General features: G+C 49.9%; 7 protein-coding genes across 17 annotated transcripts; 2 read left to right on the top strand and 5 right to left on the bottom strand.

Annotated features, from left to right (window-relative positions):
- Positions 1-3,773: 3,773 nt before the first annotated feature.
- Positions 3,774-54,050, bottom strand: DGCR2 (DiGeorge syndrome critical region gene 2). Of its 4 annotated transcripts, none has more exons than XM_052796017.1 (11): positions 53,693-54,050; positions 37,542-37,574; positions 32,617-32,739; positions 23,193-23,318; positions 20,706-20,925; positions 19,677-19,753; positions 16,913-17,089; positions 14,741-14,944; positions 10,607-10,759; positions 9,689-9,925; positions 3,774-8,895 (listed from the first exon to the last, which is right to left on the bottom strand). In XM_052796017.1, exons 1-11 carry the CDS (start codon positions 53,769-53,771, stop codon positions 8,654-8,656), a joined length of 1,671 nt encoding a protein of 556 aa, XP_052651977.1. In that variant the 5' UTR covers positions 53,772-54,050; the 3' UTR covers positions 3,774-8,653. The 4 variants fall into 4 exon arrangements, with proteins under 4 accessions (XP_052651977.1, XP_052651978.1, XP_052651979.1 ...); XM_052796018.1 differs by having other exon boundaries at positions 20,706-20,916; XM_052796019.1 differs by lacking the exon at positions 37,542-37,574.
- Positions 54,051-60,629: 6,579 nt separating this feature from the next.
- Positions 60,630-62,004, top strand: TSSK2 (testis specific serine kinase 2). The gene has a single exon (XM_052796751.1). It carries the CDS (start codon positions 61,033-61,035, stop codon positions 62,002-62,004), a length of 972 nt encoding a protein of 323 aa, XP_052652711.1. The 5' UTR covers positions 60,630-61,032.
- Positions 62,005-62,459: 455 nt separating this feature from the next.
- Positions 62,460-71,878, bottom strand: ESS2 (ess-2 splicing factor homolog). Of its 2 annotated transcripts, XM_052796749.1 has the most exons (10): positions 71,667-71,876; positions 71,247-71,415; positions 70,177-70,272; positions 69,617-69,783; positions 67,550-67,667; positions 66,630-66,763; positions 66,381-66,483; positions 64,900-65,009; positions 63,860-63,975; positions 62,460-63,303 (listed from the first exon to the last, which is right to left on the bottom strand). In XM_052796749.1, exons 1-10 carry the CDS (start codon positions 71,805-71,807, stop codon positions 63,018-63,020), a joined length of 1,440 nt encoding a protein of 479 aa, XP_052652709.1. In that variant the 5' UTR covers positions 71,808-71,876; the 3' UTR covers positions 62,460-63,017. The 2 variants fall into 2 exon arrangements, with proteins under 2 accessions (XP_052652709.1, XP_052652710.1); XM_052796750.1 differs by lacking the exons at positions 62,460-63,303; positions 63,860-63,975 and adding an exon at positions 64,021-64,074 and having other exon boundaries at positions 64,834-65,009; positions 71,667-71,878.
- A 568-nt stretch (positions 71,879-72,446) lies between these two features.
- On the bottom strand, positions 72,447-75,594 carry GSC2 (goosecoid homeobox 2). Its single transcript, XM_052797996.1, has 3 exons — positions 74,857-75,594; positions 73,800-74,047; positions 72,447-73,248 (listed from the first exon to the last, which is right to left on the bottom strand). Exons 1-3 carry the CDS (start codon positions 75,164-75,166, stop codon positions 73,144-73,146), a joined length of 663 nt encoding a protein of 220 aa, XP_052653956.1. The 5' UTR covers positions 75,167-75,594; the 3' UTR covers positions 72,447-73,143.
- A 3,960-nt stretch (positions 75,595-79,554) lies between these two features.
- LOC128146184 (thyroid adenoma-associated protein homolog) lies at positions 79,555-93,784 on the top strand. Of its 5 annotated transcripts, none has more exons than XM_052797358.1 (31): positions 79,555-79,687; positions 80,322-80,499; positions 80,724-80,810; positions 81,096-81,123; positions 81,457-81,605; positions 81,798-81,920; positions 82,159-82,279; positions 82,550-82,701; positions 83,218-83,302; positions 83,610-83,746; positions 84,126-84,323; positions 84,720-85,416; positions 85,514-85,666; positions 85,759-85,868; positions 86,025-86,185; positions 86,438-86,604; positions 86,891-87,076; positions 87,645-87,796; positions 88,348-88,491; positions 88,779-88,883; positions 89,062-89,262; positions 89,552-89,702; positions 89,837-90,071; positions 90,216-90,455; positions 90,590-90,815; positions 90,959-91,165; positions 91,367-91,605; positions 91,816-91,998; positions 92,409-92,675; positions 92,769-92,974; positions 93,105-93,784. In XM_052797358.1, exons 1-31 carry the CDS (start codon positions 79,584-79,586, stop codon positions 93,374-93,376), a joined length of 5,664 nt encoding a protein of 1,887 aa, XP_052653318.1. In that variant the 5' UTR covers positions 79,555-79,583; the 3' UTR covers positions 93,377-93,784. The 5 variants fall into 5 exon arrangements, 4 of the variants coding, with proteins under 4 accessions (XP_052653318.1, XP_052653317.1, XP_052653319.1 ...); XM_052797357.1 differs by having other exon boundaries at positions 82,547-82,701; XR_008236706.1 differs by lacking the exon at positions 93,105-93,784 and having other exon boundaries at positions 82,547-82,701; positions 92,539-92,675; positions 92,769-92,890.
- A 1,522-nt stretch (positions 93,785-95,306) lies between these two features.
- LOC128145465 (somatomedin-B and thrombospondin type-1 domain-containing protein-like) lies at positions 95,307-98,815 on the bottom strand. Of its 2 annotated transcripts, XM_052795583.1 has the most exons (6): positions 98,311-98,815; positions 97,345-97,530; positions 97,117-97,207; positions 96,252-96,410; positions 95,718-95,838; positions 95,307-95,624 (listed from the first exon to the last, which is right to left on the bottom strand). In XM_052795583.1, the coding sequence occupies exons 1-5, from the start codon at positions 98,516-98,518 to the stop codon at positions 95,733-95,735; spliced, it is 750 nt and encodes a 249-aa protein (XP_052651543.1). In that variant the 5' UTR covers positions 98,519-98,815; the 3' UTR covers positions 95,307-95,624; positions 95,718-95,732. The 2 variants fall into 2 exon arrangements, 1 of the variants encoding a protein (XP_052651543.1); XR_008236482.1 differs by lacking the exon at positions 98,311-98,815 and having other exon boundaries at positions 95,307-96,382; positions 97,117-97,450.
- Positions 98,816-98,947: 132 nt separating this feature from the next.
- On the bottom strand, positions 98,948-119,556 carry SLC25A1 (solute carrier family 25 member 1). 2 transcript variants are annotated; one of them, XM_052795582.1, is made up of 9 exons: positions 119,529-119,556; positions 102,925-103,032; positions 102,668-102,767; positions 102,295-102,433; positions 101,719-101,803; positions 101,451-101,555; positions 100,922-101,037; positions 100,512-100,585; positions 98,948-100,361 (listed from the first exon to the last, which is right to left on the bottom strand). In XM_052795582.1, the coding sequence occupies exons 1-9, from the start codon at positions 119,539-119,541 to the stop codon at positions 100,247-100,249; spliced, it is 855 nt and encodes a 284-aa protein (XP_052651542.1). In that variant the 5' UTR covers positions 119,542-119,556; the 3' UTR covers positions 98,948-100,246. The 2 variants fall into 2 exon arrangements, with proteins under 2 accessions (XP_052651542.1, XP_052651540.1); XM_052795580.1 differs by lacking the exon at positions 119,529-119,556 and adding an exon at positions 114,467-114,616.
- Between the last annotated feature and the right edge of the window lie 723 nt (positions 119,557-120,279).

The following is a 120,279-nucleotide window of genomic DNA, read 5'->3' as shown; positions in this document are numbered from 1 at the left end:
ACGGCCAGTAGTGCCAGGCAGCGGGGAAAAAGCCCAGACCCTCAGGGCTCAAGAGCCGATGGAACCCACTATCCCTGGGCTATTCCCCTCCAGGGCATCGACCGGGGCAGAGATGCTCCCCAGGACGTCCTTTTAGGTTTTCAGGCTTCTCTAGTGGAGATTTTTGGCAAGGAGGGCAGAAGCAGAGACATCACCGCAGAGACCGCGTGGCCAGGAATGCCAGCAGCACCATGGCACAGCACACAACCCAGCGCACGATGGGAACAATTCCCTTGTCCCACAAAGGGCCCTGCCAGAGCAAGGAGAGGCACATCCATCCTGGGGTCCCGTGGGGCCCAGAGAGCCCTGCACGGCTGGAGGGGGATGCAGAGCCCTGGCAGGGCTCAGCACGGCCCCGCCAAGGGGCTGGAGCAGAGTGAGGAAGCAGACGGGGCACCAAGACACCTGGAAAGGCAGCGGCAGCAGCGAGGCACTGTGCCGTACCCCGCTCCCACCCGTCCCCGTCTGCCCTGCTCCCTAGGGGACTGCTGGCACCAGTACCAGGCAGGAGCAATCTCCAGTTTCTATAGGAACCAGATCAAACCTTGAAAGAGCCGCTCGGTACTTGCTGGTCTCCTGCTGCCGTGGTGTTGGTGGGGAGCTCGAAGCTGATCCTGCAGCTCTGTGCTGTCCTCATTGAGAGAGAGCACATCCATCGTGCTGCCGCCACGGAGCCAGGCGAGGTCCCTCGCATACATACGTAGTTACAGCACCAAGGGAAAGAGCCATGATAGGGGAAAAAATACCACTGAAAAATAAAAATAGTTACTTAAGCTGCAGCCATCGATCGGTCACGGGCACGGTGCCACCCTGCTGGGAACCCCCACCACATGCACCATCAGCAAGCGCTCCACCACTGCACAGAGGCGGTGCCAAGAACGGCTCCTGGAGGTAAATCCTGCACTGCCGCCTGGGAGCCTGGCCAGGGACCTGGGCTGATGGGGACAGTGACAAGACAAATACTTGAGCCGCCGGAGCATGGTTCGCATCGCCCAGGGATGGGTGCACGAAGGGTTGTGGGTATCTAGAGAAGCAAGCGCAGTGGGGAGGTGAAGTTCATGGGCAATAAATACTCCAGCTACTTCTGATTTTCCATTAAGATGTTCGATCTCCATAATAAGCTGCCGCTAGCCCAGGCAGAAAGGCGGGAGCAGGGCACGGAGCACAGCGGGAGCCCGCTGCCGGCGCCGGCACAAAGGAAGCACTGTGGCCAGCAGATGCACGCTGGCCACACGCCGCCGCACAGCCCCTTCATTCATCCCATGCTCCCACCGCCACCGGGGTCAGCAACATCTCTCCCCCCACGGCCTGGCACCCCCCAGGGTCGCTGCTAGCACACGGCCCCGCACGCATCCGACCCGCACCCCCAAGTCCCCAGCGTTCTCCCAGGGGCTGAGCTCCCCGGACACGCCGCGCTGAGCGCAGCTGCTAATTGCCCTCCCAGGAAAATGCATTTTAAGCTGGTAAGAGCTTACAGCAGAAGACTGCCCAGCAATGCCCCTGCCACAGCATCCAAGTGTCAATGCTGTCAGCTGCCCCCCTCACACGCGTGTCCCCAGGGAGCGGCGGTGAGCCCCAAGAGCGGTGGCCGTGCTCCTCCAGGCACCCCTGGCTGCTCCCTGCAGCCGCAGCATCACCCCTGTCCCCAGGCTACAAAAGGGCAGGAGGGAAGGGCAAGTCGTATCTGCATGGGGTCTTGCAGCATCAGCAGAGCCCCACAGGGTCGTGCCAGAGCAAGCCCCTCCAAGCACTCGCAACATCAGGCAGCTGCTATAGAAACACATATGTCCCCCTTGAGACCAGCAGCGAAGGAAGGGCTGCATTCCATTGCCCTCAGCTGAACCAGCATCTCATGGCCGGAGCGGAGATGAAGCTCTGGGAGCTGAGGGCTGTGCTGGTTCAGGTCCAGCAGCGACGGAGGCGGCTGCAGGAAAGGGAGAGCGGAGCCCTCCACAGCACCCGCGGCGATGATGACACTGCACGCTGGACAGCTTTCAGCAATGAACGCATCCTGCGGTCACGAGCAGGGCATGGGGACAGGCCAGCAATGCTGCGGGGACTTGTTCTGCAGCACTCACAGCAAACACTGCAAGCCCAGCAACTTGTAAAAAAAAAAAAAAAAAGTGAGTGTTTCTGGGGCCTGAGCTCCCAGACCGGAGCATGGGCAGGCATCACCAGGCCCAGAACCGGACCATGCAAAAAAGAGCTGCTGCTCTTTCCCTGCACCCAAAATCAGCCCCTCTTGTGGCAGGCTGGGATCAGGCCAGTTTTTAATTCTTTAACTAATTCCCCCAGATAAAGTTGATTTGACTCTGCATGGCCCTGGAAAATCTGATTCCAGCACTTGCGCCACAGACCATCCACGGAGCTGTCACCAGGACAGGAGCAAGGACCCAGGGCCCCGCAGCCCCACGGCACTGCACTCGCTGTCCGGAGTGCTCCAGAAGAGCAGCACAGCTTTCCCCACTCCGAAAGGACGCATCCTCTGACCAGCACGCTGACCACACCAACATTTGGAGTCACCAGTCGCATTGCTAAGAGTACGTACTACAGGACAAGTAACTTCCACAGCAGCACCCAGCAGCGATGCTGAACACAGCTTGCCACGACAGAAGAGATACGACTGTTTGACTCGGACTTGGTATTGCTCCATCCTGTATCCCACCAGTCTGCCAGCTCCAGCTGCAAGCCTGCATTACTAAACCAGCACAACTGTTTAAAGAGGCTTATTTATCCAGCAAGTTCTTTTGGAGGAATATTCCCTGCTATCAGTCAGCTTTGTTAAATAATTTAGAGTTACAGGCTCTTTCAGGAGAGGCAGCATCACCTCCCAGCTCACTGCAGGCCAAGAGGACTGGGGGGCAAGAGAGCTGACTCTTCCCACTGCACACCCCAGCTCTTCTCATTTCCCCGCAGCTCCAAAGGGAATTGCAGTCGCCTGTAAAAGCAGCTCGGGGCTAGCTGGAGCCGAAACGCCACCTGCTGTACATCTCCCCGCAAGACAGACTGGTCCCAGCACCGGACGGGAACCCCCTGCGCACCCCAAAACACGGCTCTTGGCCAAGGCTTCTCCTGCCAGCCCACCCAAGGTCACCCCAGCACCCTCCCTCCAGCCCCCCTACCACGCAAGGGATGTAAAACACAACCGAGGGAAGGGGTGCAGTACCCAAAACCTTCTGTCAGGAATTCGATGAAAAGTTTGGAGCTCGAATTTTGGAATAGCTGAAGAGGTCCGGACAGCCGGACCTCTCATCAGGCTTTTCCACCAGCCTCCCCACCGCCTGCTGGGTGCGTCGAAGCAGCACGGCTCAGGGCTAACACCGTCCCTCTCTGACTCCACGTCAACTCCTTGACCGACTCGGTTCGTTCCGCAGAGCCCTGCTGCCCCAACGCCGGGAGCTGCGGGGCTCGGAGCACGCCTCCCATCCAACACACCCACCTCCACCTCCTGCCCAGGGACTCAGCACCTTCCCCCAGGTGTGGAGAGGACAGCAGGAGTAGGCTGCACTTCACCTTCTTGGGTATGCAGCCAAGACTTTCTTAAAATTACACTAATCTAGGTAAATTCCACTGGTATTTGTACACATAGGACATCAGCCTCCCTGCTTGAAGTTAAATGCATCCATTGATCTTTTTGCAAGATCACAGCTCAGAATTGTGATTTAACAAGACCTTCCTTTGCAATGCTGAGGAACCACATCGATACCGAAAGCAGGAGACATTGGAACAGGCCATTTCTCTTACAGAACACAATTTATTTGGCATTTGGATGAAATGTTTCTCACAGCATCTTGAGAAAAAAAGAAAGATTAGTGCCAACCCCAAAGAAAGAAGTTAGAACAAAAAAAACAGTGTCACAGGGACTGAATTATTATAGTATCAAATTTAAATTTTACATGGTATTTCACAGAATATCAAAATCTTTTATACACTGCCACAGTTAAGTCCAGTCACAAACCAACTACACAGGAGAAGCCTGCAAATGCAGCGTTGGCTAAAATTATTTTCCAGGAGAAGGTAAAAAGCAGTGTCTCATTCTCTCTCGCAGCCTCCCAGGCATCCTCCAGCCCGACACTCGGGGTACGGCGCAGCACAGCCACGCATGCAGCCTGCAAGCGCAGCATCTCCGCTGGCATCGACTCCAACCCATTCAACATTCAAGGTGCACAATACTGGAAAATTAAAGCTATGTCGTACCGTAGCAGGCACGTAATGCAGACTGTTGTTAGGGGAAGCAGATCTTTACCACCGAAAGCATCTATTCCAAAGAAATACATATTTCATTTGCAACTGGGGAACATCAGAAGCAAAGTGTATGAACTTTGATTCGCCTCCTCTACACTCATCTGCTCTAATTTTAGGGTCCAGCTCCCAACTTGCAAGGGAAATTTAAAAGAAATTTCTGTATTGTGTGTTCTTTAGCTAGGGAGAAAAAACACGTTTCAGCAACTGAAAAAAGAAGGAGACGCGCATTATGGATTGTATGAAGCAACATTAAAACATCAGTGCTTTGCCACTGAAAAGCCACATCTGAAAGATAAAAACCATCTTTAAAAACACCTTCAAATTCATTTAACAGTAGATGGGAAAAGAAAGGTAGTAATTACTGGTCACAAAAACATTTTCTTCCCAAGTGGAACTTGAGATGCATGAACAGGCCACCACCCCATGACACCTGTGGAGGCAGAGCACCAGCCAACTGCAAGATTAAGCCTTCAGAAAAAAATTTCCACCTACTTCATTCTTCTTCTAGGTCAGTGTCCTGCCATGAATGGGTAAAGGAATAGTCTGAGGCTCAAAACTAGACAAGACTGAACAGTACGCAGACAAGCTCTTTGTACATCTGAATGACAGACAGTTTTGATCTTCTAGCACAGAATGAAACCCACCATCCTTCTAACATTACAATACTCTACAACTCATCTAGTAAAAAAATTAGAGGCTGCTGTGAGACTGTGTACAGGTATCACTGAAAACACGACAGAAATTAATATCTAGGGCTGTTCTTGAAGCAACAGCAGAGACCTCCATATGGCACCACAGTACGTTGTAAGGATGGGGAATCTGAGGAGCTGTTTTGTCCAAGGCCACAACGGGAGGCGCTTAAAGCATGCCGAAACCAGGACAGCCCTGCGCACAACTGAGTGCTGCACCTTTACAACGACTGTGGTCAAAGACATCCCAGGAGAAATGCACTCTGCTCACGCGTGCTGCTGGGAATGATGTGATAATGCCATCTCCCCCGCTGGGTCTGGAGGGACATTTGGGATGCATCAGCAGTTAAGAAAAACATCCAGAGAAAGGAACGGTGGTGGGGAGAAATCAATGCACAAAATAACTCCAAAGATCTCAGCTGAATGGCAATCAAAACAGAAAGGTCTTCCTCAGGCAAGCATCAACTCTCTGTAATTGGTGCTCAGGACAAACTGCTTACCAGTCACCTTGCCAAGGGCAAGGAAGGTTTGCTGAGGAGTCAACTGCTGTCAAGACAACAACTCTTCCCCAGCTGGTCCAGAAGTCTGAGTAGTTGTGACATTTTCTACTACAAAGGTTCTCACTCCAAGAGAAAGTACCCAGTGTGAAAAAGCTACATTAAAAAGGGAAAAAATGACAATTTTATTGCCAAATTCGAAGCTCACCAAGAGGTAAATGAGCTGTACTTAGTGAGCTACTCCGTTCAAGGCAAAATTTCCCTTGTTTACAGTTAAGATGAAGAAGGCTAGGGGAAAAGAGAGAAAATAGCAGCCTCCGTGCCAATATACATGTGGGAAAGGCTCAGAAGCAATGGGGAAAATATCACACCGAGGCTTCTACAAAGAAGCCCACATTTGGAATAGCTACAACCAGGAGCCACCATGAAGTTGCCAGTTGTAACAGAGCTTATTTTCAAATAAAATTCACCACAGAACCAAAAGTAAAATAAAAAATATTGAACAGATTCCCGCAGCGTTAGGATAAGTGTGAGGTAAGGTATCTGTTCACCTCAGCCACAAAACACAGCATCAGAGACTAAACCAAGCCAAAAGGCCTTTTGTTATTGCGCTAGGATACTACAAAGAACAAATATTCCATCTGGCTTCAAAAGAAATTGGAAGTTTTCTATTTTGCACTGCTAACAAAATATTTTTCAAGAACAGATTGTAGTAGCATAGACTTTGCATCCTACTTGAGTGTACACTATCACAGCCTGTCCTACAACAGAGTGTAGCCAGCTTGAGAGAATTATTAACCCTAAGAGCCTAGCTTATATCCCAGTGCTTAGCTTCACCTAGCTGGACACAGCACAAAGGTTACCGTCTACAGTATGTATATATATATATATATATATATCTCGCCACCCAGAAACACACACACACACACACGCATTCGTACCTATAAAACTAAAGAAAAATCAGTACATACAATGTATAAAACGTATGAATGTGCTCAAAAATGCACAAAACCCGCTTTATTTTCATACTTCAGAAATGCTCAATAATTTGTATGCATGGTTCTGACTACTGCTATCCATCCACTTCATTAGACCAGGACTTGAACTCAGAGGAGGAGACAGCAAGAGATCCCACAGGGTGGAGAATTGCTCCTCTTGTTTCGTACCACTGCTGTTAGAGCCAGTCAAACCAGAGCGCAGGACGCGGGCAGTGGTACGGCTCCAGGCGGAGAGGCTTCCTAACAGCGCTTCGTCCCACTCGTGTGCCAGCAGTGCACCCTAGAACTGTGATTCACGCTCTCTGATGGATTCAAGATTGTTAGCAAGCGTCTGAATGTCAAGACACCAGATATGATCTCAATAAAGAAAACTCAGTTTTCTGTGCAAAAGGAGTCAAATTGTCAAGACCAATCCCCAAGTACAGTATAAGCCTACAGGCGAGATACAGAATAGAAAGTAGCAGCATATTCAATGGGGAAAGAGTCTGCTGCACTGGGAAACCACAACAGTGGGTTAGGATTTGTCATAGAAGTATGATTTCTCATCATGACTAGAAAAATAGATCACATGCACATCCCCATGCAGTGTTTTCTTCCTGTCCCTCTAGGCTTGTACCCTTCATAAGGTAACAGGAGAACACTCACAAGGGGCATTCTTTACAAACTCCTTATAATTCATCTCATCTGCTGACTGCTACAGTAAGTCAAGGAGAAGCAGAGGCAAGAGGACGATGGGGGAAAGGGTAAATTATTTGTACACTGAAATGCAAACTTAAATTTAAAATCCTCTGTAAAGATTATTTTGCACTCATTATCAAACCCAACAATGCTTAACTTCGGGTTTAGTGAGGGAGTGAATGAATCTTTTTGCCATCTGTAAATTAACTTAGAGTTCAATCTGAAGGGGAACTTTAAGATGACATAGACTGAAGCAAACTGCTTTACTGATTTAAGTACACTAACCTCATTATAACCCCTCATGGGACCTGGATAAACAGTTTGGGGGGCGCAGGGGAAATCCCTAGAATAGGGTTGGCAATTTATGGGACTCAGATAAGGAACAAGTGTCTAATTAGAATTAAACATCACGTATAGTGCATGTTGATCACTGTTTTTAAGTGGTATTTGTAGAACTGTGAAGTGAAATGGAGGGGAGGAACACACTTACATGCTAAATATAGCATGCAGTAAGAAAAGCAAGAACAATGGTCTTTTATCCAGGCCAGTCTTGTGCAACTGTTCACTGTAAAGGAGTTAAACTACAAAGAAAAATACCTCAATCTTCCTTATGGGATTGTAACAAACGGGGGCATCATATAGTGAAGTTAGACTGCATCAAAGTTAATTGCTCCCCGTCTCTTCCCTAGAGTACTACCTAACACATATGAGGATTATACCAGAGGGACACAAGCATTACACAGACCCAGTTTTCTTTATGGGCCAGAATTTTACCCAACAATATGAGATCTTGCAGCTTCCAACAACAAAATAATTGTAATTGCAAATCCTAGATTTCTTAGTATCCACTTGCCACATATTGCGTAGATCATTCATCCTCCAGTCTCTACGGTGTTCTGTAACAGCAAGGCAGATCAAAACACACAGGAGTTTTTATACTGCATAACTCTTACATGGTGACATGTGTTTTAGCTCCTCAGTGTTCCTGTTCTGTAAAACAGGCCCCCAGCCCCTCCCCCTGCAGTCCTATCTTCTCTGCCTTTTCCAACTGTAGCACTGAAGCAAGAGAGAAAGCAATTGATTGAACCCTGACTGCCCCCACCCTCCTTTTCCATCATCTGTTTCCTGGGTCCAGTGGTATCCAGTCAAATCCAAGCAGCTTTTTTCTGATGTAGATTTTGTTTCCTCTCAGGTTAAGGAAAAAAAAAAACAAACCAAACCTACCCATACTTTTCACCTCCTTAGAAGTCAAAGGAATTCTCTGCACTCTTTTCCATAGCTAATGGAAAAAAGGAGCAGTTATACAATCCATATTTACAGGACAAACCGATTAGTGAATGAATAACAACAGCCAAAAAACGAGAGGCACAATCCTAATCTAGAACATAAAAGCAGTGTTCAAAAACCAAAGTGGAGGTTCCTTCTGAAGTTCAAATCACGGATTAGTGTTTGTCTGTGCAAACAGTTGCTAAAACTATTTCTGACTGGCAGTCGGCTTTTTACTCCTTTATACAATGGTATTGAGAGAACAGTGGCTGTGACGGCTGCCCGTAAGAGTTTCTGCCTGTGTGTTTTCATTTAGCGGTGTGTCAGGAGGGACAAGAAAGGTGCTGCTGTCAGCAGAGTCTTCCAGCTCCACTGGAGAAGGACCAACTGAGGGAGGAAGCGATCCCTCTGTAAGCTGTGGGGATACATCACAGTTTCCTAGTGATGGAGGACTGCTTTGCACAGTCTGAGAAAGAAGTCCATCTGCAAAGGACAAAAAACAAGCAGAATCAGAACGTGAAGTATATCATTTCACATTCCCAAATAGATTTACTATCTGTATTTCTGGAAGCTCCGAGTTTTTCTTGGTTTTGCATTAATGCACAAAGAGATGACACTGCAAAAGAGGAAAATTATGTAGCAAAAATAAAACTTCGATATATAAATAACACACTTGCACTAATCAGGCTCACTTATCTTGTGACATATGCTGCTATAAAATCCCAAATTGGAATGATTTCTACTGTATGTGAATATCACAGCTGCAAAATTGAAGAGCACTGGGTGAATCATTAGAAAGTGATATTTTTGGTCAATTTTTAGGGGGTGTGGGTGGGGGAAGTGGGGAGGAGAGAAGACACTGGATATATTTTACTCAAAATCTCTTGTACTTGACATTTGTTCTACTTTTTAATACCAATCTCTACAGACCTATCTCCAAAAGACCAGAAAAGGTACCAGCATAGTGGAAACTAGGTAACCAGGTAACTCATCCAAGGTAAGGCTTGAAAATAGGTAAGGCCTACGAGTTAAACTGCTTGCAGCATGGATTCCACTTGTAATTTAGGTGATCCAAAGAACCTTTGAGAAAAACCAAGCTTAATGACACACTTTAACAAAAGACTTTTCCATTGCAGAAATAGGAGATTTTATCGTGAAATGTATTTTTCCCATCACAACCACTAAAACACATGATTATCGTTAAAAAACAATTAAAAAATCTACCCTCTAGCCAAAATGAAAAAGAGGAAGAAAAGAGAAGCTATTGCCTGTGTACCTGGAGTGGAACAAAGGATGCTGTCTGGATTGACAGAAGCCTCATAAGGAGGAGGTGGGTCATCTGGATGTTGAATATCTGGATACTTGTAAGCAGTATAGGGTGGAGGTGGATCGTGGAAATGAAATGCCCCACCTTCCCCATCATCTGAAAGATGCAGTGGAGTAAGGCCAGTTCCAAAACCATCGGGACCATAATCAAAACCAGGCATCCTGCGGCCCAAGTTAAAATGGTGCACTATTTCGAAAAAAGAAGAGGTAGTAAGTGACTTTATCCCATGCTTTCTTCTTCAATTTAAGGCAGATCTCAACACCTTTTTCCACTTTTCACACCCAAGGAACTCATGTCTCCTGAAGACCTAAAAAAGTCTACATAACCTATAGAAGTCAACTCACTGCAGTTACACAACAATACCCAGGCCCACCTGCTCCCAGCCTGTTTGTCCTGCATCGCATCTAAATTTGAATCTAACCTCTTCAAACTGAGGAGATCATTCACACATAAAAGATATTTCAGATTCGGACCACATACAAACAAAAAATATTTTTCCATTATTGGCTAAAAAAGTTAAAGTTTGAAGAACCTACCAAGACACACACACAGGCACAGTCAAGCAAGACCATGACATTTCTCACCTTTACATACATCAGTCTGTCACTAATAAGCACGAGGCACAAGGTAAGTGTTGATATAAACATTTTTTCTTTTAATGTAGAGTGGTTTAGAGAACCAAAACTTGTACGAATCATGACCAGTTCAGACAGCCAGCACAGAGCTACATTTGCACACATTACTGAGTAGAATCTATAACCAGACTTCCACTGATGTTTTCCACAGATTTGTATTTCTTCTGCTCTCTTTATTCTGAAGCACATACACTACTTAGATCAAGACTCGTTACAGATACAGGCTACTTACAATTTGCTCCAATCAAAGACTCTATGCGCTCTCTCCGCCTCTGGCGTAACCGGTGGACCATGAAAAGCAGCAGAGAGAGGATGAGGAAGGAAGAAATGCAGCTAACGATCAGACGCATTCCACCAGCCATTGAGTCAAACAAACTGTTGCCATCTGTTACATAAAACATATAAGAGAAGCCTGTTACTTTTGCTCAAGACTCATTTTTCTTGATGTTCTTCTGTCAGTAATGGAGAGAGAAATGCAGAGTGGAGATTCATTAGCCTGGTTTAACACTTCATATTTCAAAAATGTAAGAAAATTAGGAATCATCAGGTGATTTATCTATTTATTGCAAGAACATCTACACGTTTCTAAAAATACCTTAAATCAACAAAAGGGACAAAATGTTGAAGGCTTCAGGTCTCCGAAAACAAGAAAAAGGAACGGTTAATGGCATTTTGCACATCCGCTTGTATCTCTGGCATGGCTGATGATGTTATACTAAAGAGGACAGCAAAGGCCTGAGAACTGGCATATCTACACACTATTTCTATGTGACTTCTGGACACCTTAACTTTTACATTTCCAACAACAGAATCTCTAAACATTGTCATTATCACCAAGATGTGGTCATCTAAATTCCATATGTCATTGGTACACTGGTTAGCACCATTAAATGATAGGAACTAAAAATACCTTAAAAAGGTGAATCAACATGATAATCTTCTGATTAAGGTAAACAAGAACTAAAATATTTTCCTAGAATCACATAGAAAGCAAGTGGCAGAACATGAAACAGACCCAGGAGCTTAGGACTCTATACCATTGAGCAAAGCTCTATACCGTTGCTAACCAGATCCACACTTGGAAGGCTGTTGCGAGCAAATTATCACTGTTCCAACAGTGCCAGACATGAGAGGTATTATTTTTTCCACAATTCAACTAATCACACTTGGTTATCCTTAAGTAGCATGCACACATACAGATACTCCACACAAAGAAAAGTGACCTAAAAATGACTATGCTGAGTTCTTTGCACCAATTTCCCATTAAAGAGCTCTGAATGAGAAACACTCCCAGGTTAGGTGCGGATAAGAAACGGATAAAGTGGCTGCACAACCTGGTCACCTACTGCTACAGGACACAAGCACTACCAGGTACGAACCCCTCTCCCCAGCCACCGCAGTGCCACCGCACAACCGGCCAGATCCTGGCCACTTCTATCCCGCACCCACCACAGCTGCAAGAGCTCTCTCAATACTTTTCCTGTCACTAACAGCAGCTAAAGCTGTATCAAAGATTCCTTACAAAAGAAAGCTAAAAGCCTCACAAAAATTTTAAGTACTGACTTGCTACAAATGCTAGTAACAGAAAAATCCACCTAATTTATACATCATTAAAGTACATGGCTAACAGGCTGGTATTCATTACGTAATGCACTCTTGGCAACAAGAAATTCATTTAATAGTGCACTATGTGTAGAGCTCGAACATTACACCCTCTGAAATCTGGCTGCACAGTACAAAAGCCTCTGTGCTGTCAAACCTTTTAGCAACTCTTACTGTCAGAGCTTAAACTGATGCAGTCACACACCTACCAACCAACACACCCTCCTGACCACCACAGACCTGCCGTTGTTCCTCCTCCATTTTACAGCCATGCTGACTTCATGAGCATCATAAATTAGTGTTAATAACTGCCTTAAATAAAGTGACTTAAGTAAAATATACACACAGGCAAGCATGACGTAATCTTGTAGGCAGAAAGCCTGACTTCCACACATTCTCTTTAGGCCAGCTACAAGTGCAGTTCTTGAACCTTCTGGGGCATCTTGGGCCTCCATCACACTGCTCCCAGCCTGTGAGAGCTCCTAATGTTCAACCTGTTTGGCTGGATAAACTATTGTCAAGTAAAGTCCTAGATTAAAAAAAAAGACAAAGACCCAGCTTGTACAGAACAAGCTGAGTCATCACAGAGATTTCCAACCCACATAAAAACAAATAAGATTATTTCAGAAAAGCTGTTTTACACTCAGTACAGTAGTAATACCCTGTAACTGCACCAGCTGAGTCACTAGAAAAGCTTCTGCACCATGAGCTCTTTCAAAGTATTTTACTTCCTTTATTACCTTTTCACAAATAAGAGTTGCAGGTCTGCCTAAACAAAAGCCACAAAGAAAAATTATTTTCTACCACATCCATGTAGCAGCAACAGACAGGCTACCTCAGTTTCAATATTAGTACATGAAAGACTTTCCTCTGCTATTTATCTTCAACTAAATGAGGAGAAGCATCTTTCAAGAGAGTATAGCTGTGATTGCTCAGCTTACTCCTACCACTGGAAAAAACTCCCCAAGTCCTTGAGTAATATTCGTTATCCACTTGTAATCATTGCTCACCCACTCACACTGCGAGAGGTGATTACCTGCCAACCCAACAGCAGGATTTATTTCCCCCTGGTCTCTCCTTGGGTGATTCATTTACTTAACTGTTGATTAGTAAACTGTTTTCTTTCCTCTGCAACAGAGCTTAGAGAAGATATATGTAAGAATTGGACAAAGATAAATACATGCTGATTAAAGAAAGTAATTCATTAATTTTGTCATCTGGAACAGCCATTTATGAACACCCACAAGGAAAACCGAAATGCTCCATTTAAAAATTTCAGTGTTTATCACTAGCTGAAATAACTTCATTATGAAGGAAGTTTGACAACTGCTTGATGATTCTTCTCTCAAAAAACTAAGTTACTAAAAAAACCAGAACACTTCAGGCAAGAGTATAATGAAACACTCTTATTTAGCATCAGTACAGAAAGAAGAGCTTAAGGATCAGAAAGGATGTGGTAAAATACACTCTTTAAATCAGTATTCATGAAATAGTTAAGACCCACAGCAATAAACAAGGATTAAAGAACACAGCACAAGGTTATCCCAGGTCATCTTATCCTGTCTGCTGGTTGATGCTTTGCTGACACTATTCCTGAAGATAAAAAAAGTGAAGACAAAGTCTTAACTCTGCTGATAAGAGTGGGAGGAAGACTCCTGCTTTTTCCCCCCACTCTTTCACCGACCAACCTGCAACACTAGCTACAAACATCTGTTAAGCTTAACCCTCAGAACAAATGTGAATGACAGCAAGGTGGAGCCAGTGACCTTTAATGATTAACTTCTGTAGTTAAAACAAATAAGAAAGACTGCAAATTTGGAAGCCAAGAAGCATCCCTTTTTTGTAACAGACTGAAATAGAAGCCTCTGATGGGAAGAGTTGTCCTTCCGTGTTTTCCATAGGAGTTCGGAACAATAGTTTCTTAGTACACTCAGATAAGATTAGGTTCTTTTAAAATACCAGGAAATAACAGTTTCACAGAACGGTTGAGGTTGGAAGGGACCTCCTGAGATCATCTAGTCCAACCCCTGCTCAAGCAGGGTCAGCTAGAGCAGGATGCCCAGGACAGAGTCCAGTCAGGTGTTGAATATCCCCACAGATGGAGACTCCATGAGCAATCTGCTCTGGTATTTGACCACCCTCACAGTAAATTCCAAGTAAGATACATTTCTTTTCGCAAGTCTCTTTACAGAAAAATAACCCTCTGAAAATCTACATCCCCAAATGGTGACTGACAAACAGTTCAGTCAGAGTCAACTGAAGACTTTACTGATCCAAAAAAAGAAGCTGCACTGAGATGCCAAACCCAATAAGCAAGGTTGCATGTCCCAATTATTACTGAAACTCTATATAACTTAAACTCTGCTTCCCACATAAATCCCTGCATACAAACCTGCATACACATGAACGCTCACGTCCAGAAAAAGATGCTTAATTAGTGCTCAAGAGAAAAGTCTTTTCTTTTCATGACAGCTAAACATGACAAAGGAACCATGTAAGATGCTCTACTAAAAATCCACAGTAGTGTCAACCTCCATACAGAAGATAAGCTACTGCTTCTCCTGTATAAGCAGTATCAAGGATAACTAATTATTTCTAGCCCCAGGCTGAAGTGTTTCATTTCCCATGATTCAAGGTCTTTCCCCACAGGGGGTTTATACCCAGCAATGTTGAGGCATTGAAAAGATGCATCATTTCAAACAAAGTTATACCCAAAGATAACCAAGTTGAGCACTGAACTCATTTTTCTTGACAAAACTCTTACCTGGGTCTAAACACGTAAATTTGCAGCACTCCTTAGGGTCTTTGCGATACTGCTGACACCCCTGGGGCCGTTCACACAAAGCAGCCACGCACATTTCAGGTTCACCGTTGTGACACGTGCAGCTTAAACAGGGATCATTCCCTTTTGGAGTGAAATAGTAGCCTTCGTCAACAATGTTGTCTTTGATATCAACGCAAGTCTGGCCTAGAACAGAAACACACATCAATATCCAAGTGTCTGTGAGCCTACCAGACAGGAGTCCAGTTTATTCTGTTACATTAAGTGATTTGTAAACATAAGCAGACCACGAGTTAAAAGCCATGCCTTCACATTAAAGCAACTTTGAAAAGGGATCTCCAAGGAGTGGGGTAGATGATGGATAGTGTGGAGGCACTCAGGGATGATTTACTGCTCAAAACTGACAAAGTGAATTTTAAGTATTTAATGGAATTGACACACTTTCAGGCATCCTCTCCAAGACACAGGAAAACAAGTGGTCTGAGAAGTTTAAGCTACAGTGTCAATGCCTGCTGCAGCTCCCTCCCTCTCTCCTGGTACTTCGGAAAAGCTGGATCTTCTCTGGGCCAGTCTGAAGGACTCTCTTAACAGGCCAGGCCTAAAAAAGGAAGCCAGCAATAGTACTTCCACTGCCCTAGCTGCATCTCGATCCCTGCCCAGCGAAGGAAGTTTAGGTGTCTTCTGCCCACTGTCCTTTCCTCCCACTGACACAAAGGCAGGTACCAAAAGCAGAAGGAGGTAACACTGGCAGCGCTGGGACCTGCCAGCTGAAGCAACTGCTCCAGAAGGGTAGCCTTACCCCTCCACCCTACACACAGGTCAGCTAGGAGGGTCCACAGGAAAGTTCAGACTGGCATAGACCTGAGGAGGTCTCCAGCTCAATCTCCCACTCAAAGCAGGGTCAGCTACAATGTCCCAACAGGTTGCTCAGGGTTTTATCTAATCTGGTCATAAAAACCTCCGAGGGTAGAGGCTGCACAACCTCCCTGGAAGTCTGTTCCACTCTTGACTACCCTCACAATTATTCCCTAGCATCAATTCAAATCTCTTGTTTCAACTTAACATCCCTTGACTCTTGCCACACACCACTGTAAAGACCCTCGCTCCATCTTCTCGATAACTTCCTTGTAAGTACTGGCAGGCTGCTATCAGGTCCCCTGGAAGCCTTCCCTTCTCCAGGCTGAAGGAGCCCCATTCCCACTGCCTCACCTCAAAGGACAGGCACTGCAGCCCACATCACCATCTTGCTGGCCCCCACTGAACTCACCTCTATTTGTCAAGGTCTTGTCAACATTTTTGTACTGTGAGGCCCAAAATCAGACACAGCGTTCTTCTGCTCAACTTATACATCTGATACCCTCACCCTCTGGTTAACATTTTGGCAGCACTATTACCTTCCTTACAACATCATCCCCCACAGAATTACCAAGAAGGTCATCTTTTGATCATCATTTTGACTAAACACATGTCCTTCAATATCAGATTCCAAGATTTTATTACATATCAAGGTAGACAAGGCAATATTCTGTCTTCCTAGTTTTCAATATTTCAGGTGCAAAAGCAGGCAAAGAAGGGCTGAATTTTCCTCCCTTGCCATCTGCAAGTCTTTTTCCCTGCTTTAAAGAAAAAGCAAACGAGAAAAACTTCAAGAACTGCAGTAAAAGTTCAACAACTTTTCTCCTTCTGGCAAAGAAGCACCACCTATATCAGGTATCTTAAATATTACCTGAAAATACTGCCAATACCTCTGTTGGTATAAAAACTTTTGGAGTAAAGAAATGCAAGAAATGCAGAATGAAAGTCTTTTTTTTCCACTTTAAGTCAGTAGCTCCACTTGCTTTTTCTAAACCCCCGTAGTTCTAATAACTGGCTGGAAAGAATTTAATAGAATTTGCTATATTCAAAACAAACCAGAAATAAGTGTTCCCTCACTTTCATGTGAAGTTAATAATTTAAGAATGGTATTTACTAATAAGGCAGGCTTTTTTAACTTTTTTTTTTTAAGTATACTTTATTTTGGGGCTGACATAGCTGCTTAACAATCATTTTTAGTGAAAATCTATACTGTGGCTGACAACCACCCGGTTTCCCCATACTAGTTATATGCATATTTAAACATGCAACACAGTTAACACTGAACTAAAACCAACTTACTTCTTTTGCAGAGGAATGAAGATTTCTCATAGCAGTTTTCAGCATACCAGCTGTGTAAACCATGGTGCCGAAGGGTAGGAAAATGGAAACATTGAAGCTGGGCACAAAGAACGTTTTCATTTTCAGACATAGCCGTACCAAAGATAGGGTCAGGGGGTAAAAATACTTCTGAAGAGCCTAGAACAAGATGCATTGGTATAAGCAGCCTGCGGGTATGCAAAGCTTTAGAAAGGCTCTGTTAATGTCACTCATTTCATGCACACTAACTCTGCTATAAGGCTACTGTCCTCTAGCTTTAGCTTCCATTAGCAACATTCCTCCGGGGGAAGGCAAACAGCAGGGAGGGAAGGGGTGACTCAGAGAGAAGAGGCTGCTGTTTTCAAAGTACTGGGAAATTTTGTCATTCTGCACCAGTAGGAGTGATGTTCTGATATCTCTACAAATGCTGCTTTCCAGAGTCCGATGGGGTTTGCCTGCCAGTAGTCATGCACCCCTTCAAACAACGCTGAGTTTGGCCACACCTGCAACCAGTGGAGCAAGAACCCACACCAATCTCACACCTGGCGCTCCAAGCATCTACTAGCACTTCCAAAGGTGCACGCACATCTATCCTGTGCGCGCTGCCGAGCCGCTCCCCCACGTCTCATGCCGCTCATTCAGAGCGCAGAGCAGCGCTCTGCAGAGAACAAGGCTGCAATGCCGCTTCTGCTGCTGCAGTGGTGGTATGGACTATTTGGTCCTTCCAACTCATGTAATTTTTAAGAGACCGTATTGTGATGGGTTCCAAACAGCGCAAGAGGTTTTGAGGGAGCTTTGTAACTTTTAAAATGTTGTTTCTGACCAGTGTCTTGCTTCACCGTTAAATCTGCTAGTATGCAAAGCTGCAGAGATTAATGGGAGACCAAGACACAGCAATTGTGAAAATTAACCTATTTTATATGTTTTCAGAAGCCTACTTGCAAATCTATGTGCTTAAACATTGATTTTAACAGCTCTTACAGTTAGCATATTACATAGTCTTCTCACATGACGGTCCTTTCAAACACTGGTAGGTATGATGGGGTTTGGTTTGTTTATTTTTTTTTTAAATGCAACTAGGTTCTGCTATCTTTTTTTTGAGGGTTTACCTTCCACATCTCCCAGTAATGGATTAAAGTTTCCAAGCTATAGGACCCTAAATCACTTTTCAAACAGATACTAGGAATTCAGAGTCTGCCTTACTACAAGTAAATAAAGCTTAAGTTTTTCAGAAGCTGCTGAATGCTACTATGTACTTTATTTCATATAGATATTCCTTTATTAAATAGAAAGCTTGCAAACAAAAGAATATATGATATTGAGAAGGCTTAAATTTATATAAGGCATCAAATTAAATAAAACTTAAGATAAAAACGGGTATCATGATTTTTCTGCAATTTCTGCCTCCTTGGTTGTAAACACTCTGTCAGCAGATGGCAGTGCAGTCAACTTTCCGAAGATAAAGAAAGGTCCTTTTAAGGAGAATGGTTTTTTTCCCTCGGGCTTCACAGGAGAAATCTACCTATATAACCAGTTTTGTCCAGACCAGAAATCCCTATGATGAGAAGTTGGACTCTTCTCCCTCCCCTTCCCCTGCTGTCCAAAGACATCTTTAGGTGCTTTAAAGAACTAATGAAAAATGCTCCTGCCTTTACAAGAAGCAGCAGTTTGCTCTGAGTATTCAGTCAACTCTGTCCACTTAAATGACAAAAGAAATCAATATTTTTGTGCATGGCAGCACAGTAAACAAGTACTGTCATTAGAAGGCTATGCAGGGTTCTACTGCTTCTCATGTGTCAAAGGAAGTATTTTTTAAGACCTAACCATTCAGCAAAATTCCATTCATAATTATGTATCTGTACCTAATGGACAGTTTTCCTTCCACATTTCCCATTACTGAAAATTGTGTATGAGAAGAAAACTATTCAGATTAATTTTCAAATGCTTACTGGAACTCACAGTGCTAATGCTTAAAAAAACCCCCTTTGTTTTAGATTTTCATTATGTAAACCAGTACAGCATTTAGACATTCAATTCTACATGTAAGCATTCGTATGATGACTTCAAAATTAACTAATCCCTCAACTGAATTAGTTAAAAATAAAAGGTATAGAAACATAACTTTGCATCTTCAGCACAGGGAGCTGCTTGTTTTGCAACTGAAAAAGTTCAGCCAGTGATGCCTATCAGATTAATGTTCAGTTTTTCATATAAACTGGATTTATTTCTGGGATTAGGCAAATTTTGTCTTGGTTTAAGTAAGCTATATGAAGTACTTTAAAATGAAAAAAATCTGGGTAATTCTGCAAAATTCAAGATTTTTTTTTTTAAGTATATAAAAATCTACTAATTTTTAAAAAGCTAAAACCCCCAAATATCCTACACTAGTCTGTGCAAATACTAGAATCAGGAATCAGCAGTTCATTTAGACATTCACCACAGAGAACAAGAAACTACAGAATAGTTTCCTTTTTCTCAGCTTAATCAAGGGGAATGCCCAAATAAACTGAAAAACACGTTCTTTCCACAAGATGTCAATGTGAAAAACTATGAAACTTCTTACACTTGAAAATAAGATATGTGTATCAAGTATTAAACTCTTCCATTTTGATACTGTAAAGCACAGCAGTTCCCCTATACTATTTCAACACTATCACTAAAAGTTATGTTGCTCTTGCAAATAATATTCATGCTTTGAGATAGTTTCCATAGGCCATTTAACTAAGTAATAATTTGAGAGGCCTACCTTTATAAGCTACTTCCCAGTGACCTTCTAGAGAGTGATTTCGATTGGTGATTACATACTGATATCCAACCCAGAACCTAAAAAAAAAAGTTAGATTCTAAAGAAACAAGCCAAAAACATACTAACAAATTAAAATAAATTACACAGAACATTCCAATGACTTTACTTAAAAGCTACCCTTCAACCCCATTTCTGATGACTTTTTTCTTAACATTTCAGCCCACATGTTGGCAATGTAGAGAGAGACTACAGTCGAGGAATAGAGGAAAATACTTGATAGTTTTCTGTGTTTAGAAATAACTCACCATGTCTTTTATTTCTACTCATAATAAGGACCTCATACTGTTGTTATGGCAGCACTTCAGTATCTCAAACAAAAACCACACAAAAGCATCCAGAAGTCAAATATTTTATAAACATATACAACTTATGTCAAACTGTTCTTGATCAAGCCATCTAACTCTCCAGAGACAGAATACACCATTACTGAACTACTCCTGGTGATGTCATGGCAGCCTATGAGACTGACAAAAAACCCACAGGCAAAAAAAAAAGGAATTGTGTTTGTTATGAACTAACAGAATGAAATATCTAAAGACACCAGAACATAGTTCTTGAAACTCAGAATGGCTTTTTACTTCATCCTTATCTCAAACTTGCAGTCCTTGTTAGAGCTACTAGTAGTTAATGGAAACAAAATTGAAAAATTTAAAGAATTATTTCTATAGAAGGTAGTGCAGCAATAAGTCATTGTAAAATCCATCTTCCCTGTTGCAGTTCAAGAATACTAGTATGTTGCTGAGACAGCCTGAAGATAAAAAGACTGTTGAATTGTAGCCTACCTGTTAATTAAAACAAAATACAGATGGCCACTGCCGAACAGTCAACCAGCATGTTCATACTGGGTTATTAACCTGAAGTCAGTCAATTTTACCATCAGATTTTCTAAGCAAACTAAACTACCAGTATTTGTATTACACAGAAACCATTCATGTAATATGAGATCTTTGTCCTTTCCTTCCTACTCACCTACGCTGGTCCTTCCTTACAAATGGTTTTTCTTCCAAGTCCCACTCCTGTGCCAGGATAAACCTTAGCTCCTGGTCTGCAGTGAAGGTGGCAAGGGATCCATTCACCCGCTGACATGTCTGCACGGCGTCCCAGTAGTTCTCTCCATTTAAATACACTCTGTAACAGCTGGCTGTGCCCTCATAATGGTGCCATCCTGTTGGGCACTTTCCTAGGAAACATGAAGAATAGAAGGGAAACCATTCCCCCCAAATTAGGATCTTCAAGATAATGCATCCTCATCAGTTTATGACAATGCAGTGCATAATCACTTGGACGCGTACACACAACATTCTGTGCATACTTCACATCACCAGGAGGAGATGCATGCATTACAGATCACAGAAGACTTACTTTACTGCAGCTTTTGATAATGGAAGATTTTTTTTAATGTATTTAAAAAGATGCAAGTCCTAGTAATGTTTCATTGCACTGTGACAGCCTTTAAAGTCTTTAATTAAGACTGATGATCTGCTGTGGGAGATATTTCCCTGCACATCTTTATAAATCCAATCACTTCGATCAATCCAAGTCAAAACAAGCAGCAAGAAGCAGGAAGAAAAACAAACAGGTGGCCAATTTAATGAGTCTGTCTTTCTATTAGGTGGTTAGCAATACATCCAACTTGCTGTAAAGTTTTCAACCTACTTTTACAAACAGTCTCAGTAGTATTCACATAATCCTGCTCCCACAGTCAATCACTAAACACAGTGGGGGTTCTGGGGCAATTATTGTTTGCTTTGGAAAAACATCACTGCAAAGTGGATCTTTAGGAAGTAAGAAGATGATGGTGTGAACTGCTGTCTCTACTTTTTCTCAATTAACTCAATTGAAGGAATATGCAACAAAAGCCTTGAGGCATTTCTGATGAAACAGACCCACAGGCTTTTGACTGGCATTCTTCGGGCTTACGGGTAACTAACAGAGAGAATCAGAGACAGGCAGATGAAATTTAAAACAGACATGAAATATTATTTTAGCACCTGTATTTGCAGTATTAATTCTCCACAACACCTAAGGAAGGAACTTTAAATTCACAAACTGTTTTACATTCATTGCATGCATTCAGACAGTTCCTCTTCTCAAGGCTCTTTATTCCCTTCAGAAACAGGGATCTCTATCATCAAATAACAATATACAAACTTAGATTTGAAGTCCTTTAATTAAATATCTTCCCTTACTCTCCATTTATATGGGATCTTTTAAGATCTAGCGTTCACATCACTAAGATGGAACAGAATACAGTATCAATCAGACTGCAGAGCATATTAAGATATTACTGTATCAATTTCTAAATTGCTTTATCGTCCTCTAAATTTTACTAAGATATTTTAGCTACTGGAATCTATGACAAATCAAAATACCTATTTTAATAAGCATTTTTGTCAAAAAAAAAAGGAAAAAAATCAACAGAGGTGAACTTTTACTTTTGCTAATCACTTGTCTTTTTCCAAAGCAACTGTTCCCAATTACTGCTATACTGTCTTCCCCCCATGTCGTCTTCCTAACCTGTCCCATCCCTCCCTCCAAGGCTAATTAATCAATGCTGTCTCACATTCCCAAATCACTGGATGATCCCTGGAGCAAAGAGGGAACCAAGATAAGAGGGAGAAGGCAGGAGAGACTTAGATGCTTTGGGCCCAGAGAGATTCAGAGGCAGCAGTCACTACAAGCTATCATCAGTGGGAAGGACACTTGCAGGACATTTATAACACTTTAGATAATGCTGGGACTAGGATGCCAACAGTGGCACCAGTAGTGCTGCAGGTGAGAGTGTAGGATGACACTGAAATGATATTTTTGAAGAATTCTGACTGATTGATGGGAGTAACATGGCAAAACCCATTCAAGCGCTACATACTTCATCTTCAGAGAAGTGAAGAATTTCCTTAAGTTCCCCACTCCCTAAAGAATATTTTTCCTATTAAAAAGGATACAAAACTCACATCATCAGAGATGCCCTTAATTAACTAGTAACAGTGCAACATCTTTAAGGTCATCTTCAAAATTACTTCAATCAAGAGCAATCAATTTTGGTTTCCCCCCACTTTCCAGGGGAACAAACCTACATGCAAGCTCACATCAAGAGGCAAGGGCTAGACCATCACCCCTGCTGCAGGCTGAAACCATCACTTAAACCATGGGCTTAGTTTTCTGTAATTGCAACGAGTTATAACAGAAAATTGCAATTCTGGTTTCATGAAACCAGGATTACTAGGGAAGTAGAATTCTTTGCATGTATTGGCCTGCTATATAAACTATGCAATATAACAGGACATATATAAAAGAGAAACGTACAAAAACCTTAAAAAGCACTGCACATGAATAAAATCTGGTCAAAAGGCTATGCAACAGAAAAATCTATTAATTTCTCCTTAAAAATAGCTAGCCTAAATTGCTAAATTAATTAGCAGAAAGATGGCCCAGATTTCCCAGTCTGCAACTTACTGCTAAATCGGACAGGCTGTGCCACATTGACAGTGTGAAAGCGGGTTGTTTCTCCTCCTCTCCCTCGATTGTGCCTGGAGTCCACATTCTCCTTCCCATGGTAAGTTCGCTGGTCCCCTGTCAAGCCTGGGGACCAGAAGGAATAGTCAGTACTGGTGAAAGATGCAAAGGCAGATTTCATTTTATCAAACTTTCTCTGGGTTTTAATTCAAGACATATATAAGTAACACAGTCATGTAAACAAAGATGGTAGATCCCTGCAATAACAGCTTGGCTATTCTACATGGTACGTAACCGAGATACTTACAATTGAAAAGAACCAACAAGCCACTACATGAGTCTTGCAGAGTTAGCTAAATATTTTGGCAGATTCTCAACAGCCTGCAGTTGTACACAGGACTTGACACTCGTCATTTCAATTGCTGCAGCAAATGCATCATCCCCAGTGCATTTTATCAGCTCCTGTTTACAGAACTACCCACTCTCCAGCTGCTTTGTTTCTTAGTTGTGTGTTCAATGATATAAGACAACTTCTCCAATACATTTCCCAGCACATTCTCTGAGATCTAGGACAAAATTAAAGCCAGGAAAGGAATCCTATCTTCAGCCAGAAGAACAAGGTTTTTCATTCACTCTCAAGCTTCTAGAGTAAATGTTAAGATCATTATTTCTGAAACAAAAAACTTACACACCCGCATCTCAGTGTCAGGGCTTCTAACAGGCATACGTGACATCTGGATTCAATAACTTAGGAAGAATACAGTGCAACATGTTATTCCAGAAAAGGGGTTGGGGGCTCCACATGCCTACCAGGAGTAAATAAGGAGCACAGTTCAGGTGGAGACAATGCAGGATGGGCCGTAGCCAGCCAAACTAGCAAGATCCTAAGTAGGAAGGCTGGCACGGTGGTGGGGAGAAACTTGAGAAAGACAGAGATGAGCACTGAGAAAGATTAATTTGGAGACAAGAGATTAACCCTAAAAAGAGAAAAATTAAGAACCCAAGAATGTAAACATTAGAAATATCTACTAGTATGTTATTTAATACTACTAGATGTTATTAAAGGTTATAGAGTTTAACCAGCACAGAGAGCTATGCAGACATTCATTTCTACATAAAAAATAAGCTTATTTTCCTTTAAAGTTGATTAGCTCTATTTAGCCTAGCTAAACCAAGTCAACCAGTCATGATCCCAAATAAAGAGGAGCTACATAGTCTTCTTCAATGGGTTTAACCACATCTGTTTGAAGTATATTCAAAACTGTGTCAATAAAACTTTCTCCTTTCACACTATCTTTAAAAAGCAAGAGGTCCACAGAAATTTCATAATTTAAACCCAGACTTGGAGACTGCTCGGTGTATTACGTGGGGGCAAAGACCTGCAGAAGACCCACCATCAAACAATGCACTCCTTGGAACAAACGTTAGCACTGATGAGCAGAAAAAGTCACTAGCTGGAGCCCAGGAACAGCAGAGTAGCTTTGCATTCATCTGGCTCTAGCATACTGAATTTGCCCTGGGTTAATGGGATAAGCAAGGGATATTTAATTATCAAGTTATCCTAGGAATTACATGTCTATAGAGATCACCCATTAAGAAATGGCTGTGCATAATACACTCACATGGCCTTACAGGAATAAAGTAGTAATTCTACTGTTCAATATTAGAATACGCTATTTATCACAGGCAAGAAGTTAGTGCCAAGAAATTCAGTTAGCATACATTTCAAAGGACACAAAATGGTAAAATAATTTGACAGTGAAGATCACTGATTATTTTTTATTACTTTAGAGGCTAATCTATTTTTAGTTTTAGCATTTGACCGTTCTTAATCCTAATGGTTCAGTAACATTATTTACACTATGATTTTCAGAGCAATACTGAGACACTAAAAAAGCAAATCTTTAATTATAGTAAGACTTCAAAAATAACGCTAACTAATGTAGAATGCTACATCAAAGATGAACCGAGCTCAGCATGGGAAAGCTCTATTTTCCCATGGCATTAAATGGTAACAACTAAACCCAAAGAACCAGTAAGAACCAAACGCATGAAGAATTAGTTCCCTTTCAGAAGTGAGAGCAGATGCAACACCATATGGCTGACCCTCCACGGCTAAACAGAACGCCCACGAGGACTTAACGATTTACCTCCCCCAAGAATAAAACAGAAGTTCACAGGTTTTAACATGCGAGGTTAAGAAAGGGTTACTTCGGCTAACATCTTAAATTGACAGAATTTATGCCAGATGCTTTGAAAAACAGCTACACAGATCCCACACAAAGTGAGTTCAATCAGTCCTCACCCAGAAAGCAGGACACTCATTCCTTCCTCAGGATCTGCCCATGTCAGCAGACTCGCCACTGAAACCAGGCAGGACTGGAGAGGCAGAACACAGCCACAAGTCACTTCTCCTTCAAGCCCAACACTGTCAGCTGCTTAATAAACTGGTGCTCTTCAAATATTAAATTGCTTCTATTTGACCTGAATTTTCGGTCTCTGAGAAAAGCAACAATGACAAGTTTTTCCAGGGCAATAAAGAAAGAGATGTTAACAAGCTTCTAAGTCACTTGACTGCCATGAAAAGCTGTTGCAGATTCTGGTGGCAAAGGTGTAATTGGACTGGTTTTCTAGTGTACTTTTTCAATACTCTGCAGAAGAATTTTCTATCTACTTTGCCGTTCTTGCTTTCTTTATAAAAATATTTTTATCTTTAAAAATAAAATAGTGCCACAGACTAAGCTTTAAGATAACAACCTAAGCCAGAAGGTCAGAACCTAACGATGTTTGAGTGTTTCAGAAAGGAAAAGCCATCATTTTTATTGCTTATGTGCACACTTAATATTCTGAAAGCTATCAAATTTGGAAGATCAGCTATTTTCCAAAACCTTTATTCTTCTAGATACTACAACCACAAGCATTAACAGCAACAGTAGTATTTTTACTAGCCAAGACACATAGTTCTGTTTCCTTTGACTTCGTATAATTATACTAGAAATGTAACTTGCTTGTTAGTTGGTGGGGAAAAGGGAAAAATGAGTTCAAGGAAAAATTCATGGGGCACAATTTTTTTTCTCCCCTCAAATACTATAGCATGGTAGACACGAGCATCCTCCAATCTGTTTCCAAACAGATCAAGTCATGATTAGTATTCACCCTACTCTTTCCAATTTACAGTTGCTATCTAATTCACTCTAGCATGACTGCAGTCTAAGTATAGTGCTATACATCAAGAAAGCTGCCCAACACTGATGATTCTGTGACTATTTTCAGTTGTTTAAAACTTCAAGCTACCAATTCAGAATGGAAGTCTGCCCTGCTGGATGGCTCCTACTACATTTTATATTGGTAAACTTTTTCAGATCTGAATCTGAACAGTTCAACAATTGTTCAGAACAAAAATTAAGAGATTAGAAGGGGAAGAAATTTTGCTTACATTTCTAACTACCTTTTAGTTGAACAAGGGCTGTCACTGTAGCCAGCAAAACACAGTCCTGCTAACTCACAGAAAAACCTTTGTGCCATGTGTACAAGTTTTGCTGTTCCTGTTGGAGACACAGAAAAAACAGAGGGGGCAAATGCAGTCAAGTTTAAGTCTAAAAGAAATATGAGCTTGTCTGTTATTCATAGAGGCTGGAAGGAATTCAGTTACATTGTCCATACTCTTCTGAGTACATCTATGGAGATTACTCTGCAGCATTTATCCACAGGATCTCAGCAACATTTCCCTTGCACGTGGTGTCTCATTAGGGGAAGCCGAGCACACAAGCAGAGCAGAAAGCTCCTTTTTCGTCCCCCTCAGTGCCTCCATCAGTCGGACCAAGTAAAAGGAAGCAAAAAGCCAAGTAGTGCAAATGGAACGCGAGCCGAGGTGCTGAGACCACACAAAAGTGAAAGCTGGCACCAGCTGAGACGGGAACAGGCTAGAGCGTACGCGTGCCGAGCAGCCCTGCATGGGGGAACAAACATGACGCCAAATGGAAAACTGTGTTCGCAGGAGCTAGAAGACAAACTGCAATCTGCCACACATGCCAAGGTCTGCTTTGCACCAAAAAAAAGGATGGGCAGACGGAAGACACTGACTGTAATATAGAGAGGTCCTTGTAGGGTCAGAACTCATAAAGGGGTGAGTATTGGATTTTGGGGAGTTGAACTAGTTTCCAGAGTTACTGTGTCACAGATGACAAGTTACTCAAGCCAAACCCTTCACAAGGATGGATGTACTATGTCAAATTATGTCAAAATCAAACTGTTTGTGAAGCAACCAGGTCTTGTCCTATCTTATTTGTTCCAAGATTCTAGTTATTCCTGTTTAAACACATAGATTCTCAAAATTTACATATGAAGCTGCGTTGTCACCTAAGCTTCAAATTTTCTGTCCAGCATATTACCTGCTAAAAGCTTGGAAAGCTTTTAATTGCATCTGGTAATTTGAGAGGTGAGAGAAGTTCAGGATTAAATCCAGTTTTGTGCCTAAAGACTTGGAAATACAGTTCAGGAGTCCCCAGAGAGGAGTGATTCTTCTCAGATCAAGCAGCTCCACGCTTTGCGTTATCAATTGTATTATGCTAGGAAATACATGCCAACCAAGAACAGCATCCTGCTGTGCTGAGCACTATTCAAAGTAGCAGACTGACAGTAAAGAGCTTATAATTTAACCACAAAGTAGGGTAAAAAGGATGCATCATATAGGAGTTCAGCAAGGGCTCAGAAAAGGTGTGGAAATGATCAGAGGTTTTTATCATTATTACCTAGCTTTAAAAAAAGGAGATGTACTGAAAAGTGCACAAATGTCAACAGTCACTTCAACCAAACACAATATCCTTGGCAAAACAAGACACAAAGCTGTTTATGATCACTGCAAAACAGTGTGCTGCAGCTGCTTCTTTATCAGTTACCAGCCATACCTTCAGCTGGCTCCACAAAGGAAACTTTGCAGACTCAAAGATGATAGATATAGTGTGTATGTGCTGGGGCAAGTGACCTCCAAGCCTGCACATTTCCTCCTGATACGGTATCTGGGGAAGACCTTAAGAACAGCATACAAGATGACATTGCTCAAGATCAGCATTTACAGTTAGCTTCTTAGCAAGATTGTTTCTGTATGAAATTAGGCTCCCAATCTCAACAAAAACATGTAAAATCGTACTGTTTGCCATGGAACTACAGGGCAGCTCATACTACTGCTAGCCATTGTTTGCAACTGCTGCCCCAGGACCACCACCACCAGGATGGCCAGCTGTCCAGTGCTGATTGTGGGCTCGGGGAGGGGGGGAACAACTAAGAATTCAGCTTGCTGAAACTCTCCAGTGTTCTTGTTTCTGACCAAACAGGTCTAGAATACAGTACTAACAAATACCTTATAAAGGAAGACTGTGGCATTAGGCAAGGGTGTGCACTACAGAGCAAGTTGAAGGTTTTCAAATTCAGATGCTGAGAGAAGCCGAAGGGCAGCTGACGGCACAATCTGATCACTTATTCCTGGGAAGAACTCTATTTTTAAAAAAAATAAATGAATTAAGGAAACAGAATGATCACCAATATAATTGCAAGCTGAAAAACTGGTAAGGATAGGATTTATGAAAGGCACTGGAATTTGAGACATCCGTTCTCTGTTCATACGTAACAGAAACAAACATCAAGCCTGTAGCATAAACCACAGGTAAACAGTCAGAGCTATACTAAATCCCACTCCACTCATACTGCTGAAAATTAGTTTTGACCAGAAGGCCTGCAAAGAAGGTAGGGTATCTGGAGAAGCTGATCTGATATTCTGCTAGAAGCAAATCTGGAAGTCCAATGAACAGTAAAAGGTAAACTGCAGAGTCGTTCCTTCTTCTGGGTTTAAATACAGAACTTTCATAAAGGTGGAAAAGTTATGTTACTACTTTGATTACTTGTATAGAAATGTAAGAGGAAGTGAGTAGAAATAATAAATTCCCATTTGTAGAAGTCCCTGTTTAAGATATTAATGCCTGATTCTACCATTTCACGGAATACACCACTTTGGGATAAACTATTTTTAGGATCAATTAGTGTCGATATGGAACAGTAGACAAATTTCATGAGTCTCCACTGCTTAAGTACAAGAGAGTTGCAGGCACATTCTACATAAACCCTCCCAGCAATTTTTTAGTATGCTCACAAAAGTAAGCAGCCAACAGTTTTAGTCTACTAGTGAGATGAACTGAGGGTAATCACTGCTGCAGATTCCACTAACATTTGCATGCCTAGTGGGGAGGGCAGGAAGAATAGCACTTTACACATTGCAAGTTTGGGACTGAAAGGAATTCCATGTTTTAAAGGAAAATGGTCATTCTGAAAAGAGACAGTAAGAATAAAAACAGCTATGATGACTATCTTCAGAGAAATATATGGTCTAGCAAAAGTAGCCATTTCATACACTTATTCAGATTGCCAATGAATTAATGTCTTGCTTAACTGTGTTCTGAAAAAAATGCCAGAAGAAATTATTCTAACAAAAAAGTCTTAGGGTTTGTGGTGTTTCTTGTACTTTAGACAACACACGATTACCAAATATATTAATTAATGATCCTCTTATTTTAATAGGAGCTTTGTTACTAACATGAATGAAATCAGGCCTAAAATAAGTGAACTAAACCAACAGTGCCAAAAAACTTACAATAGCTTTGTATTAAACCTTGGAAAATACCAACATGACTAAGTATTCATCGAAACACACCTTCAACACCACCACAAAACCCTAATTCGCTGCCATTGATCTTTTCCAACTTGCTCACGTTGGAGTGTGCCATTAGTAGCTCAAAGGCTGAAAAGTAACAAGCTTCCCAACCAGATTGAGCCCTTTCTTGCAAGCTTTCTTTTCATGCTTCAGAGAGATTTCATACCTTTTAATTTAAAGATATTTTAATTCTCCAAGTTTCACAAGTCCAGGTGGCTTCACTAACTAGTTCTTTTAGTGTTCAGTATGTCTTTATTGAAATTAAGAACCTTAATTAAAAAGTATTTAAATTTAGCTGAATCATCTTACAATTGCTCATCTAAATCTAAAAGTATCTTCTAAATTTAAAGCTGCATCACTTCTTATTAATTCAATGGCCAAAGAAGAAAGTTATCACTCCTGAGTATGACTGGGTGCTACTATTAGTAGCATTAGCTCCCCAGTCAATGTCCCAGGACTTAGTATCTCCTATGACTGGTCACATATGTATTGCTTTCCCCAACATAAGAAAACCATACTCTTCCAAACTTATTCTGGCATCGGATTTACTTTCATTCATGCTATTCCTTTTTACACTCCAGCACATCATTCACACGCACACCAGCACACCAACCTGTCCTTATTCTTGACAGTTCTAAATAACACATGCCCTTCAACACCCATTTCAGGTCACAACGCTATCCCACCAATTTTTTGTTACAGGCATAATAGAGTTTTTACATCTTACACCAGTAGTTCTTGTTCCTCTGGTTTGCTGGCTACGCTCTTTGCATTACTGTGCAAGTATCTCAGTTCTTTCATAAACGCCACACCCAGCTTTCTGGCTCTTTTACTGAGCACAGCCTTTTCACCAATTACTTATCCAATTACTCTTCTCATCAAGTGGAATACTTTCCTTCTCTATGCTGTCCATCATTTTCCCCTCTAGTATTCTTTATGTATGTTATTCTCCTCCTCCTGCGTACAGACATGGCGATGAATCAAGTCTCTCCCACACATCGTCTTTCATTTAACTTAAAGTTCTTCTCACCATGTCAGGCCAGACAGTCCAGTGAGACCTACACCCCAAACATAAAAGCAGAGCCTATCTACTAAGAAATTTTGCTTTCATAAAATCCTCTTCCGAGCCATATACCAAATATTCTCTGTAACTCCACTCCTTGAGTCAACATCATCCTGTTGCATCCTCCATGCAACAACTTAATTGCCAACTAATACACTAGGCAACAAGAGAAGATAAAAATACTGTTTTCTACTAATGTGGGTGTTCCAATATTCCCACAAATGAAGCCTTCAGTGCTTTTTGAGTAAATCCAAACATTGATATGACTCTGCTTTCCTCTAGCCATTGACTTCCATTAACCTCCAGAATTTTATTAGGTCCCTAGTTTTTCACATTTGGCTAAAGTTAGCTAAAAAGGAGGAAGAGTAACAGCACAACTGTAAAAGCATCTTTCTTTAGGACATCCACATCATAAAGAATATCCTTAAACAGAGCATCAATGGCACAGCTTAATTTTTAATGTCAGAAGAAACTACCAACAGTTTTTTTCCCCCGTGCTGCAAATATATACAGTCACACAAACTAGCCAAAAGCTTTTTACAAAAGAGCACTGAACACATTCTTTTAATTATTTGTATGTAGCACACACTGGGGAGATGGCTAACTATAGCATAGTTTCAAAGCTTGAGTGTTAGATTTACTTCTCTAATCCCACTAGAAAATAGGAATATTTAGAAGAGCTTGTTGCTGTAAAATACCAATGCTACTATTTTGTAGCACCTCTCTAAAATAGCTCAAAACTCAAAATGCTGACAGACTGAATGCTGTGATGACAATGCTGCAAAGTTCATGTGATTCTCTCCCAAGCAAATTAAGTAGTTTAGTGGCAAAGACTTCTTAAAACAGTTTTTGAATGTAATTTAGTCACACTGTAGAGATAAAAGTTTTGAATTATGACACAGTTGAATTCATACTTTCATATTCCTGCTTCATTGTTCTTAGCAAAAAAAAAACTACAGGTCCATTCAATTTTAAGACACACAGAAAAAGAGTTACACTGGCCTGTTCGTGAAGAACAAATGAAAATGTTCAAAATCATGATTATATATTTTGATTCACAATAAAAAAAAATTTGTTTGCTTGTTTTTAAAGACAGCTCAGTATCCAGTAGCTTTAACAGAGAACCACTGCTGGTGATAGGCTCCTGAAAGCCTATCATACGAGTTTATGAAGAGTAAATACACCAGCTTGTTTGGCAAAACTAAGTTCTCCACTTAAGAACAAAAAGCATAATCAGAACGGGGAGCAATAAACCAAGCTCTCTACCTAAGTCCAACAACGTCACCCAGAACAGTGAGTGATATACAACCAAAACAGCAATTCTGAATTTAACCACAAGCCTATGTGTCATTTTGGTTTAATTGCAACATGAGTTTTTCCTTGTCATGGAAGTCTTTTTAGACTACAAACTCTTCTCATCTCCAGGACACCTACTGAGACTGTAAGAACAGAAGGATAATTCAGACAAGCAAAAAACTGTTTGTAGCATTAGTTGCACAAAATGAAGAGAAGATAACTCAAAGTTTGTTAATAATGGGTACAGTTCTACCAAACAATCTTCACTTTCAAATAAAAATAAGCAAGCGATCTTAAAGAGTCAAAGTACTGCTGCAAAACAAGCTGATACTGGGCTGAGCAGTCTTCTCAGCTTTACTTACCTGGACAGTCAACCTCATCACTCTCGTCCTCACAGGTGGGCCATCCATCACACTGCCAGTTGGAAGGGATGCACTGGATGGTACCACTCAGACATGCAAAGTGTCCTGGGGTGCAGCGGAGCTCTAGGGAAGAAGAAAGTTGTGCTTTGAAGTGTTATTTATTCTTGCAAGTCTACACATACATTAATCACCTGTCATGTAACGTATCTCTGAAGCATAATGGACAAAACCTCTGGATAGCTCAGCTTGTTAAAAACTGCTTCGTTTCAGATCACTTCCATGTTTTAACCTGCATATTTGTGGTTTTAATAGACAGGAAGGATGGCTTCCAGTGCTTGGGCAGTAATTCCCTCAGATATCCGTAGCAAAACCTTCCCAATAAAAATACCATGTGAGCATCTATCACCACAGTGTTACCCATCTACTTCTTGTGGGGCACTGAGAACTACTTGTTCACTTTTCTCAGAACCAGAGTTGAACAAAAATATGCTATGGTAATTAAGTGCTAGATTACACAATAAATTCAGAATCCTATTTCCATTCCAATCACTATGTATGCCAGAACCCACCAGACTTGCACAAATGTCCAGTCTGATTTAAAGCCATTTCACAGAACTATTTATAAAACAATTTCTATATCCATGAGCCTGTTTTCACTTTCTAGCTTAAGCTCTTTGGTAGAATTTCTCCATATGGACACATCCTTTACAAGAAACTGTCAATATCTGCAAACATGTAGTTCCTGCTTCTGCAAGAGTACTGCATACTTGCTATCATTATACTGTCAGACCTAATTAGCATTATAAAAAGTACAATGTTTTTCAAAGCTTTTTAATATCAACTCCATCTATCAAATGCCAGAACCTAATAATTCAGCTTCATTTTTTGTCCCTCAAAACATGGAGGGAGGGGGAATCTGTCTACACAAGTGAACAATTCTAAGCTTGTTTACAGGTGGCAGGTCTGCAAGTCACCATTAGCATCCATAGGCTCACTTTCGCACCAGACCATCACCGTCCACCCTTCTTCTGGATGGTGGTTGTCAATTTTCCAACCAATGTTTTTGAACAATTTAGCATGTTTTCCTCTCAGCAAGCTACAATAATCCCAGGTCAGCTATGTCTGGAGAATGAGCACCTTTTTATTAAAAAAAAAAAAGTGTTTTAAAAGTAAAACACACTCATCCCTGATTTGGAAAGAATCAAGTAGGTAACTGTTTTGCAGGGAGAAATCTCTAAAAAAAAAAATTTAAAATACACGTATGTATTCTCTCATCCACAGTTTACAACCTAAGAAAAGAGCTGTAATTGCAGTTGTTCCCTTCTTGAAACACAAGTCTAAACTAAGTCAAGACAGAGGTCACATTTAAGCATTCAGACAACACAACCAGGCATAAAAAAAACAGTCGTCATGCACTCTCAATAAAAGCTGTCCACGTACACCTAGTAATTAGTATAGGATATTGATAACAGGCTTCTAATTCAACATTAGACTAAAATCCACTCCTAGTACTGGTTTCTCTTCAACGCACAGACCTGCTCTTCTGGAAGAATAAAAGCGGGCTCATCCTCTTAGCAACCACCTACTCAGAGCAAACATTCAGGTCACAAAATGGCTAAGAACTCACACAGATCTGCCGGACTACTGACGGCAACAACAGACCTTACAGCAAGACAAGAGTATTCTCACCCATTTAGAGTTTTACTCAGTCCAAACAGCTAACAGTGAATGAGCACAGAGGAAATGTAAAAAACAAACAAACAAAAACAACCCAAAACCACCAACTTACCAGCTTAGGTCATAATGATCCCCCCACCCACCCCTGAACAAAAACTGAATTTATTTAGCCCAAAGAGGGAAAGGGCAAATAAAACCTTTCATTCCCCCTGATCAGGGGAATAAAAGCTTAAGCTTCACTTGCCCAATGTAGCAAGAGAAAAAATTTAAAATCTATCTTTAAGTTAGGGGAAAAAAAAAAAACCCAAACACACACAAAACCTCAAGCTGAAATTAAAACTACTCAAATTTCAAGTTCACAGAAAAGCATCAACTCTTCAGTAAATCATCGCAGCTTCTTTCACCCCTTTTGCGCAATGTCAGCACGCAGTGGAACATTTCTTAGAAAGTTCTACTATCGCAGTTTCAAGTATGGTATTTACACTAGAGCCTGTGGTAGGTATTTTAACACATGAAAGACTATCCTTGGCCCAGCTCTAGGCTTCCATTGCATCCACCTACAGCTATGGCAAAATTCAGTTCAAAATTCAATACTTTAAATGAACTCTTAATTTTTTTTACTGCTTGATTTTAATGGAAGTCATGCACGCACCCTGTGAAGAAAGCTATTCTGCAGCCCTCTGGTTTCGCAGGCAGCATCCACCAGCAAAGCAGTACAAGCCAACGTGCACATGGGAAAAACAGTAAAGAATACTTTTCTATCTCTACAATTTCATACATGCTATTACTATTCTATGTACAATTATATATGACTGGTTCAGATAAAAGGATGACTCCATCCCAATATTATGGGCATTAAAAAAATGCCACTTACATGCTGTAATGTCATTACTTCCTGTATTACAGACACTCCTCTCTGAAGAATGTGGATACATGGAAGAGTACAAAACATTTCTATTAAAACACGACTCAAACCAGCTGAACAATTGCTCCCAATGGAAACCATGCTATGTCAGATGCACTAATTATTTCAGACCAAGGAATAGGAACTGCTATGAAATTCTACTGCAGAGGGGAAAAAAGTGACACTGAAAGAAATACTGTGAAATGAAATTCTCCATATTCTGCAAACACTGCCAGTTACACCTCCTGAGCCATCCTAGCCCAGGGCCCACATCCCCGTGCATTACTGAACTACCTAAATCATCATGCAGTTTCTGGAAGAGTTTCATCTGAATCGTTTTGCCTCTACGTGCTGCCTATTGCAGTTTAACACAAAGAGAAACAAGATGCAATCATCTGAGAAAATCTCACCGCCTCTCTCACTTGTGCTCAGGGTGGGTTGGAACATACCCAATGGCCTCCTTGAGGACTGATGCTTAAGATTGGTTCTTTCAGAAACGGATTTCCACGAAGGCCCCACCAGATGCACACCAGCAGGCTGTCATGCGGACAAGACAGGGCAGTGGGTGGGCAGCGCAGCCCGGCCCCGCAGCACCCAGCTGAGCACAAGGGCCGCCCGCCAACACCATCCCCTCGGCCCCCTGTGCCCCACTCGGCCCTGCACGCCGGGCTCGAGACTCCCACAGCAGAGCACATCAGCTAGCCAGGGCAGCTGCCTTCAGAGGTAAAATACATACATAAAAACAGATGGAGGCCTATAATGAACCTGTGAGATAACTCAGCCAAGGAGCAGAGAAATTTGGGAGAGGCAAGGATGCACAGGACAGGTGCTAGTCTCCACAACCCAATCAGGCATTTCATTTCAGTAGCCTATTTTAAGTCAAAACAGCAGAAAAATGAAAACATTTCAAGCCTATCTCCTTACCGCAGAAAAGGCAAGTCATGCTGCCAGCAGCAGAACAGGATTCATGAAGACATATGAGCAGTAGCAAACAACGGTACAACACAAAGTAACCATCCATCTTTCCTGACATGTAAGTACTTAACACACACTCAAACTTCTTACTTTCTAGGAGCGTGCTAAATAAAAACTGTCTCTTCACCCATACAAGATTTCCAGTTCTTCAAAAGAATAGCAAAGTTTCAAAAATACCTGTCCCACTTCTGTACCCAAAGCCAGATATCCCGCACTGTTCACAGCACTTGATGGTAAACTCACAACAAGAAAGGATGAGGAAGAAAGAAAGTATCTTAAACTTCAACCCCTAGAAGCACTAAAAACACATTTTTCCACCAGCTGTTAAAGCAGAAACATTTTGTATTTTCAAAATTGTTAGAAAATATGTAATGGCACAAGTTCAGCTACAAGCAAGTAGCTGTTGCAGCAGAGGCACCAATACAACGTTAGCTAACAGCATCAACAACTGCCTTGAAGTGGAAAAAATGGAAATGCAACCACCTCCAGCGTTCATGTATGATGTGACAAGTCACATCAGCAGTATTATGATTCACATATGAAATTCTAACATAAAAGGCTTCTTTTTGTTCTAAGGATCAGATGCAGTCTTTGCTATGCTACAGCACAAAATTTAGTACACTAAAATTTCATTTTAGAGCAATTAAATTCATCTGGCATTTGCTGGGAAGAAGGGAGGCAAGTAAAACACTGGAAATAGCAGTGATTGTAGTTTTTGCACTATACATAGTATAAACTTAGAAAACATCACGAAGTTCAAGCAGTGTGAGAACGTGAAAACACTTAAAGCAGTGAGGTGTCATCATACAATCTCTTCACTTTACTGTCTCAAAGCACTTCTACAATGTTAACCCTCAACAATCTTGCCAACCAGCACATCCTTCTGCCAGTGGTTACGACGAAGTACAGAAAAATTACATAGCTTGCCAAAGGCTACAGAGAAGATGAGCCTATGAGCAGAAGTCAGCTGTCCTGACTGCGCTTCCACGCTTTCACACACCACCACTGTTTCTTTGCTAAAACCCAAGCAACCTGCTGGTTCACCAGCACACCCCTACCTGAACAAACATTTGTCTTTTTCTGACACATCAACAATTAATAATAATGTATTCTCTGGTAACCCTTCACCTATTCTCTCTAGCAACAGTTTATTAAGAGCTACAAATTGGCCAGAAGGAACAAGAAACTCCTTACCTTTATATAAAAAGAGGAGGTGAAAAACTGAAATCAGGTTCAGACCATGTATCAGTTCTACAAGCTTAATACAGAACCCAAGATAAAACTTACTGGCAAGTGAAGGCCAAAAAACCCAATACCTAATAATGTGTCCCAACAAATTGGTAATATAACCTGCCCACAAGTCACTCACCTGAAAGAAGTCTTGCCAAAGCTAGTCGCGGACCTGTAATTTGAAATTTAAAAGAAAACTTACAAAACAGTTGGAAACTTAATTAATCAAACACCAGAAATAACAGGCAAGATTATAAATAAATTTAAACAGTGCCATATAAACAAGAAGTCTTCATCTTCTTGAGCTGCCAAATATTTTTCTAAGTTAGTCAGTGATAAAACAGATGAGATTTTTGACCAATAGAAAAATCTAGGTTTCATACAGGGAAAAACTAAGTTTTCAAGGTGGTTGCTTACACTCTTACAGAAAGCTTTTGTTCTAAAGATTTTCCCAATTACATGTTGAACGCCAGGTGTTTCAGAGCACTCATCACGTATTTCAACATAGGGCTCAACTAGCTTTTTAAATTTCCTTTACAGCACACTAATTTCCAGATTTTCTGCTAAGTACTCAAAATAGACATTTAGAAAAAGCATTATCCACAGGAAGGACTTCATGACAGATGAATAAAACGCACACACACCCCCCCGCTTTAATTTCCAGCCAGCTTCACATTTCATAAAACAAACACCTTTTTGCCGTTACAAAACAACCCAGGAAGCCCTTTCAGGTTTAATCATCTCATATAATCTTTCCATGTAACTGAGAACGTTTTCCTTCTGGAGCCTGAGCACTGGGAAGCCACAGTGCATCCTTCCCGCCGCAGATGCGCACTTGGTCAGCGTGCTGTCCTGGGCATTACACTACCTGCAACCTCCATTTTCTGCTTCATTTTAAGTCTTTCATGGACTAGGACACCTCCTGCTTGCATTTAAACTGGAACTAATTTCTTATTCATCTTCGCCTTTCTTATGCAAAAGATAAGGGATAATCAGTTACTCAAAACAATTGTTTTATTTGAAAGGCAGGGAGGATCTATACCCTGAGTATCTGAGACTACTTTTCAACACAGTCAATCTCATTTTAGAGCTTCCAATATCAAGTCAAGACTGTAATAGGCACATGAGACAAAGTGTTGATTCAATCCAAGTTCACCTTGCTAGTTCAGTTTCTTGAATGTATTTGATTAGTTGGCTTCAAAACAGCAAGCTTCAGATCAAATTAAGCTATTGTCTGTCTACATTAATTTTAAGTCAGACCAACTATGGTTTGTACCCTCCAACCAGAAAGATCACATGCTCCAACTAATTCAGCAGAAATACAGTTGTAGAGATCCAGTATCAATTAATGTGGAATTGGGGCTTCATAATAGTTGTCTGCCAATGAAGCTAGAACATCTACTAATGTGTTTTATTTTTTTAAATATTAGCTCTAATAGAAGACATTTTCTGATATGCTAGGATTACACACATCTCCTCAGAGGCAGAACAGCTAGTTTCAACGCTGCGCTACCAGAACTGCCCTGTGAACAGAGCTGGGACAGACCTTCACCTCCATACCATAAGAAAAGCTTGATTACTGACCAGAGTCACAGCTCTGACACACAAAAAGCTGTACCAGGTCACACCACCACAGGGGTAAGAGAAGCAGCAGGGGTGGAAATAGCTCTCAGAAATGATCAAAAACCAGCAAGCTCTAAAAATTTCTGCCAAGTAACAGAAGCCAACTGCCCATGGACCTCAAAAAACCACCCTTCTAGTATACAAGCGCTATTTACTCATCAAAACACTTCTGCAAAGATAAGCTGGTGGGTAAATGAGAATGCTTTGATACTGTCTTCACAGGATTATTTATCCTCCTTCAGTTCAAGACAGAGATATAAAAGGAAATCAGCCTGAAAAAATGCTACATCCAACAAAAATGCCACAGGCCCTGCCTCAGGTACATAATAAATATCTCCTGTAACGCATTAGGTGAACACATCAAAGTTTTCAAAAATCTAAATTTCAACCTTATATGTTCAAGACACTGAAGTCTACCATTACAGGAACCAGTGGAAAAAGGAACACTAGAAAGCCAAATCTCTCCTAAAGCAGAAATGTATCCCTGACAGACAGAAGATTCCCCTTATAAATCACATGTTCCTAACTCTGATATATAAACCACTAGCGGTACAACCACCTTGATGTCTTGGTAATTGACAATTTAAGAGGTACAAATGAGAAGCCAGAGCCCTAAACTAAAGCTTCCAAAGTAATAAGTCTCAATTCAGGAGAATGCTTTGATACAGAGATTAAACTCAGTGACTGCAATCACTGATTATGAAAGTTTGGGTTCTTCTAGTTACAATGACTTAATTTCTCTTTATTAAGAGATTCACCAGTCAGTAAGGTCTGATACATTAAGATATTCTTTTGGTAGCTAAGACTACAGATGCATGTTAGATTTTAGTGTTTACATAGCAAATGTAGATTTGAATCTAATTCAGTTTTTAATACAAAGAAATGGCACTTTTCATTTGCTACACTAATTGTTTGTTCTTGTCTGCTGAGCTTCATTTGTATGGAAATTGAAATTTGATTAAACGTACAAACCCAGCATTTAATGTTTTTTCAATTATAAGCTATTACTCTGAAATGTATGTATTGGAAAAGATAAGCTCAAAGTACATAGTTTGGTTTTGTATGTAAGCTTTTAACGAACAATGGAAGTTTTGTGTGTACCTCGTGTATTTCGCTTATTTTGGTCACATTTCTCAAGGTTGGATCTGGTAGATCCTCTGGCATCATTTTTATTTACAGACTGAAGGAAAACAAAAGACAAAAATACTTCCTGCTTTCTCAGTGTAAGTCACTCGTTGTCCCAAACCAGATGAACCAACCTGTAGGAGAATACTCTGTTCAGATTTCAAGAGGCAATTACAGCTATCAAAAGCTGATTAAGCATTAACAAAAACTCTAACTACAAGCGCTTAGGCCAGTAACTCTTCTTATTTGGATTTTAACTTGTCCAACAGGTCGGTCTTATAACACTAAACCTACATACTTAAGACCTGTACCTACATGTTGCACTATCGTTTCATATTTTAACATATTTAAGAATAAGTTCACTAAAATTGAAAATTGCTTTTTTTCTTATATCACAGTTTCTATATAACCTGACACATGCTAAACTGTATGAGCATGATCAGATTTTAGCATCTTCAGCAAGAAGCCTAAACCCCTAAGTCCTTAGCTCCTGGAGATTTTGCTCAACACCGGTGCTCAACAAATGCCTGCAAACAAGCATCAGAAACAAAACAACAACAAAAGGAACACCACACCCATCATCATCACAAAAACACATACAGCTCTATATCTAATATTTATGGTCAAGAGGAAGCATAACACAACCAGTGTTTCTCTAGACTGGTATTTACTGAAGTAACAGAAACTTTAAAATATTCTTAATATTCCCAAGACAGCAATACCACAGTGGTTTTCTTCATTTAATCCTCAGCAGATATGTGGCAAAACTGTTCTTACGCTAGTCCTCTGCACTTTAAAAGCAGTTTTCATAACTTGGACTTCTCTCAAGTCCACAGACGAAGTTCACTGGAGCAGGTACCGTCTCTCACACAAAACTGAAAATCTGCCAGCTTGTAAAGAGCATGGCAGTCCTGCCCAGCCTCTGCTCGTGGTGGCCAGAATTCAGTTGCTGAACAGTTTTCAGTGACAGAGAAGCTGACTACAAACCACACTTGAGGATATTCTGACACTGTCTTTGAACAGGTTTTCTTGTTTTTAACTTGTCTGTGAGGTATCACCAATCCCACACAAAGGCTCTACTCTCAGGCAAGTGAAGCCATACCTAAATGGTATTTCCCCTCAGCTCCAGATCTTGGAGAAGCACTGACTATCCATTCACCTCCCAGCAGATTTCCTTATGTCACTTGGTGAACCTTGCTTCCATTACATGTTTTCAAATTTATCCTCACCCCACCCACCACTGCATTCAGTGTAGCAGCGTGAGTACATAGAGTACTTTATAACAAAGCAACAGTAGGAGAAAAACAGACTATGATAACACCACCTTATTTTCAGAGAAGAAAACTATTTGTGAAGCTCAAGTTGCCATCAGACAATTATCCAATCCACAGATGAAGTTTATTACTTAAAGTTTCTCAATAAAATAGGTTCTGTTGACTGTTCTTCAAATTAAAAGCCTATAGAAGAATTAAAATTAAAAACACACATAAGAATTAAAAAGCTATAGAAGAACAGAGTGCTCCATTTTCATGTTCAGTTCCACAGAAGATACAATGTTCAGATGCTCATCTGTGCTACTGAAAACGTGCCTAAGCATGATCCTTAGGTCATGTAGCTTTGGTTCATCATGGCCTGAGTATGTGCAGGAGGGTAGGAAAGCACAACAGCACATAGCAGAGAGCCCAGGAAAATAAAAGGGCGCCGTGCTATGCGCACAGCCAAACACCTATTCTCAAATTTAATTCCAGCTCCTGAAAATTAGAGATTCTGAAGTTATAATCCCATTTAGTAGGAATACATCAGTTCCAAAAATAAGTAATACATGTTAGAAGCATTGGCATTTTCTGCATGACCTCAACATTATGTTTCATGAAGTAATTAAAATTGTGACAGCACTCCAGCTGAAAACTGTAAATCCTTAATGAATAACTCTAATGAACATTCTGTATTACTCAGTGTTCTGTCATAGTAAGTTATGCTAGATGACCCTAACATCCATCAAGAGATTTTTACAGCATGGTGAGGAACAGTAGCAGCCTCCTTCCCCTCACCCCCCTCATATTGATATTATACCTACACACTGCACGAGCTTGGAACTGACCCAGTTTCTCCCTGCTCACAAGTGTCATTCACTGCAATTCATTGTCTGCTCTTTGTCTGGAGGGCAGACTCAATGCCAGTAAGGATAAAAAAAGAAAAATCAAAACAACAACAAAAAAAAGCTACGGCAGCGCAAGAGACCCAGCATTCAGCCAAAGCAACAACATCAGAGCTTCTTGAATAGGAACCCTGGCTATGATTTCCTAAGACTTAGAAAATACAGACTTTGTGCTTTGTGAATGCGGACACTTATTTCTAAGACCAAAACAGAAAAGATGTATTTCCCAATTCCCCAGTACTGCTAAAACCAAACAGAAAAAAAAACTTGCTCCTTGAACTAAACTGAAAAAATGCTGTGAATTAGGCAACGCACCATTCCAGACTGAAAAATAGTTTATTTTCATAGCAGTGAGGATACCAGCTAAGCAACAGGCTTGCAATTTTTCCCCCCTAAGAAACTGTTATATTATGATAGTAAGTAAATAGGCAGAAGGGAAAAGCAAAATACAGCACTGTCACAAAGAGCACTCAGTACAAACAAAACCAAAGCCATGGGTACTCAAGAACCCTTTAATATGGCTCAAAATTAACGCCTACAGTTCCTCTATACCCACAACCTTCTTCAGGACTTCAGATATTTTGTACAGCCTTAGGTGGGACCCAAGTGTTTTAGTACAACAGTGACAAGTGACCTAAACCTGTGCAGCACCAAATTGTTGGTCCTTCCCCTAAAGAAAGCCCGATCAGTAAGTGGATCAGTGAAAGTGCGAATCACACCTCATGATTAAATTCACTAAACAATTTCAAGCAAGCTTGAGAAAGAAGTCAAGACCAGAAAAACACAGTGTGCAGTACAAGCTTTGGAAAGCCTAGAGCCAGCACAAGGGAAGGAAATGATGACTGCCTTGAACTTCAGAGGGCAGGAAACCCCAGTGTGGTTTGCACCGTTCAGCAGTTGCCAACCTGCCAGCACATCCGTACATCACGCTGTCACCACAGTGGGGTGGCTTCCCAGCTGGCAGTGAAGTGGTGAGCTGGGGTAACTGAACCCTTACACGAGACCCTGCAGCACTCCCAGCTTCCTTGTGCCAGAAGACGTATTGCGGACAGGCAGAGGGGACATGGGGAGGACATTAAGCCTTATTAAGTGTCAGGCAAGTGTACCACAGCAGAAGAAGTATAGCGACATAGGAGACAAGCCCATTGGAGTCCAGGTTTCATTAAACCCCACTACTTACAAAACACTCTCATGGGTGCTAAGAAAATAGCACTATTCCTCACACAGAATTTAAATAGTCACGCACACAACATATTAATTCTCCCAACAAATGCAGCAACAGAGAAAAAGTCCATTAAGAATGACATCAGTAGTGAAATACTCAGCAAGTCATCAGTGCTGTCCAGAAAAGAGCACCATCACACAGTACTTTCTCCCCTACAATCCATATACCCAGCTCAGGACAGATGGACTATCCCACATACACCACAAATACTTAAACTATCTAGGTACTTCAGCTTAGCTACTTCCAGATTCCATCCTCAATTGTCACGTCAAACCTTTACCTTCTTCTAAACACAGCTTTTACGACGTGATCCTCATACTCCATTGCTTCTAAATACTCTAAAACACTGTAATAATGTACGCAAACTCTCCTTGCTCATTTGCAGGTCTTCACAAAGCTGGGGTCATTCTGAACAAGGAAAAAGCATCTGGTTCTCAGCTCTGTCTTCACAAGTTTTCAGCATTACCTGCACCTCTTTCCTCCCAGGAGGCATCTGGTCCTTCACCAAAACAATCTCCAGCACATTTCAGAGTCACCTCTGGGATGTTCAGAACTACACAGTGGTGCCGGCAACCGTAGAAGGACCAGTCTGGTAATCAGAAGTATTTGAATACCAGGAACATTTCTTTTTTTCAATTTCTGACAGTCTCTGCACAAGCTGCTTGTTGGAAAGCCTCTAAAAGGCGATCCAGAGAAACTACTGATAAAAGTAATCTAGAAAGTACTTCTGTATCTTAAGCTATTACCTGGTAGCTGCCTACCCAAAATTACCCTAAAAAAATCTAAGCATGTGAGACAGTTCTTATCCTCTTCCAACCAACTATATTCTCAGGATTAGAAAAGTACACATCCTATCAAGTCAGTTTGGACCAGTATTTGCTCCTATGCAAAACAGTTTTCACTTAAGAAGGATCACCAGGGAAAGAAGCTGTAGTCCCTTTGACTAAATAAACTGTAGGTGTAAAAAAAAAAAAGCTAAAAACCAACAAGTACTCTAGAGAGATCAGAGTTTTCCACAGGGGAAAGAAAAATTTAAATCCAAAGTTTTACATGAACTGTATTAGTATTTTCTTTAGATCAGGTTTCAACAAGAAGAGTATTCAGATGAAACACGATAACAGCAATTCAAGAACTGTCAGAGCAATCACAGCTAATTTGTAGCCACCATTAAATTGAAAGTAGGAATTGCCAGATTTCAGCAGTATTAGTTAGCAAGCTCATTTACTTTCAACAAGACAACACATGTTCCTACTTTACAGGAAAAAAAAAAAAGGTTAGTATCTTCTTTTTTTCCCCCTAGTACAGGATTCAATAGTATTTAATCATATCCTTAAACTTCCAGCACATGAGCAATCCAAACAAATCTAATGAAAACACATAATTTAAGGCAAAATATGTATTTAGAACACCTTGCTGAATTAAAACACAAGGAACTGCAGTAGTCTTTAATGCCAAACAGGTGACAAAACCCCACCTATGAAAATCAGACATTTCTAACCACTCCACTCTCCAAAAACTAATGCCATTTCTTAATTTCAAAACCAAATGAACATGGAAGAAGCTCTCTACAGGGCCCTAAGGAAGGTCATGGTCTTAAACAAGAATCTAACAATTCAGGGAGACAGGAAACCTGCACATGAGCACTATTCAAATGCAGGTCACACTAAAAAAAGCTTTTGCTCCCGTTTCATTTTTTTTCTTCACATCTTGTACAAGACTTGATGAGCAAGCAGCTAGAAAGAACACTTAAAAGCAGAAATTTGATATACAGAAATATTCTGACCTCGAATATGGAAAACCCATTCTATCCTTTGCACAGTAGCTGGTGCAGTGGCTGTCATGTACTGGAGCAAATGGCTCATGCTTTGAATAGCATTCCCCCGCTCAACTGAAGTCGAACATGGCAGGAATGCAGCCAGTGTTAGTCACTGCTGCGTTTGTCCACATTGTACGAGATACTGTGCTTTCTTCTTCCAAATACCTGAACAGGAATTTCATATATCAAACCCTAAGTTTAATAGTTCTATCAGAAGTCAGCAAATAAAAGTCCAACCCATTTATAAAAAGCCACTTAACCCTTTAAGAGTAGTTTGCTCATTCCCCACACCTAACAGCTTAAGTACCACCAGTGCTCTTCAGCTCTTCAACGAGCTTCTATTATGCACGTGTCAGGTACTATGCCATGAAACTTGATCTTTGCCATGTTTTAGCTGTTACATCAATAGAGAAGTCATATTCAACTCCATTATCGCTCAGAAAGACACAAACGAGCACTCATATACTGTAACATCCTCGAACCATTTCTCTCCAATCTGCTTACTACCAGAATTGATGGGGGACAATACTTCTGATTCAGTCTTTGCACTTGGATCTCAGTCCTGCAAGATCCCTGATATTTCATAAAGGTTTTTCCAAGACCTCCTTAAAAGAGTACATTTATATTACTATATTTTAATCAGCAAAGAGTAATTTAAGCATAACAAATAATTTCATAAATTCAGAGAGAAGACACAAATGCAGTTTTGACCATCCCTAGATTAAAAGTAGTTGTAACATGTTTTAGAAGTTTAGCATACACAAGGCAAAATGCTACCTGGGCACAAACTCAAGCCAAGCAGGTGCTAGAAGCCAAACTATTTGTTTTCTTTTAAAATGTATAAAAGAAGACATGTTACTTTAAAGTCAGAAGAAACCTTTTTATTTAAATTGCTAAAGAAATATTAGCACAGACAAAACATACAGATACTGAAGGACAACACTAACTGTTTCATGTAAAATTCTTCTCACTCATGCAAAGGCAATGCTCGACACCTACCCTCGCATCACCCCACCTATCTGCCCACAGAGACCTGAGGGCAGAGCTGGACTGGGAGAGCCACAGTCCAGGCTGGAGCTGACCTCCCTCCATACAGATCTAAAGGGCTTCACTCACCCACTTCAAACCTCAGCTGCTGTGCTATTGCCCACTCTGCAATGCAGATTGAGTGTCAACACACAGACAGATGGGAGCTTCAGCATTTCACAGTGACATCTGAAGCTCCCTCAAGAAAACACAGTTGCAACCAGCCCAGAACACCCAGCGTTGGGCTACCAGAAATGGCACTTAATCCCATTTTTCTACTAGCTTTGGTTCCCAAATAATTTCACTGGGTACCCCAAGTAACTGGTCTCATAGTGGGAAAGGTATGAGGAAGCACGGCAGATGAGGTATAAGAAAGAGAAAACAACACAGGAAAGAAGTTACACAAATGAAAATATGACAAAGAAAAATCAGTAAATTAAAGGACAAAAGAGCAGGAAATGTCCTAAGATCAGCCACCAAAAGCTAATTCTACATTTCCACCCACTGAGCTGACCGACAATCGTCAAGCACTAATCAATAAACAGAACAGAAGCTAAATATAATGGTTAGATCACCCAGTTTTCGTTTTAATTAACTAGGAAGTTGAACGTTATTTTGTTTAGCTACAGTTAATGAGGCAACTATCAATTTCCATTAAACTTAAAATGGCATTCCTAAATAATCTAAATGGTAGGCATCAAACACTAATAAGTTCCTTAGGAGTTCCATATAGCAAATACCATTAAAATGCTGTTCATCAAACCCAGAATTAGCAGGCTGACTCTTTAATACAAAGACAAAATTAAAAATTCCATAGGAAACCACAAGATCCCAGAAGATTTCACAGTTTGGGGAAAGTCACGTTTTTAAGCAACTCAGGTTGGTAGAGTTCTGCTACAGCTAATCAATGACTTCATCAAACGATCTGTGATTTCTCCTCAACTCAATAGGTCCTCTACAAAACCACCACTGGAAGTACAATGCAAAGGTGTGAGAGCCTGCCATGCAGGGATCTTAAATGGTACATAAACCCTTCCAAAGAATGGAAAGCCAGGAAGGAACAGGCACTGCCAGGCACTCACCACACTTACTGTTGCTGAAAAACTGGTGGGTCCTGGCACCTGAATGGTTTTGGGAAACTGTCAATCTGTTCTTTAAAACTGTAGCACAAGAAGGACACATGCACAACACTGTATTTAGACAGGAATAATAGGCTGCAACTGCAGAACAAGCAACAGACTGGCAACTAGACTTACCAAAAGAATCTGGTGTTTGGAGTCTGTATCACAGGAAATCATTAAAAATGTGCTAGACAAATATCCTTCAGGAATTGCCTGGGTTTACCAGATTTTGTTTTGGGACAGGAAGATGGACGACCCCATCTCTTAGTACCCCTTCTAGCCATAACTTTCTATCAGTCTACACAGAACAAAAGATTAACAAGCCTTTTCCCATCACAGGTTAGCCCTTGAGATCACACACAGGCAAAGATCAGCAGAGCCTCTCATCAAGCCTGCCACTAGCCATGATCTGTTTCTTTTCCATCTCAAGGACTTCCATGTTTGGGCTATCAGTGCAAGAACCCCTCACACACTTATTTCATTTTAAAATACAAAACAAACTCAAGCACCCACGTTAACCCCTGAAGGGCAGGAGTGGCGATGCCACTGAGCGGTTTCCAGGTTCTGCTCTGACCACACTTCAGGTACCAGAAGTTCAATTCAGGGTACGCAGGCTCTGCGCAGTGCAACGCACGCGAGCACAACAGGAAGTTCTGCTAATCACGAAAGAAGTTATTTATATGCATCCCACAGGATGAAATGAGACCTTATAAAAGTTGCAAGAAATCACCACGTAAAAACCCAGAGACCCAGGCATTATCCAAAGATGGACCGTAGAGGTAGTTACTGCTCTTGCATTACAATTAAACATCAAAACCAGCCCTAACAATGATAATTCCAGAGGACAGAATAATTCATGGAAGTCTTGGCTGGTTTTCTGACATTCACTGGGGCTTTTACATCTCTCATACCTAGTATCTAAAATTCTTCTCTCTTCAAGCTAGCTGTGCCTTGCCCCCTGACTACTGAGAAAGAAGCAGCACTTCCACAGCTGCCCTCTCCCACTACAGAGAGAGGCTGCAGCAGTGCTCTCTTCTCCATCACTTCTGCTGTTCTGTCCTAATCTTCCTCTACTCCCAAAACTACCATGGGGACATAAAAGTCACATGTTTGCAAACCCCCAAGTTCCCCTTCTGTTTTATTACTTCTCAGAACCAGAGCAATGCATGCAAACAGCCCCCTGCCTACTGACTCCTTTCTTCTCCTTTACTTTGTAGCCACGGCTAGTAGCAAACCCACTGGCACCTTAAAAATTTTGCCTTATAATTAACGTCAGGAATTACGAGTCTTAAAGTATCAGACGTGCTAATAAGGTCTGATACCTTCTGCCTTGTCTCTCTGCTACACTGATAGCAGCCTCAAGAAAGCCTTTTCAAATCCACCAGCCTCGCTTTGCAGCTCCTAACAACAGCAAACAGCAGAGGTCAGGAGCACCAGGAAAAGAGCACACTAACATGTAACAGAAGAAAAAAAAAAAAAACCTAAAACCAGTAGATTAGGAAGTAAGGGGATAAGGGGGGAACATAAGACTGGAAGACAGGCCAGCCCTACTTTCAGCAAAACTAAATGAGGAGGTGTGATAAAAACCCTTCTGCCCCTCGCACCTAGAAGCCCTCACTTGAGAATTTAGCTGTAGTTAGCAACGATATGGATCCGAATAAATATTACTCGCCACAGCTCTCGCTCAGGCAAAGACAGTGAACAAAAAGCAAAATAAGGGCTACTATTTGCCTACCAACAAGCTCCCATTAGAGCAGAGGAATGCTGGGGCCAGGTCCCATTTTATGACTGATATATTTGGGTCTCCAATTGAATTAACCGATACAATTCAACTAGCCAAAACCAGACACATTCAGTCACAGCACACAAGTGGATCACCTTGAAACGATGTTGACTGTAGATTTGTTTAGACTTCTTCTCTAAGGAGTTCAGCCTTGCATTTAAGACCTACAACTTTTGACTAAGTGACAAGAAAGAATTAGCAATTTAAACACACTTGCCAATTATATTGTGTCAAGATACCAACACCCCACCGGTAAGAGCATAACCGCCAACTGCGTATAATTAAGCACCAAAGCACATGAAAAGCTCAAACTTTAAGCTAAAGTTGTGGGCCTTTTCAATTACACCACTTGCACTGGCAAGACTTTCTAAGCATTGCCGTTTAGGCAAGTTGTGCAAAATTTTTAAAAACAGAACTTGTGTAATAAAATTACTTCCTCTAGCTAGCTTTGAAGTGGAGAAGAAAAGCTGCAAGAATGAGAACTCAATTGGCTTTTAGCTGTCTGGCAAATGCTCTAATAAGAAAGCCCAATGACCTACATTCACAAGGCTCTGTACTAAACCACTATTACAAAATCCAATATAAAGCCTGACCATGTTTAAGTGTTTTCCATTAGCAAGCAGCAGTATCTTGTTAGAGAAATATGAAAACGTGTTATTGTCTTTAGTGACGATGATCTTAATTAATCCTCTAAACACTATTCTGAAACATGTCATCCTGATCGTTCCAGACTGTTTAACTTCCCAATATTACATAAAGACACCAAAACCTTTGCTTTTCGATTGTGCAATGGGACATTAACAGAAACAGGAACTTCTTACATATTCTCAAACTGTGCTGCAAAACTGAATTTGTAACAATTTACATCTCTGATGCTCTTTCAGCAACCTACTGAAATGCACTAGTGTTGAGAAACTCAATCTAAATCCAGGCTAGCACCAGTACAGTTTATTGTGACTCAGTTAACACACCACTGAAATATTTCTTCACATAAAGACAACAGCTCTCAGCCAGCTAGTCAGATAACCTGAAGCAGATGTTTTGAGTTGTCCCGGAAAAGATATTATTAAGCCAAACCCTACTGTGGTAAATATCCCCCAAAACAAGTGTCTGAACACCAGATATAATCAATTCAGTAAGTGTTTAAAGGAAATATTAAGTTAGTCCTTCACTGTACACACATTTGGAAAAGTCCGACACATTCAGCTTCAATTCACATTAGCAGCTTCCAAACACATAATGAGTAACACAACTCAAGGAGAAATGCCCTACTTTAAAAAAAAAAAAAACAAACAACAAAACTCTTTCAGCAATACATTATAAAGCAGGCAACTAGTCAGAACAAGCAGCTTATGGTCAAAACCATTAGAAAGGGCAAGAGGGAAACACTGAGACAAAAAAATCCAAGCAGAGATTCTCAACAGCACAAAATTACTATTAAAAGCCCACAGGCTCAGAAAAAATCTAACTGCCCAAGGTACCTTCAGGAAACCGAAGTCTCCCACAGCTAGGGCTGATGTCGTGGTATGTTGGACACACCTGATGCTGTTAGTGGTGGCAGTAGCATAAAACAGACTTGTATAAGCAAGACAGAAACATCAGGGGAAAAAAGGAAATTTTAATTAATTTCTCTCCTAATTTACTAAAATCCATCTCACCCTAAATGCAGAAAAAAAACCAGGTCCACGTAAAATCACGGCCTTTCAGATAGCCTGAAAAGATACTACAGTTGAGGAGGCTTAAAAGAAGGTTTTATTTATCTGAAGAGCACAGCAAGAACATGGATACAAAGCTAGTGTCAAATTAACATGAAAGTACAAAGAGGTGCCTGATTCGCTGAGACTGAATTGTGAAGGGACTACACATTCATCTCAGAGTACATAAAACCTCCCATCACTCTGCAGCACTCATTTGATAGCTCCAAGTACAGATTTAAGCTAAGCAAGCTGCAGGCATCCTTTCTAATCCAATAAGACAGTTGCTACAATACACAGGTTTAAAGAAGCAAAAAGAAAACCAAACACCACCAGGAAAATAAATTCTAAGTCCAAATACTCTTCTCTTTCTGAGGAAATCCATGCACCTCCCCAAAAAAGACAAGAGAGACTTCTTCACCATTGATTAAAATGATAAATTCAGTTCCGTACATCTTCTGTACTTGCATGAACCAGATTTTCCTATTTGCACCTTTTGTTTCAGGATCAAACCGTATACTACTTAATCTACTAAACGTGATCTATTTGAGACAGTAGATTCAAGATACTAAATGAAGCAAGCTAAAAAGCAGACGACATTGGCAAAAAGATGCAAGGCCACCCTGAAGCTATGGGCTCTCTTCTGAGGAGGAAGGGAGGCATCACCATGGACAGCTCAACCATCACACTCATCTGGAGCCTCCAAGTAAACAGGATGGATGAGTGTATTCCAAATGGAATTCAGAAATTCCTCATACAGCAAGGAATTCCAGCTGCAACATTACATCCAGTTGGATTCCTTCACATTATGTTCAGGAATACATATGGTTCAAGCAAAATTCAAGGGATGCATATGGAGTTGCCATACAGGAATCCTAATGCTCCAAGTTTCAAAACCAGTGGTGTATAACCTGAGCAGATGGGATTTAGGGTTTGTTCACAAGAAGGATGCTTCTGCCAGTGTGGCTACAGCACCACAAAATCTCTAAAGAACATTAGAGCACCAGTGAAAAAAATTAATTTGCCTTAAAGACCCAAACCTCAGTGAAAAACTTGTCTTCATCCATCGAGCACCAGCTGCTGACGGAGATTTGACATCAAACTGGAGCAATAAATGTTCTGACACAATACAGAAAATGCCATTTTCTAATTTCTAGGAGGCTACAATGCTTAACACCAACAGAGTTCAGCGCCAAATCTACCCACCTGTCAAAGTACACAGACAGCTAATCTCTGCTGAACCTTTTCAACCAGGAATTCAGCTGTCTGTAGCACTTAGTGCCAGCTATAAAGGAAGTTGCTTGAAATCAGTTTTACATAGTATCTTCTCCCACATAAAAGCCTCTAGCTGTAATAACACTAGGTTTGCAACTCCATGTTTTGGGGTTTTTTTGGCTACTTAAGAGTGTATCATAAGCCCTATATATACACTGCACTGCCAAAAAAACAAGCCAAAACAAAACAAAGTGCACACAAAGCAGTTTCAACATCTAAGTTAGTTATTTCAGTAAGATTGCCTACACTGACCCAATTGTGTTTCAGCTGTACTAGGAACTTGCTTAAACACAGTTCGCTAATACTGTTATGTTTTATTAGTCTGGGTCATGAAAGTTATTTTGAAGAGAAAGAACAAGGGGATTTCAAAGTACACCATCGTTATTACTCTCCTATTTACAAAGGAGTGAGTATCACCCAGGAGCAGTCACACGGTGCGATGGGAGGACAGTTTCCAAACCTGCAAAGCCACTCCAGGCAGCCTCGCGCTTTGGCTATTGATGCTCTTTGGCAAGAGCAGCCCCAGATACGCGAGGGCTCTGCCAAGCTCCAAGCAAGTTCAACACCCAAAAAGAAACCCCCACTGAGCGACGTATCTAGAAAAGCTGTAGTTTTCAACCAGCAAACACCAACCATTTCTCCAAAGTTGATTATCTTAACATTTTAAAGCACCGTGCCTAGCAGCTACCACACAAACTCCATCACTAAATTATTTCCCTAGAAGAAGCAAAAACAGAACTAGGAAGATGACATATGAACTGAGATGCAACAGGGTTTTTTCTCTTTCTGGCATGGTCAAATGGCACTTTGAAAGCAAGTTTTTTGTCTTGCTTTGTGGCACCCAAGGCCCGCAACATAAAAGCGGGTAAGTAAGAAACACCTGAAAACTTAGTCATGCCGCCACATTTCCATTGCTAATTACCTGTAGAGCTATGTAGTTTTCTACCCAAACTTGAAAACTTTAAAATTTTTTTTTTTTTTTTACCCTAACTCACAGTCCTCTCAAGACCCAGGCAGCCGGCGCAGGGGACCGACGTTCCCCCCCACGACTCAGCCAGGTCCCATCTCTTTTAAAAAGTATAAAGAAGCGGCAGAGACGCCGCCGGCTGAGCCCTAACCAACCCCCGAGCCCGGGACCGGCTTCGGGCCACGGCGACCCGTCCCCGGCGGGAGGGGAACGGCCCCGGCTCCCCTCCGCACCCGCCCGGCGCCGACCTCCCGGGGACGCCGCTCACCGGAGGCGAACCCGGCCGGCCTCCCGCGCCCGCGGGCGGCTCTCGCCCGGGCCCGCCGCTCGCTCTCCCGCCCCGGGGGGAGCCCCGGCGTCCCCCGCGCCCGCACGGCTCCGGGCCCGCAACCCGCCCGCAGGCTGAGGGGGGAGGACCGGCACCCCCGGCCCCGCCGCCGCCCTCCCTCCCTCCCTCTCTGCCCCCGCCGCCCCTACCTGGCCGCAGCGGCTCGGTGATGCTCAGCACCAGGAGGAAGAGGAGGAGGAAGGTGCCGCTGTCCGCCTTGGGCACCATTTATCCTCCGTTCATCCTCCCCCGGCGCAGCGCCACAAACCCGCGGGGAGGGACGCGAGGAGCGGCGGGAGGAGACGGCGGGAGGAGGGGCCGCCGCCGGGCCCGCGGGGGGCCCCCGTCCGCACGGAGCTCTTCCCCTCCCCCGTCCGCCGCCGCCCCCGGGGCGGGAGCCAGCGGCCCTGGCTGCGGCTGCGGCGGCGGGAGCAGCGCGGGGGTCAGGCGGCGCCACGCTGCGGGCCGCTCGCCTGGCTCCGGCGACGCACAAGATGGCGGCCGCACCTCCCCCTTCCCCCCCGCCTCCAACCCCGAGCCGCCACGCCCCCCTCCCCACCGCGCGCCTCCCGGCCAATCGGCGGCGCGGGGGCGGGGCCGAGCGCCCGTATCTGCACGCGCCCCGCCCCTCTACGGGGACGGGCGGGGCCGAGGAGACGCGGGGGAGCGGGCACGGGCGGAGGTGGCGGCGGCTGCGCCCGGGACGTGGCGTTCACCGGCGGCCTCCGCCCCCCGGGGCGGCCCCCACCCGTCCCCTCTGTCCCCGCCGGGGTGGCCTTGCCCAGTCCCTTCCGCCCCCCCGGGGCGGCCATCGCCAGCCACCTCCACCCCCCCAGAATGGCCTCCAGCCGTGCCCTCTCTCCCCACCGGGACAGCTCCCCCCGGTCCCCTCTGTCCCCCGGGGTGGCCGTCGCCAGCCACCACCATCCCCCCAGGATGGCCTCTACCTCGCCAGGGTGGCAACCCCAGTCCCTCCGCCCCCCCAGGATGGCCTTGCCCGGTTCACTCCATCCCCCCGGGGATGGCCTCCACCAGTCCCCTCCGTCCCTCCAGGACAGCCTTTCCCTGTCCCCAGCTGGGCTGGCCTTTCCCGCTCACCTCCACCACCACCAGACAGCCTTTCCCTTTCCCCTCCGTAACAGCCCCAACCAGCCTCCTCTGTCCCCTAGGATGGCCTTTCCCGGTCCCCTCCATCCCCGCTACGACGGCCTTTCCCTGCCGCCGCTGGGACTTCCCAGCCCGGTCACCCTGCCTCTCCCCAGGGCGCAGGCACAAAGCGCTGGGGTTTCCCAGCCCCAGCAGGCTCCAAGGTTGACCATCGTTTGCCTGCTTCATTAATCCGCTCCCGCCTGCCCACCGTGGGGTGACACGGTCCCTGTTTTCACATCTGCAGAGGTGACACCGACAAGCAGCACCTGGCACTGGGACGTCCCCGCAGCCAGGGCCCTGGTGCGGCGGCTCCCAGCTCCACAGCAGTGCCGGAGCTGGCCCGTGTTTCCATACCTCCTGGAAACACTGCATTCCCAGTTCCCAGGCCCAGCCAGAGAGGAAACGGATAAAGAAAACTAATTGCGCGGCTCATTGTTAATGGCCCTGCAAATGACAGGTGCCTTTAGGAATTTGACCCTGGGTGTTGCTGCACGTCAGGCCAGGTAGGGTGGTGGCTGTCCCCACCAGTGAGCCCAGCCTGGGGAGGAGGCATTGGCCCCTGTGCCACAACTTTTCTGATGCTGGGGGTCAGCCCAGGCGGCATTTGGGATCAAAAGGCAGTTTTACCTTCAACACCCACTTCCCAAATTGAGCTGCAATTTCCTCTGACGATTGGAAGCAAAGCAGCGGTGTTCAGGCAGTGCTGGGGCACGGGCTCAGCCAGGGGCTGGGCACAGCGGCTGACCCACGGTGGCTACTGGGGTCAGCAGAGAGCCGGCACTTTCCTCTGCAGGGAATTCCAGCTTTTCAGTAAAACCCTATTCGGAGTCAAAGCCAAAACCTGGGAAGTTTTTATATTTTTTTAATGTTTACGACAAAGTGTTTTCCACTTTTATGCTACAATTTTAATTTTTCAAACAAAACATTGAAATTCCAATAAGGACCATTTTGACCCAATCTTATGCACGCCCTCTTTCCCTGTTAATACCAATTACTCGCTATATCCAGCGGCAAAACTCTCTCAGGAGCATTGTTGATGGATGTACAGATACTTCTGCTCTCACATTGCTTCTGCTTCCCCTCAGCCACTGCCCGGGCCGGGTGCCAGCTGCCGACCTGCAGGCAGGGGGACAGGGGCTTCTGCGAGTTTTGTTGGGCCCTTGCCGCCTCCGGCCCTGCAGGAGCTGTTGCTGCTGGGTCAGCAGCATTGGGGAGATGCTTTTTCCAAACCTAAATGTGAAGTTTAACATGACAGTGGAAATTGGTGCCCGCCCAGAGCTGGGAATAGTTGCTCCCTGGAGCTGGCGTAGCAGCAAGCGTGAGCCATGGCTCCATCACCTGGAGCTGTGAGCCCTGCGGGGCCCCAGGAGGGCTGCGTGGCCAGGGATGTGTGCTTGGGGACCCGCTGGAGTGCGTCACAAGCAGCAGGGAGCTGCCTGAAGATTTAGGCCAAAACCCATTTTGCCAGCTCTCATGTGCTGCCAAATACTGTCACGATCCGCGTGTCCGTGGGGACCTGAAGCATGACAACATCCTCCAGCACGAAGGCATGAGCGTCACAACTCCCCAGCTTTGTTCCTCCCAAGGGACACCATGAAGGGAGGCTGTTCTCAGCCTGGCCTCCTGCAGCCCAGCCGCACATGCCGACCCCAAACTAATCCAGGACATTCCTTATCCACCCCAAGCCCATGACACCCAGGGCCTGGGCATTACACCATATGTGATAATGTATAAACAAATACCCTACGATGCCTCCACCATGAGAGCAGGGCACAGGCTGCTTTGCTTGTCCCTGGCTTTTGTCCCAAGAAAAGGCAGACCTCGTTTCCCCACGCCACAGCACACCACCAGCTCTGAACAGGGGCAGGTCTGGAGCACGCACGTGTGCCAGGCGAGCACCGCAACCTGCACGGCACCCTTGAGCAAACAGGCAACAAATGGCCCAGCCACGCAGCGGCACAAAGGTGAAGGGTAAGAGGCACCCATTTCCCCAGGCTGTGCTGTGCCCAGCGCTGTAACGCGACAGCGCACGCTAGCGAAAATACGCCAACACCTCTGCCCAGGGCGTGTGGGAGCTGGCACGTCCCAGGCACTCCCAGTTTGCTACTGGGAACGAGCGTTTCTCTAACCAGCAAGTGCCGATCACCAGTGCCCAAAAAGCAGCGGAGAAAAGGTGCCGTGTCCCTGAGGAGCAGAGGGAAGGGGCTCACAGGGAGGGCAGCCCAAGCCGGCTCTCGCCCTGGCTGGGGTTTGCAGCCGGCTGCTGTGGGGCCAGCAGCAGCAAGCTGGGATTGAGGCAACAAATGCAAATATGAGGAAGCAGGAATTGCTCCGTCTCCCCCTCCCCTGAGTGAGCAGATCCATTTCCTTTATTTTTGTAGAGAAATAGCCCCGTCCTCCAAAACAACAAAGCGTCTCTAACCACAGCTTCGCTTCTGAGCTAAGTAATCAGAGAAGTAGAAAGCAGCACAGAGCCTGGAACCTGCCTTCGGGTGGGTGCAAAGCTGCGGCCCCTGCACCATGGCAGGGGTGGCTACCTCCGCCCCAGGGAAACGCTCTTGGCCCTGAAGGTGAAGCACACGGGGAACCAGCCTGGGGCTCGGGGCCTTTGGGAAGTCCCATTGCAGACTCGGCTCCCTGCCACAAGACAGCTCACGTAGGCCACAGGGGATCACCAAAACTAAGCTGGAGTGCAGCCTCCTGCCCGCTCCGGGCTGGCTGTTTGCTCAAAGCATGGCGTGGGGTGATTGTGAGAGTCTCTCTTCTCACCTCACCAAACCCTACGTTGCTGCTTGTCTGCTGCTCAGCATTTTCTTCCCTGTGCCCCACAAAGAAAAGAGCAGCAGTCACCTCTGGTATGATCAGTGTTTTGCTTCTTTAAGGCATCTGAGCCTGCCTTCTCCGTCTGGGTTATGGCAACTCACCCCTTGTCCTCACTGGCTCTTCACTAATGGTTCTTGCAACTTTCTCTCGAAGAATTACATTCTGCTGTTCTCCAAATCAACCACAATCCCCCCTCTTTCCCATCCCCTTCTAAGAACAAGAATCCCTTGTGGTCCCTCAGCTCCTTTCCTGCATGGAGCAAGGAACCAAGCCCCAGAATGCACATGCAAGCACCCACAGACTCTGCACGTGCTGATGTTACAGCCCCACGTCACACCACACGGCCCCAGGTCCATGGGGGCTCCCACAATTTCTCGCCAGCAGCCGCTAACCCACCGCAGCCAGCCCTGCCACCGTGGAGAGCCCTGCCGCTGCTGCTGCTCACCATGAACCACCCCTGCGGTGTTAGGAGAGCTCCAGGTGCTATTTTGGCTGAGGAAGAAATTGTGTTTGGGCCTCGCACATAGGAAAATGCAGATATACAGGAACAGCAAATGGAAGATAACTCTGAAAAATGGGAGGGGGGTGGGGAAGCCACAAGTCATCAAGAACCAAGATGGTTTTTCACACTGGATTTGGCCCTGTAAGGCACATTACCTGCTAGTGCTATAGCAGCAAAAATATCTGGTGACAAAGAGTTTACTGATTCTGTAATTACAGATAGCAGGGGCTGAACTGCAGCAGGAAGCAGAGACCAGACGTTACAGCAGGCATTACAAGAATAGCCCATCTGAAGAGCACTACATCCCCTTCAAGAGATCCAGTTTTATAGCATTTCATTGAAAATAAATTACATTTCCAGCAAACATGTGAAGGCCCTTCAGTCTGGCAGAATTGAGACTGTGATTTTAGTAGGGCTGTCTAGGTTACTTCCCTTGAGGGCAAACACAAAACCAACACTGTCCCACAGGACATTTAATGCAATCTGCTTTTAAGCATGAATTGCACAACATGGAACTAATCATTCTCAGATATCATTTTCCCCTCGCTGTTATTCAGCTACCTCTTGGTATGAGCACGACCATTTTGAAATGCCATGGAAGACACACGCCCCATCCCGCTTCTGACCCACGTGTACACCCCATCCACAGTCCCTCAAACACTGCCCAGCCTTTACATGCATCCCATGCCCAGAAGAGAGCTCCCACACCCAGCAAATGGGTAGGAATCATCTAACAAGGAGATGGAGGAGATCAGGCACCGGGCTTGATACACGCACGCTGATCACAGCCTCCTTCCGTGCATCCAGCCCATATCCCAACTTCTCTCCATGTTCCCATGCTTGTTCTTCTCTCACCCTCGTCTCCTCCCCAAAATAACCGTCCTCTAATTATTTTTTCCGGTTGGGCCCAGTCTTGCTACATCTGTAGCCAAATTTGGTGTTTCTGACACCTCTCACTGGTCACCTCCACCTCACCAGGTTCCACGCCCCAGGTGGTCCCCGTCCTCCTCCTCAATCATCTGTGAAGCTCAGCCATTTCTCCGGGTGCTCTCTGTAGCGCTCCAGCAGCTGTTACCTGCTGCATCCAGCCATCTTTCACATCACATCTGCTCCTCCCTCCTGGTCTGTTCAGTGACCCAAACTACGGGCCAGGGCCTGACCATCTGCCTGCATACCCTAACAGAGAGGTCCTACATTTCATGGCAATAAGCAGATCGTGTGATCATTAAGAAATAAATAACTAGTTTTTAAAATTACCTAAGAACTTCATTGTTATTTAGTCAGTTCAGTCCTTAAAGAACATCTCTGAAACATGGAAACATTAGTAAATGGATTCCCTTTACATTCATTCATGAGTACCTAAGAATAATTTTTTTGCTTAAAGAAAAAACTGAGCCTTCAATTATTTCTGAACCAAAAAAACCCCCAAATCACTATTTCTTGCAGTCACGATTCCTAGCAATGCCATGTTGATCAATTGATTTTTACAAGGTGCACTATAAAAATCGAGTCCCTTGGAAGGGTTTTTCGGTCAGAGACAGGAATTTTGGAAGTGGCAGTGGAAACCGCACCGGAGGAAGCTCTCCACCAAGCCAAACAGAGCATCAAACACCCTGGACCTTACAGAAGGCTGCAGGCACTGCTCAAAGAGCTGCATAAGATTTTCCATAGATGTTCCCTCAGTAAAACATCACCTGATTATAGCAAATCTCAAGACTGCCAAGTGTTACACAAGCTGTCTCGTACTCAGGCGTGGTGCAAAAGCGTACACATCTGGCTACGCCTGCTTCCTGCTAAAAGGTGCTCAGTGCTTCTCCAGGCTGGATCACACCATACATGTGCTCATCCCACACTCAAAGGTCAGCTCACACTGGAGCACACACAGCTCTGAGTGCAGGCCATGTATGGTTAAAACTGCTCTTCCTTTTTTTGGCTAATTATAAAAATTAGCCGAAAGTTTCATAGAATGGGAGGGAAAAAACCAAACAAAAGCCCCAGTGTGGCTGTCAGAAGTACCGCTTCTGTTCTTCAGAATAATATTGTCATCCATGCTGGTGGATGAACCAGGATGGTCCCTAGCCCCTGTGTTGTGATCATCAACATCCTCAAGTCTTTGGAGTCACACACATAGCAGCTGTAAAAACAAATTTGAAAAAGCTGAAATCAATGCAAAGCAAAAAGCCCCAGAGACTGATTACAGTGAAGCAATCAACATGCAAAACAGTAATCCTCAGAGCCCTTCTGAGGAAGGTGTTGGTGTGAGCCTTTCTCAAGCACACCAGAAGCTGGAAGTCAGAACTCCCCCACCAAGTAAGGGTTTAAGAAAAAGCCAGCTGCAAAGCCCACAAAAGCAGCCAATTATCAGAGCTACAAAATGGAGGGGCTGGATGAACAATGAGGAAATGAACTTACGAGAAGCCACCTCCTTCCCATAACAAGCCCATGAGGGAAAAAAAAACCAAAACCAAACCAGTTCTTGAACACAGTCCCAGTGAAGACAAGAAAAGCGGCATCCCATCCCTTTTGAGGAAAGCTGGCCGACAAGGAGCAAGCCCAGCAAGCCCATGTGGGGCTTGAAAGATCATCTGAGACATATAAAAAGACAACAGACGAAATTTCACCTGACTAACGTGAATAAATATAAAAAGACTTAGGTAAGAGGTACATTTTAGGGAAGAAAAACATTTAAGCTACTTCCATCCTGTTAGCGAAACTAAATATAAAGATCCTTTTATGAAGAAGGCAGAGCACAATTGATGCCTCTCAGCAACCTGATGTTAAGTTTTGCCCTGCATGATGTTATCCAGTAGCTTTATAAATGGACTGGAAGGTCCTTCCAAGTGCCCCGCGCAGGGGCGGCTGCCTGTGACATCACACAGCGGCCAGCACTGGGGTGCCCGCCCGCCCACCGCACCAGTGCCCCGGGCAGCCACTATGGTGTGTGGGCCCACCACCTGCCACCACACATGATGCACACCAGCACCAACTCATGCAGCTCCCCCCAGCTCTCCCACCATGGATGATGCTGTGGTGCTTGGAAAGAAAGGCTATAGCCTGAGCAACACGCTAGGAGAAGGCTCTTACGGCAAAGTGAAATCTGCCTACTGCAACTGGCTGAAATGCAACGTGGCCGTCAAGATAATCGACAAGAGGAAAACTCCTCGGGACTTCCTGGAAAGATTTCTCCCCAGGGAAATAGAGGCTTTGAGACATTTGCACCATCCCTCAATCATCAAAACCTATGAGATTTTTGAGACATCAGCTGGGAAAGTGTACATTGTGATGGAGCTGGGGGCAAAGGGAGACCTCCTGGACTACATCAAGATCACAGGAGCTATGGAAGAGGACATCGCTCGCATCAAGTTTCAGCAGTTGGCTTCTGCCATCAAGTATTGCCACGACTCAGACTTCGCTCACAGGGACCTGAAATGTGAGAACATCCTTCTCGATGAAGACCTCAACATCAAGCTGTCAGACTTTGGCTTTTCCAAACCCTTGTCTCGGGATGAAAACGGAAGAACTATTCTCAGCAAAACGTTCTGTGGGTCTGCTGCGTACGCAGCCCCTGAAGTGCTACAGGGCATTCCTTGTGACCCCAGGATTTCTGACATATGGAGCCTGGGTGTCATCTTGTATACAATGGTCTACGCTTTAATGCCATTTGATGATTCCAATGTCAGGAAAATGATCTGCGTTCAGAAACAACACAGGATTCCCTTCCCCAACTCAAAATACCTGACTGCAGAGTGCAAGGACCTCATTTACCACTTGCTCCAGCCTAGCGTGTCTCAGAGGTTGCACATAGATGAAGTTTTGAAACACTCATGGTTGCAGACTCCAAAATCCACAATCCCTTCCCCTCCGCCAGCTGCAGAAGAGGGTGAGTGTTCCCAAAACCTGCATGAAGGAAAGCCTGAGCACAAGCAGCAAGCCAAATCCCATTCTGCAGAAGGGGAAGGAGAGGAGAAGGAAGCGAGATCCTCTTAAGGATGGCTGGTTTTAACAGTATCACAAAGTTGGTCTAACTTGTGAACTGCTGGTTCTCAACTTCAGCTTCTCTGGACCCTTTCAGCAATAGTCCTCATCTTTTGCTTTACAACGTATAGCAACAGAAGACACAGTACATCTGCTGAGGTGAATGAACAGCTTAACACTATTATTCTCAATAGACCCGTCTCTGATATGGTTTGCGGGTATGAGAAGTTACTGTCAAAACACATTGGAAAGTTTCTTTCAGTGCTGCTGATGCTTAACAGCTTTTACGCTCACATTTCTCAAGTTCCTGACTACATTGGCTGCAGAATTCACACGTGCATCAACCACATTTTGGATTCAGTAAGTAAGAGGGCAGGTTATTAGGAAGTGTGAACTGATGTCTGAAACTGTATGCATACTGTTTTCATAACGTACCAACTCTCTTGACAGGCCCACGGTACGTTCCATCAGTTTAAACTCCACTTAAATTAAAGAGAAGCACTCTAAAATTCTGGGTCATGTCTGAATATATACATGGTTGTGTCCCCTCTTCTGCAAAGTACAAAATCAAAGTTTGACAAGCTGGAAGAAAGTCCAGTTCAACCTCTTAGGAAGGCTTACCACATTTTATAAATAGACATATCTGTACAGAAACATATTTAAATGTGTGGCCATCTTAAAAAGAGAAATATATCTTTAGAAAATTATCACCATTTTCCAACAGTCCAGAATCTTCTCTGCCATTGCAGGAAGTATCCTTTTGCTACAGCAGCCCTGTGCATCCCACCCATGCAGTTCAAAGTGAAGTTATACCACAGCAGGAGATACTCTGCTTCCAAAAAGCACATCACAGTCTATTATAGCTATGTAGTCTAGAGTAGCACTGGTCCCAGATGTTGTAACCCGCTGGCTTCCATTCTGGCAGCTGTATCTAGACACCCCTTACTACCTATGGCTCACAACATCCAGTTTGCAGACAGCTGAGCACAGCCAGTTCACTATTGCCTTGCTGGTGACCAGAATACTCAGAAGAACTCAGATGCCTTCCTTCTTTTAGGAAGCTGCAGTAAATTGTCTGTGATTGATGTAGTATCCTGAGATACCGGCGTCTGAGATACTGTCCTAGATTGTGGGGTGCTTGTGGGTGTATGAGGCCCACTTGCTGGGGTCTTGTAACCAGGAGTTCCTGTGTGGGCTGGGGAAGGAGTATAGCTGGCCCGCAGGGCTTTGTCGGTATATTTACTTGCAGTCCTGTTTACTAGTCTTTGCAAAGCTGGTGACATTGCTGGGCTTAGTCCTTTTGGAGTGAGGCTGGAATAGAATAAAAAACAGTTTTAAAAGATTTAACAGTAAAAATCTGCCATTTATCAGGAAGAGCATCAATGCTTCCACAGGCAAGCTCGGTGTCCAGTCCCCCCACAGAACAGACCCACAGGCTGCAGAATTCTGCCTGCAGGTAAATGCAGCCTGTCTCTCTAGACAGACAAGTGCAGAGAAACCTCCTACATCCCTCCCAAACCTGAGTGGCACTGCCTGCCTTTTCTTGTGAGCCTGTTCCATCCTTCCCGTGACCCAGCCAAGCAAGCCTTATCATGTCTCCTCTTTGCAACGAGGCAAGACACCGATACAGAGGCATGGCTGGGTCACTGAAGGGCAGAATGGTAATGTTGATAAGATGGAGTATCAGGGACTGCCACCAGCCACCTTTCCTCAGGAATTAAGTTTTTTAATTTCTAAAAACGTTTAGTTTGACTGTACCTCTTCCTGCTTCCAGTACTCATATAATCCCTCCCTTTCTACATATGTTGATGCAATTCTCATCAGAAAATACCCATCCCCAGTTCTGCTGTCAGAACAGAAGCCTCACCTGGCCAAGTTTTCCGTCACTTTTCGAAGTGCCTCCTGCTTCTTTGCTCGGTTTTTAGCTGCCACTTCATTGGCCATCTTGAGTCCTAACCTCTCACGGCGCCCAGGCTCCAGGATCTACAAATGCATCACACGGTTCACTCACCAATGCGCTCATACGAGTGCTGCATAAATGAGTCAAAGCACCTTTACAGTTGGATTCCAGCCTACAGGGATCTAAACCAGGGAGAAGTGGGGTCAGCCCACACCTCTCTGCTGCTATATAAAAGCCAGGGAGAACAGAGGGAGACCTTCAACCTGCCTTAGCAAGAAACAAAAATGGCAAAACCAGTTCAGTCAAGGAAGCAGCCATTACCTCTGGCATTTCCTCCTGCTGTCTCTCCTAGACAAACAACGTCACCTGTGTCTTGCCTAGCCTGGCCTGTAGCCAGCCAGCTCTCAGGCAAACACAGACACTGCTAAACAGCAGGAGAATCAGTCAAGGGCTTTGGAGTCCGACAAAACAGAGGCACATACAGCAAATTACACCTTTCTTAAACTAAGTCTCAGACAGCTCACATTCAATGACACCAGCAGGAGACAGGTGGCATGCAGGGTCAGGTGCCATTAGCAAAGCCAGCACGCCTTTTCTGCTCTCAAGTGATATACCTGCCTGAGGCTGTGACAGCCAGAAGATCAAGACAGAGGGAAATCCTACAATTTCTACCCATTCATACATTAAAATCGGAGAAATCAGGTGCCTCTTCAGCTTCCTCTGAAAGCCTCTCTGTCTGGGCCCATAATCAAATATTGAGTCTCACTCTCCTGCCAACAGTGTGTGTTCCACCTCAGGTATCTCCACCAAGTAGCTTTCATGTGGAGCTATGTCCACCTCCACCCTCCAATCAGAACCTAGATTATTACTCTCAAGGACTGGGAAAACAGCCCAGAGATGCGTCACACTCCCACAACAATGTTAATGTATTAGTTACTCACTTGCCTTTCCCTTCTTAGTCCTTCCCCCCCCAAAATAATGACGTGCTGACTCCTGACATGAAGTACCTTGAAGGCTGGTCCAGGTGTTCTGTCCACATATGGCGTTTCTGACCCTTCTAGACGCAAAGGGGTGCTTTCGATTTCACCCCATGTCATAAAAGGAGACTCATTCACACCTAAAAACAAATTTAAAAAGTCATGCTCATGCAAAACGTTTGACTTCATTCACTGCAAAAAATCCAGAGAAGCAAATTATGAAATGCAGCAAATTCATCAACACACAAAGGAGCCCCTCCACTGCAGAGGAAATCACAGCCAATGTTGAATAGTAACATGTGGTTCCCATTAAAAGGGCATGACCTTAAACTCGCAGGATTGCCTGTGGCTGTGTCACCCTCTAGGTTACAACACCCAAGCACTATCCTTTCCATATACATATTTTTTCCATTTGGTCAGTTTTTGGTTAGTGACACTTTCATTTTTTTCTTCTACGGTACTAGTCTTCCTCTCTGCTATTGTATGAAAACTCCTTCAACACAGGGAACTATTTAAAAGCAGGGAAACGGGCAGAGGAGTTAAGATACATGTAATGGCCTAATGTAACCTCAATTCATCTTGAGGCTAGCCTGTACCAAACAGTGACTGCACCTTGTCTAACAGCTACAACTGCAGAATAGATTTGAAGAGCCCAGTTAAGTCACTGGCTAGAAAATCTTGCTGTCCAGGGTTTGGAAAAGGCATTTACAATGGAGAAACAAGGTGCAATCCAAATGCCACCTACAGGCTTTCCAGAGGAAAAGCCTCAGTATGTTCACCTTTTAGCACAATAACAAAAGACAGGGAAACATAATGGCTGGTGAAGAACAGCTAAAAATTCAGATACCACATTTCAACTGGAACAAAAATAATCAGTTTGTTCTAACCGGAAGTATCCTGTGGCTAATACATCTGAACAAAAGGAATCTATAATACACAAGCATATTCAAAGGAAGAACCTAGAAAGCAGCAGACCTGGAGGAAAACAGTAGGTTAGACTGTGAAAGAAGCGAGATATACCACATCCCTATGAGCCAGGCTGAACCATCACTCAGCAGACTACTGGACACACTGACACGAATGCTCCTTGTTTTGCAAAAAGAGCACCTGAACTCATTGGAAGGTTAATGTTTGTGAAATGTTTGAATTCTTATCTTTAAGCTCTAGAGAAGCATCACCCAGGGATAAAACAAGCAGCCACAGCACACCAGTTGCCTAGGAAGGCTCACCGCCCTCTTGATGATTCCTAAGCAATGGCACAGCAGCTTGCTCAGAGCCTCTCGGACACTGCACGACTTCTCTTGCCAGTGTATTTGACTAGGATTTAAGCACTGCATCGAGCAGGCATACACAGTACACAAGCAAGTCACCAGCTCATGAGACATATACAGATAGAAGGCTTACCTCCTTGTCTAAACCAACAGTGATACCTCAGGGTTGAACAAACAGAGCACCAAAATAAGTGCAGTAGCAGTCCCCTCACAACAGAAAAAATAAGAAAACCCTCTTACCAGGGGCAGGAGATGGGGTAGCCACAAATCCATATCCATTCACTTTTGGAGACTCTTGGGGTATCAGTTCTTTCCCATCTGGTCCCACTTTGCCCTGTTTGTACTGAAGTAAAAAAAGACAATGCCATTCATGTGGAGAAAGGTGTGAGTCAGCTGTATCTAGCGCACACACAATTCTCCTGGTTAATGAACAACACCAGAGGGCAGAGTCTAACAAAATTTTAGTCAGAAGTAGTAAAATTATCCAACCTGAGCATTGAGGGCTGCAGCTTGTTGGAGCTGTGATTTGCTCACGGCTTGGCTAAAAGGGTCCTTCACGAAACGGGTGTTTCGATGGACAACTTCCCTAGGCTTCTTAAATACATCATCCTCATCAGGTACACCTTGAAAAGCAAAATGTCTTTTAAGAAAGGGCTCAGGTAACACTAGGCAGTGTGCTGTAAAGCTCCCAACCAATGTGACACTTGCCACACATTCCTACACAACACAGAATCCATCAGCGATTGCAGTGTGTATCGTATCTCTAACAATTTAGAACAAAATTTGCACTAGATATATGCTTTGTAACACCTGAAGTCTATAAATTAAAGATCAGATTTTTTTTTTTTTTTTTTTTTTTTAAGAAAACCGTCAACAAGACTTTCTTTACTCTACTTTACTGGTTTGCAGAAATTGCCAATTGTACCTTTATAGCCAAAAAAGAAGCTGGCCGTGTCATTTATAGCTGTGTCTACAAAATGATGGAGTTTTCTGTAGCAACCAAGAGACCAACAAGCCCAAGGAGCACTCTTGGAGCAGAAGCAATGAATGAATAAAGATGACAAGAAAGTGCTCACAAATAAGATAGACCAAACTGGAAAGACCTTCGGCTCCTGAAAACAAGTGCTTCTATAATACAGATAATGAGGTTCTCAACAACAAATAGAACATGATCAAACTTTGCAATCAGAAGCAAAGGAGCAAGGTCCAAAGAAAGAAAAGGAGAGAAAAAAAAAAAAAAAGGAAAATAAGACTTTTTTAAACAACTTTGCATATCTTGAGCTTCACAGAAGAAAAAGTGCAGTATTACCAGTAAGAGCTGCTCAGTCATCTATAGAAGTGCTGTAAGCACTGTTTAGAGTCAACCCACCTAGAACCAATGCCTCTCCTGAGAAACCTGCGTGTCTCACCTGTTGGATAATACATGAGGGTGTTTCGAGCCGTGTATTCCCAGGTCTCCAGTCCAGCTTTCACATTCTCCAGAGCTTGCTGCTCTGCTGAAGGAAGTGCCAGGTTCTCATTTCGTCGCTGAAAGGGCAATGGGAACAAAAAATTTAAAAAGGAGAAAAAAAAAAAAATCAGGTCTAAAAGACTCCTGCAGTCTTTTAATCAGGCATACACAACTTGGAGAGCTCAGTCATGAGCTCAGCTACCTGCCCTAGCACACTTTGCATCTGGCATGGCACAAGCACCCTCTGTCTGGCAAATGGCATTTGAGAAACCATCCTGTTCCCAGGTGAGCTTGCAAACAACTCCATATGCAGTTCTTGTATAAAATCAAGTGAGAACTAAAGTAGTAACTTCTCAGAAAGATTATCTTTATGACTGTTTATTACATCTTGTGACAACACTTGTGACGGTTCAAACTTTTTCTGTTTTTTCTCTATCAACTAATCAAAATCCAAACAAACCATTCATTGCTAAATAAGGGAAGAGAAACATATGAGACATATCTAATACAAATATCCAATATAAAGGCAGTCTACAAGGCTTTGGCACGTAACCTTGGGAGAATACTTGTACCATCCTAGTCTCATGCAAACTGTATTAGCTGAGGCAAGCAGCAACAAAAGAACAGATACTTCTTCAACACTTAGCAGAGAGTTTCCAAACATTTCCATAGGCAGTACAGGTATGGAAGTATTTGACATATTCACACAATTACTTGTGCGCTGTTACCAGCATACTAGTATCACCAATACCAAAAAGAAACTAATAGAATGCAGTCAGCCACCGAGAAGTTACTCCATTTTAAAATTCTCACACTAATTAAACTAGACAACTACTGTCAGAAGCTATACTTTAAGACATCAACCGATGTTGTCTTTAATAGGTATCGTCCACATACATTTAAATAGCAATATTGCCACTGAATACATTAAATGATGCATAGCGAAGTTGTCTGCTGCGCAAACAGACATTTTGTGCAAGGAAATGCAAGGTCTGAACAGAGTGCTGGCTGACAGGAAGACACACAACATCAGCACAAGACCAGCTCCAGCAACTTCACCTTGACCTGAAACAACCCCTGTGCTTTGGGAATGTTCTCCTGTTGCCTGCCTTTTAATTCTGGGTGAAAGCATTCGAGCAAAGCAGCAGCATCAGGAGCCACAGAGGGCATTTTTATTGTAACAGACTCCGAGGGTTTACATTAGCTGGGATAAAAACACAACACTCACAACAACAGCAGTAAACACTCATGCATCAGTGCCAAACTTCATTAAAAGGCACTGCAGCTCACATCCATCACTGACACATCTGGCAACAGTGCCAGCTGCTTGCTGCTGATGGAGAAAGATTGACATGGCAGCCCCAGAACAGCTCTCTAACCTCCCACGAAGCTAGCTGCGGAAGGCAGCACAGCCAGCCACACTGGGTACAGTACTTCAGCAGCTGAAGGGATTATTACTGATAATAGAAGCAGAAGACTGAAATAAGGAAGACAATCTAACTGCAAATAATAAAGGGCTGACAGACAAACAGGAACTGTTCTCAGCTGCTCTCCCTGGTATTGCTGCTCATGGAAGAGACTGCCAAGAACAGCAATACTTGCACTTAGTGCAATGCTTCACAGTCTCAGAGCTTTAGGAAGAGACAGATCCTCAGCAACTACGTCAACACTGTTCTTGCATTACAGATGGGGAAAAAACAGGACTGCAAAAGGAAGCAATGAGCTGTCACAGGACCCAGGAAACTCAGGCTTAGCTCGGATTTAGCTGTGATCACCCCATGCACTTACTATTCAAAATCAAGACCTTTCTATTCTTATTCAATAATATGAGTAATTCAATGGTCTAATGCAATAGCCCCATGCTCAGAGCCAATGAATTCTCATCCGTATTTATAGCAGGATTCAAAAACAGAAGGTAAGACAACGTTCTATTTAATCAAACAAACAAGAAAGAAACACAGTAAAATGGTATTTCCCTGTTGTGTCACTTTGGAAGAGCAGAGGTACAGCCGAGCCGCTTCCCTACCTGGGCATACTCCTCTTCTGCACTGTACAGCCAAGCATGCTTGACTTTCTCCTTCTCTTTGGCCACCTCCATGATCTGCTCAAACGAAGCGTTATCTTCACTTGTGTGTTTTGCTAAGAAGCTGTCCAGGCTGGGAAGTGCATCTTTATCATCTTTTTCTGCTTCTCCTAACAAGAGGAGGGAAGAAGCCTGAGAAAGGTTAATACCTCCCTTTCTATGAGAGCACTATACATAAAATTCTTAATCCTTTCTGACAGCGAGCCTTCTACAGACCCACTAATAATTAACATGAAGCTTGGTGAAAAAAATATATACATGCAGGGTGGTACAATAATAAATTGTTTTTTGGAAGACATATAACCAACTTCCACATAAAACCTTTTATGGCATTTATAGCTATTTGTGTTAAAGGAAAAATGCACATCATTTTCACCTACTAGAAGGTTAAAGAAAACTGTTTAAATATCTGTTAAATACCCAAAGCCCTTACAGGAGACAGAGCTCACAAAAGTATTTTCCTGCTGCTGAAGAATTCAGCTAGAGAAACATTATTCTCCTACCTTCCTCTGCAGCTTTGACACCAGCTTTGGCTTTATTCCCCAGTGGAAGGCCACCTGGATGCACTTCTGGGGTTTCAAAGGTGGCTGGAGTAACATCTGTGACAAAAAAAAAAAAAAAAAAAAAAGTTCACATGGTTGCTAGAGCACAGAACAGGACACTTGCTGTGACATCTTCCACCACAGCAAGAGTCATGTGCCAAACAAGTCACAGAAGACATCAAGAGAACAACAATGTAATTAACAGTTGTGAAAAGACTCCAAAATATTCTACTCAATTCTGTCCCAACCATGGAACAAGATTTTGCTCTCATCTAAGACATTATTTTTCTCCTGCTGGGAAGAATTCACCGGAGAGCCACAGCCCAGTATATTTGCCACCCTATCTACAGCTTTTGCCAACAGAAGCAAGCAGCAGCATAACAATCTTAACCTAGGCCAGGGCCAGCACCTGCAGTAGGGGGGGAAGGGAAACCACTTGGTGACACATGCCCTTTGCCACAAGAAAGCTAATCACCTAAACCCCACTGCAAGAGCTCAGCCACTCAGCTGGGGACTGGGCTTTAGTATAAGTCACACCTGAACTTGAAGTGAAAGCAACATACAACAGGACGTTGGGTACCTGCTGAGTGAACCTCTGATAATCATGAGCTTTCGACACCTTCTGTCTCCAATATATAAAAATCTTACACATTTGTAGGTGCAACAAGAACCCCTAAAACTATAATAAGGATTCAAAACATAGCTTAGAGTTTCAATAGTATAATATTGAACATTAGAGCAGGTAACATTCCCTAGGCAGCAGGAACTTGGCAAAAGTTGCCCGTGACGAATGGTTATTCAACAGTTGTTTTTTTTCCAAAACCATTCCCTCAAGAAGGGATTATGAGACATCATCAAAGAGCAATTCAGCATCAGCCATCAGATATGGGCTACTGCCCAATCTGGTATACTAATTCCCATGCAACGTCAGTCTTGAATCTTTAAGGTAAGCACTGCCTGCACAAAGCTAGATAAACCAGAGCAGCAATACTAGATACAAAACCCTTGTGCCCCAGTGAGCCAGTTCTTACAGGGCGCAGGCGTGTCCCTCGATGATTTGCCCAAGGAGGAGCCAAATTTGATAGCGATTTGCCTCATTTTCTCCAAGTCACCGTTTTCCTCAGCCTCCAGATACTCCTTCTGCGCTCGCAACTTCTCCACATCAGGAAAGAAGTCTCGTTGAATGATCTTCTCTAAACTCTACAAACAGAGAGACAACTGCGAGGCCGCGCTGGGACACCTGGGAGCGCCGGCTCAGCTCGGGGGCAAGGACGGGCAGCCCACGGGCGCTTCAAGCCGCGGCTGGGCCGCAGCTGTCGCCGCAGGAGCCCAACGGGCGGCCCCAGAGCTGCCCCGTCCCCGGGCCCGACCCGCGGCCGGCGCTACAGCGGGCGGTGGCCGCGGGAGGACCAGGAGAGTGGGGCCTCCCGGGCCCGGGCCCAGCGGCCTACCTCGATGTAGGCCTCCTCATCCAGGATCTTCTTCGGGCGCCTCGGGGTCGCCTCCTTCCCGGTCGCCACGGCGGTGCCCGGGCCGGCGGCGGGCACCAAGGCGCCGGAGGAGGCCGCTGGAACCGCCGTCGCCGCCTCCATAGCGCCGGAGGCCCGGGCGGCCGGTGCGGGACCCTGACCCTCCTCAGCCGCCGTCGCGAACGCGCCGCGCCGTGACGTCACGCCGCCGCGCCACGGAGAGCCGGGAACGTCTCGCACCCAGCGCCCCGCCCAGGGAGAGACGCGCGGAGCGGTGCGCGCGGCGGCCGGCGCGCCCCCTGCCGGCCGGGAGGACCCCCCCGCGGTCCCGCTCCGTGACAACGGCGCGACCTCGGTCCCGGGGGGGGGGGGGGGGTGGGGAGCGGCGGCGGCTTCACGGCCGGGGCTCTGCCGGGCCGCGGGGGGCTGCGGCCGGGGAGCCGGGCCCCGGCCTGGGGGGCAGCCGCGGGGGCCGCAGCCTGTCCCTGCCGGTGCGGGCCGGGGCCGGGGGGAGGCCTTTGGCACCCACAGGCCAAGCGTTGGGGCTCTGCCCGCCCCCCCCTCCCCCGACAACAACCTCCCCCTCGCGGCCCCCTCAGGGCTCCTCAGAAACACCCCGGGCTCCCCGGGCAGCGGGGACCGCCGGCTGGGTGCTCGAGGGCTGGGGAAGGCCTCCGCGGGGCTGCGGGGCAGGCGAAGGCCCAGCGGCGAGCAGGCAGCGCCGGCAGGCACGGCCACGGCCCCCCACCGCCGGCTCCCCACGGCACGTACAGAGGTGGCGGGGACAGTTTTATTTATCTCGCCGCTTTACAGGACGTGGTTTCTCTTCAGCCCTGCCGGGGACACGGACGCCGCTTGCGCTGAGGGGGGAACCGGCACGGGCTAGGCACGGAGGTGAGCTGAGCCCTCGCTGTGCCAACCCCTCTCAGCACAACAGATGGATTGCCTCGCCCACGGGCTGCAGGGAGAAATCCGCGTTTCTTTGTTGGGGAACAAATCGCCTGTTCAGTAAGCTCAACCCCAAAAGCAACTCTAGATGCCATCGAGGTGCTGAAAATAGGAAACATTCATTTGCAGGGTATTTTGCAAATCTACAGTAGTGAAACAAGCACAAATACTACCTGCACAGAGCAGAGACAAGAAGGGGAGTCTCCCCTTCTCTTGAAGCACGCACATTTAACACTGGTACAGCTCTGTCCCCTTGCACGGGCTTTTGGCAGGGGTTTCTGCTTAAGCATCTGAGGGTCATGCCTGGTGAGTTATTTGCCACCTGAACTAAGTTTGGAAGAGAAACCGGGATGTGAAAGTGCCATGTCTGCTTTTGCCTGTCCTCTTCTGGGAACCACAGAGATTCCCTTTTGCTTCGTTAGTCCCCCTCGGGTTACCCCCCTACAGAACGTGTCAGCTATGGGAAATGGATGCTCTTGGCGTTCATCTGCTGAGACGCAGCCTGCGAGCACTAACAGCTCTCCTCAGAGGGCTTCTTGGTGCCTTGAAGGATCAGCGCTGAAGCAGACGCCCTCTTCTGATGCCGCCACTTGGCCCGCCGATTTTTAAACCAAACCTAGAAAGTGCAAAACAAGAGAAGAACTTCTGCTTTTCATGCGTTACTTGGAGGGGGGCAGGCAGTTACACTCCTGGACTGTACAGTGTAAGCTTTAGGATACTGTAAAACATTTCCCGATATAAAAGTTTGATACAAAATTTAATCAGTCCTTCCCCTGCAATCCTTCTCAGATACATGCAAGGGGCACAAGGGAGCTGGGACACCCCCATGGCAAATTCAGAAGTCACGCAGATCGCATAAATAAGGAATATACATTTGGGTGCAGGAGATGAGCAGAACTGGGCATGTCTGGGTGTTTATATAGGTGATTCTAGGAGAGGGAGTACATGCGTTTATGGGACCGGATACCAGAACAAATCAGCCCAGCAGAACTATTTCATATTCTTCCATTGCTTGCCAAACCTAAACTGTGTTTAGTCAAATACCCAAGAATGGTTTTTAAAATGAGGCCCTGGGTCTGCAGCTCCCGAAAAAGACAGCACAGTGCCCTGGCCTGTGTTCTTGAGGGGCTGCAACAAACAGCACCTCACCGGATGGCAGGATCTCACCTCTACCCTCTCCTCCTTCAAGTGAATGCGGTTTGCCAGGTGCTCACGGGTGATGACGTCTGGGTACTGGTTCTGATGGAAAAGCGTCTCCAGGGCCTGCAGCTGGTCCTCGGTGAATATGGTGCGATGCCGGCGCGTCCGGCGCTGGATCTGGTGGAAAGTCTGCAGCTCGCTCGGGTTCCCCTGGGGACTCCTACAGACCCGGACTGCTGAGTGGAAGAGCCGCATGGGCCAGGGGAACCGGGCATCTGCAAGGGGAGAGGTACAGTGGCAGTGTTAGAGGTGTGGGGCTGAAACACCCATCTTGCTCAAGGCAGTTCAGGCGCAAGCTGCATCCACGCGTGTTGTTTGGAAGGAGGCAGCCAGTCAGCTGGTGTGGGTGACAAGCTGTGTGATCACCATGCAAGCCAGAGAAGGGCTTAGGGCATCACTTTGGGGGAAGTGGGCAGGTAGGGAGCACTGACTGTGTTTTCCTTGTTTACTTACCAATTGCACTATGGCCAGCTCCAGAAAATGGATGGAAACTCACAGCCCAAAGAGGAGCTGTGTTTCAGTCTTGACACGGGGGATTTCTGAACTTTCAGGATGCTCTTGAACTGCATTTTTAAGGGTTTGCTACTTTTTTTTTTTTTTCCTAGATGCAGCAATTTTGCTAGATGTAGCCAAAACCTCTTTTCCTTAAAGGACAAGTTAGGTTCCCCAGGGCCGGTGTTGTAGCTCTATGCATGGGCAGCATGACCATGGGGCCCCACACTCCACAGAGAACTTCCACCCCTAGAAGCATCATCCTCTCAAGTGTTTTACACTGAACCAGTAATATCCAGTAATAAATAGCACCTGCTGCTTTTAAAACCCTGGTAGCACTGCAGGTAAAAGTGCATGTTCTTGGGAGCCGTGCTGAGAATGGAGCTCAGCGTGCTGGAGCTGGGGTCTGAGACCACTGTGGTGGCAGGCCAGACGCTATATTGTCACTTAACGCCCAGGTTTTCCCCTCCACCCAGCACTGGCACCAGCCCCTCCATGAGCCCTACGCTGCGAATCAAACCCAAACACTCACCCAGCCAACTTGGCGAGTCCTGCAGGGAACGGACGCTTGTGTGAGAACAGCAGCAGCAGTTGCAGCCTGCCCCTTCCAGCTCTTCCTCCTCCTCCTCCTCCTCTTCCTCCTGCAGGGAGCTGGCTGGGATGGTCTCCAGCTCACACAGGCCCTTGGGTGCACAGTCCAAGATGCTCCGGAGGCACAGCGGGACCAGGACCTGGGAGCTCTTCTCTGCCGGGCTGGAGAGGATGTCCTCGATGCTGAACGAACACGGCTTCTTGACGCCTCTCCTGCCAGTGTCGGCATCCGACGCTGGCTCCGAAGACATCCTCTGCCGGCAGCAGCGGCCACGGGATCAGGCAGCTCAGGCTGAGCAGGGTTTGCTCTTTGTGCGCTAAATCCGGAGTGGGGTCTCACCAGGAAAATGACAGCTTATGTAGCTTTTAAAACGGACTGGTGAAGCCATCCAGCATTGCTGCTTTGTCTTGGCATTTCAAGTGACTGTCATTCTCACAGCCAAGTTTTTATTTTATACACACACGCACTTTTTCTCCTTCTAACCTAGCTGCTTTATGACTGAAGCCACCCTAAATATATATATATAGAGAGAGAGAGATATAATCCCTTTGGAAAGAAAACCATAAACCCCCCTGTGAATAAAATAAATTCTAACTAATCTTGGCAGCTTTGTGAAGGGTTAGTGTGGATCTAAGATTTAGCTAATCCCACAAAAATGACTGGAGAAGGAAATCTGATTTCTCCATCTCGGGTGTAGATTTGAGGCGGTTATGATCTCCATTGTGCTGCAGCCTCCGATCCAAGGAAGGGGGAGGATAGCTGTTCCCAGCCCGGAAATGGACCAAAGGATTAACTCCTTAAAAGAAGCAAATTATCCCTTTCTCTGGCCAAACGAAAGCTTTCCCATCAAAAGAGAGCTGTCATATCATACAATGTGAGAGAGGAGAGAGTTCAGCTTAATAAAAAATCATTTTTAATGATAGCACAGCCTTTGGCTGCACCAGAGCTCTCTGTGAAAGTTGATTTATTTTCTGCTGAAAGCAGAGAAATTGTATTTTCCCTCCTTCCCCTTTCCCCCACCTCTGCTGCCCTAATCGCAGTGATAATGCAGATGCTTTGCATGTATCCAACATACTCTTTGTAAGGATTCAAAGCCCTTAATAAATTAGATTACCGGCAGCTTGCGGCAGCTCTGTGGCTTAGCTTAGTGGGATGTAGCCACCTCCTGTAAGGCTGAGCAACAACCCCGCTCGGTGTCAGGAATGGAAGGGGAGGATTGCTGCCTGCTGCCTCTGTGTGCAGGCAGGCAGGCATGCAGCGAGGTCCCGCAGCAGCTCGGGCAGGAGCGTGGTCTCGGTGCCACAGCTAATGGGCAGTTCAGCGAGCCCAGAGCAGCCAGGACAGCTGCCTGGGGCAGCCAGGCTTCCCCAGAGCTTTGTCAGTTCAATTCCCAACTTCTTCTGCCCAGCAAAGAGACTGGGCTGAGGCTACGGCCGAGAGCGGTGATTCAGGACAGGAGGGGACGCCTGGCACCGACCCTCCTGAGGCCAAACAGCAAGGCCTGGCAGATGCGATCCACAGGAGGAGACAGGACATCTTCCATCTTGGGCTTATAACTGAAATGAGTAGCTGGGATTAAAACAGAGAAGGTGTGGTTGAGCTCAGGTTGCTTAGGAAAGTTTAACCCCAAGTTCTCTTGCCCTCAGTGCAGTTTATGCCAAGGTGAGTAGCAAGGCTTCAGGAGCTCACACGGGGAACGCTCTCCGGCTTGGTGTTTCTTTGCAGGGGAGAGAAGATACCAGTCCCACTCATGGTACCCCGAGGAGACACACAGGTGAGCGCTGTGAAACCACTGCACAGCAAAGGTCCTCGTGGCACCTCGTGACTTCGTGCTGAACAGCCCAGCAACCCCTCCGGCATTGCGCAAAAATGAGAGCCAGTCTCCAGAAGAGCCCCTTCTCAGTCCCCGCTCTTTTATCCTTGGCCCTGCTTTCTGCCTGCCCTTCCTCACTCTGCTGGTCTCCCAGCACTGGGAAGAGATGCCCCATAGCCGCTCTACCTGTGACCCTCAAATCTCTGAAACATCTCACTTAAAACCAAACCACTATTTTTTCTTCCGTCCCTTTATTTGCCTCTCCTTCAGCTATTCCGATGGTGTAACATAAATTATAACCATGCTCTATGAATCTTTACATATTTGCTGTAGGTTTGAGAGGAAGACGCCTTTGTAGCTGCCCCATCTGGACATGTTCACTGCTGCTCTGCCAAGGTGTCAGCGCTCCAGAGAGGCACTGGGGATGCACTAATGCCAGGGATCATTGCAAACTGCTCCCGGCTTTTATGCATGTACTCAAACGCTGTCACAGGAGATGGATGTGGGGCGAGGTTCTGCTCCCCACACCGTGCCGGTCCAGAGGGGTTGTAGGGCAGGCGAGCTGGGACGTGCCGTGGGCAGGCGCAGGACCCAACCCTTTCTGCTCTTGGCTGTCATAATCACACACCCGAAGCGGATTAATTCTCCTTCCCCATCCTTAACAAAGGATGCCTTTCCCTGGCCTCCCCTGCCCGTCCCTGGCTTCCCGCCGCACATGCACTTAGCCTATTAGGATCTCCGCTGATTGCTTTCTTTCATTCCTCCCGTACCTTTCACTTCAGAAAATGGACTGGTAATACTTCTTTTATCAAAGAATTATGGGATTTAGGACCCAGATCTTACAAAGAGACTTTTGATAGCTGCTGGTAATCAAATCCCAATCGGTAGACACTTCTCTGCACCCTGTTAGCAGAGAGGAATAAAGGAAAAGGATTACTGATGTTCTGTTTACTGAGCCTCCAGAAGATAGGATCGCTGGGCTATTTCATATTAGAAAAGAAAGGAAAATAAAACAAGAAAGAAAAAAAAATGCAGACAAGGGAGGACAATATAGATATAGATAAAAAGAAAAGAAACAGGCTCTTATCATTTTCTTATTGGTTAAGGAGATTCCAAAGCCATTATAGAGGATTAGCAAAAAGGTTAATCTGCTTTAGCCGTTCACTTGTCAAAAGTGAATTTATAGGGTTTGAAAATCCTTCCTATGGTGAAACCAGAAAAAAACCCCTCTCTCCCTCCCCTGCTCCTCCCTTCTGCAGGCAGCACGAGGAGATGGGAACGGGAGTTTTGGAGACCCTAAAACATGGGAGCACCCCCCCCGCCTTGCCCCGCCTGGGTGCCGGCACCCGTGGGAGCTCTGGTTTGGCAGTGCTTCCCCCCACTCCCTCATCACCCGTGTGGGGTGGCCGTGGTGCTCAGGGAACGGAGGAGCGGGTCTGAGGGACGGGACCGTCTTCCTGCGCTGCTCTGCCTTACCTGGGGTAAATCCTGGGCTGTTTCACTGGTTGATATTGGCTGCAGTCAGGGCAAACGTGGACCCCTGGCTGGATTTGGGCTTCCAGGCTGATTTCTAAAGCGGAACAGAGGTGGATGCTGCTGGCAAACGTTGCCAAAAACTGCAGGCTGGGGCCTCTCTGTATCCAAAGCGCAGCGCTCGCCCAGGGAGCCACATTTCGGCATCCTCCCGGTCACCCGGTGCAGACGCTGGCCCGTCCCAGCCGCGCTTTCCCGGGCTGCCCATGCCGCCAACTCACCCGAGCATCGCTCACGGGCATTGCTTGCCCCAGTGCCGCTGTGAGAAACAACGCAGGGAAAAAACAACCCTTCGAGGTCAAAACCAGCAAGGAGCGCTTTCTCGATAGCGGCTGGGTGAAGTTGGGTGGGATGTGTTAGTGTTGTGGTTTAACCCCAGCCAGCAACTAAACACCACGCAGCCGCTCACTCACTACCCCCCCCCCCAGTGGGATGGGGGAGAAAATTGGGAAAAGAAGCAAAACCCGTGGGTTGAGATAAGAACGGTTTAATACAAGAGAAAAGAAGAAACTAATAATGATAATGATAACACTAATAAAATGACAACAGCAATAATGAAAGGATTGGAATGTACAAATGATGCGCAGTGCAATTGCTCACCACCCGCCGACCGACACCCAGCCAGTCCCCGAGCGGCGAATCCCTGCCCCCCACTTCCCCGTTTCTGTACTGGATGGGACGTCCCATGGTATGGAATACACCGTTGGCCAGTTTGGGTCAGGTGCCCTGGCTGTGTCCTGTGCCAACTTCTTGTGCCCCTCCAGCTTTCTCACTGGCTGGGCATGAGAAGCTGAAAAATCCTTGACATTAGTCTAAACACTACTGAGCAACAACTGAAAACATCAGTGTTATCAACATTCTTCGCATACTGAACTCAAAACATAGCACTGTACCAGCTACTAGGAAGACAGTTAACTCTATCCCAGCTGAAACCAGGACAGTTAGTCAGGAGTTATAACTACGGTTAATAAAGACACAGAACTCCTAGAATCATGGAACGGTTCGGGTTGGAAGGGACCTTTGAAAGTCATCTTAAAATCGCGCCGGTTAACAGAGTTCAAACCCCGCGCCAGCCGACAAAAAGCACCCAAATAAACCCACTTGGACTTGATGCCAATCCCCCTCAAGCGTCCTAACAACCCCGTTTCTCTCCCCCAAAGCCCATCTCTCCCCTTCTCCCCCAGCCTTCCTCCGGCTCGCCCAGCGCCCGGGGCCGGCAGCTTCTCCCGGAGCCCGCCGGGCCGGGGGGGGTTAGCGCTAGGGGGGGCCGCTGAGCCGGCAGGAACGCGGCCGAGCTCTATGGTGCTGCCGGGCCCCGGCCATGGGAGCCGAGCGGGAGGCTCGGGCCTGCGCTGCCTTCTACGGGGAGCTGGCTATCGCTCAGCCCGTCCTCTCCTGCCTGCGCTGCCTGCGGCAATTCGCCGGGTAAGAGGACGGGTCCCGGCGGAGGGGACCCCGGTATCCTCCGGCCGCGGGTCCCCCCGGGAATCCAGCCCCCCCCCCCCGGCGCGGATCTCGGCAACTTCCCCGGGTGCGGGTCCCCCGAGCATCCCCCCTCCGGGCGTGGGTGGGGAGGTAGGGAGGGAGGCTGGGGACCGAGCCACCCCCGCTCGCCCGCATCCCCTTCCAGCCCGCTCTGCAGCAGCGGGGTAGCAAGTTTTAGGATTTTGGGGGGGCCTCCTGCCCACCCCACCCCTGCCCCGCGTTTGCCAGACCGGGCTGGGTTGTGGACTCTGAGCTTTGACGAGTTCCCCCCCCCCCCCCGGCAATGCTGAGTGCAGCTGGGAGAGAGGAGCATCGCAGGCTGGGGCACTCCAACCCTAAGCCCTATCCAGCTGCGGCACCCCTACCCCATCCAAATCAAGCTGGGGTACCCCAACCCTAATCCCCACCAAGACGAGGCACCCCCACCCCAATGCAAATCGAGCTGGGGTACCCCCACTCCAATCCGCACTGAACTGGGGCACCCCAAGCCTGATCGCCACCAAGCTGGGGGTATCCCCTACCCCAGTCCCCACTGAGCCCGAGTATCCTCACCACCATCCCCATCCCGTTTCAGGAGTACTGCGAAGAGATGCAAAGACAAGCACCTGGAGGAGGCTCTCCTGCTGTCGCGGATGCTGAGCGAGGGTCTGCGGGTGCTGGGTGAGGCGGAGGCACGGCCCCTGCTCCGCTGCGTCCTGGCTTTCCAGATGGAGGCAACCGGCAGCTCCAGCTCCTTCCAGAAACTGGAACAGGTCTGTAACGCAACCGGCTGGGCTGTGGCTTCAGAGCTCTATTAGCCACAAGGGTAAGCGATGGACTCAGCTGGCTCTGCCTGCTGCCGGCACAGCTCCGGTGCAGTGCATCCTTACCGGCAAAAGGGCCACGGTGATGCCACAGAATTCCCCTAAAAGCGCATTGCAGCTGGTGTCTCTCGGGGGTCTGGGCAGACCAGCCGACTCGGGGTGTCTCTCGGCAGATCGTGACCCAGCTGGCGGTGGGGAAGGAAGCCCTGCTGGCCCAGGAGGTGGGCGCGCTGCTGGCTGGCCTGGCACCGCAGGGAGAGGTGAGAGCATCCTAGTTGTGCGGTGACACTGGCTTTCACGGGGGCTTGGCTGGAGCCCCTGTGTGACAGGGACCTCCTGGTTTGGGCTGCCCGGGGTCCTTTGCTTCTCTTCCCACCGTTCCGGGGGTTTGGCCTTGCTTGCAGCCGGCGACACATGGCTGCCCATCACACCAGCCATTTGCTCAGCCCCGGGACAGCTTCTGGCGCAGGCAGGACCCTCCTGCCCAAGGCACTGAGCCCCAGCGTGTCGTCACGTGGGACAAACTGTCCTTCTAACCCCTGCAGGTGCTGTCTCCTGGGGACCTTCAGTCAGGTCAGTCTCTGGTCCTTCCTCTCTGGGAGCTTCTCCCAGCCCACAACACCAATGCATGGGAAACCCCCTGCCCACCCAAACCGGGTCCTCCTGCGCTTGTGGGAGGGAGAGCAAGGATCAGCCAGATCCATGGGATCTCTGCAGAGGTCCCAGCGGCACCCAGTGGCTCTGCCCACCCACCTGAGACAGCTGGAAACTAGACAAGCCAAAACACCCCCTGCATCCCAGCCCCGTTCTCACCCCGCTTACCAGTAGCACAGCCCTCGGCTTAACCAGGAGCAGGGCTGGCTGCAGGCACAGTGCCGGGAGCTGATGCTGTCCCCTTGCCCGCAGTCTGCATGTTCATGGAGGAGAGCAGCCTGGGCCGACAGCACTGGCGGCAGAACCTGGCCCCGCTGCTGCAGTGCCTGGCCACCACCTTGCGCTGGGTACTGCAGAGCCAGCCTGCACCCGGTGGCACGTGGGACTACCTGGTCATCAAGGTAGGAGCTAAATTTCGGAGAGTGGGAAGGATCAGTCCCTGCAAGGAATGGCTGGGCACTGGCAGCGATGTCCAGGAGGGATGTAACACACAGAGCCACTTCGAATGGGCATCCCTGGGGAATCGCTGCTTTTTCGGAGGTAAGGGATACTGACAGCCATCCCTGCGGACCCCATCCCTCCTGCTTTTCCAGGCCTGCCTCCAGCTATTCCAGGTGCTGCCGAAGGACGTGGCCCCCCTGGTGTGGAGCACGGCGGGGAAAAGCGAGACCCTGCAGAGCCTTTTGGGATTGCTGCTGGAGGTGGCGTGGGGGAAGGTGCGTACAGCCCCAGGGAGGGATGCTGCTGTCTGTCCTGAGGAGCAGAGTGATGCCGTCCTTCCTGGGTGCTTTCCCCATTCCCCTTCCCGAGGGAAGTCTGCAGAGACAGCCCCAGTGTCTGGGGTGTCTGATGGACCCTGTGTAGTTGCCTGCATGGGCACGGAGGGGGCAGTTAAATGGGGTTTGGTTTTAAATGGCGTTTTGAGCTGTGCCTTTGCCTCCCCTGCGAGTCTAGGCCCCGAACAAGGACACGAGGCTGCTGGCAGGCACGGCCCTGAGCATGCTGGTGAACACAGCCCCCCAGCCCAAGCACGGGGCTAGCGCCATGCTGGCCCTCTTCCAGCTCTCTGACCGAGGTGCGTACTCCATCCTGAGCTGGGGCTGGCCTCTGGCGAAGGGGACATTGGCGACAGGCGCGTTTGTGTGTGAGGGGACAGAGGCTGGTGCCACTCACCAGCAGTCCACGCCAGACTCTGCTGCTGTGTCCCGTGCTTGAGGTCCAGGAGCCCCAGCTGCCACTGGCCACCTCCCGTGGTCACTCCGGGATGAGCCAGGGCAGTTTTGCTCTCAGAGCAGCATTTGAGTTTGCCATCTTTCTGCCATCCAATGCAGTCATTTCCCAGCAGGTGCAGGGGAGCTGAAGTTTGGGGAGCTGGCGGTGGAAGCCCCCCCTGTCCTGGAGCCAGATGGGCTGGAGAAGCTGGTGCTCACCAGAGGTTTGCTGACATGCTGCAGGATGGACATCCTCAGCTGCCAGCTGGAGAGCTTCACCCACAAGGTAGGAGAGCTCAAACCCAACGGCCAGGGCTTGAGAGAGCCCTTGGAGAGGGCTGGCAGCCACTGGTGGGGGCTGTGGATCCCTGGGGGATGGAGCCAGGCTGCACCGCTCCACACCAGCAGCTCCATGCATCCCGCTGAGCGTGGCGAGTTAGCCAGGAGCCTGCTTTTTCCAAAGATATCTGAGTGGCGATTTCCCTCTCCTGGGGGGCCGAGAAGCCAGGTGCTGCCAAAAGTAGCCCCTGCACAAGCGAAGCGGCAGCAGCGTTCACCCGGTGTTCCCGCAGCGTGAACCCGGGGCTGCCCTGGGCAGAGCACAGCCTTCAGCTCTGCCCATCTCCAGCATCTCCCAAGTCCTCAAGAGCTGAGGACTTCCAAACAAGGAGCAAAAGCTAGCAATAAGCTGCTGTAAGAGCAAAAAAACCAGGCAGTGCTCTCCTTGCCTGCCTCATGGCGGGGTTTTCGCACCCTGGAAAGCCTGCGCCTGCCTACTCCCTGAGCCACTGTGCTCCTGCAGGCCTGCCTGCTGCTGGATGTGGTCTTTCCCGCTGTGTGTGCCTTGACCAAGGAGCAGAAGGACTGCCACTACTACTGCTTCCAAGGTAGGAGACAATGACCCTGCTGTGGCAGGGAGGTTTGAAAGGTTCACGGTGCTTGTGACGCATGGAGCTGCCATGGCACTTCATCTTCTCCCAGGGAGGATGCTTTTCTGGATCTCGGTAGCTGGTTTGGAAACTGCTATTAATTTCTGCTCCAGCCTGATGGACATTAACCCTCTTGGGCTCTTGTGTACCTAACAGGGAAACTGCTCCCCCTGCACACGGGGTCCTTAAGCCTGGCAGCCCATGTCGGCTCTGCCGCAAGCGAGTCTCGGGGCGAGGGCTGCAGCGGAGCTCTCTGCTTTTGCAGCCTGTGCCCTGTGGCTGCAGCGCCTGCGGGAGAGCCTGCCTGCCGTCTGGCACCTGACAGGGACCCGCATCCTGGCCCAGGACACCGAGCTGCTCCGGCAGCTCACCCGGCTGGTGTGGGACAACGCCGAGACCCCGGTAAGGCTGGGGTTGCTGAAGGCCTGTGCCACGGTAGCCAGAAACAGCCCTTCCTTCATGCGGCTCAAGCTACCGTTCCCCTGCCCATAACACACCCCTGCCTGTTTCAGCTCCATCAACCGAATACAACCCCCTTTTCCTGCAGCTGCCCTCTGGCAGCTTCGCCCTCCCCAGGCAGCACCCACCGGTGCAGTCCCAGCCTGTCCACATCTGCCGGCTCACTGCCTGTCATCCCCACGTCCCCTGCTCCTAACCCCATGGTTACCAGCCAGCACTGAAAGTCCACAGCCACGGGAAAACAAAGGGTCTTTCCTGATGCAGCAAGACAGGAGGGGGAGCCCACCCTAACCGCTCCTGCTTGCTGTCCTTCTCCTCCCAGGTGGAAGGGGTGTCTGAGTTCATCCACAGCTCCTTCCGATTGCTCCTGGAGATCTACCACCTTGAGTGCCAGCACTTCCAGGACCAGGAGAGACCCCTCTACCAACAGACGCTGCAGAGGGTGGTCTCGATGCCGTGGCAAATCAAAGCCAAATATGTACCCCTGTGTGCCATCGTCCCCTATGTGGGCAGCCAGCAGGTAGGGAAAGCGGGGGGACGGGGAGGCTCTGTCCTGGCTGGTGCTGCTGCTGGGGTGGCACAGCCTCTGTCTGCTGCCTGTCACCTTCCCCTGCCCAGCTCAGCCATGCGGGCAGGCAGCCTTCCCAGCCGGGGGGGCGCATTTTAGCATCACCCAAGGGATAATATCCCTGGTGGGGTAGAGGGCTGCAGCAACAATGATGCATCCCTGGGACCGCTAGCGGGGAGGGAAGCTTTGCCTGTTGATGCCCACCAAAATCTGGCCAAAAGCAGCTTGGGGTACCAGAGATGCTTAGTGCCATGGGTGACCGCAGCGTGGTCTGTACCCAGATCTGTCCCCCACTGTATGCAGCCTTCAGCCTGGCAGGGAGATGAGGGTCGTCTGCCTTTCTCCCAGGTGCTGGACGCCTACCCGGACCTGCCGCAGCACCTCCTGAGCTGCCTCTCCACCAACCACCTCTGTCCCGCAGCCACCGAGGTCTACAAGGCCCTGGTGCGGCAGCAGCGTGCCGAGTGGCAGGACGGGCGGCGGGACGCAGAGTCGGCTCTGGCAGAGCGGTGGGCGCTGTGCTGGCTGCCCCTGCTCTCCCAGGCGCTCCGGTCCCCCCTGCCCGTCCTGCAGAGCAATGCCGCCAACCACCTCCTTGCCTGGACCCTGCGGCAGCTCCCGGCCACCCAGGCACCGCTGGCCGCCCGGTTCGGTGGCCGGGACACGGCGTCACTCCGGGCTTGGGTCTCGCTGCTGAAGGCGCAGAAGAGCGTGGCGGGGGACCTGCCACTGCGGGGCGAGCAGCTGGAGCGGCTCTCCTGCTGCCTGGGTGCCCGCGAGGAAGGCGTTCGGCTGGCGGCACTGGGTCTCCTCTGCTGCAGCCCCAGCACCAACCGGCCCCTCTCGGGCACCGAGGTGCGGCTGCTGCGGGAGTTCCTGCCCCTCAACCTCAACTGCGACTCCTCCTCGTTTCGGCAGCTGCTGCAGGCGGCGGTGAGGAAGGCGCTGGTCCGGCTGCGGGACAGCTCGCTGGCCCAGCTGCGAGGGAAGGTGCCCCGAGGCACCGAGCCAGGCGAGGGAGCGGGGCAGCTCGCCCAGGCAGTAGGTGAGGTGGCCACCGCAGCACCTCCATCACAGCCCTGGGGAATTCGCACGTGGGTGCCCGGCCCAGCATCACTCGCTGCCACGCTCTCTGCCCGCAGGCTTTGTGGAGTGGCTGCTGCAGCTCAGCATCGCCTCGCTCAGCCCGGGCTCCAACTACCAGAGGAAGAAGACGGCTCTGCTCCTTCTGGCTGCTGTTTTGGAGACCTGCACAGACACCTGGAGCCCCGAGAGGAAGAAAGGCCAGCCCCCGCGTGAGTACGGGCAGCCTGCCTGGAGCATCGCCTCTCGGCTGTGGGGGTGCTCCCCACTGACCCCGTCCCACTGCCCCGTGTCCCCGCTGCAGGGACCATGGCCACGCTGCTGAGCTACGCCAGGCAGAGCGGCTGCTGGGACTTCTTCTCCCAGCCCAATTTGTTGGCGCTGCTGAGCTGCTTGCAGGACAGCACTAACGAGGTGAGCCTCGTAAAGCCGAGGTGAAGTCATAAAGATGCCCGCCTTGGCCCCTAGCAGGCTCGGAGGGGAATCCCACCATGCTTCTCCTCCTGCCCTACTCTGGCCACTTTCCCTGCTCCCACGTGCCGATTCCCTCCACCTCTCCTGTCTTGGCAGATCAGAGACTTGGCCTCGGAGCTGCTCGTCCGCTACTTCCCCCCCACGTTCCCCGAGCCCATCGCCCTAGCTCTCTTCCAGCTGGCCCAGGACGCCCTGCGCAGCCCCCGAGTGCAGGAGGCTGAAGCCGGAGCCGTGCTGATGAAGACCATCCTGCAGAAGTATGAGCTCCCAGCCTCCCCTTCCCCGCGGTGGCACGACAGCCCCGAGAGCACGTTGACAGCACCAGTATCTCGCCAGAGTCTGCATTTATAGCTCGGGGCAGCAATGGCTTAGGTTTGAAATAGCCTGGCAGCGGGGAACTGGGTAGGGTTGGGGTGCAGGAGCCTGCACTGGGGGAGGAAGGAGCCGCATAGCACAAGACGGGCAGAAAACTCCCTCATCCTCGCAGCAGCATCTGCCTCTTCCCCCAGGTCAGACAGTGGCACCATGAAGGGCCTGGCCCTGGAGGCCGAAGCAGCCCTGACGCTGCCCAACCGAGGCCTGTGCTTCGCTCAGCACCTTCTCCACGTGCTGCAAGCCCAGTACGCTGCGGCATGCCAGGACCTGCTGCAGGCAGCAGCCACTGCGCCCATGCACGGTACGGCCCCAGCCTGGCAGGACAGCAAGCGACTCCTGCAGCAGGTCTCCTCCCCTGGAATTTGGAGCAGGCAGGAATCGTACAGGCAGGACTGGGGCCACAAGTCGGTGCTGATGCCACGTCCTTGCCTCAGTTTCCCCGTATTGCTGCTCCACCTGCCCAGCGTGCCCCTCGCCTAGGGGCCCTGCTCACCCTCCTGTCCGTGAGCCATTTCAGCTGCAGGCTCAGGCTGGAGAGCTGGGGCTGCACCGGCCACCGCTGTGACCAGAGGTGGGTGTTCGTGCAGGAGCCGTCGCAGCCCTGCGGAGGTGCCTGCTCCAGGTGCCGGAGGTGGCCGCCTCCATGCAGGCAGCAGAGTTGGCGCAGAGCTGGCAGGAGCTCCTCACCCGCCTCGTGACCACGGCGAGAGACATCACCTCCTTCCTCCTGGGTGCTCTGCAGAGCCGGCAAGGCCCCGGCACCGGTGAGCAAGGTGAGCGTGTCCCTGGTTGGGGACCGGCCGCGGGAACCACTGATACTTCCATCACAGCCATCCTTGACCCTGCAGCCCTCCAGCCTCGGGGAATGCACTTGCTTTGGGCTCACTGCCTCTAGCAGGGGACAGCAGCGCGGTCGGGCAGGGAAGGTTGGCAGGGGAGTAAGGTCCAGAGCAGGTCACCCGGGCAAGGATGCTCCAGGTATTGGGCAGAGGATCCTGGAAACTACAGGAACAGAGTGTCTAGCACCTGGTTTTGGGTCCCTTTTTCAACTGCAAGCGAGAACAGCAGCAGAAGTAGAGGCAAAAGCCTTCCAGAAGCAGCGAGGCACTTGCCCAATTGGAGCAGCTGGGAGAGCAGGGGCTGGCAGAGCCCTTACGGCAATGGCGTGGAAAGAGCAGTGGGGCAAAGCGCAGTCCTGAGCGGGACACATGGCAGGACAGGACCTGCTGCCATTTGTGTACACTCTGAACAGGGGGCCGTGGGTCCTCCCAAACCCCCAGCAGCATCCCCCTCCCTCTGCCCCACACCATCCCACTCAGACCAGGCTTCTCCCTTTTGCAGCTGCTGCCCCATCGTTTGCAGACATGGGGAACGCCATCGGCTCCCTCATCATGCTGGGGAAAGGCCGGGGGCAGGAGGAAGAGGAGGAGGACTCAGTCCTGCTGTCGGAGGAGCACAGCCTGATCTTGACCTGCTGCTGGGTGTCAGTGAAGGTAGGCATCCCTCCCCATGGCACTGGGGAGAGGGGCAGCCCGGCACAGCACCCGTCAGCTCCCCTTTGTGGCGTTCACTCTCCCTGAGGATGAACAAGGAGGAATCTCCGCTCTTATCTCGGAGCTGCCGCACCCATCCTCGCTCCCCGGCCAGGGAGGATGCAACCATCGCCCTGCCCAAAAGCAGCCACCTCCCTGCCTGCCCTTATGTAGCCCAGCTGATTCCCAGGCACTGACAGACCCCAGCTGTGGCAGAACTGGGCTCCCCGGCTTGCAGCCCTGCAGCCGCCCGTCACAGCTCCTTTCCGACAGCCGCCCATCCCGGCTTCTCTGCAGCTTTTCCAGTGGCTGCCTGGAAAAACCGCCGTGCCGCAGAGCCTGCGCACGTTCATGGGCATGCCGGCGGCCACGCTGCCTGATGGTGCCGGCAACCGAGAGCGCCCATGCTGGGGGGTGACGGCCGCTGTGCTTCCTTGTGGCAGCGATGGTGGGGCAGGACACGAACGGGGCAGCCCTGCTGCTGGTCCCAGTGACCTTCTGCTTCTTCCCAGGAGATAGGGCTGCTCCTGGGGGGCCTGGCTGAGCTGCTGCTGGACCCGGCGCTGCCTGCCGGATCGGGGCCCCTCCTGCCGCTCCCCACCCTGCAGACGGCCACGAGGGTGTTCCAGGAAATCCTGCTGCGGTGCCGGCACTGGGTAAGAGCGTGTCCCACTTGGGGTGGCTCGGCCCCTTGCCCGCTCCTCCAGCCCTGTCCCTACCCCAGGCCAACAGCCGGGGGCTCTCGCTGGCGTGTGGGGAGGGCGAGTGCAGTGGGGCAGGGCTGGAAGCCCCCAGCTGGGATCCCAGTGCCAAACCCCATCATGTCCCCACACCATCATGTCTTCTCACTTTCTCCTTTCCCTTTGCAAAGAGGTTTCTGGGGGCCATGGGGGGCTGGCGGGTGCAGCCTTTGGGGCGTGGGGACCTGACCGCTCTGCCCTAGGGAGCGGTGGAGGGCTGCAGCATGGGCTTCACCAAGTTTTGTGCCGCTCTGCTGAACCACCCAGACGCAGAGCTGCAGGCCATCCCGCAGACCATACTGGAGCAGGTACTGTGCTCGTTGTGCTCCGAGGAATCCCAGGGCCGTGTCCCTGTATCCCCCTACCCTGGGGCGAGCACCCGCCTGGCAGCCGAGATACCGCGGTGTGGGGTTGGTGCAGCCTGCGCCCTCGCCTGCGGAGCAGCTGCGGGCTCCAGCCGTATCTTGGGTGGGTTTTGTTCCTTAGGGCTTAGAAACGCTGAGTGGACCCCGGAGCAGCTCGATCACGCGCCGTGCCGCTGGCTTCCCCATGCTCTTCCTCTGCATTGTCAGCGGGGAGGCCCCGGCGCAGGCACGGCCGCTGCTGACCCGCTGCGTCCAGATGCTGCTGGCCTTGGCCACCACGGCCCTGCCGCGGGACTGGGACCAGACCCTCGACCTCCCGCAGGTGAGCGCGGCGGGCGCTGAGCTCCTAGCCGCTGTAGCCCGTTTGGGGACAGGGTGATCTGCGCAAGATCCCCTAAGGGAGCCGCGCCGGGAACCCCAGCACGAGGCCGCGCTAGTGCGGAGACCTCAGGGTGAGCCAAAAACCACGGCCCTGGCCACGCTGCCTATCCTAGCAGCCCAAGAGCTGATGGTCCCTTGGCTCCCCCATCTCTTCCCACCATCTTCCCTTTGCACGGAAGCGCGAGCCCCCTCCCCACGCAGCGCTGCTGAGCCCCGCACGCTCTCCCCAGGTGTGCGCCCTCCACGTGCTGCAGACGCTGGTCCGTGGCGCGGGGCTGGGTGGCGCGCTGCTGCGGCACGCCACGCCGATGGTGGACCTGGCGCTGCGGGGCTTGGCCTCACCGTGCTGGGCCATGAGGAATGCGGCCATCCAGCTCTTCAGTGAGTACCAACGGGGAGAGGAGAGGGATCCCTGCAGCCCCCCCGGGGCTCCGGAGCCTGGCCGGGGCAAAGCGTGGTGGACCGGGCAGCGGGTAGAGGGGACCTTGACGCTGCTTTCTGCCCTGTCCCTGCAGGTGCCCTCACGTCCCGGCTGCTGGGCCAGCAGCGGAGCCGTGGGGAGGGCTGCCTGGCGGAGGGGGTGAGCCTGCAAGCCTTCCTCGGGCAGCACCCCCAGCTGGGCACAGTGCTGCTGGGCGAGCTGGGGGCAGCCGCAGGGCCTGCGCCTGGGGGGCCCCACCTGCGCCCCGCGCTCCACGCTGTCCTCACCCTCCTGGCCCAGCTGCAGCCCGGCACCGACGGCCCCGGCAGGTGAGGGGGCAGCGGGGATGCTCTGCCCCGGCCAAGGGCTCCTGCAGCGGGAGGTGGTCCTGCGGTGCCGGGGTTGGCCCTGACTCTCGGGGGGGTTTTGCTCCGGCCGGAGCATCGCCACGAGGTGCCCTTTTTGCTCCACAGCCCTTCCGCTCGCTTCCTGGGGCCGCTGCTGGGGCTGGCGGAGAGCCCCAGCTACGCCGTGCGAGCGATGGCTGCCAAGGCGCTGGTGCCGGTCGTCCCGCCGCCCTGGCGCCGGGGGCTCCTCCTGCGGCTGGCCCGGCAGCTCCCCGCTGCGCCCGGACGGGTCCGCTCGCACAACGCCGTCCACGGGCGCCTACTGCAGATGCGGGCGCTGCTGGCCCCAGCCCCGGGCACCAGTGGGTGAGTGGTCCCACGCCATCCCCCCACCCATGGCCCCCGCGGTCACTGTGTGACGAGATGCAGCTTTTGGGCCGAGAAGCAGCGCCCGGCCCCGTGCTGCGGGACCCCCGGTGAGGCTGCCCGTCTGCCTGCAGGTTATCGGCCGAGGCGCTGCGCCCCGTGGCTCTGCAGCTGGAGGCACGAGGCTGGCTGCTCACCCCTGCCCAGCGCTGCCCGCTCGTCCGCGCCGCCTTCCTCCAGATCCTCGCCCTCCTGCCCGCATCCTTCAGCCCCGGCTTCGCCCAGAGCATCCGCGCTGCCGTCGGCACCGAGCTGGGCAGCCTCCCGCCGGGGGGAAAGCTGGGATGCGCCGAGCTGCAGGTACCACTGCCTGCTAGGAAAATCACGGCCGTGGCCTTCCTGGCGGCGAGCCCAGGGGTGGAATGTGGGGACCCCCCCACTCAAGGGGGCACACACCCCACTCGAGGCTGAGGGTTGGAAGGAGGATCCTGGTTTTCCTGCAGGTGGGCTCAGCCGTACTCCACCAAACCATGGCCCACTTCGTGTGCAGCGAGGCAGCCCGGCTGGTGGACGGCGAGCGGATCGGTGCCGTCTGCTCGCTTCTTCGGCAGCCAAATCCTGATGTCCAGCTCGCCATCCTGAGCTGGGTGATCGCTGGGGAGGGAGGAACATGCGAGGAGCTGGAGAAGGCTCTTGGGCTGACGCTGCTGGTACGACAAGGCTTGTCACCAAGTAAAGCGAAGGGTCCCCAACGCACCATGCAGATGGGATCCTGGGTGCTCACTGAGAAGCATGGTGCTCCCTCGGCTGAGTGCATGGGTGCAGGGCACTCACCTGGTTGTGTTGAGGTTGCCCCCCCCCCACAGTGCCAGGGCCACTAACCATGTATCTTCTTTCCCATTGTCAACTAGGAGAACTTGGGGTCGGTGCTGCGAGAGAGAAGGGACAAAGAGTTCCTGAGATTGTACCTTGAGGCTTTGCTGCATCTTTACAGAGACCCCTCATCGTGGTCCCAGGAAGCTTCCCATAAGCTCCAGGGTTCTTCGGCAGTATGCCTGGAGATGCTGCTACACGTGGTGGAGGCTGAGCGTCCTGGCCCCGACCTCCTCTTCCAGGCACTGTGTGCCGCCAGCCTGCTGCTCGCCCACCGGTAGGTCCCTGCCGCTGCCGGGGGGCTCTGCCTGAACCTTCCACGAGATTTCTCCTTAGCCCTTTCTGGAAACAGAGCCACAACTTCTCACCTAGAAATCACAGCTTTGCGTCTGGGTCCTGTGGTCTCGGGGCAGCCGGTGGCCTTTGGATCCCTGGACAGAGCTGGAAGGTGTGCCTGAATTCCCTCTCCTTCCCTGGCTCCTGACAGGGTTGGGGCCAAGGATGGCCCCCTGGTCGAGCGATGGTGCGCAGCGCTGGAGGAGTGCAGCCGGTCTGCTTCATTCGAGGTGCTGCGGCTGGCGGCTGCCCGGTCCCTGCAGACGGCGGGTGCCGACGTGGTGCGGCGATCCCTGCGTGCTGCCTGTCCCTCGCTTGTCCCCGTGGCTCTGCGGTATGTCCTTGTGGGAGCAGCATTCCCCACAGCCCCAGGGTGTTGCAGGTTAATAGGCTGACCCTATGAAAAGCAATATCCTTTGCAAAAAATTCAAGGGCATTAAAGAAAACTCTACTCATTTGAAAATCACTAACACCTAAGAGCCTGCAGCCTACAAAAAATTTGTGGGTGGCGTTTTAATAGAAGCAGACAGTCTCTTACGAGCAATAAACTGCATTGATGGGTCCCTCGATCTCCATCATGGTCCCTGCCCTCCCAAGCAGTGAGCTCTCTGACAGTGGCTGTGGAGAAAAGTCCTTCAGGGAAGCATTGCCAGGGTGGTCTCATCCTTCCCTCTTCTCCAGGCAGGCTGGGGATGCTCTGGGGAGTGCAGTGGCCTTCCCTTCCCTTCCCTTCCCTTTCCCCAGGCTCATAAATGTGGGCATTCACCTTCTGCAAGACGAGGAGCGGGAGGTCCGGCACGAGGCCTCGGGTTTCGCCAGCCTCTTGCGGCCGGACCCCGGGGAGTCACTCCCAGACAGCTGCGTCTTTGTGCAGGACAACGTGGGGCTCCTGGGCCTCCTGCAGCTCCTCCTAGCAGAGTTCGGGGAGCACCCCAAAACCTTCGACTCGCTGCTGCAGCACCTCCCCGTCCTAGATCTCAGGGGCATCGTGGAGGAGCTGGAGACCAACAAGTGAGTTGCCAGACCCCCGGGCTGGGTACGAGGGAGCGCAGGGTGCCGTGGGGCCAGCCCTCAGCTTCACTTGCGCCTCGGCTGCCCCCCCAGAGCCACCAGCCTGTACAAGGAGGACGAACCCAACGTTTTTGCGGAGCCGGCCGTCCTGGCGCGGCAGCTGCTCCCCGTCCTGCTGCAGCTCCTGGAGAAGGCGCCTGCTGGCAGCCCGCTCCACGCCTCGGCTCTGCGCTGGCTGTCGGCCATGGGCCCCAGCGTCCTGCGTGACCTGCGATACTGCGAGCGCTGCTGGAGCCGAGGTACGGCACAGGGGGAGCGGGGCGGCACGAAGCCCCCGGGACAGGCAAGCTGGCGTCCTCGTCCCCTGGACCAGCTCTGCCTGGGGGGACCCCGCCGCGCTGACGGCTCCTTTGCCCGCTCTCTCCGCAGAGGCTGCTGCCCGCTGGGCGATGAAGGCGCTGGCCTGTGCCAAGCTGCATGTGGCTGTGGCCGTGCTGCTGGTGAGAGCCCGGCTGGCGGCAGAGGTGCTGCGTGTGCTGGGGGAGAGTGCCGCTGCCGTGCCGGGGCTGGGCTGCAGCACCCAGGAGCTGGAGCAGGAGCTTGAGGTGGTGCAGGGGCTGCTGGCGCAGTATGGGCTGGCCCCCACGCTGAGCCGGGGTGATGTGCCGAGAGAGCCAGGACCACCAACCAAAGCTGCCTGATGGTTCCGGGCAAGGAGCGGCATCGCGCCGAGCCCCGTAGCCACGAGGCTTCTGGTTCATGCTGCCACGTCCCTCCGTTTGTTGGATGCTTTGGCTGGCTGCCAGCCAGGACTGTGGGTTTGGTGGTGTAACTCAGGGGAACCCCACTCGCCGTGTGGGACACGCTCACTTTGTTCCCAGTGTTTTCTATCTCTCCATCCCGAGGACACCAGTGCACCACGGCCCTGGCCCGTGCCTGTGTTCCTACCCACGGCATCCCTGCCCTCAGGTCTGATTGGGAGGAGGGGACACGCACCCCGGAGCCCTCGCACCCCCTCGTGCCGCTTGACTCCCACCACCTGTTTTTTTAACCAACATTTTAGCTCATGGCTGACCTGGGCTTTTATCCCAAATAAAGTGGCCAAGAACGTCCTCAGCATCGAAGCCTTTTAATTTCCCTGCTCAGGAGAGGCGGTGGGAGAGGGGGAGGCTGCGGCAGCGGGAGGCAGGCAGGAGCTGAACGCATCGGGGGGCAGCAAACAGCCACCAGCCGCAGCTGGGGAGGCTCAAACCCCAAACTCGACAAACCCCCACGGACACCCTCGGGGCGAGGGTGAAGACCCAGTGCCCGGCTGAGCCTTCCTTGCCCCCGGGCGGCAGCACCCCACATCCCCCCCCACCCTGGTGCCGCATCACCCCGGTACCGGCCCCGCTGTGGCACGGAACAGGATGCGGCCACATCCACTTCCCCCGGCCATCTGCCCAGCACCGGCAGCAGCAAGGGACCCTGCCAGGTGTCCGGGCTTGGGAAGCACTGGTGGGGGACACACGCCAGCATCAGCACCCCCAGGACAGCTGGTATTGCTGAGCCCCGAGCAGTGCTGCAGCCCCAGCTCAGAGTGCCCCAGACGGGGGGGACGGAGCGGTGCTCGGGATGAGCACACCCTGACCCATCCTCATCCTCACGCCCTGCTTGCCCACTGCAGGGGCAGCACGAGCATGGCCAAGTTGAAGTGCATCAAGGTTCTCTGAGGAGGAGAAATTCCTCATCCTGGACAAGTTCAGCCTCCGCAAGGACATCTTGATCCCCAAGAGTGGCCAGTACAAAAACACGCCGGACTGGCAGCGTGCCTGGGAGGAGATAGCAGCCGCCACCAACCCCCTCAGTCCCCTGGTCCGGCGCACGCCCGACGAGATCCGCAAGAAGCGGCACAACACGGTCATCGACGCCCGCAGGGAGCTGGCCCTGGAGAAGCACCCGCTGCTCCGCCGGCGGCCCCAGGAGAAGCTCTTCCACATCTTTGCTTTCTTCAACAAGCCTGGCCTGGAGCTGCCAGACCTGCCGCTCTCGGCCTCGGCCTTCAGAGCAGCCAGCAGCCCCCCCGGGATGCTGAAGGTCACCTCGGGCTTGCTCCTGCATGGCCAGAGCAGCGCTGCCGCCCTCCGCTGTGGGCTGCTCTGGCCCACGGGGACCCCACTGGCACCCCGGCTCCATTTCCCTGGGGGTGTTGAACGGCTCAGAGCTCCTGGGTGTCTCGGCCACGGCAACGTGGGGCTCGGGCACTGCTGGTTGCTGCAGGTAGCCATGTCGGAACAGAGGTGATCTCTGCAGGACAAGCGCCCGGTGCTGTGCCTGGCAGGGGTGGGGGTGAAGTCACCCAGCGAGTGGTTTGGGGGTGCAGGCAGGTGCCGAGGCCGCTGGCACAGCGTCTTGGCTGTGGGTACCACCGGCCGAGGCTGAACTGGGGACCCCATGTCATGGTGGGTGAGGAGTGGGGAAGGGCACCAGCACAGCCCAGCATCACCCAGTCCGGCCCCGCTCCCTCCAGTGGGGACTGCTAAGCCCCGTGGCTGGACCCGGACACCCACCGGCATCATCACCCACGTGCAGACTTGGGGCGCCTACATTTAATTTCTCTCTGCAAACCACAGCACGCAGCCAAGCCGCCCTTCAGTTCACTGCAGTTGGGCCGGCGCGAACACACAGAGGAAGGATGCTATCTCCATCCTCACGTTGCTTGCCAATGGCAGCTCGTTGCACGGCGTGATGTCATGGCTGAGCGTGACATCATCACGTTGCCTTCCCATGTCACCACCACATCATCTTCTCACCCGAATTTAACCTCAGCGTGATGGTCTTTCACCATTCATCACAATACTTTCGCAATTCCCTTATTTTTAATCTTTATAAGCAGTGCTTTCTTCCCATTCTTCAATGAAATACTTAATGGAAAATGCAGGGAATCAGCTCCAAGGGTGAGCAGCAAGCCTGCAGAAGGGTGAAATTATAAAAGGCACCATGTTTTTATTTCATTCCCTGCCTCCCCAGCAAGGAGCAGTGGTATGGGGAGGCTCAGCTCACCTTCCCAGGGGGATGCTACACGAAGATGAGAGCCGGTGGGGAGCAGACACAACCCTCCTGCAGCCCCTCCTGCACCCACGAGCCCTGGCACCCCACCATGGAGGCGGCCACCCAAAATGTCCTGGAAGGGAAAGCTGGTGAGAGCTGGAGTGTGCATTGATAATTAAATACAAGTTTTAAAAATTATATATAGTTACTTATGTATGTAATAATACATACTGGCAGGTGGACCAGATGATGGTTGTGGGTCCCTTCCAACTGAAATGTTCTATTCTATTCTATTCTATTTAAATATATTTATTTTTATATTATATATTATTGATTTATAGTACATATTATTGATTTCTCTTATATTATTATGGCATATTATAATATTGTGGCATGTTATAATACTAGTTTTATACGTAAATATATTTATAATGAAGAATATGAAAGGAAGATGCCTTTGGGGTATCGAGAGATGCTCCTCCAAGGCAGGGGGGACACATTCCGCCTCCGAAGGGATGTGTCGTCTCCCCCCCAGTTACCCCCTACCTGGCTCCTTGCAGCCCATGTCCGGTGCAATGGGGACGGCGGTGGGACACGTGCCCCCGGCACTCGACGCACACCCGCTTGTCCCGGTGCAGCTGGCGGCTCCAGGCCTGCCCGCGGCAGGGGGGCCCTACCTGCGTCAGGCGGAAGTAGCCGCAGTAGCTGGGGAGGGGGGGGAAAAAAGGGGGAAAAAATGGGAAAATGGGGGGGAAAAGGAGGAAAATGGGGGGGAAGGGAAGAAAATGGGGGGGAAGGGAAGAAAATGGGGGGGAAGGGAAGAAAATGGGGGGGGAAGGGAAGAAAATGGGGGGGAAGGGAAGAAAATGGGGGGGAAGAGGAGGAAAATGGGGGGGAAGAGGAGGAAAATGGGGGGGAAGAGGAGGAAAATGGTGGTTGGGGGTTAGGGAAGAGGTTGTGGTGTCTTCTCGATGGATGGGGGGGTGCAAAGGGGCCATGGTTGGGGCGGGAGAGAAGGGTAATGGCTCTGGGGGGGTTGCAGAGGGGCCATGGCTTTAGGGGGGTGCAAAGGGGATATGGCTTCGGGGGGGAAGGTGGAAGGGTAATGGCTCTGGGGGGGTGCAAAGGGGCCACAGCTCTAAGAGAGGGGTGCAAAGAGTCCATAGTTTTGTAGGGGGGTGCAAAGGGGCCACGGGCCTGGGGTGTGGGAGAAGAGTATTGGTTCTAGGGGGGTGCAAATGGGCCGTGGGTCTAGGAAAGGGTGCAAAGGGGCCATAGAAGGGTAATGGCTGGGGGGTGCAAAGAGGCCTTGGATTTGGGGGTTGGAAAGGGGCCATGGCTGCAGGGGGTTGTGCAGAGGGCTCACAGCTTTGGGAGGGGGGGTGCGGAGGGGCCCCAGCCCCGTACCTACCCGGACGGCTCCTCCGGCAGCAGCAGCCCAGCTCTTCGCCAGGCATCCCTGAAGTCCCGGCTGAAGGAGTTGGGTAGTATCTTGGCCACCTCTGGGAGAAGAGCAGCCGAGGGGGGGGGACACACACACGGATGGTTAAAGACACCCCAGGACAGACAGCGGGGACGGCAGCACCGGGGGACGGTGACGCACGAGGGAGGTGGGCATCCCCGGCGGGACCCGCGTTACCTTCGGCCGTCCCGCAGGTCGGGTGCTCCCCCAGGCAGCCGCGGCGCTGCTTGAGGTCGGGACACGGCTCCCCTCCGTGCCGGGGCGGAACGGTGACCTGGCGGCTGCGGGCCTGGCTGCCGACCCCGCACGGGGAGCTGCACCCGCTCCACGGCCCCCAGGGTCCCACCGCGCAGCCCACCGCTGCTGGCGGGCCGGGGGAGAAGGGGGAAAAGAGAGCTTCAAGGGCGTGAAAGATGGAAGGAGGAGAGCGGGGAAGGTGCGGCACATGGGAGCGGGGAGAGGGGACGAAGGGCCAGGGTGACCCCGGCAGCCCCTCTCCCCCGACCCCGGGCAGGGGCTGCCCCGCCGTGGCAGCGGCATTGTGCACCGCTTCCGCAGGCCTTTATACCCGTGCCGCTGGCCACGGCTCTGCATCGCGCTGAGCTGGGACCCCGCTAATCTCCCCAGAGATTAGGGAGGGCTGACTGGTGCAATTGTCCAGGGGGCCGCAGTCGGCGCCTGCCTGGGTTTAGGGTCCCCAGGGCTGGCTCTGCACCCCCCCGCAAGCCCAGACTCCCTGTTTTGTCACCCCCGGCGCAACCCCCGGTTCCCATGCAAGGCTCTGCCCGCAACAGCGGCAGAGGCGATGCCAGGGCTCGTCCTGCTCACGTCTCACACTGACGACTCCGAGGCTTGCAACGACAGTGCTACCATCAGCTGCAGACCAGAGGCCACCCCTGCAGGCTCTCTTATTGCACTGGGAGCCGCCAGACATTCAGCGTGGAAAGAAGCGGAAAATGGGGATATTGCTCCAAATCCAGCCCAGCTGGCGTCCCCAGACACATCCCGTCACTGCTCAAAGTACGGGGCTAACAGATAATAGCAAACACCTGCCACCAAAAGCAGCGGCCCAGGCTGGCATCCTCAGCCCCGGGACTCCACCGGCACACGGTTCGGCCAGCGCCATCCCCTCCCGCCACTCACCGGCATGGCGGCACGTGGCACGGTAGTCCTCGCAGCAGTCGCCCGTCCTCTCGCAGTACGAGTCGCAGTAGCAGCGAGCCCGGCGGGCGCCTGGGACCCAGCAGGCGTTATTCCTGCCCGGGCAGCACCGGTGCCGGCAGCTGCCCGTGGCACCCACCAGGTAGCCGGCAGCCAGCAGCCAGCCCCCACAGAGCAGCAGGCCCCGCATGGCACTGGGACCCTACAAGCCCGCAAGAGACGGCTTTCTCCCCAAAGGACAGCTTTCCCCAACGCCGGCAAACGCTGGGCGAGGAGCGAGGCAGCGTTGGGAGCCCCGGCCGCACCGCCCCTGGGCTGGGCGGGGGGACAAAGCCCGTTCCCTTCTGCTCCACCGCCCCTCGCCGTCCTGGCTCTTCGCTCTGTGGCTGGGGTGAGGACTTAATAAAATTAACCAGGATGGTTAATAAAACGCTGTGCATGGGACGATGCAACCCCAGAGCTGCCCGGGAGCATCTGTGAACGGGCACTGCTGGGTTGAAGCCGATGTTCCCCTGGGAGCGCCAGCTCGACATGGTGGGGAACCCCATTCCCCAACCCGCCCGCACCGCTGGAGCCGCTCGCTGCCCGCTCAGCACAGCCCGGACGCCAACGCAGCTGCTAAAGCCAGACTGGTTTTATTCAAATTGCAAATGTAAAACAGAATAATAAAAAAAAAAAAAAAAAAAAAAAAGCCAACCCAACCCTCACTGGCTTCAGAGCAGAAAGCCGCAGGTAAACTGTGCCTAGGCTTTCCTTCTTCTCCTTCACCCTCCTGTGTTAAGGCTGCGTTCATCACTGGGGACAGGAGGAAGGAGGGACGGGTCGAGCCCTGGCTCCCGCGCCCCCCTCGGCTCCTTTGGGAGAAGTTTGGCACAAATCTGGCAGGACCAAGCCCGGCACAGGGCAGGGCAGGGCTCTGGCCCCACGGCCACGGGTGTTAGTGGGTCAGCGTGAAGCTCTGAAAGCTACGGGATTAACCTATGGGGCCATGGAGAGGTGGCGGGAGGGCAGATGGGGGCGGAATGTGGCAGAAGAAGGGGTTTGCACCCCGGCTGAGGGGCCAAGTCTGCAGCACGGGGCTGCGCCTCCTCACCCCTGCTCGCACACACATCTCGACTGTAAACGGCAAGTGATGGGGGCACCCGGCTCGCCCCAATCCCGGCCCTGCGGCGAGGAGAATCAAAGGCCTGGCTGTATGTGCAATTTGGGGCAGCACCTGCTCAGCAACCCAGGGCTGAGTGGGACCCGGCGGCTGGGATGCTGCACCCAAAGGGGTCTCGGTGCTGGCAGGGAGAAGAGAGGAGAGAGCCTGGGGCTGTGCCAGTGGGTCACTGCCCTCCCGTCCCAGGGGGTGCAGGGCTGGTGGGTCCCCCCCGGTGCCGCTGTGAGACCCGGTGCATCGCTCCCAGCCCGCAGTGTCAGTCCCAAGAGCCTCCGCCAGCTGCGATGCCTGGTGCACAGCTCGGCCATTGCACCCCCATGGCTCTGAGAGGCTCTCGGCACCCCCAAAAGAGCTGCCCCCCCAGGCAGCCGGCAGCTCCTGGCTGCCGGGGGCCCCCAGGGGCACAGGGCCACTGTCCCAGAGGACACCTCGCCCTGGATAACCAGCCCTCGCAGGCGATGCGGGACCAGGGGGAAGGCATCACCAGGGGATTGGGGTGGGCGTAACCGGAATGCTGGGGGTCTGGATGCTGGGATGCTGCTCTCTCCCCGCTCCTTTTAGCACACAACTAATAATTGAACCTGCTCCAGAGCCTGTTCCTAAACATAAAGGTGGCCGGGTTTGGGGGGGAGGGTGCGCGCGTGGGGCAGGCTCGGCCCCGGGCAGCGCCGGCAGGCAGCTGCGGGCTTGGTCGTGGCTCTCCAGCTGCAGCCCCGCGGGGCGAGGGTGGCGGGGGCCACCCCGGCCCGGCCCCCCTCAGTCCGTTTTCCACACCTTGTTGAGGAACTTGACCACCTCGTCGTAGATGACGAAGACGATGGCCACGTCAAGGCAGACGCGGCCCAGGCGAGGCACTGTGCCCTTGTAAAACCTGCCGGGGATAGAGGGGGTCTGTGGGGCTGGGTGCCCTCGCAGCCCCCTCCCCACCCGTTCTCCCCACCCCGGGCCACCCCCAGTGCCCCCCTCTCGCTGGGGCTGACCCCGCCACCCGCCCCTCGCCCGCCCCCGCCGCAGGGCTTACGCCAGGGGCCCTTCGTATTTCATGATCTGGTAGGCGCAGTCCCAGGTGCTCTTGTACTTGTGCGCTTCCAGCCCCTGCGGGATGGGAAAAGCAGGGTCAGAGGCCGGAGCCAGGGGTGCGTCCGGGGGGATTTCACGGGGGAGGCAGAGAGCTGGGGGTGCACCAGGAGGAACCGATCCCCCTTCGCTGCTGCGGGCCACCAAACCCGGCAATGGGCATCCCCACCTCCGTGCAAACGCTTCCCAGCACCCCCACGGCCCGGCTGCGAGGGGTCAGCGTCCCCAGGCATCTCCCAAACCTCACCAGCATCGGGCGCCTGCCCCGGGGGCTGCACGAAACAGCTCCCCAACAGCGGGTGACCCCAGCCTGCCGCAGGCAGAGCGGTCCCACGCCACGTCCCGCAGCCGTACCTGCATCCTCGTCTTCACCACGTCCAAGGGGGTGTTGCCGAAGACACTCGCAGCTCCGGCGAGGGCTCCAAACACTCCCGTGACGAAGGGGTTGATGACCTTGTTGGGATCGTCCCCTGGGAAGGAGGAGAGATTGAGGGCAGAGTGGCGGTGTGGGGATGAAGCACGGCATCCCCGAGGGACCCCGCAAGGAAGGTCCCAGGTCTGGCTGCTCATGGTCGGGGCTTGTGCCGTGCTGAGCTGGGGACCAGGGCGTTTGGAGGCGACCGTCCAGCAGCACCAGCCCCGCAGAGCCCACGCAGCACTGAGGGGCTCAGGGTGGGGGTGAAGGTGATGCTCCAGCACCAGGACCCTTCAGGCCCATGCGCTGGGGCCCACGTGCCCTGGCTTTCATCTTTCTCCATCGCAAGAGGCTGAGCCATGAGAAGCGGAGGGTGTGCTGATGGAAAGGCCAAGCCCAGCTCCCAGGGATGGGCTGGGGGAGCCAGCGACGTAGCCAGGGTGGCCTGGGGGGACGGGGGCACCGTACCTTTGTACCAGTTCTTGAGGGAGGTCATGACGAAGAAGCGGATGGCCTGGTTTGATCCTTGCTTCAGGACAGTTGCGGTTAAGCCCTGGTAGGTCCCTTTCAGTCCTGCAGCAAGAGAGGGCGTTGGAGAGGAGCACCAGCCTCACCCAGGCAGAGAAAAACCTCCCCAGGCTGCCGGTCCCAGCCGGTACCTGTCCCCCGCCTCCCACCCCGTCCCCGCAGCGTGGGACTACCCAGGGGATCAGGGTGGCACTTCCCCGGGACTCACCTTGTTCCCGAACGATCTCCCGGACGCCATGGAAGAAGCCGCGGTATTTGGGCTTGGGGGAGCACTGGTCATGGATAAACTTCACCTGTGGGGAGACGATGTGCTCGTCCTGGCTGAGGCAAGGAGAGATGCAAGGGCCCCAAAGGGCTGCCGGCCACCTCTCGCCTTGCTCCAGGGACGGTCCCGAGATCGGAGCTGACCCACGTGGCCAGGCAACACCAGGTGAGACCACAGAGGAAACCTGTGCCCATGGCGAGCCGTGCACTTTGCAGAGAAAAACCTGGGAAACTGCCTCTGCAAGCGACCACATGGGTTTTACGGTACTAAAATAGGTAACGTGATGGCTCGTGGGTGGGGGGGCTCCTCCCTGGAGTGGGGAAAGGGCCACAACTGCCGGACCTGACCTTTCCATGGGGCTTTCCAACATCAGCTCCTCCCCTACAAAACCAGCCCAAGCAAACCCACGCAGCCCTCGGGGCTCCAAAAGCCGGGCATCCCAGGCTCTCACCCCCTCCCAACCCGGCCTGGGGAGGGGTGCCGGGGCGGGGGGGACGCTGGTGGCTGCCTCCCACCCACCTTTATGGTCTCCATGGGGCAGACCACCACCACGGCCTCAGCCACGCCGGCGCCCAGCCCGCAGACGAGGCCCCGCGTGCTGTCCAGCCGCCCCTTCTCGTCTCTCATCTGGTTGCTGAGGAACTCGAACATCCCGAACCTGCGAAGGAGCCACCGTGCCATCCCCCGGGTGCCCGGCCGGGGGGCTGCACCCCCCTGCTCTAGGTCTGTCTCCAGGAGCAGCCACGCACCCTGCGAGAGGACCGTCCCCGTCCGGGAAAGCGCCCGGCTTCGGCAAAGCGCCGCTGGGGACACCAAGGGCAAACCCACCCCCTCGTTTGTGGCTGCCCGGGGTCCCCCCCCCAACTCACCCCATGCCACGGGGGACACCTACCTGACGGCAGCCTTGGGGATGGAGCCATACACCAGCGAGCTGAGCCCCCGGTACAGCCCCCGGACGCCATGGTCACGGACAGTCTGCTTCACGCAGTCCCCTACGGCAGAGCAGAAAGCCACCGCCATCATCCGCCGCGCCGAGGACCACTGCACACCCCGGCCAAACCCCGCTCACCCCCCCAGCTCCATCCAGGCTCCATCGGAGCCTCCGAATCCGGCCGGCGGGTTGGGGCAGGACACCGGGCGCACGCTCACCGATGCCCTTGTAGCGGGGAGGGTTTGCCTTCTCGTCCAGCTGCAGCTGCGTCTTCACGTACTCGGTGGGGAACGTGATGCAGATCTCAATCCCTCCGGCCAGGCCACCTGGGAGGGAGAGGAGGGGACGCTGGGGCCAGGAGCAGCTCTGTGCCCGGCCAGCGCTGCGCTGCATGGCTGCTGCCGGCTCCATGACAGCTGAGCCCGGGACCTCTGGCAGCCAGGTCTGGGCTGGGACGCGGTGTCCCTGTCCTCGCCAAACCCCTGGGGACTTCACATGGCAGCAGGGCCCTGCGCCAACCTGGCACCCTGCACAGGCATCACCACCTGGCCACGGCAAGAGCTGGCGAGGCGATCGGCCAAAGGGGTCAGAAAACTGGGCAAAACACCGCACCCACGGCTACCGCTTCAGCGTTGTTTCCCCCCCAAAGGCACCTCTCCCCCTCCGGAGCCCCACACCTGCATTTATAAACCTGACGGAGCCCAGCAGCGCTGCACGAGCCCAGCACCACTCACCCAGCACCAGCAGGAGCCCATTTGCAGACCCAGCTGTGCCAGCGCAGAAGCGCAATTATCATCAAGCCCGTCTGGCCAACCCGTGCTCACGCGGCAGCGGCTGCTGGGCGCTGATTACACCGGCTGAAGCCTTTCCTGCCGTGGGCCCGGGGATGCGCCGGCACCCCGGCAGCGAGTGATGCCAACTCTCGGTTGTTGGGCTCCCTTTGGCTCGCTTGAAGCCCCTGCAGCCGGCCCTGCCACGAGCTACCTCGGGGCAGCGGAGCCGACCCCGGCTGGGCTGGAGGTCCCCAGGAGGTGGGCTCACCCCCGGCCGGCCGGCTAACAACCGCGCAGCTCGTTTCCCTGCACCAAAGCGCAGCCGGGTCCTGCCGAGCAGCGGGAGCTCTTTGTGCCGGTGCAAGGAGGCAATGTGGGGCCAAGCCAGGTTCCCCCACAGCTTGCAGGGGCAAACCCTGCTGCAGCCCAGGCCAGGGCAAGAGCCGACTCTGGGGCAAAGCCGTGCCTTGTGCAATGCTGGGGAGCCATGCGATGCTGCCACTGGGGCTCAGCACCCATGAGAGCAGCCCCCGAGGGCCTCCCAGCTCCTTGCCCAGGGAGGGCGAATCGGACCCCAGCCTGCGGGACATGGCACGGCACTGGAACAGGTCGGCTGCCAGCTCCGGGTCTCCCATGCCGCCTCCGCCGGCCCAGCCACGTCCTCCGTGTGACTCAGCAGCACTGCGGCTCTTGCCACAGCCACCGCAGCCTCGTCACGGCCCAGGGGGAACACGTCGCCATCAGGGGAAGGGCTGGCGCAGGGGCTGGGTGCAGCGGTGGGTTATCCTGCTCTGCGGCCAAGCGCCACACGGCAGAGCACAGCTCTGCTTATCAGCACCCTCCGAAGGACCCTGCGAGGGGACGCTGATAGGGGACACCGCGGCCCATGGGACAGGGAGCTGGGCCATGGCTGCTCCCTGTGACAACAGCAGGCAGCCCCAGCTCCTTGGACCAGGGGAGTTTCTCCTATAGTTTTATTTCTTCTGTATAGCCTCCAAATTTACAAGAGACCCTTCACCTCTCTGGTGCTGCCTCCAGCTCCGTCCCGCAGAGTGCCACCGGTGAAACTGCTCACCCAGCGTGGGGAGGTCCCGGTGGGCAGGCTGGCATCCCCTGGGGTACCGCTGCCTTCCCTCAGCTGCATCCTTCTAGAGGGAAAGGAACACAGCCTTGCTGCACTCCCTCCAGCAGCTGGGCAGCACCCACCTTAAAACAGCCTTATCCTGGGTTTTTTTTTTTTTCCCTAGGCACAAGAAGCAGCAGGCTGCACTCATCCTCCTCAAGGTAGCCAAGAAGCCATGCCAGCACTCAGCACAGCCGGGACGACGGGAAAGCCCAGCTCGGTGCTCAAAGAGTATCCCCCTCCTCCCGCAGGCATGGCGGGGATGGGGACACCGTGACACTGAGCGCCCGTCCCCCATACCCAGGGCAGGACCTGCCGGCCCAGCCTGGCAGCATCCCAGCCCCGTGGGGTGCCGGGTACAGGGCGCGAGGCCAGCCCGGCTCCACCGCAGCGGACAAAGGCCCCTTGTTTCCCCGAGTTCCCAGGAGAGGCCGGAGCTGCTCAGCCCGGGACCAAGCAGGCACCTCCCGGGAGGCGGCGATGGGCGACACTGCCGGCCTTTACGCCTCCACGGCACCCCGGGCTTTGGTGGCGTGGGAGGAAGCTGTGGCAGCCGCAGCGAGGCCGGTTCGCACCACCGCGGCCAGCTGCCGGCTCTCCCCCGGGGCACCACGGGAGGAGAGCCACCATCCCCAGGGTCCCCAGAGCTCTCCCGCTGCCTCCTCAACCCTCTCCCGTCCTTGGCACGTCCATCAGAGATAGCGGACGCTGCCGGTCCCGCGGCACGGGGGCTTGCCGAGCGCTGTAATTTCTCCTGCAAAGCCAAACGGCTCCTGTGGGAGCAGCTGGCAGGTCTCCGGTGAGCAGCGCAATGAGGAGCAGCGTCCTCCAGCTGGGTGCAATGGTCCCTGAAAAGCTGAGCACCGGCTGGCACCTCTCCATGCTGCTACACACCACCGTGCCACCAGCCTCGCTGCCACCGCAGCCACACGAATGCCCCAAGTGCTGCCAAGGCCGCTTCCCTCCCTCCTACACTGCAGACCTGAAGTGCTGGACATTTTAAGAGCCGTAAATATTTGTTCCCTCTCGGTCCCCCAGCACCAGCTGCTGCCCCAGCACCTCTGGGAGCCAGTCAGCAGGGAAACACCCGGGACAAGCACCAGTCCAGGGGCAACCAGCATCTCGGCTCACGGCAGCCGCGCGAAACGGCACAGGGTGGGATGCTGCACCTCCTGCAACCTCAGCAGTCACCAGGATTAAGGGCATTTGTCCACGCAGGGGAGGCTGAGGGGCTCTGCCCGGCATCCCATGGGCAAAGCCACATCCACAGCAGCATGTGAAGTATCCCGGCAAAGGGACAGCGTGCTGTTCCTGGGAACCGGCAGCCACTGGGTCACTGAGGCCGCCCGAGCCAAGGAAGGAGGAATGGGGCGTCCGCACTGGCTCCCCACAGCAAACTGGGGAGCTGGATGCAAAAGGCGTCCCCATCCCAGAGCCACCGAAAGCGGCTGCCTCCCTGGCACGCTGCGGCACATACACGTCACCCTGGCAGGGGCACGGCTGGACGCTGGCACCCTGACTGCCTCCGTCACCACTCGCCGGAGACCCTGCCCAAAGGCTGCCCTGCCGCTGCACAGCCAGGACACGCTCTGACACCCCTTAGGCAGCTGCGCACAGCTGTATTACAGGGCAGGCGAACAGGTCTGTTCAGGGAAACGCACCCAGAGGAGAATCTTCTCCCTGGCCCTGCTCAGCGATGTCTGCAGCCTGCGCTGCCAGGTCCCTCCCTGCCCCCCGGTGTTGCTCTGGCCACAAATCCCACGGGAAGGTGCACGGAGCAGGGACTCCAGACACGCTCTGTGACTCGGGGCAATTTTATCCTGTTTTCCTCTGCCTGCAGAGAGATGGGGTGGCACAAACCACCCGCCCTGCAGCCCCTTCCCTCTCTGGAAGCGAGATCCATCAGAGGTCCCACTCTGCTGTCGAGCGTCCTCTCCCCGTGCCGTTTTATTCCAGCGGAAGCCTTATTCTGTGCAAATAAATCACTCCATTGCCCACGAGCAGCAGCTTCTTCCAACCCCCCTCCCTCGCCAGGGCTGCCCAGGGCTTTGCAACCTGTTTACCCGGACTTTAACCGGCAGCTTCAGCTCTTGCAACACCGCAGAGTCAGCAGGAACAGCCAGCAGTGAGCGCTCAGGAGGTGAAAGAGCAAGCGGGGCAGCCCAGATGCTGAGCCGAGGCTCTCAGTTATTAGCTGGATACAGTGGAGCCAGAGGAGAGAGGACGTCCTTCAGGGAAGGTCGCTCTGTCCGGATCCGGGGAAGGTGCCTCCGGCTGGGGGGATCCTGCTCCCATCACCGGGAATGGCTCCCCACCGGCAGCGAGCCTGCAAGCACCCCAGCTGCCAGCAATCCTGATCCCACAGGCCCAGCAGGGAAGGGAGAGAAGGGAAAAATATCTGTTTGTCAGCCACTTGGCATGGTTTTCCCAGAAAAAGTTTAGTTCTCCTTTGTGGAGGGGCCAGCAGAGTTATTCAGGGACGTGGCCGCAGCCCTTGGACATGGCTGGGGAGAGTTGGCAAGAAGAAGAGGGTTTTTGGGGACAGCAGGAGGGTGCTGCCCCTGTGACGCTCACGCAGCGCGTGATGGCATTGGTGCACGCAGGTTCAGCTAATGACCTCAAACCCCATTAGTGAGCAGCTTCTGGGGATGCCACTACCCACCCCCTGAGCAGCCCGTCCCGGGGACCCCAGCTCTAGCACCCAGGACAGGGTGGGTGCCAAGGGCCAGAGGGTGCAGCCGCAGTGGAGAAGATGAGCAGAGCCCCGGGGACTGACACAAACCAAGGCTGCGCAGCTGGGGCGGGCACTGCCACCCCGTGCAAACCCCCACCCGGAGGCAAGTGCCCCAGCGAGCACCCACTGCCCTGTTTGGGAGCCACAGAGGGGCAGGAGGTGGCACTGGCCCTCTGCCACTCCCGCGAGTGACTGCGCCTGCAAAAGCATCCTGCTCCTGCGGACTGAGCAGCAGGTCTCTGTGCAGCTCTGATGAGAAGTGAGCACCTGGAGAGCAATTTCAGCCTCTCCATTTTAAGGGTAATTTCACATGCAGATACGCAAGCACCTGATTTCCATACAAAAAGCTCCTTTTAACTTCAGATTTGGCAGGATCCTTTCAAGCCAGAGAAAATTATTCCTAAGGGCCTGGAAGCAAAGCAGCAGAGCTCTTACAGGACTCATGCCTGAAGCTTGCCCCCTTCTGCCGGCTGTGAGGCTCAGGGCAGCAGAAAGGCACAAACAGGCTTCCAGCTCCTCTCCAGGGCACCAGCGAAAGCTGACCCCCATGTTCCCCCCCTGTTCAGAGGGCACGGGACCCACTTGCAGAAGGTGCAGGTGTAAGGGGTGAGCTGAGCAGCCAAGACTCATTACCCGGACCACAACGCTGCGGGCACAGCAGGCAATCCTGCCCGCCGCCTGGATGCTGTGCTTACGGTTCCTACCCTCACAAGGGGACTTGGTGCCCTTCCCCGTTAGCCGAGACAGCTTTCAGAGCTGGGGAAATAAAAAAAGAAAAAATTTAGAAGAATCAAAGACCAGCAGGGTGCTACAAATCAGGGAGGCAGAAACACCTACTGCCAGCTCATGACAGTTCTCTGCAGCCCAGGTGCTGCCCCATCAGCAGCACAGACCTCTCTGCCTGCTTCCAGCCACTGAGGGATTGACCCCCTCTCTGCAGCCATCCGTGCTGCTCTTGAGCCATCCCATTAACATAACCCAGCTAAAGGCAGCGGTGGAGAAATCCTACCATGCCTGCAGTGGTAAAACGGGTTTAACGGGCTCCACCCTCCCCACACCGTCCCACCACGGGCCATCTTGTGAAATGGGCTCGGGGCAGAGCCTGGCTCAGGAGCAGGCAGGCGCCTCGCTGGAGAGCTGGCTTTCGGCAGGGCTAGCACCGCGGTCCTCGCCTGGGCACCTTCTGCTGCCGCGCACAGCCCTCCATCACCCATCTGCAGCCCCATCCTTGGGGAAAACCACCATGGGGGCTGCTCGATGGGGAAAGGTCTTCTATAGTGCTGAGATCGGGGAGGGCTGCTTCCACCAAGCCAGACTGCCAGAAGATTACCTGCGTTTTGGTTAGAAGGGAAAAAACGTGACCTGTGACAGGCCAGCCCATCTCAGAGGGTGCCTATCCCCCTGCGCTAGGGCTAGGGATCCTTGGACGATCTCCTATCTGATAGGGGCAAGGCCAGCGGGGGACACGGGGGTTCAGCATGTCCATCAGTAAATACACACGTGGCCGCTTTCGTCAGGGGAGTGCGCTACGGCCAGGCTGGCGAAAGTCTGATCCCCCCCACCAGCGATACACAGAACGACAAATATGAAACGCACCTCTCTGTACCCCGTGCCATCGGGTGGGTAAACAGCTCCGTGCAAACAGGGCTGCAGATAATGCTGTGGATGGGATGGAGTAATTTGTCCCTAATCTTACTGGAACCAACCTGTTTCAACAGGCCACCCTTTCACAACCTGCTCATTCATCACCTCTCTGCATTTACTTCTCAATGGGCCAATACTGCAATAAATCATTATTATATTTTAAACTTCTTGGCTGTGAGTAGGATGGCAGAAGCCATTTCCCTTTGCTTGCAGTCACAGCATCATCTGCCTTCGATGCTGACCCCACCTTTGGGGACTGCCAAGTCCCCCATCCCAGCTCAATTCGCATTCGCCCCGCTGCCCTGTGCACCCCGAGGCCTCGGCTCCACCGCCGTGAGCTGGCTTCTGGCCAACCCACCACGCCGCTTCAGACACCTACTTTTTAAGTGTCCAAAACTCCTTCTGAAGACAGGCAACAGGGAGGCAACAACGGAGCCCAGGGCTGCTGGATGCCTCCCCTAGCACAGCCCCGTAGCTAGATGAAGGAGCCACTGCAGGGACTGAGGCTTCCCCGGGGACAGGCTCTGGTCCCCCTGCCACCAGCACAGGGGAATGACTGCTGTACCAGGCAGTGGAACACAGGGAGGGAGAAGAGATGGCAAAAAAATCAACCCCTGCTGTCAGGAGGTGACCTGAGACCTCAGGGCACAAGCACAGGGTCACCACCGCCCACGCAGGAGCAGGGAGGCTGCATTAGCATGCACCACACAAGGCCATCAAGAGATGAGAGACACTGCAACATCCCTGAGCTGTCAGCTCACGGTGCTCATCGCCTCTTGGAAGACGGATGGCTCCTTCCGATCATTTACGTCAACCCAGAGAAAATGGTTGCCTGCAGAACGTCAAGCAGAGCATCAGGCATGTGAAAATCTCAGAAACTCACATTTCAAAGCCCAGGGTTAACCCCAGCTCACACAGAACTCATTCAGACTGAAGAACCTGGGCACCCCGATGTGGTTTCCCAGTCCTGGGGCTGACAGCATCCCCGCACCAGAAGCCTTGGGGCTGCTCTATGTTTCCACAGCAGCTCCAGTCCACGAGGGCTCACAGACAGGCAAGGACGCACTCAAGGCCAGCGTGCTCCTTTTGCCCCACTCCCCAAACAGAGGACAGCCAGAGGAGGCAATCCCAGGGCAAACCACAGCCAGGTGTGATGCACCAAGGGCCAGCAGACCTGGCAAGGCTGGTTCCCTCCACACTCACCAATCCTCCCCCACAGCCGTGTTCAGCCCACCACCTGGCTCCCCCAGCTCGCCATCGAGGGGGGAATATCCCCTACCCTGCTGTGAGCACCAGGCATCCATCTAAAAGCCAGGGAGCATGCCGGACCACAGCCATTCCCAGCAGCACAACCTCCCTCCCAGGAGGGCAATGGCCCTGGATGCCCACGTGGACTCAGGACTTTTGGGAAAGGAGTCCTACTCTGCAAGAAGCAAGTCCCAGCTTTCACACCAGTCCCTGACTCCTCCGTAGGTACAGCATTTCCTAAGAAAGATCGTATCAAGAGATTAACAAAGAAGAGGAAACTGAAGCTCTAATTACTGCTTTGTTTCTCATGTGATCCTGCACTCCTTGCTAAATGTATGCTTCGTGCCCTACCCTGCAGGCCCTTCTCTTTCTCCCTGTAGAGTCCCTTTCCCCTCTGCCCATGCTCCTCCTGGGACCTTGGTGCACGTCACTGCTATTTCCCAGCAGTACTCAATGTTTGTAGCAAACACCAGAGCAGCAGCCATGACCATTGCGAGCTCTTTCCAAATCAAGCACCATGTAGGACAGCATCCAGGCGTCCTGCCTCTCTGACCAGGCAGGATTAGGTGTAGGCAAGAATAGCAACTGTGCACCAGCCCCCGGGCGAGCCGAGGTACCATGCAAAGAGCAAGGCAGCTGGGAGCTTCTCCGTGGGAGGGAGCAGACCCCAGGCTTCAAAGCTGGCTAAAAACAGAGTAAGACTGTACTTGAGTCTGGGCAGGGCGGGCAAAGCCTTTCATCAAACGTCTGCTGCTAACCAGGAGCAAAGTTTTCAAGAGGTGGACAGGGGTTTGCCTGCAAAATGGCAAGGGCCATTTGTGCTGGGCTCTAAATAGTCCACCGCAGGCTGGCTCGACCTGACCTAACGGCACTGCGGTGCCCGAAAACCCAGCAAGGAGCCATCTGGGGAAACACGGGGGTGACCGCCTCTGCCAGCTCTGCAGCCAGCGCTCCTGTCTCACCACTTGTTGCCTTTATTTCGAGCTCCCCACTTGCCCACCACAGCACGGCCCCATGCTGGGAGCGGTGCAGGGGACTGGCAGCACCCAGCCCTGCAGGAGGCTGGCAGGAGGGACAGGAGCTCGGCTGGCTAAAGGCTTTGTTTGGAAACAACAGCACAGAAACTGAAAGCTGGCTAGGGAAGCTGGAGACACAGCTGAACTCCTGGGTCTACCTGCTAACGGGTTATTACCCAGCAGAAGAGACACGCGCTGGCCCTCAAATCAGCTCATGAGTTCACAAGAAAATTATGCCAGCTTTACAACAGGTAACTGAGCCAGCAGATGAGTTAGAAAGACACAAATAATATCTGTTTCAGCATAAAGCTTGCATGTTTACCAGTCTTTTAACCGAGTTTAAGCTAAGCCACATGATACCAAACCTTAGTATCCTACAGCCATGTCACTTCTGATCCAGTGCCAGGTCCCGCAAACCAACTTTATACCATCAGTTCAGAGCCCGGGGGGCTCTTCTCCTTGCAAAGGGGATGTAGGGGTTGAACAACGACAGGGACCCACAGCCACACAGCTCTGCCCTCTGGAAGCCCAGTCTGCACGGAGCAGCCCCAAGACCAAGTCCTGGCAGCAACACCCACCCACCCGGCCAGGACGGCCAAGCTGCCTTCGTGCGCTCAGGCCACACACAGCCGCAGCATCGGCTGCGGCTGTATGGTCACAGCAAGGTGAAGTGCTGCCTTGGCACACAACAACCGCTTGGAAAAACGAGAGCCCGTTAGCAAATTAATTTTTAACTTTGCGTTTGTCTGTTGCGACAACTGAAAGACAAGAGCTCTCGGGAGCCAGAGCTTCGCTTGTGTCTCTTAAGGAAAAAGCCGGCCCCAGCCTGCTCAGCCTGCTCAGGTCTGGGCTATGCGAGAGAGCTGTGCCTCCCTGGCAGCGAATCTCAATTACACACTGGGTCTGGGAGCAGATATGCACCCAGGGTGGGATGATGGCTGCTTATTTAATTCCACCAGTACAAGGCTGATGAAGCACAGCACAGTAGGAATGGCCCCTCTTGAACACCTCCAGCTCTCCAGCAGATTGAATTTTGGAGCACACACCCGTTGTGCAGACAGATGTCAGATGAGAAATGCTGAGAGCAATCAGCAAACCCCTTAAAGTCAGCAGAGACAGCCACAAACGGCACTGCATACGTCCAGAAGGGGCTGAAGGGCCAAGCAGAGCGGGACGCAGGGAGTTAACAGCAGCCTTCTCCCATGTATGTGGTTCTCTAATACAATTAGATGCCACAGAAGCTTGGCTGGATTTCTGCCCATTAACCAATTACTCTGATTTGGTGCATGCGAGGAGAGGACTAGCATCTCAATAGGGTCCTTCTTCCACCCCTGCAGCCTCACGTGGACCCAGAAGGGCTCCTCCAAGCAGGGGCATATGCAGCTTTGTGCTGCGTTGCCCACCCTGACACCTGGCAGAGGCCACAAGCACCGTGCTCCTCCCTTTACATCAGAACAGCTTCCAGGCACACCCACGGCAACTTTCCTGCCAGGGGAGAGCAGGGCAAGTCTGCGGCAGCCTCTTTCAGAGTATGTCGATAAGCTATCTACAGCTGATGATCCCCGATAACGAACCTACACAAGGGCTATGAAAGTCTCCTGATGCGTTGGCCCAGGGAATGACAACCTGACACGCCACACACGGGCAGTGAGTTGGAAAAGACTGGGAAGGCAGGATGGAGAGCAAACAGCCCATCTCTCCTGTCCTAAGCGCAGATTAAATCTCATTTAAAAGACCTCTACATCAAAGGGGATTAGAAAAGGCCTAAACTAACAACCCATTTTGGGGGGGGGGGGGCAGCACAAGTCTCGAGACCCCTGAGGAGCACAGAGCTCCGGAGGAGCCTGGCCTCACCAGAGGTCTCGTTTGAACGAGAGGGCACCCTCTTGTTTGGCCGCAGCTGCCGCCTCCTCGTACCCCGGCCCTTTGGCCCAGGTGACAGCACAGACCCCTCCAGGCGACGTGACCCTGGGAGGCCTCGTCACCCTTTGCACGCTCCAGTGCTCGCATCCATTTTCCGCAGCGCTGCCGTCTCCGGCAGTTCTCCGGAGCCGCGCGAGGGGAGGCCGCCAGCCGAGGCAGGGGCCAGTGCCGGCGGCAGAGCCGGAACGGCAAGGGCTTGGCTCCCTGCGCCCAGCCGGGGAGGGCAAAGCCTTGCTTCTCCCGGGTCCCTGCTACAGGAGGCTGGAGCTCTGCCCTTGGAAGGGAGCTGGGAGTTGGGACAGATGAACAAAGGCACAATCGTAGGAGGGGGAATTGGCTGGAAAACACAAAAGCCCTAAACATGCCAATCACGTCAAGACTGCAATGGCTCATTTCAGAAGGAAGACACTGATCTCCACTCCGGGAATTGTCCTGCGAGTGGCAAGAGAAACCGGGGAGCTAATAAAGGGCTACAAAGGAGTTTAACAAGCCTGCGACTGTCTTGGACTCCATTCAGCTCAAGGCTCAAACCAGCCACAAGCCGGAGGAAGCGCGTTAACTCTGCAGTTACTGCTGCACTTGGAGCCTCTTTAGATCCCATAGAAATGGTCAGAACTGGACGGGAAAACCTGCCCTGATCCACAGGGATTGATGCCGACACACAAAGGAGGGACCAAGAAGCGTAAGAGGAGCCGTATCAAAGCAGCATGCAAGACACGACTGGAGCAGCAACGACCGGAGCGCTGCCGCTTCAGCTTTCTCCCTTAACGTCTTCAGGGGGAGCGTGAGGAGATCCCCTGCTGCCGCCTCTTCCGTCAGTTCAACACCCTCCTGCTAACGTGAAAATCCGCCCCGCTAAACAACGCGACGGCCGCAAGCCCTGTGCCCACCCTGCCTTACCGTAGCCAGCGCCCCGACACCTCCCCGGCAAGGCCACAGGTTGCAGGAACAGCCTCGCAACCGCGCCGCGACCCCCGCCAGGAGCAGCGGCAGCCCGGAGAGCTGACGATGCATCTGCCGGGGCGAAGGGAAAATCCCGGTTCCGCCGCGGGCCGCCTCCCCGGGGCTGCCGGGACGTTTTGCGGGCTGGCTTTGGGGCTGCTGGGCTCGCCCGGCGGGAAGACCCCCCCACACACACAGCGGGGCGATCCCAGCGGGCTCGGGATGGAGCACCTGCGGCGGAGCGCCCTGCCTTCCCCCGGGGCGGGTCGCGGCAGCCTCCGCCCAAGCACGGATGCCCACGCTGGCAGCGGCGACCCCGCCCGGGACGAGACGCTCGGCGGGGCGGCGGGAGCTTACCTGCCAGGATGGCCTTGCCGGGGTGGGTGAGCTTGGCCTTGCCGGCGGGGGCGGCGGCGGCCAAGCGGCGGGGCGCGGCGGGGGCGGGCATGGCCGCGCTGCGCCGCGGCTCCTGCGCTGCCCGGCGGCGGCGGCGGCCGGCTCCGTATTTCAGGGCCGCGCCCGCGGAGGGGCGGCCCCGGCGGCGTCACATCCTCACGCCGCGGGGCGGGGATCCCGGGGCTCGGCCTCCGCCGGGAGGGAAAGGGGGGGAAGAAAAAGGAAAAAAAAAAAAAAAAAAAGAAAAAGAAGGAAGAGAGCAGCCGAGAGGCAGCGTGACCCGGCTTGTGCCCGGCCATGGTGATTTCTTACCCTGCTGCTCCCGGAAAACACCCACGCAGCGTGCGGGGAGATGCCAGCCCTGCCTGACCCACGCGTGGGGCACAGGGGCTTGGCTAACGCTGCCTTCGCCCCTCCGAACAACAGCAAGCAAGCGGCCCCACCCCGGCACGCTTGGGCCAGGATTAGCTGTAAAAAGCTCGGTCGGTAAGATCTGCACGACAGTTCCCTCGCTGCTCCTGGGCGAGGGTAGATTCGGTCTTTACTGGTCCGAGTGTGCCTCAAAGGGGTGGGTTAGCTCCTCTCGTGGCCTTTGCTTGAATCATTGATGGGGAGGCTAGTAATCATATCTGAACGCCTAACGTTGTAAGCAGATGAGACACCAAAACATTCTCAAATTAAAAGAGTGTCCATGAGTGCACAGATGCTTTAGGTTTGGTTCAGATAATGGTTAGGGGTTTTGGGGGGGGGGGGGGGGGGAATTTATTATCTATTACTCCTAAATAATTAGGCTGTGCAAATCACACCACTACTTACTTTTGCTTTATCTATAGACAGAGGAAGACAGCCCTTCATTAACTTATGTCTGAAAGCTGTATTTAACAGGAATGCTGGGGAGAGAAACCAACGCTGTTTTCATTTCCATCCAGGATTTCACAGAAAGCAGGGAATGCTGGAGCTGGACTCCGGAGCTGTATTCTCCCTTACACCTGGAGCAGCCACCCTATTCCAAAGAGGCAACATTTTGTGTAAGAAATCTCCCCCAGCCAGGTGTAGAGCACACTCCTGTCGAGACTTGCTATGTGTGCACTTTGTGACATGATTTTTGTTTAACAAGACTCAGCAATCTGGCTGCTGGATTCCGGCTGCCAGCCTCATCTGAAAGGGAATGCCACAGCTACAGCACAGTGATACAGCTGTGGGTTCATGGCTAAACCAGCTGCAGAAAGACCATTTGGGAAACTGAAGCACCTTTATTCCACCAGGACTAAAAACAAACCAATGTGTACTTGCAGTGCAGAACTCTTCCCCAGATGGTGCCAGAACTATATGTGATTTCAGAACAGACTTAAGACAGTCACAGAGGCAAGTCCATTGAGGTGGTCCCATGTCAAGTGTAAGGCCACCCACCTCCAGCATGGGGAAGTAAGGGGGAAAAAAACCCAAACACGTGAAGGTTACACAGAAGGAATGAACACTTAAGTCCCACTCACAGATGCAGAGCAGCTACTTAGCGCTCAGGTTAGCAGTACTAGAATGGCAAAAATAAGATAAATCCTTTCAAAGATGGCAAACAAATGGAAATACATTTGGATTTCTGATTAATTTCTGCAACTCCTCACTACCTTTGCATAAAATTACCATAACATTCATGTATGCTTGCAGACATGTATACGTACTGCTGCGAGGCCATGATTAACCTCACAACAAACACTGGCTCTTATGGACTCCCAAATAAAATCAGAAAGGCCTTGTGCACAATCTCATCCTGTCCAAGAAAATACTATGCCACATGCTTAATTCTCATCAGCCTCAATGAGATTCACAACAGTGCTTACTTTGCTGAACAGGGAAAGGATTATTCATATTTAATCACATGCAGATTGCAAGCCATCTCAACTTGACCTCCAAGAAGCTGCTAACAACACTTGTCAGCAAAAAGCCTGAAGGAGAAGAGCATCTAAGGAAGATAAGCAACCCCTGAAATACCAGAGGCTGCAAAAGATGCATTTTAAATCCCATAAGCAACTTACATGAAAGTAAAGACTTGACCAGACTTGCACGGTCAAGAGCATCTCCTAGGAAATGGGTGGTCAAAGCATAAAACAGCAGCTACTGTTACGGACAGGATATCAAGTCCTCTATCCTACTGCTCTCACTTCAGGAATTTTCATGGAAACAAGCCCCTGACAGTCGCAACCCATTTCCCATGCTGGTGGCTGGTGCTCGTTTCTGCTACCATAGAAAGATAGGAAGATTGTGAAATACATAGTCAGGTGCTGTCACAGCCTGCACACCTTGTGGCATCCCTCCAGGCCCTAATAATCAGAATTAAAGAGAAAAAAACAACTTCCATGGTTTTTTTTTTTCTTTTAAACACAAACACCAATTGCAGACAGAGCTTTCTGGATCCTAGGAAGCACGAAAACAGTGACCACACTTGATCAGTTCCAACCTACCCCTCCCTTGCTGCTCCCCAAAATGATTTTTTTTTTTTTTTTAAATTGCCACAGCTTGATGCACCCAGCAGCACACCATCATTTCAGAGACCATAAGTGGTCAATATAGGGCACATAAACTTCCCATTATATGCCCTTGAAACAGAGAATCTCTTCATTTCACTAAAGAGCTATATTATCTGAATTGTTACAACACATCAACTACTACAAACCTTTCCACGCGTTATTAATCCACATCACTTGGGGTCTTATGGTAAAATAGGAAAACTCATTTCCTCTTGGGTTCCCCAACAAGAACAAATGATTCCTTTATGTGTAACAGATCCTGCACATAACAGGCTTCATTAAGAAGTGACCACATTGCAGATTTGAGTCAACATTTCCCCAGCTTTCAAGTGTGCGCAGCAGGAGCTACTGTGACTATAAGGAAGATGATGCTATTCCAAAACAACTTGCGTGATTCCCACTTGAGCACATGTACAAAAAGAGCTCCTGTTGATACTCAAGATTATTCCCTGAGATTACCAAGACTGAGCCTCTCAAGAGCCCAACAGAAGTCCCCATTACATTAACATTTGAGTGGACCTGACTCATCTCAGAAGAGGACTAAAATCCACGTACTGTGTACGGTATTTACAGGTTATCATTCTGCTACCAGACCATGGTCACGCTTCCCTCACAGCATGATATATTACTGAAAGAAACTACTCCAGCTGACAAATCCTGTTAGCAGTTTACCCTAGATGAGACCATTTCCCCATACTCTATCTGAAAACAAGAACGTGTCTTCCAAAGGGAAAGAAATTCAAAGATTTACTAACCACCCCTTCCCACTTGAATCCACTCCTAGCTTCCCAGCTGGATAACCAACACTTTAGGAATTTGTGCTTTACATAATATTGGAGATCTCATCGCTGTGGAAAAGAACATACCAGATAACTTTGTAATTCCTTCCTTTCATAACCACTAGGGGGAAAAGGAGAAATATAGATTTTCAGATGAAGATATTTTAAAGTCTGGATTAAAACCACAGCAGACAAAAAAAAAAAATCTCCCTGAGTCACTGAACCATGCAGGAGAATGCATGACTGAATAAACTCAGAATTTGACTCAGAGTTTTTAAATTCTGACACGTAAAAGCAAGACAAGACTTACCCTTCACTGACTGTATTTTAAATTCATACCATCTTAACACTTAAAAGCTGGCAACTTCATAGTCTATTTTAGCTTGGAAGAAAACAGATGGATTTTGCTAGCTTCCTGAAAGATCTCAAAGGCTCCAGGCTGAAAGATCTGGACTGAAACACAGACCTATGCTAACAATTTTGCAGCATTTTATTAGTAAAACATGAGTCAGGATCTGTCATTACCTTTGGAAAGATGCCCACAGAAAACACATAGCGTTGAAAAACAAGAAAACTATACTTGCAATAAACTCTTTGAAGGCTGAATGCTTGCTGAAGGAAGAGATGTAGCAGAATAAAGACTCCAGATCCATTAAGCTGAACTGGTGCACCTGCAGGTTGCTACAGCAAGTGTTAATTCACTTGGCAAACCACAACCTCATTATAGACCAGTGTCACAAAGAACTCTGGTGTCATTAAGCATTTTCCAGCCTTACGTTCCATAATATTTTATCACAAATTCAAGATGCCCCAACTTTACTTCGTGGGAACAAATGAAACTGAAGCAGTCCTGGGGTACTCTGTAAAGCAAAAAAAGAAATACAGTCAGCTCAGAACCAAGTGACAAGCCAAACCATTTACAGCAGAACAGGAAGGACCCAGAAAGACTGAAAGAAGTTCTACAGATGAGAAATATGCCCTGTCACAAGGTAGTACACACACTGTCTAAACTGCTTGTTACGGGATCCTGGTACATGCAGTGATACTTGTTCCAAGATTTGCAAGATTTCTAGCCTCATTTTTTTTCAGTACAAATTACATCTGCTGTCATGCTGGTTTAATCTCACTAAGAGTTTCTCAGCAGCCAAGTTCTAGCCTGCCAATTAAAATGTCACACATTGAAGCATAAACATTAACTACACAGCAGTTGAACAGTCAGCTTTGCCCGAGTATATCATATGTGCCCAAGTACAAAGTTATCCACGCTCATCTAAGTGGGCATCAGACAACAAAGGATTTGTTTGTCAGTTTTAGAGTTCAAAAAGCAGAAAAAAATCTTTTATGCTTCTGAGTAACTGTTGCTGGTTTTGCTAGGGAAAAAAAGTTGTTCCTTGTTTTACACAGCCTTATTAAGGGATCCATGTCATGCTGTAAGCACCAGCTCTCAGCACTGCAGTTACTAAAAAAGAAGCTATTAAATCAAAATTAAGTTTTGGACCTTATAGTTACTACTGCCTTTCCTGTATGATTCCCATAATTTGTAAACTTGAATAGGTTTCATCTGCCTATAATTTTTATTTCTTAGGGAGCAAAATGACTTAGAAGCATTTTATTCTGCTACGCTACCATTTAATTATAGAGCCCCAAAAAGGGGGGAAGGGAAATAGAAGTCTTGTAAAATACCACAATATAATGTAGCCAATAAGAAACAGAACTTACCCCAACAATGCATTCCTCCTAAGCCTAATTCCTCCCGAGTTTATGGGGCTGGCTCATCTGGCCCAACAGAGCAGACAGCAGCAGCCTCCACCAGAATTCTGCTTCTAACAGCAAGTTTGTTAGACGTTCTTCCTCCCCTTTCACTTGGTGTTTATACCAGGAGAAACCAGTAACCCTTAAAGATGCAAGGGAGCAAAGGATAGTGTAAGGAGCTCAAGTGCTAGCACAGAGTTAGCAGCTGAATGCAGGTCAGAATTTTATGCCAAGACGAGCACTTGTCCTTGCAGTCATTTGTGGAGAGATCAAGTTTCCACCTAGCACACAAGACATTAAAGCAGCTGGACAGCAATGCTTGTCAATTGCTTGTCATCTCTGATGCCAGATGTGTAGTTGCCTCGTTTCCCAGATTGGGGAAAATTCCCCTAAGGTCTGACAAATAGCAAGAGCTATTACAGAATGAAATGCATACTCGGTTTCTCACAGGAAAAGCGTAAGTCGGTAAAAGCCAGTATGTAGTAAGTTCAAGCAAGTTACTATTTGACAGTATCATAAGCCCAGAACGCTGCAGCCTCCAGATGCTGCACTCTGCAGCATATTCTGCACGCACAGATCATTTTACATGATAGCACTAGCCCCATCTCACTGAAGTGGTGGGAATTAGCGAGAAGCTTAGTTTTAAAGGAGGTTTTCTGCAAAATGATCTTATCCAAGTTTTCAAAAATTTGGATGGACGCTACAACTTCATAAACTG

This window comes from Harpia harpyja, chromosome 9 (genome assembly GCF_026419915.1).
Source record: "Harpia harpyja isolate bHarHar1 chromosome 9, bHarHar1 primary haplotype, whole genome shotgun sequence".
In the NCBI taxonomy this organism is placed as follows: Eukaryota; Metazoa; Chordata; class Aves; order Accipitriformes; family Accipitridae; genus Harpia; species Harpia harpyja.
Note: the sequence above shows the minus strand (reverse complement) of the source record. Positions and strands in the feature narration are given on the sequence as shown.

Coding starts and splice junctions, on each gene's coding strand:
- DGCR2 (XM_052796017.1), bottom strand. CDS start 53,771: ATGGTGCCCAAGGCGGACAGCGGCACCTTCCTCCTCCTCTTCCTCCTG. Junction 23,319..32,616: donor TGATGAGGTTGACTGTCCAG/GTAAGTAAAGCT, acceptor TCTGGTCCCCAG/GCTTGACAGGGGACCAGCGA. Junction 9,926..10,606: donor GTCTTTGATTGGAGCAAATT/GTAAGTAGCCTG, acceptor TTTTCGAAATAG/TGCACCATTTTAACTTGGGC.
- TSSK2 (XM_052796751.1), top strand. CDS start 61,033: ATGGATGATGCTGTGGTGCTTGGAAAGAAAGGCTATAGCCTGAGCAAC.
- ESS2 (XM_052796749.1), bottom strand. CDS start 71,807: ATGGAGGCGGCGACGGCGGTTCCAGCGGCCTCCTCCGGCGCCTTGGTG. Junction 70,273..71,246: donor GAGGGACACGCCTGCGCCCT/GTAAGAACTGGC, acceptor TTTTTGTCACAG/ATGTTACTCCAGCCACCTTT. Junction 63,304..63,859: donor GTGACGGAAAACTTGGCCAG/GTGAGGCTTCTG, acceptor ATTCTATTCCAG/CCTCACTCCAAAAGGACTAA.
- GSC2 (XM_052797996.1), bottom strand. CDS start 75,166: ATGTCTTCGGAGCCAGCGTCGGATGCCGACACTGGCAGGAGAGGCGTC. Junction 74,048..74,856: donor GGACTCGCCAAGTTGGCTGG/GTGAGTGTTTGG, acceptor CTCCCCTTGCAG/ATGCCCGGTTCCCCTGGCCC. Junction 73,249..73,799: donor TGAAGGAGGAGAGGGTAGAG/GTGAGATCCTGC, acceptor TGCACTTTCTAG/GTTTGGTTTAAAAATCGGCG.
- LOC128146184 (XM_052797357.1), top strand. CDS start 79,584: ATGGGAGCCGAGCGGGAGGCTCGGGCCTGCGCTGCCTTCTACGGGGAG. Junction 82,280..82,546: donor CTTCCAGCTCTCTGACCGAG/GTGCGTACTCCA, acceptor GTCATTTCCCAG/CAGGTGCAGGGGAGCTGAAG. Junction 90,072..90,215: donor GGCACCGACGGCCCCGGCAG/GTGAGGGGGCAG, acceptor TTTGCTCCACAG/CCCTTCCGCTCGCTTCCTGG.
- LOC128145465 (XM_052795583.1), bottom strand. CDS start 98,518: ATGCGGGGCCTGCTGCTCTGTGGGGGCTGGCTGCTGGCTGCCGGCTAC. Junction 97,531..98,310: donor TGCCACGTGCCGCCATGCCG/GTGAGTGGCGGG, acceptor CCGGCCCGCCAG/CAGCGGTGGGCTGCGCGGTG. Junction 96,411..97,116: donor CTGCCGGAGGAGCCGTCCGG/GTAGGTACGGGG, acceptor CCCCCTCCCCAG/CTACTGCGGCTACTTCCGCC.
- SLC25A1 (XM_052795580.1), bottom strand. CDS start 114,557: ATGCCCGCCCCCGCCGCGCCCCGCCGCTTGGCCGCCGCCGCCCCCGCC. Junction 102,434..102,667: donor ATCCCCAAGGCTGCCGTCAG/GTAGGTGTCCCC, acceptor GCTCCTTCGCAG/GTTCGGGATGTTCGAGTTCC. Junction 101,556..101,718: donor GGAGATCGTTCGGGAACAAG/GTGAGTCCCGGG, acceptor CTCTTGCTGCAG/GACTGAAAGGGACCTACCAG.